General features: G+C 36.4%; 1 protein-coding gene and 1 non-coding gene across 2 annotated transcripts; one reads left to right on the top strand and one right to left on the bottom strand.

The window, feature by feature from the left end:
- Positions 1-18,643: 18,643 nt before the first annotated feature.
- On the top strand, positions 18,644-72,768 carry PXDC1 (PX domain containing 1). The gene is made up of 5 exons (XM_074270714.1): positions 18,644-19,796; positions 52,512-52,603; positions 53,767-53,884; positions 66,005-66,116; positions 71,388-72,768. The coding sequence occupies exons 1-5, from the start codon at positions 19,541-19,543 to the stop codon at positions 71,503-71,505; spliced, it is 696 nt and encodes a 231-aa protein (XP_074126815.1). The 5' UTR covers positions 18,644-19,540; the 3' UTR covers positions 71,506-72,768.
- Positions 67,399-67,502, bottom strand: LOC141552322 (U6 spliceosomal RNA). The gene has a single exon (XR_012485126.1). It is a non-coding gene; the product is annotated as a U6 spliceosomal RNA (small nuclear RNA).
- Positions 72,769-135,047: the final 62,279 nt, after the last annotated feature.

Genomic DNA, 135,047 nt, shown 5'->3' with positions numbered 1-135,047 from the left:
ATATTATGTAAATTATATATGAAATCATATCATATTATAAAATTATATATTAATTTGTTGTTATTCAGTCATGTTCAACTCACTGTGATCCCACTTGGGTTGTTATTATTGTTGTTTTTAACAAAGATACTGGAGAGTTTGCCATTTTCTTTTCCAATTTATTTTGCAGATGAGGAAACTGAGGCAAACAGGATTAAGTTTCTTGACCAGAATCACATGCTTAGTAAATGTCTGAGGTCACATTTGAACTCATATCTTCCTGACTCTAAGCCAGGTGCTTTATTTACTGTAGCATAATAATGCATATATAGGTATCATATTTGTACATGAACATATAATATATAATTAACTGATTGAGATATTTTTATTTATAATATATAATTTAGGGCAGCCAAGTAGTATAATGACCTGGAATCAAGAAGACTCATCTTTTCTGAGTTCAAATTCTGATCTCATATACTTACTAGCTGTGTGACTTTGGGCACTTAACACTGTTTGCCTCAGTTTCCTCATCTGTAAAATGAGCTGGAGAAGGAAAAGGCAACCCAGTGTAGCCTCTTTGGCAAAAAAAATAAAAATAAAAATAAAAAATCCAAATGGTCATAGTCAGAAAAAAAAAAAATATATATATATATATAATATACTACATATACAAATAAATATAACTATTTTTGTTTTCACAATACCCTCATTTTAAAATCTATTCCTGCCCCAAGGATTGATGTCTCCAATCCAAGAACTATCTTTATAGCAAAAAATAAAAAAGAATGAATTATAGATTTTAATAGTGGGGAGAATTCTGAGAAAATGGAAGAGTAGGTTGGTAAATTTCAAGCTCTCCTTTTAGTAGAGATAGTAAATACAATTTGAGGGTGAATAGGTGGGTGGGAAGTTCACTATATCCAGAGATAGGCTATTTCCCTCTGGGACAGCTCTAATTATTAGGAAGTTTATGCTTATGTTTGAGCTAAAATATCTGCTTCTCTGTATCTTCCATCCATTATTTCTACTTATATCCATGGATCAAGCAGACTCAATCTAATCCTTTTTCTTTATAAGATGGTATTCAAGTTTTTGAAGATAGCCTGTCCCAAAAAGAGAGTTGGGAAAAGGCACCTCCTTCCATTCACTGCAGAAGTGGAGAATTGGGTGCGGTTGCATATGCTGTCAGATTTTGGTAATGTTAGTTAATTTTGCTGATTGCTTTTTTTTCTCTTTTAAAAATATAAAGGATAGGCAGAGGAGAGAGTTATAAATTCAATAATAATAGTATGAAAACATAAACTATAAAAACTTTTAAAAATATGAAATGTAAAAAAGATCCAAAGTAGCCATCATGCCCTTATTGCCTCATTAATATTACCCATTTTTTCTAAGTTAAACATCCTTCATTCCTTCAGCAAATGCATATACAACATGGTGTCTAATTCCCTCACCATTGAGGTTGTGCTCATCTGGACTTATCTAAGTTCTTCAGAAAATGAAGTGCCCAGAACTGAAGTACTCTAGGGATGGTATGATCAATATGAAATACAACAGGACTATGACCTTTGTTGGTCTGTCCAGCATTTAGGTTTGTGATTAGTCTCAAGGAATGGTGAGCCTTACTGACAATCTTTCTGGCTCCAAGACCAAATGTTAAAACACTTCACCATGTGATAGGGGGAATTAAATCATAGCTCATGATCAGACAGTAGAAGGGGGAAGGGGAATCATGATGAATCCCTATAATTGTGATAAATGTATATTTTTCTTCCTTCCATTTTTTCCTTCCTTTCCCTCTCCTTCCCTCCCTCTTCTCATTCTTGCTTTCCTCCTTCCCTCTCTTCCTCTCTTCCTTCATTCTTTCTTCCCTTCATTCATTCTTTCCTTCCTTCCTTTCTTCATTTCCTCATTTCTTCCTGTCTTTCTTCTTCTTTTCCTTTCTCCCTCTCTCCCTCCCTCCTTTTCTCTCTCCCTCCTTCCCTCCTTTCCTCCCTCCCTCTCTTCCTTCCTTCTTCCCTTTCTCCTTTCCTTCTTTCCTTTCTTCCTTCTTCTGTCCAATATGGTATACTCCATGAAGTAATGTGGTCCTCACATTGACATTTTCTTCCAATTTTTTACCCTCCTCAAGGAGGCAGTTTCAGTGTCAGAGCACTGAAAATGGAGTGTAGAGATTTGAGTTCAACATTTAGTTCAGAAATTCACTAATTTGTTTTTATTGTAGGCAAGTTACTTTCCCTCTCTGAACTAGGGTCTCCTGCTCCTTTTGGAGTTTGACACCACTGACTTAGAGGTTATCTAATCCAACCCCAACTTATTGTTTTCCCTGCATTCTCAAAGAGGACCAATGACAACACAAAGGTGGATTTAAGTGAGGTAGGGCTGTGCAGAATCACCAATCTCACCTCTCCTCCAGAATCATCAGAGTCCAGTAGCAAGACAGATCAGGATAACTGACAATGGCCCTTACACAGTAGGAGGACCTTGGCATTTTATAAATGAAGACACTGGAGTCCCAAAAGGTATATGATAAGCTGAACTTCCCAGAGTTAAAAAACAGAAGAGATAGGATTTGAATCCAGGTCCTTTTATTCCAAATGCAGTTATCTTTTTACTATACCATGTCATGCTAATAGTGAGGATTGTACTTCATCTTGTCTTGCCTTTTCATCTTCTCTATGTCCACCCATCATTCTTCCACAAAAGATGCACTCAGTGTTCCAGTGGATGGAGGGGGCAAGGAGACAGGGGAGGCTAATCTATACCTATACTCTTTATATAACATCTGGATTCAAATAGAGAACCCAACTGTTCACTATTGTTCACTTTCATTCCAGGACTGATCCACCTCCTTTCCCAGTCATACCTCTCTCTGATGAGGCCTTTTCCACCACTTCTCTGTCTTGATGTATGTTGTTTCACCATTTCCCCATTTTTCAACTTAATCAAGTTTTAAAAATGAGTCAGGTTTACAATTATCAAAGGTGAATCTTCTCATTTTTATTGTTCCTTCTAATTTGGTATTGATTTAAATCTTACCTGATCTGGAAATATAAAATACATGTCACCAGTTGTTTTGTGTCTTATAATCAGTTCCCTTTTTGTGTGTACAGGAAGGTGAGAAAGATAGGTTGGGGCAAAATGCCTTCCATATTTTTGAGTTGTCTCCCTCATTAAATTGTAAGCTACTTGAGGACAAAGACTTGTCTGTCTTTTGCCTCTTTTTGTATCTCTAGCACTTAGCAGTTACAGTCATAAGCATTTAATAAAAGTTTATTGAATTGAATTTGGTGTTTACCACATCTAATATTTATCAATTTTCTTCTATAAAACAATATTCTTGATATATAGATATGAAACTTTTGCTTAATTCCATACATTTTATGTCTCTCTAGTTTTTTAAATTCTTAAACATAATATTTTGCCATCTTTCTCAATGTATTAAATATATGTTGGTTTAATTTAGAAAGTCTTTTTAAATTTTCTATCAAATTTCTCTACCTTCTCTCTCTTTTGTTTTTGTTTTTTTTTTTTACAACAGATGTTAATACATAAGCCACAGTTAACTTTTTTTCTGGTCTTTTTGCATATATTTATTAGGGTTGTTATGTGGATCAAATTAGACAGCATTTGTAAAGTGCTATATAAGTACTAGCTATTTTTATCTAAACAAAATAAAATTTCAAGTGATAATAATTAACATATATATAGTACATATATATATATACATATAGCTCTGTACATATAAAACTTTATATTAAATTAAATTATTAATTATTATTATTAAACTAAATGCTTATTATCTCATTTGATTCATGACAACCATGGAAGTTATGGGATATTATCATTCCCATTTTAAAGATGGGAAACTGAGACAAAGAAAGATCAAAGTTCAGTAACTTACCCAGAATCATACAGATAGAAAGTATCTGAACCCAAATTTGAAATCAACTCTTCCTGCCTCCAGACCCAGAGCTGTATTCACTTTGCCATTTAAGGGATCAAAAGGATAGTTAAAAGATTTTTATATAAGTGTAAATAGGCTTGTCTTGCTCATAAAAATGGAATGTGACATCATCAAAGACAAAGAATGGAAAAGTAAATGGTCTGGTCATGTAGGAAGACTGAAGAATGATCAATGAATAGCTCTAAATGTTGCACAGATATCCATGGAATATTAAAGAATGAAGAGGAAGCATTGGGTTCTCTGTGAAAAATTTATTAAGGACATGGACAGGAACCAAACAGAATGAGGACAAAACAACACATTATAACCTGTGTCATGAAGGACACGTTCATCCCAGAGAGATCATGGAAACATTAAATTATTACATGATCAGGTTTTTAGATTCTTGGTAAATCTTGTTTCATTATGAGTATGTTAAGTCTTATGAAGGGAGATGAGCCTTATTCAGAAAGGAGGTCTTTATATTTTTAATTGTGGGGGAAGGATATATACAACCTTTGTAACAGATCCTGACACAAAGAAATGGCTTCAGGCTCAGGGACTCAAGATAATATCTATGACTTGTTCCTCCACTGGGAACATCAGCTTTTAGCTCAAAGGTCCCTCAACTTCTTCACAAGCTCTAGAACTAGGATCTGAACCAAGATAACAAAGGCATCAAATACAGACCAAGTATATTAAGACAGAGGTGAAAGAGAGAGTGTAAAGGGCAGGAGAGCCACCATGAAGGTCTCTATCTTTTAGTCTGTCCCAGTCGGAGAGCTTGAGCTCCAGCCTCCAGTCCTTTGTCTTCTCTCTCCCTGGCTGAGTTTGTCCCAGTTTATATACTCTATTACAATTACATCATTACAGTATACTGAATATAAACCAAACATCATATCACTAAGGAGCCATAATTTGTTGTAAAATTAAATCAATCCTACTGAATCAGAGAACTCACATGCTAAACTAGATAATCATTGTCTTATTAATTCCACCGAGTTAACATCTTGTTGTAGGATTAAATCAATCATACTGAGCTTTGCATATATTTCTCCAAAGTTCCTGCCCTTTAAAAGAGAGACAGAGAGAAACAGAGACATAGAGAGAGGGAAGGAGGAAGAGAGAGAAGGAAAGAAGGAGGGAATGGAGAAAGGGAGAAAGGGAGAAAGAGAGAGACAGAGAAAAGAGACAAAGACACAGGAACAGAGACACCTATGTATCAGACCTTTAGCAAAGCACTTGGGAAAGTCCCTACTGGTGAGCTACATTTTCTTTCCAGACATTAAGCTCACTGTTGCTTTCAAACTCACTGCCTTGAAAGTAGAATTCTACACTTTACACATGGCCAAAACCAGGATTTGATTTGTTTAACCATGCATAATTGTTATAAGAGTTCTTTTACTTTTTTCAATTTGGGAAGAGAGTCCACTAAAAAGAGGTGGAAAGGAGTGAAAATAATCCTTTTTATTTAAAACAAACAAACAAACAAACCAACCAACCTTTTTTTAAAGAAGAAAATCCATTTGTGGCCTTGTACACATTCAGCACCTCTCCTTCACCTCTGCTAGGGAAGCCTCCCTCTCTGGGGGGGGGGGGGTCACAGTCTTACAGAATGACACTGACATGCAGAAACTCTCTCCATCTCGCACACCTGGCCTCCCTCCTGGGCTCTTTCTCAGCTCAGCTTTCCATCTGCTTTGCAGGTCCCCATCCCTCTTGTGTGGCCTTTCCAGCTGCTTGCCTCCTGCATGGTCACTGACCCAGAGGCTCCTGCTGGAGGCTTTCTATGTACGTACCCATTCATCCCTGGCAAGGAGGGGAAAGGACTGGTACAATGCCTATCGATATGAGCCTACTGTATGTGCAGTTAGATTTTTATTTAATCCATGTGGCAAAGTAATGAAGATAGAATTATTAGTCTGCTTCCATATTGGACACCCAAATATGAAGACTATGGAGTGAATCAATGGAAGGAGATAGTGAGGCTGATAATTATAGATAACGTTCCCATAGCACCTATTATGTGCCAGGCACTGTGCTAAGTGTTTACAATTACTATCTCATTTGATCTCAAAACAATCCTGTGAGGTAGGTGCTATTATTATCTCCATTTTACAGATGAAGTAACTATCTGAGGTCAGATCTGAATTAATCTTTTCCTGACTCTAAGCCCAAAGCTCTAACTACTGAAGTACCTAACTTTTCCCATATTAAGGAATATGGAATGTGGCTGACAAGATTTGAAGTTCAACTTTCAGACTTTACACAGAATAAAATACATATTCAAATGTTACTTTTACCTATCACAGAACTGGTTTGGGGAATAAATTTGTTTTCCCATTTTCTTTCTTTTTTTTTCCCCCCCCTGAGGCTGGGGTGGTTAAGTGATTTGCCCAGGATCACACAGCTAGGAAGTGTCTGAGACCAGATTTGAACTTGGGTCCTCCTGAATTCAGGGCTGGTGCTCTATCCACTGAGCCACCTAGCTGCCTCCTAGCTTCCCATTTTCAAAAGGGGATATCTTACCAACTTTCTTTTGTGTAAATATATTTTATATTCCTTATGGTTAGACATGATTGCTTAAAGTCCATTACTAGAGTTGACTGTGTTGTCAAAAATCTTTTTCAGATACAACATTCTTTTGTGGTAGCAACTTAATTGTTTTTGTTTTGGTTGGTTGGTTGTTTTTGCTGAACATATTTCAGTAGAAATGTCTAAGTTGGAAACTTGACATATCATTTTTTTTTCAGACAGGAATAAGATTTAAAGTTTGTATAGTGGAAGAAACTGAGGCAAACAGAGAGTAAATGGTTTGCCTAAGAGGATACAGCAACTAAACAATTGAAGTCATATTTGAAATGAAGTTTTCCTGACTCTAGTCCCAGAAATCTATTTATCCCATCACCTATTGCCTCTAATGACACACATTTTAAATTTCATCATGTTTTGAAAACATTGCACTGTTTCAAATTATCCCATGGTTTTGTCTTAGCAGATAGCTTGTGATCATCTGAATATATAGCACTAGAGTTAGTAATCTTCCTGATTCCTGGAAAAACTCAGCAAATAGGGTAAATTGTAGAAAATAGAGACATAAATTTCAAAGGCTATTATATATTTCTCACTAAATTTCTCTTCTATTTAAAATACAGCCAGAATTCAAAATTAATATATAGACAACAAAAATAATAGACTTCCAGAGTTTTACATTTCTTCCTGTAGAATATCACTTCAGGGACAGCATTCATTCCCATTAGTCAATGAATCTAAATTGAAAAAGGTAAATGTACACAAGTAAGGACTTATTCATTCTTAAATTTCAACGTCTTGATAAAGACAAAGGCATAGAAGAATTTTTGGCCCATAACTGGTCTAGTTTTCACTTATTCTGTCCTCTTTGGGAAGACAGAAAAATCTTTTGCATGGATGAAGATAAGAATTGGATGGATGAGCATTACCAAATGGGTTTGCACACAAAAAAAGAACTGAAGGAATAAAAGTGTTTAGTTGAAAGAAAAAATAAAAGTTCAAGCACCTGGATTTATAACCTTCAAATTAAAAAAAATTTAAAGTATGCCAACTCCCTAAAAATAACTATGAAACTAACAGTGGCATTCAGAGACTTCACTTCCTTGGGATGGATGTTGTCATAGAAACTGGCATAAAAAAAGCATCCTAGTCATCTTCTTAGGGTTTTGTTGTCACATTGGAGAAATTGGGAGACCACCATGTACTGGAGCTACAAAAGCTTTGCCCTCCCCCCTTCTTTTTTTCTAAGAACAAAAAGAACTCTGTTAAGTTCTTCCTTTGATACAAAGGTTCTTGTCAATCCCTTTTTCTTGAAAACACACTGAATATTCCCTCACAGCTAATAACTAACATAGAGGAAAAATCTAGCTGGACAACTGTATAATAAATCTTATGTAGTAGAGATGGAAAGGATGAGGAAGGAGGGTAGCAAATCCACATGCTTCTTGAAATGCATTTTGAATATGCTATGTGATTTTGTTGTTTCTTCCATTTTTCCTTCATTGAGATGTCAGATCATGAATAATTTGGAAAGCACTGAGCCTAAACCACATGCTCAAGGCTGTTTTCCTGTATATTCTGCTATGGTTCAGATAAAGATATTTCCAGGAAGATGGAAATCCCTCTTACATCATTACTGTTTGCCATTTCAACAATTTTACTTTACAGTAATGAATGTCAAACACTGATAAAGAAACCAAGTCATTTTTTTAAAATGCACTGTAAGAAGTCATAGAAAACACTTTTATATGACAGGAGTCAAAATGTGAGAAGACTATTTTAGATTTCAAACAATTTGGGGAAAAAAGCTTATAAAAATCACTTTTAAAGAAGACAAAAGGCATCTAAAGATAAAATGCTGTTTGTATTTTATCCATAACGCTTTGCAAGGGCCTCTGAGGTCTAGAAAACATTTCATTGTCAGCTGGAGTTTAACTACAAGACATGTAGCTTCCAGCATAAAATATATGTATGTCATGGAAGTCTGTGTTGTCCAAAGCATACCCATAATCTCCCTTGGCAGACCTTCCATTTCACAGGGTGATGGTAAAGAGAAGAAGCTTAAGATGTGGTTTTCAATGGAGCCTAAATGAACTAAACTACCCTCAGAGCCTGCGCTGTCCTTGAAGGGCGTTGAACAAAGGGAACATTTTAAACTCACCATCTGGCAGGGCTTTTGCTGATTGAGTGTCCCAAACTCCTTAACCAAATGCCATATCATATATAAGAGCTATCTCAGGCCACTGAAATTTAAAACAAGTTATTAGCAAAAGTAAAAACAAAAAACCAACCCAACAAAAAAACCTGTCTGTGTAGCCTCCTTACTCAATTTCTGAGTCAGATTTCTAACCTAACCCAGGTAAAAGGCAGCTGCTACTGTTGACTGGACTCAAGAGAGTAGAGAACTCTGGATGGAAAACAGAAAAATACAACCTTTCCCTAAAACATACACAAGCATAAAGAAAGTATGTCCAATCTCTTTCTTCTATTCTACTGTCAAGGCCCAATATGGCTGGAAATTTTTTGTTACTTGAAAAAAAAAATTGAATTTACCCTCTTTACAACCCTTCAATTTCTCTTCAAGTCATAGCCCAAATTGGAGGTTGTTTGTCTCTCTGATCTTTTCAGCATTCCAAATGAGATACTCTTCCTGCCAAGCTCTAGAATACCAGTCTTTTTGAGGCTCAGGCAGAAACCAATTTTATTTTATTTTTTTAGATTTTGTTTGTGTGAGACCTCCATGAAGAAAAGTCCAACTTCTTCCCTCCTTCAAGATGGCTGTCAAAATAATTCATCCAGACACTGGAAGCAAAGCGTTAATAGTGTTACAAAAGCCAACTCTGCAGATGCTGACACTTACCTGGTGCTTTGCCCTGGGCTTTTTTTCTTTCAGGTGAATAAACACATGATGTTTGGATGAATTGAGCACCACAGCTTAGGCCCTAACAATCAATGCGGTATATCTCTGTCTTCACATCCCACAAATTGTGCCTAATTGGAACCAAATGGAATAATTCTAGTTTCTGCTCAGCAGAAAGGCACTTTCTGGCTAGAATGAAAGAAATGGGGAGAAAGCAAGAGAAGTTTTTACTCATTTATGGGATCCTCGATTCCCAGCTGGACAAGACCTCAAGGGTGACTTTGCAGAAGAGGAAGCTAAGGCCATAAGAGGTTAAGTGACTTGCCCATAGTCCTTCATCTATCAAGTATTATAGACAAGATTTGAATGCAGGCCTTCTGACTCCTGAGCTAAGTTGTATGGTGCTTACTTCCATTTAGTTATATCATGTGTTTTCAGCAAATTTGATATAGGAAAATTTAGATTCAAAAGTAGATATATTAGAAAAAGAGTAATTATTTGTTCTATAAAGGAAATTACCAACTTAATTCCTTTAAAATTCTTAGTTATTTAACTTGCCATAATTTTTCCCCATAAAGATAACAAGGACTCAAACTCCATTTATGTCCATCATCTTGTTTACTTAATACAAAACTTTCTGTTATCAGATCATTTATACAAGATGAAAAGATAAGAGAATTACCTGCAAACACTTGAAAACATAAGAAATTGTTCAAGTCTTCCAACTTGCCACCTATTGGAAGATAAACAACAGAATCTAATATCCCATGCATTTCTTTATTTATCTATTCATCTAATTTATTTATCAAACATCAACTGAGACTTACTGTGTATGGTGCACTACACTAGGTAATAGTAGGAGAATATAATATTTAAGATATTATGCTTGTCCTTAGGGACATGTAGTAATCAGTCAACAAGCATTTACTCAGCACTTACTATGTGTTAAGCAATATGATAAACACAATACAAATGCTAGCAATAGGAAAAAGTCTCTGCCCTCAAGTTTACATTCTAGGCGGAACATAATAAATTAAAAAGGATGCTGAAAGGGGAATTTGGAGGAAGGGGACCAAGTGGGGAAGTGATGGAGAAGTATAGGGAAATATAGCTTGGAAAATGAAAAGATATACAACCTGGGCATTCTCTTAAAAAGAGGTTCTAGGAGGAACTCTTCACTCTCCAAATGAAGACTCTTTCAAGAGAAGAAGCTCCAGGGGTAGAGAATTTTTCCCATGTGTGAACAGAAGCATACACAATTATTTCATTACTTTAAGCACTCTTCATTTCATCCACATGGGTACTCCTACCAACTAAGAAATGATAACCTCTTCATGTTTGAGCTGTGGTTCTATTCTAGGTAAACTAAGAAATGCTATAGGTTCTTTTTTTTCTTGTACGTTACTTCACACAAAGTAAAACTAGTGATATGGTAGCATAAAAAGAAAATTCAAATGATCATTCTATGTATACTGAAAAAAAGCATTAGACTAGAAAGACCTGAATCCTGGCTCCCCTTCTATTACACATATGGCCACTGTCCAAGTGACCATGAATGAGGCATTTGACTTTTCTGATGCTCAGTTACCCAGCTATAAAATGAATATAACAGGTTTTGTACCACCTATCCCACAAAATTGTTCTGAGAACAGCGCTTTACAAAGTGTAAAGAATGAGACCAAAAAGAGAATGATGATTATTTTATTAATATGTTATCAAGAAAGGCAATACGACATAGGAGATGGAGAATTGGTGTTGGAGTGAAGATTCAAGCCCCATCTCTGATTCACACTGCTTATGTGACCCTGGACAGATCATTTGCCTTCTTAGGGTACCTAGTAAACTCTCTACCACTATAAATTATAGAAAAGTTGGTGGTTTACATTGGTAAAGGGACTTTCTTCACATGGCTCTTTCCTATAATGATGAAATCTTAACCAATTCTGCAAGCAATCAAGAGAAAGACTATTCCCTACAAAGGAAAGGATATCCAAATAATACAATTCTATTCCTTGGGAGGAATACATAGAATATTATGGTAATGTAAGAAACAGAAATATCAATAAAAACTTATTTTAAAAAACAAACTATAACTTGTGACCCTGAACCCCAAAACCACCTTACAAATCAAATTTCTTGGGCTCATCTCCCATTCAGAGTTTACTCTGAACTTCAGAATTTACTTTAGCTTGTCTTCCTCCACAGCTAGGAGGAAAAGCTCCCTAGCTCCCAATATTGGCAATATACTAACTGTATTTTACCACATAGAAAATACAAGAATACAAAGGAAACACTGCAGCCTGTAAACAGTTAATAAAATTTCCAGTCTAACCCTGATGTTCTGATGAGTTCTTCCCTCCCCCCCTCTTTACTCCAGGGGATTAGTTAGGCAGACCTATCATCATACACTACTGACCCTTGTTCTTCCCCTTGGAAAGGAAACAAACTTGGATGTTGTTAGTGTCAGTCCCACTTCAGGTAGACCTTTACTAGCTAAAGGATTCCAGGTAATGTCAGAGCAGTTAAAGTCAAGGTTTTTATTCCCTTCTATTCTAGTTCTATCTTTTACTGCTGCTCTAGCTCTAGAATACCATGCTAATTCCTGTCAAGGAACTCTTGGAACACTAAAACATAACGTCGGAATTTGTTTTGATTAGCTGTACATATTTGCTACAAAGTCTTTTCTCTCTTTCTCTCTTCCTTTCCCTCTTTCTCTTAGGTGGAATAGGATAAGGGAAAGAAAGAAAAGAAGGAAGGAAGGAAGGAAAGAAAGAAGGAAGAAAAAAGAAAGAAGAAAATAGTAAAGAAAGGAAAGAGAGAGAGAAAAACAAAGTTGTAGGGAAGAAGAGGGAGGGAGAGAGGAGGGAATAGAGAGAACAGAAAGAAAAAAGGCAAGAAAGAAAGGAAGAAAAATGGGTATTGGGACATTTTTAATGTGGAAAAGAGAATAATAGATTAGAAAGAATAGTATGTATAGGAAAGCTACAGGTTGAATATATAAAATTTATAATAAATATTAGGTTTATAATAAGCAATTTATTAATCTATTCTATTATGTTTATAGAAACCTCAGTTTTACTTGGTGTTTGTTAAGTTCAGTATCTGGGTATTGCTGGTTCTGAGTCAGGAATTCAACTCTCTATCTATAGGCCAGTAATATCAAACTCAAATAAAAACAGAGGCCATTAATCCAGATACATGGAGCCCTAAGAGCTGCATATTGACTTAGTTTTAAAATATAATAACTGTGATTTGTTGCATTTTTATACATTTTGCTAAATATTTTCAAATTACATTTTATTCTGGTTGGGGAGACACTTGGGAATGTTGTAGGCAGCACAAGAGCATGAATTTGATTTTTAATCCATGATCCATGAACCTCTAAGCCGTGTCAGTAAACCTAAATGGAAAAAAAAAATCACAATTATCACTAATTTTTATTTTCCTTTGTATATATTTATGCAAATTCTAGGGACAGCTAGTTGGTAAAGTGGATTGAGTGCCAGGCCTGAAGTCAAGAAAAATCATCCTTCCTGAATCCAAATCTGACCTCAGATACTTATTAGCTATATGATTCTGGGCAAGTCAATTACCCTGATTACCTCAGTTTCCTTTTCTGTAAAATAAGTTAGAGAAAGAAATGGCTAATCACTCCCAGATCTCTGCCAAAAAAATCCAAACCCCAGAGAGGTCACAATCAATGGGACATGATTGAAACAACAAAAATTGTCCTTATAAGTTGAACCCATAAAGTACTTACTACTGAGAAATATAATCAATATAAGAAAAAGCTTCTTCCCTCGGTGAAGAATTGGAAAGTCTAGAATGATACCCACTCCCTTGCAATCTTAATCCACTTTTGTGGAATCATATGTGGGAAACTATGGCCAAGAGGAAATGTAGCTCTGGGGAGAGTGACTACTAATAATTCTCTTTTCCTTTATTCTCTGTGGGGGTGTGGGGATTGGGTAGGTTGGTAAGAAATTATTTATATTGGATCTTTCCTCTAAACAAAACCAAACCACATAGAGGCCCTGGATTTCTAGGGCCTTTATTGGTTTTTACTGAATGGGTTAGGTTTCAAAAGCTGTTAGCTCCAATGGAGAAGCCTTCTTAGGTGTACACCTTTGAAATTCTAAACCAGGGTTTGAATGACAAACATGAGAGCTCGCTTTGTTCTCAGTTTTCACTTTCTATTAGCAGCCTTGGGCATTTGACTAATAAAACTAATTTAGTACATGAATATACCTGTCCACACATCCCTATCCCAAATCCATATTGTTTAGGGTGATAATCATTTATATAGCATACTTCTCTTCTTAGTGATTTACTATGCCATCTCTAAAATATGTACCATGTGATTTGTCCTACCAATAGCATTTGGTCTTTTTAACCCTGTTATATAGAAAGAAAAACTGAGGAACCGAGAGAATAAAAATTTTGTCTGAGAGAAAATAGCTAATGAATTGTGGAGCTTTGAATGACATCCAGGCTTCCTAATTTCTAATTCAGAGTTTTTATATATTTCAGTCTTGTGGCTAATTTGAAAATGCTAAACTTCTTATGCTTGAGCTTCATTCTTTCTCACAGAAGAAAAAGCCTTGCTATAGAAAAAAAAATGACACAGAGGTAGTTAGAAAAGAATAGGGTAACAAATGACCTAGTTACTCTCAAGATTACCTTACAAAGAAAAGGAATCTTAGTCATCTCCCTAGAAAACTAGATGAATAACACTTAAGCAGAAATGTTCTTAGTTGGGCAGTGTCAGAAGGGAGCTGTGGGATGGGGAAAGAATGGAATATGATTGATTTCAATTCTGTCCACTGGAAAAATAAAATTGATACTGTCTTTGCCCTCAAAGAAGCTTCCTTTTCTTATCACTGGGATATTCTAACTCTGAGAAGGATACAAATAAGCAAATAAAGAGTTCTGAGAGTACCAAGAGATCAAATGAGATAATAGCTTCAAGCACATTGTTATTGTTTGGTTGTTCCAGTCAAGTCCAACTCTTCAAGCCCCCACTAGAGTTTTCTTGGCAAAGATACTGGAGTGGTTGGTCTTTTCTTTCTCATTTATTGATAAGGTAAGGGAGTGAAAGTGACACAGCTGGTAAGTGTCTGAGGATGAATTTAAACTCAAAAAGATGAGTTTTCCTAACTTTGAGCTGGTGCTCTCTATCTACTAGGCTACCTAGCTATCCCACCAAGTTCTAGTAGATACTTAAATCCTAGTTTTCTCTCTTCTCCCCGATCCTCCCTCCCAACTTCTAAGTGAGTTAAGGAAGTACTTGAGCTTTAAAAAGATAAGGTTACTGAAGGGCTAAAGTAAGAAATAGGTTTCAAGCTTGGAAGTAGAATGTTCAGTTTGTTGAATAGGTCGTCCAAGCTGTAATAAGGAATGTATCAATGAGACATGAAATAAGGTTGGAGCCAGATTGTGCATGGTCTTAAATGCCAGGTGGTAGAGTTTGTGAAAATTCTAAAAAGGAACAGGAATCACTGATCATGAATAAGACAAACCTATCATCTTTCCCCCCAAAATCCTCTTTTTTTCCTTATCTTTTCTTGTTTTGCTGAGGCCACCTGATCACTCAGGTTTGCAAACTAAGAGCTGTTGTCAATGTCTTAACTTTCTGAAATATCATTTAAAATCACTTCATGTCACATTTCTAGGATTAAGGTGTTAGATTCATTGTCATTGAAGATGAAGACAGTTTGTTGCAGAAATATTGGCAATTATTTTACCTGATAACTATAGGAATCAACCTGATGTAATTATGGGGATTCTAGGATTCGGGAATGTCAGTAAACTTTTGTTTGGGACTTTGACAATCCTTGTGAAAGGATTAAAGACATTTCCTGGGCTTTTCAAACCAACCAATCTTCATTCTATCATAGATTTGCGGCTGGAAAGGACCTTAGAATTCAAGTCCAATCACAGAAATGGCATCAGGTGGCCAGGGGTCACACAGGGGTAAATGTTTGAGGTGTAATTTAAAACAAGATCCTCTTGACACTGAGTCTGATACTATACTTTGTTGCTATTGTTTAGTTGTTTTACGCAAGTCCAACTGTTTATACCTCATTTGGAGTTTTCTTGACAAAGATGCCAAAGTAGTTTGCCATATCCTTCTCCAGTTCATTTTCAAAATAAGCTAAGTGGTTTTTTTTGAGCTCTTTTGAGTCTCCTTACTGTGGTGACTACTTTCTATTGGTGAAATGTGTGGAAAATTAATGTTAATCAAGTCCTGTAGCACAGTTCCTAGAACATAATAAATGCTGACTAAATGGTTTTTCATTTATTTAATATCTTTAGCTTCTTTCATTTGTGACTTAGTGATGTCAACATCATGCTTGGATAGATCAGATTAAAGTTACACTAGATTGTAAGCTCTTTGGGGACAGGAATTATCTTTTGCTCCTTTCTGTATACCCCAGCAGTTAGCACAGTGCTGACACATAATGACTATTTGACTTGAAAAAGGTTAGGTTATATATTTATTTATTTGGGGTCAAACCTCAGAATTCCCTCATGACCCATATATTTCAGTACTTTGGTGATAGCCATTAAACATTTTTGTTACTATAAATGGTTAATAGCTGTCATCTCTTCTTCCTTTTGCCCACAATTCCCTAAAGCACCAAGCTATAAAGTGTGTTAAGTGGGTACCATGATGTTTCTGGGACCAACTCCCAAATTATGAAGTAATCACTTGGAATTATCTTCCAATTACTTTCAGCATGGAGCTTTGGAGGGAAGGGTGAAGTAGGAAAGGAGGAACAAAATACAAGTTATTGTGACCCAGAGCTGTGTAGTTTTCAGTTTAGACAATTTTTTTCATTTTTACTTGTCTCCTGATTCTCTTTCTACCAGCTGATTTTACCTTTTCAATCTTTGTTGCACAATCATCACTCATGTCACCTAGGAGAGTGACAGAGGATTAGAGTGATGGACCTGATGGGATAAAAACCAGAATTCAAATCCTCTTACTAGTTATTTGAGTTTGGACAAATCATTCAGTCTTCTGTTTCTTCAACTCTAAAATGGGATGATAATAGCATCCATCTCCTAGAGTTGTTATGAGGAAATAATATTTGTAATCTTTGCAAAAAGAGCTATATTTTTATAAATAAAACTGTCAATAGTGTTTATTTACATAATGATTTTTTAAAAAAAATTTACAGAGTGTTCATTATATTAGAGGGTAGTTAGGTTTGAAGTAGGTACAGCACCAGGCCTGGAGTCAGGAAGATTTAGGTTCAAATCCAGGCTTCTATTACCTACTAGCTGTGTGACTCTGGGCAAATCACTTAACCCTGTTTGCCTAAATTTCCTCATCTGTAAAATAAGTTGGAGCGGGAAGTGCCAAATTACCCCAGTATCTTTGCCAAGGAAACCCCAAATGGAATCACAAAAAATATGAAATGACTGAACAATGACATTACTATAGGCTAAGTACTTTGTGGTGAGCAAACTAAGGCAAATGACCTTTAAGTGATTTGCCCAAGTTTGCAGAGCTAATAAGTATGTAAGGCCAGTTTTGAACTCCAGGCCCAAGGATCTATCCATTGGGTCAAGTAGTTATTATTGCTGTTTTAATTCATAAGCTCAGTAATCCTCAAGACTCTTTAATGTGGGCAGGTTGTTTTCTCAAGCAGGATTTCCTTTTTTATTCTTGTCTCTCCTGAGTCTAATTCAGTCTTTGACATGTATTAGGCCCTTAATAATTGGTTATTGAATTGAATCTTACAATTCCTTGCCAGCTCACTTGAGGAATGTGTGTGTTGTGTTGTATGTGGGGGGCGGGGGTGTATGTGTACTTAAAGACAAAAAAAATTAATTTTCAAATCAAACTTTTTATTAAGTATGCCTGAGAACACAAGGTCAAAAACATAGTCCTTGCTTCCAAGGAACTTTGGCTACTAGGGAATCCATGCACAAAGATAGACAGATAGAAGGGAGGAAGAGAGGGAGTGAGGAAAGAAGGAAGGAGAGGAGGAAGGAAGGAAGAAAAGAAGGAAGGGAGGGAGGGAAGAATGGAGGTCACTTGAGGAAGAGTCATTAGGCCCCTGCCAGAATCAGTTTTAGTTTTGAGAAGTGACGCGAGCTGAGCCCTGAAGAATTAAGAAGGGATGAGAAGAGAGCAAATTCATATCTCCGGGAAGATGAGTGCTAGTAAGGAACAGTTGCACTGGTTAATCTGGAGAAATTCACAGGTCTTCTTGGCAGCCAATTACAATTAGTGAAGATAGGAGGATAATTTGGAGCCATATTGTAGAATTTTCTAAAAAGTAGGCTAGAAGTTTATTGTTTCCCTCTCCTCAACTTGTCCTTCTGTAATAGTTCTTAATTTGCCAAGAAAAGTGTTTGTTTGGACTTTACTGAATTCTAAATTCTGTTCTGCTGGGAAGCTTGTTCCTGATGCAAAAACTACTTCGGCCACACCCACAAGCCCCAGTCATTGTTATTATTTGGGTAATTCCTCCGTCCGAGGAATTAAAGCACGATCGGAATGTGCCACAACAGAAGCCACGAGGCATCCTTACCAGGCACCAGGGTAGGGACACCCGCAGCCCATTCATCTCCGCAGGTCAGGAGGGGTGACAAGTCGCTGCTGCTCGTTTTCTTGGCGCTTCTCCCCTTCTCAGTCTCGGGCGCTGGAGCCTCGTGACCCTACCTGGCATTATTTTTCCTCCGGGTCTTATTTCTAGCTGATGTACCTTATCTGTAGAAGGCTCGGGTTTAGAGCTTTTGGTGTTTTAACTGTAAACTGGAAGAAAAGAAGCAAAGGAGTAAAAAAACAAACCCTGCAGGCGTTTGCAATATGTTCCAAACTCCTCCTCTCCCGGAGGATCGGGAGGAATTCCTGGCACTCGAGGCAGCAGAGTTTTTTTCCAAAGGGGGGAAAAAATAAAACTATATTTTCCCTCCCTACCGAGACTCCCGCCCACCCTTACTTCATCCCCGTACGACGCACAGTCTGTCCCAGCGGGAGCCGAGGGTATGGGCTGGGCCCGGAGCCCCCTCCTAAGGGGCGGAGGTCTAAGGAGGGTAGAAAGAAAAAAGTAAGATTTGCAATGTCTTGTGAAGTCTGGCGAGTGGCGGGCGCGCCTCCCACCGAAGCCTCAGTTACTTCCGAGATTTCAAAAAGAAAAAGAGAAGCAGTGTATGAAGTGGGGTGGGGGTGGGGTGTCTCCTTCCTCAGGACTCTTCTTCTTGCTGGCCCAATCACCATCTCGCCAGGAGGGACGGGACCCGGAGGCGAAGGCTTGGGACCGGAGGGAGAGGGAGGTGGTCTAAGGGGAAGGCGTGCAGCTTAACCAGTGCGTGCATCAGCTGGGAGGGCGGTAGCAGCATCAGCCCACTAGCCCGGAGGAGGAGGAAAAAGGGGGGAGGAGGAGGAAAAGGAAAAGGAGGAGTGTGTTCTCGTTGCACCCCTAGTTTGGCACTTCCCGCGGAGTCTAGGTAGACCAGGGGATTCAGGTTTTGCACAGGCTTCTCCCACTCCCCACGCATTCGGGGAACAGAGGAGTTCGGCTAGACTTTATTCAGTTGCTTCTGCTCGCCTCTCCCGAAGCGCGGAGGTGGGACGGCGGGGCGGGGGGGGAGTCTCGGGGCGAAGGGGCGGAGGCTACGGCTGCGACTGCTGCTTCCCGGAGCCCAGGGATTTACCCTCGGGAAACTCCTCTCCTTAAGCGGAGGCGGGGGCCAGGGGGAATCCCGGCACCCCGGATCCTGCCCCTCGGCTTTTGGAGGTACAGGGCGAGTGGGCGACAGCCGCTGAGGCGAGCCTGGAGCCAGAAGCAACCCTAGAACCCCCAGGCTAACTTTTCCCTAGGCCGTTCGAAAGCGGGAGGCAGTTTGCGGAGCTTGCAGGCAGTCTAACCTCCCCAAAGCCACTTCCTCTGCGGCCGGGGGCCGGGAACGATCTGCCCGAAGAGAAGAGGGGGAAGGGCTTCCCTCACACCCGGCAACGTAGACGTAGACAGCAGCACCCCGTGATGAAAAGTTTCCTTAAAAGCCAGCGTCTTTGAGCCAGCGCAGAAGGAAGCTGCCGCGGCTTCTCCTATTGGGATCCTGGGAGCTCCAGCCCAGGACCCAGCCCGGGTTCAGTGTCCTCGAGCCAGCCCACCCCTCATCCCCTTGTTTCTCCTCCAGCTCCCGGGCGCGGCTAGACGGGGCGCCCTCCCGCGTCCGGGGCATGTGCGGGCACTGCGGGCATGGCGTCTGCGGTATTTGAGGGCACGTCGCTAGTGAACATGTTCGTGCGGGGCTGCTGGGTGAACGGCATCCGGAGACTGATCATCAACCGACGGGGCGACGAGGAGGAGTTCTTCGAGATCCGTACTGAGTGGTCGGACCGTAACGTCCTGTATTTGCACCGAAGCTATTCGGACCTGGGACGGCTTTTCCAGCGGCTCCGGGACTCCTTTCCAGAAGACCGGCCCGAGCTGTCACGGTCCCCGCTCCTGCAAGGTTGGTTGGAGACACCTCCCTGCCCCCCTTTTCTGTCCTCCTATAGCTTGTCCACTCGGCATATTTGGGAGGAGGGAAGAATTAATTGAAAGGTTTATTAAGTGAAGAACTTGCCAGATAATTTTGAATAACGTAACGAAGTGCCTGGAACTGGAAGGCGCTTAATAAATGCTTCCTGACTCAACTAGTTTGAAGTAAGGGGTCAGGAGGGGAAGAGGAAAGGTGAAGAAATTCCTGAAGCCCTAAATATTACGTCTCTTCCTCCTTTGCTCTAAGGAGCCAAGGGGAAAAAAAAAAAGGAAATGTCCGTTTCATGCTCGGCTACGTCCACTGGGGCTGGCCTTATGCAGATGGATGGGGGGAGGGAATATAAATTAAGGCTACCCACTGTTGTTTAGTTGGAACTTGGAAGTGAACTTGGCCACACGTTGTCACCGCCTGTTTCCTAATCTTAGACTTCGAGAGAGAAGGGATGAGGAGATTTAAGGATAATTGATGTGGAGCTGCACGGTTCCTCAGAGACCATGAAGTCCAGCTCCTTCATTTTACAAATTAGGAAAATGAGGCCAGAGGTTGGTCTCACAGATTGTTAAGTGAGTCAGGAAAGGGAATTGAGGAAAATCCTGGGAGGAGAAAGTTGACAGTTTGGATGTTAAGGAAAATGAGATTTTCCCAATTGACTGAACATGAAGATTAGGTAGATTAACATATTTCTATTTGTTGATTACATCACCACACAGGTTCAAGATTTACCTGTTTTAAGGTATCGAGGGCAATGCAACTATACTTAATCCCCCTTCCCCCCCCCCAATACCAAGAGCTATTAATTCTACCAATATCTATTAAGTAGAGTGTCCAACCCATAGATGATTAATAAATGCTTGGTGACATCGCTGGCTTGGTGGACAAAGCATCGGTTTCTGTCCTATGAAACAATTTCATTTACGCTGTCCCTCTATCTCTATCCCCGTCCCACCCCAGTACTTGCAACCCTATTAGAAGGGAAGACGAGGGAGGGGGTTTTGCTGGAGAAAACGAGTACGAGGTTTTAGAAAGAACGGAGTGACTACTGGCAAGGATGGAGATAAGGCGCCTTTGAACTGGTTTTCTTGTTTTGTTTTGTTTTTTTGCGGTTCTTCTGACTCGCGGTAGGAGATAAGGACAAAATAAATACCGTAAAGTTGTCTGGAGAAACCTGTCATTTTTTCTGCTCCTTTGCGAAATAGTTACCCAGAGAGACTTGGTTCATTGGCAGAGGACTTTGGCTTCTCTCGATCAATCGATGACAAAACTCGTGATGCAAGATGCCACGCAGTCCTTTAGTAATTCAGCCCTGTGGGGAGAGGAGGGGGGAGGGTTGGCTTCGCCTTTCTTGCCAGTGCTGTGTAGTAGCATATGTCCTGGTCCCAGCTCCTTGTCAAAACATGTGGATTTTATTAACCCCGTGCCACCTCTTTCTCTTGAACCCGTGACTGATGATCCTGGCTCCCCGGGAAGCTTTCTTATGCTTAGAAAAATAGTTATTTTTTCCTTAGTAACCACCTCGTCTGTGTCCTTTCTCACACTGCTATTGGGGTCAGGAGAGTGAGTAGAAGAAAAGAAAGGGAGAATGGAGAAAAAAATAGAAGGAAAAACTGGAGGAAAGATGGAAAAGGAGAAGGGGTTAAGCTGAGAAAAATGAAGGGGGATGAGAAGGCTTGAATAGGAAAGACCGGAAAGAAGAGAATCTCGAAAGAAGGAAAGATAAAGATCCAGGGAAATAAGAAGGGAGAGCTATGAAGCAGAATCGGAAACCAGCCCTAAAATAGCTAGAGGGCATGACTTTTTGTAGCCTAGGGAATGAAAGACTCGTAATCTCCTTCCGGAATCGGTGAAATGGGGAGGGGCACCCCATCATCTCTTGCTCTCCTTCAACTGAGAATACTGTAGCAGATAACATTTATCGCCCACCATGTGCCAGGCACTGCGCTAAGCTCTTTACTTAGAAATTTTGATCTTAAAGTTTTCTGAATAATATTTAACTTAAAGGGCTCAGATACATGTGACAAGGCAAAGTGAATTTGATGCAGAAAGTCAGTGTCTTGGGACAAACTTCCCTTCATAATATGGAAGGTTTTTATTTGTTTGAAGTTATCCAGATAATTGAGGCAGCCAGGTGTCTTACACCTTTTCCACTTGTGACCTCTTTTCACTGGAGAAATTTTTATGTATATAAAGTAGGCAAACAAATCAATAAATCATAATCATTTAGAGATCCCCATATTCAGTTAGGAGATCTCCTATGGGGTTCTGAACCACAGTTTAAGAAACTAGGATATAATCTTCATCTATAAAGTGGGGAAAATAGTAGCAACTACCTACAGGGCTGTTATGAGGATCAAAAAAGATAATATTCATAAAGAGCTATATAAAAGTTATTATTATTATTAGTCTTAGTACAGAGATTTATTCTGGCTTTATAGATGCATCCTGGCAAAATGGAATGATTTGGGATCATCCCAGAAAGAAAAAAGAAAGAAAACCTGGTTCTCTGATCTTTCCTGTGTGAAAGTTCTGAGAATAGTTTTATTATTTTTTTAATTAATTAATAATAATAATTATTATTATTATTTTGTATTCTACACTGTCTCTCCAAATATTTTGGATTATATAGAACATAGAATATTTTCATGTATTGTATAAGCTTAAGGTTTTCATACTGTGTATATATACATCTATACATACATAGTAGATGAAAGTATATATATTTTAATTGATTCTTTTTCTTTCCTTTTTTTTCTCAATAGCATTTTATTTCTCCAAACACATGCAAAGATAGATTCTCCCCCTTATTTGTCCCTTCCCCAAGACAGTAATCAGATTATATCTTGATAATTTTTCTCGGATTTCCTTTTTGGATGTTTTCTTTTTTTATCTTGATAAATTAATGATGAAGGAAAAATCAGATCACTGATATAAAGAACTCCAAGAGAATGGAATTTTTCTAACCTATTTTGAACTCAGGAAAGTGGTGACCAAGAACCATGGTTGAAAGATAAACTCACTTACCCCTAGCTAACACAATTTGACTGACAAGTTGTATTGCTTCTTTAACCTTGGGTTAGAATAATAATAATAACTAGTATTTATGTGGTACTTACTATGTGTCATGTACCTTATAAATATTATCTCCTTTAATTCTCATTGCAAATCTTAAGAAATATATGCTATACTCCCCATTTTACAGTTGGCCAAATTCATACCAAGGAAATTGGCCAAGATCACAGACTTGGTAAGTCTTGCAACTGGGCCTGAATTCAAGTCTTTCTGATTCCAGGCCCCGAACTTATCTATTACACTTTTTAGCTGGGCCCCTTGTTCCAGAACAGAAAAGAGGTGGTGGTAAGGATGTCAAATTTGTCATTCATGTGACCTTTACCCTGATGCCTTCAGTCATTGTCTAGTGTGCAGATACTGCTTTCCTGTGTTTGCTGTATGTCCACAGTCAGTATTTTCTATGAAGACTCTTAAAAGAAAAGCAATCTGGTAGTGATCTTTTTGAGGGCAGACACTTTATTTCTTATTGATCTCTGACTCCCAATAAACCGCCCAGTTTATGGGTCACATGAGAGAATAAACATATTTATAATCTCTCTATATATGGGCTAGCTGTTATCACTATTATTACTAGATATTTAATAAATACTTATTGACTGATCAGTAAATATACAAGGCTCCCAAAAGAATTTTGATCCTTATAAAATAAAGAGAAAGGTCAGCACAGTGACTATCAGGAAAAACCAGAGTTCAATAGTGTGGCTCTGGGCAAATCATTTAAACCAGATTGCCTTCCCTCCTCCCCCCCAAAAGGGGGAAAGATATTTTCCTTTGTTGTAACTCTTTAAATTAGTGAAGAATAATATCAAAATGTTAGAAAAAGATTTTATTTTCTCCCTCTGATTCAATACTTCAAGAATTTTCATTTCACAAACATAGATACTCCTGCTATAAGAGATTTAGCAGACAATCTGGTGGGTGATGAACCTCTTCCAGCCTTACACAGGCTAATCCTAAATGACCCACATACATACCTTTAGTCTATTGCTGGGCAGCTTTTCCAAGTTTGGTAGGACCTGTTAAAGCTGGGCTCTGCTAGAGAGCCTAGGGTAGTTACCTCAAAGCTACAAAGTATCAGAGTAAGGGAATAAAAATTGTAGCTGAAAAAGATTTTACTCATTTCTATATAACTTAATCTTTATGTAACAGATGTCTGGATATAGACTTGATTCAAAGAAACTTAAGATAGAAACTAGTTAGACCCCTGTTTTTACAAATGAGGAAACTGAGGCACAGAGAAACTGTGTGCTTAAGGTCACAAAGCTTTTTTAGTGGCAGTTAAGTTCCTGTTGCAGAGCTCCTTGTTCTGTACAATATGGGCTGTCTAGTCAAACTGTAACACACAAAAAATATATGTGTTTAATAATAATTTCTGTAATGTTATATTTGCCCTCTAGTATAATGAAAACTCTTTAAAGATTTAGAAGAAAAAAATGCTTAGTTTCAGAATTGAAATTGGTAGCAGGTTGTAAATTTCTAGAAGTGTGTGATTGAACCTCCTCAGAGCAGTGTAATCACCTTGGCTCCTCACATTTTAAAATTTACATAAAATTAAAGGATTGTGGAGTCTAATTCAATCCCCTAGAGTACTGGGGCTGAGCAAGGAAGAGAATGTTTATATGGGAACTGGAAGAGAATGCTGTCTATCCCGTTGTCTACACTCTGGAGTTATTCTTGGCTGCCATGAAATTCTTTGTGTCTGGCAGAGAGCACAGAGGCACAGAGAGTTCACAGGGCCCAGGGTGGCCATGGATGTAGGCTTTGACAGAGGAGTCAGGAATCCATAATCTTTGGAGGTACTATTACTTAAGAAGTATGACTATTTGGGGAGAACCATGAAACTCTGACCTCGTAAGGATTTTTTTGGTATTGTTCTCATTTTCTCCTTTTTTGATTTGTTGTCTTATTCTGTCATTCTACTTATGCCTCCTAATTCATTTCTGTTATCTAAGCCAGGAAACCGACAATTCGACTTTTCCCTGTCTAGTCTTCACTTTAATAAAATATTTTCTCTTCAAAGATCATTTTGGTAAAAAGCCTTTCTGATTTTATCCTCAGTCTTCCTTGTCATTGCTTAATGGATTGACACATTGGTTATGGTTTAATTGACTTAAACAGGTTAGCCTTGGTTCTTAATTTCATAACTCTTTGTGTATATATCCCATTTTACTCTATGCTCATAGGTCATATATTCTTTTTTTGACAAGTCAGTGCAACAATAATTCATAATTTTCATGATAGCTAGGTAGTGTGGTGGACAGCATTCTGGCCTTGGAGTCAAAAAGACAAGAATTGGAGTCTTCTTCCAGGCACTTGCTACTTGTGTGGCTATAAAGAATGTGGGCAAGTATAGACTTTGGTAGATAAGTCACTTACTTTCCTTTAATTTTGGGTTCCTTATTTACAAAATGGGTTTATTGTAAAGAACAAATGAGATTATTTTATACAAGATACATGTTACACTATAGCATATTTCATTACATTTTATTTAGAGAAAGCATTTTACCAACCTTGAAATGCACCATAAATAGTAGCTGTTATATGTACTTACACTATGTTATAGTGATATGAGTATTTATAAGTATATACAAGTTTTAGGTAGGTATTATATAAGTATATATAAGTATTATAGGTTTATATCATTATACCATTAATCACTTGATAGGAATTAACCTATTATAAAAATCAGTGAAATCACTATCCTGAATTTAAGATATGACTTGAGGTCCAACCTTGTAATTAGGAAATTCAAGTGCATCCTTCAGACAGGTACTAGCTATATGACACTGGGCAAATTGATTAATCTGTTGGTACCCAAGGCATTTCTTTGAGTCATGGATTTTTACATTGGTTTCCCAGACCATAATCATTGAGTCTAGGCAATCAGTCAATCAAGAGTTTTATTAATCACCTACTCTGTGCCATGAATTGGGAATATGAATAGAAAAATGAGACAGTCTTTTTGTCAGTGGTCTTATCTTTGTCTAAGGGAATACATTATGTTCACATAGAGATGGCCAGTACCCAGTTACTAGAGGAATTAAGAAAAATCTCTTGAAAGAAATAGTCTTTGTAATTAGCCTTGAAGGGAGTGAAGGAGATCATTGTAGAAATCGCCAAAGGCATAGAAGATAAAAGATGAAGTGCTATATAAAGGGAGCAGCAAATAGGCCAGTTTGAAAAACAGTACTCTTGCGGACAGGAAATATTGTGTGATCAGCCTGGATTAGATAATGTGTAGCCAGATTATGAAGAGCTTTAAATGCCAAATAGAACTTCCTATTTTATCAAAAGGCATGGAGAGGGGAGGATGAATTGGAGGGTTATGGGAGGAGACATGGTTATAGGGAGACCAATTAGTAAGCTATTGCAGTAGTCCATGTAAATGATGGAAAGGGGCTTGAATTAGAGTAGTTGTGATATGAGTAAAGAGAAGGGGATATCAGATATTGAAGAGGTGGGATACTGGGAGCGAGTGAGAAAAGACTCCCGACAATAATGAGACATCATACCAAAATGTGTGGGATACAGCCAAAGCAGTAATAAGGGGAAGTTTTATATCTCTACAGGCCTACCTGCATAAAATAGAGAAAGAGAGGGCCAACGAATTGGGTTTACAACTAAAATTGCTAGAAAAGGAACAAATTAAAAACCCCCAGACAAACACAAAACTTGAAATTCAAAAAATAAAAGGTGAGATTAATAAAATTGAAAGTAAAAAAACTATTGAATTAATTAATAAAACTAAGAGTTGGTTTTATGAAAAAACCAACAAAATAGACAAACCCTTAGTAAACCTGATTAAAAAAAGGAAAGAGAAAAAGCAAATTGATAGTCTTGAAAATGAAAAGAGTGAACTCACCACTAATGAAGAGGAAATTAGAACAATAGTTAGGAGCTACTTTGCTCAACTTTATGCCGATAAATTCGATAACTTAAATGAAATGGAAGAATACCTTCAAAAATATAGCTTGCCCAGATTAACAGAGGAAGAAGTAAGTAGTCTAAATAGTCCCATCTCAGAAAAAGAAATAGACCAAGCTATTAACCAACTTCCTAAGAAAAAGTCCCCAGGACCAGATGGATTTACAGGTGAATTCTACCAAACATTTAAAGAACAACTAACTCCAATGCTATGTAAACTATTTGAAAAAATAGGGATTGAAGGAGTCCTACCAAATTCCTTCTATGACACATACATGGTACTGATACCTAAACCAGGTAGATCGAAAACTGAGAAAGAAAACTATAGACCAATTTCCTTAATGAATATTGATGCTAAAATCTTAAATAAGATGTTAGCAAATAGACTTCAGAAAATCATCCCCAGGATAATACACTATGACTAAGTGGGATTTATACCAGGAATGCAGGGCTGGTTTAATATTAGGAAAACTATTAGTATAATTGACCATATTAATAATCAAATTAATAAAAACCATATGATCATCTCAATAGATGCAGAAAAGGCATTTGATAAAATCCAACATCCATTCCTACTAAAAACGCTTGAGAGTATAGGAATAAATGGACTATTCCTTAAAATAATAAGGAGCATATATTTAAAACCTTCAGTAAACATCATATGTAATGGTGATAAACTAGAACCTTTCCCTCTAAGATCAGGAGTGAAACAAGGTTGCCCACTATCACCATTACTATTCAATATAGTACTAGAAACTCTAGCCTTGGCAATAAGAGCCGAGAAAGAGATCCAAGGAATTAGAGTAGGAAATGAAGAAATCAAATTGTCACTTTTCGCAGATGACATGATGGTATATTTAGAGAACCCCAAAGACTCTGCTAAAAAGCTATTAGAAATAATTCAGAAATTTAGCAAAGTCGCAGGATACAAAATAAATCCACATAAATCCTCAGGATTTTTATACATTACCAACACAATCCAACAGCAAGAGATACAAAGAGAAATTCCATTCAAAATAACAGTCGATAGTATCAAATATTTGGGAATATATCTACCAAAGGAGAGTCAGGAATTATATGAGCAAAATTACAAAACACTTGCCACAAAAATAAAGTCAGATTTAAATAATTGGAAAGACATTCAATGTTCTTGGATAGGCCGAGCGAATATAATAAAGATGACAATACTCCCCAAACTAATCTATTTATTTAGTGCTATACCAATCAGACTCCCAAGAAACTATTTTAATGACCTAGAAAAAATAACAACAAAATTCATATGGAAGAATAAAAGGTCGAGAATTGCAAGGGAACTAATGAAAAAAAAGTCAGAGGAAGGTGGTCTAAGTGTACCTGATTTAAAGCTATATTATAAAGCAACAGTCACCAAAACCATTTGGTATTGGCTAAGAAATAGACTAGTTGATCAGTGGCATAGGTTAGGTTCACAGGACAAGATAGTGAATAAAAATAGCAATCTAATCTTTGACAAACCCAAAGATCCCAAATTTTGGGGTAAGAATTCATTATTTGACAAAAACTGCTGGGAAAACTGGAAATTAGTATGGCAGAAACTAGGCATGGACCCACATTTAACACCACATACTAAGATTAGATCAAAATGGGTCCAAGATTTAGGCATAAAGAACGAAATCATAAATAAATTGGAGGAACATGGGATGGTTTACCTCTCAGACTTGTGGAGGAGGAAGGAGTTTGTGTCCAAGGGAGAACTAGAGACCATTATTGATCACAAAATAGAACATTTTGATTACACCAAATTAAAAAGTTTCTGCACAAACAAAACTAATGCAAACAAGATTAGAAGGGAAGTAACAAATTGGGAAAAAAATTTTACAGTTAAAGGTTCTGATAAAGGCCTCATCTCCAAAATATACAGAGAATTGACTTTAATTTATAAGAAATCAAGCCATTCTCCAATTGATAAATGGTCAAAGGATATGAACAGACAATTTTCAGATGATGAAATTAAAACTATTTCCACTCATATGAAAGAGTGTTCCAAATCACTATTGATCAGAGAAATGCAAATTAAGACAACTCTGAGGTATCATTACACACCTGTCAGATTGGCTAAGATGACAGGAACAAATAACGATGAATGTTGGAGGGGCTGTGGGAAAACTGGGACACTGATGCATTGTTGGTGGAGTTGTGAAAGAATCCAACCATTCTGGAGAGCAATCTGGAATTATGCCCAAAAAGTTATCAAAATGTGCATACCCTTTGACCCAGCCATACTACTACTGGGCTTATACCCCAAGGAACTACTAGAGAAGGGAAAGGGTCCTGTATGTGCCAAAATGTTTGTGGCAGCCCTTTTCATAGTGGCTAGAAGCTGGAAGATGAATGGATGTCCATCAATTGGAGAATGGTTGGGTAAACTATGGTATATGAATGTTATGGAATATTATTGTTCTATAAGAAATGACCAACAGGAGAAATACAGAGAGGCTTGGAGAGACTTACATCAACTGATGCTGAGTGAAATGAGCAGAACCAGAAGATCATTATACACTTCAACAATGATACTGTACGAGGATGTATGCTGATGGAAGTGGATTTCTTCAACATAGAGAAGAACTAATCCAATTCCAATTGATTAATGATGGACAGAACCAGCTACATCCAGAAAAGGAACACTGGGAAATGAGTGTAAACTGTTATTTTTACCTTCTGAATCCAATTCTTCCTGTGCAACAAAAAATTCGGTTCTACACACATATATTGTATCTAGAATATACTGTAATATATTTAACATATATAAGACTGCTTGCCATCTGGGGGAGGGGGTTGGGGGAGGAAGGGAAAAAATCTGAATAGAAGTAAGTGCAAGGGATAATGTTGTAAAAAATTACCCATGCATATGTACTGTCAAAAAATGTTATAATTATAAAATAAAATAAAAAATTTAAAAAAAAAAAAAAAAAAAAAAGAAAAGACTCCCAAGTTACAGAGATATGAGACTGGAAAAATGGTGGTGCATCTGATAGAAATAGGGAAGGATGGATTTGGAAAGGGAAGATAAATTGTGTGTGTGTATGTGGCAATTGGGTTAAATGATTTGCCCAGGGTCACACAACTAGAAAGCGTTAAGTTTCACATTTGAATTTGGGTCCTCTTAACTCCAGAGTCACTACTCTACCCACTGTACCATCTAGCTCCCTCACAGAAAAATAAGTTCCTATTGAACATCTTGTCTTTGAAGTGCCTGTGGGACATTCAGGTAGAGATGTCAAGTAGACAGTTGGAAATCAGGGACTGGAGTTTAGGAGAGGGATGAGAACCAATAATAAGATAGAGTCAGAAAGGATGGATTACAAAGCAGATCGACACATATTTTAAAGATGGTAATATATGTCAAAAGCTGTGAGTTTTTTTAGTTTTCTGTTAATGTGGACTGCATCTCATTTATGTTAGTTAAGGAGGGAAAAGGATGTGTGTGGAGGAGATGGGATTTTGTTATTTCCTCACTACTGAAGAGGGAAAAAAAATCTGGCCAAGACAACAGATTCCTAGCCATAGTAGTTAGTTCCCTCTCAGTGCAAGCAGCTGAAAAAGGGGCAAAATCATATTTAATTACTCGTTGTAGCTCCCCAGGTATAGTCCAGAAGAATTGTCACAACTAGTTTTATTCAACCTCATTTTTACATAGACTGTTTCATTTGATTTTTCACAGTGTCCTTGGTGGAGCCATAATTGGTCTCATTTTACAGGAAAATGGAGACTCGGTGAAGTTAAATGATCAAACTCATTGGTGTCTATGGACATTAATTAGTATGTATCAAAGATGGGATTTTAATCCAGGTCTCATCTTATTCCAGACTCAGTGTTTCTATTACCTTAAAATGCCTCTCAGAGCAGTTTCGTGTTTAGATATTCACAGGGTGTCCTGGTTCATAATGATGTTGCCTTCTGTCCTTTTCCCTCCACCTATCTTGTTCTTCGCTTTTGGGATATATAACTCTTAACCGATAACCAACATTTACTTAAGACTTTAAAATTTTTCAAGATGTTTTACAATATTATTGCAAATATATTGTATATATTTGATCCTCAGATAACCCTTGTGAAGTAATTGTTATCTATCATCTCTATTTTACAAGTGAGGAAACTGAGATGGTTTTATTTGCTCAGGGTGACAGTGTCTGGGGTTGGAATTTGAGTTCAGATTTTCCCGATTTCAAGTCACTCAGTCCATTAGCGTGAGAACCAGATTCGGCTTTTGCTTTTAATAAACATTCTACCTTTCATTCTGTTCAGTATTTATTATGATTTAATTATGGTTACCCATTAGTTTTATTTTTTTTCCCCTAGCAGTTCTTGAATATATTCCATATTTCCACAAAAGTTCTTTGCTTGCTGGCTGAACTAGCAACTCTTAATTGTCACCCAAGTGACATAGGGACATTACTTTCAATGCCTTCTTTTGTTCAAGGTTACATTTCTAGAATCAGCATGATCAAATCTTTGGAAGTAACCTATTCTGAACGATTGTACCCACAAAGTGGGTACACACAGTGGGCCATGTTCCTTTCTTTCCATTTTCTTTAATCTCTTTTCTCTTGCCCTTGATTTCCTTTCTATATCTTTCCTATGCTGCCTTCCTCTATATTAAGTTTATTTATTTCTACTCACAGCCCTATCCAGTTGAAAGCAATCTGTCCTTTCCCTTCATTTCTTGTGGAGCACTTTGCTTATTTCTTTTTACCTTTTCCCTTGTATCATATTTATATTCCAGTTAAATCCCCACATTCAACTGTGAACTCCTTGAGGGCAATGAGGATGTCCAATCCAATCTATCTAGTTCCTAATCCTATCAGAGAGCTTTCACATAGTAGTGAGTTTTTTCTTTTCTGAATTCCTGAAGTTCACTCCTAAATTTATAACCAACTAAAGCTGGCCCATTAGATATTCCAGGACTCCAATTGGAGAAGAACATAAATTTAAATTTTGGATACATGAAGTGGCCCTAGAGGGAATGGATTAAGAAATTTGTATAAGACTGCCCTGAAAGCTTCAGATAAGTCATATTTCTATAAAACAGATATAATGGGTAATACTTCAGGGAGCTGTCATGAAGATCAGGTAAGTTGTTTGTAAAGTTCTCCCGCATACTTTAAAGGAGCTCATAAAAAACCATCTCTCATAGTCACCATTGTTATGATTATTGTTATGACTCAGCGTTGGGCTTTGGCTATTGCTAGGACTGTAGTCAGAAGTATCCATTTCTTTTGTTTCTGTCTGTTGAATCTCATTTAACATACCTCCACATAGGTGATTTTTTTTTTTTCTTTTAGTATGATTTTTGGGTACAGATAGAAGTTAGTCAAATCAAAAAATATTTATTAAATATCTTCTGTGTGTGGGATACTTTTCTAAGTGCTGGGTATATAAATGGGATTTGTCCTCAGTCACAATCTCATGGGAAAACCCATAGCATGAAGACAACATGCAAACTACTTTACAAATATATAGGATAAATTTTAGATGCTCTTTTTAAAAAAATTATATTTTCTGTTGCTCAGGTAACTTTTATTTCCTTCTCTCCAAAATGAATAGTATTTTTCCATTTGTAAAGAGTTTTCAACATTTATTTATTTTTATTAAATCTTTTTATTTTCAAAACATGAGTGACAATTTTCAACATTCATCCCTGCAAAATTTTGTGTTTTAAAATTTTCCTTCCCTTCTCTGCTCCACTTCCTCCCTTAGATGGCAAGTAATCCATGTTAAAGATGTGCAATTCTTCTATATTTATTTCCACAAATATCATCATTTACTTTTATAAGATTTTGATTTCAATTTTTTTTTCTCCCTTCTCTGCCTTCTCCCCAGGTCAGCAATCAATCTGTTAAGTTATATATGTACAGTCATATTAAACATTTCCACATTAGTTATGTGGAAGAAGAATCAGAATAATGGGAAAAACCACAAGGAAAAAAAAAAAGCAAAAAGTGATCTATATGCAAACTACATAGTTCTTTCTCTGGATGTGGATAGTTATTTTCCATCATGAGTCTTTTGAAATTGCTTTAGGTCATTGGACTGCTGAAAAGAGCAGTCTATCAATGTTGATCATCACAGTGTTGCTGTTACTGTGTACAATGTTATACTGTTTCTGCTCACTTCACTCAGAATCAGTTCATGTAAGTCTTCCCAAGTTTTTCTGAAATCTGCCTATTTACCATTTCTTATAGAACTGTAGTATTCTATTATATTCATATACCATATTTTTTTCAGCTATTTCCCATTTGGTGGATATCTATCTGATTTAATTCTTTGCCATCACAAAGAGAACTGTTACAAACATTTGTATATACATGGATTCTTTTCCTTTTTTGAGGATTAGTGATACTCTCTGAGGGAAGACACTAGCATTGAGAGGAGGATAGGGAAGGATTTATTGTTGTTGAGTTGTTTTAGTTCTGTCTGGCTCTTTGTGACCCTATTTTGGGATTTTCTTGGCAAAAGATACTGCAGTGATTTGCCATTTTTTTCTCCATATCATTTTATAAATGAAGAAACTGAGATAAACTAAGGGTTATTGACTTAACTTCTAGGTAAGACTTGAAGGAATTAAAGAGAAGCCAAAAGATAGATGAAGAGAAAAAGCATTCTATGCATGGGATATGGATTGTCTTATGGAAAGAACAGTAAAGAGGCCAGTATCCCTGGATCAGAGTACATGGTGTTGAATAAAGTATAGGAAGACTGGATAAGGAGAAAGGGGACCAAGTTTTGAAGAACTTTAGAAACAAAACTGGATTTTATATATTTTATATAGTATATATATGTATGTATATATATATATATACACATATATATGTTTTTTGTAATATATATTATATAAACTTAAAGGAATTTATTGAATAGCAGTGTGACATGGTCAGGCTTGAACTTTTGGAAGATTGCTTCCTTAGCTAAGTGTACAGTGAATTGTAGCAGTTTGGGGAGATTTAAAACTAATGGCATCAAAACAAATAAAACAAGTGATTTTATAACTTGTCCATGACTTTCATCTCAGAGCTTAGTAAGTACATATAAAAATTGCTCTTAAGAGGGGGAGAGGCAGACGGTAGGCTACAGCCTCTTGGCTTGCACGCTGTCATCAATAATCGACATCCCTGTGTTCTTCTCATAAAGCCAGAAGGGAGTTGGTTTTGTTCAGGGCTTTCTGTGGGAGCTGCAGCTGTCCCTGTGCTGGGAAGACACCAATAAATACACTGCTTCCTTTGTGCCTCTTCTCATTGTTGACAATGTCAACAGTTCATTAATGGGAGCTTGCCTGAGCATCTGGGAGACAATAAGCACAGCTCTTCATTATCTGTCATTCAGCCCTGTTATCTAACCAAAATCATAGTTTTAATTTGTCTTTGTATTTATCTTTGACTTCCTACCAGGAGCCCCCCCCCTTTTTTTTTTTCATTTCAGAATTGTTGCCTCTGCCCTCCCCCAATTACTCAGTCCTTTTAACCAAGCTCTTTCATTGATAATATTGCTGTTCCGTGAAACAAACTGAGTCAAAGAGACTCTTACTTTCATCCATTCTTTTATGTACTGGCTGGAGGCTGCATTAATCACAATGTCAGTTTAGATTGAGCGGAAATGTCACTTCCAAGCAAATGAGCCATGTGCTTGTTATAATTTTCTGTAGAATAGACAACTTCCCTTCCATCCTTTCATTTTTCATCCCCCTCCTTTCAAATAAATGGTCACTGACAAAGCTCCCATATCAATTATACTGGTTTGGGCCATTTCTACTCTAATCTAGATTTCCTTTAAGCAAAATAAGTGCTTTTAATGGTTTATTTGACACAATACAGTTATTTCTAGACATATTACTTATATTGTTCCCCAATTCCCAACCATTGATCTCTTTCATCTAACCAAAATAGAAAGGCCAGAGGAGTTTCAATATTTGTCTTCTCTTCTGATCCTTACTGGATTTCTAATAGCTAAATTTCCTTTTTGGTGAGCTTTTCATTCACGCTATAGTCTTTGTGTATATTCCACTTATTACTGTGGGCATCATTTCATATAAATTTTCTCATGTTTTCTCTGAATTACTCAAATTCATCATTCCCTAATATACCATGATATTCTTTACATTTATATGCAATTATTCTGCTATTCTTTCAGCCCTTACTTTTATTTCCAGTTCTTTGCTGCTGCAGAAAGAGAGCTGGGAATGTTTCTGTTATGTATTGGACCTTTCTTTCCATTTCTGACTTCCTTGAGATACTTGCCTAAGAGATTTTCATAATTTATTATATAAGCTTTTCCTCTTATTTCCAAATTGTTTTCCAGAATGATTGGACTAATTTGCATTAAGACACCATGGTGCCTTTTTTATCTCCTTATAGGCTAGTTTTAAATCTATTAAGCTCTTATTTGTTAGAATAACATTGATGTGTTTGCTAGGTTTGTAAGATTCTGACATCTTCACCATGGTGTCTTAATATCATAAAATATTATAGTAATATAATAGTAAGCCCTGATTGTATGTCAGCGATGTGTTCCTTTGATTCAGGGCATGAGTCTAAGATGTTAAGATTCTGGCATCAGAATAGTAAAAAGTCTTCTTGCAGTAAGGATGGAAAGAATTCATGCAAAATCAGTTCATTCTAGAATTAGATTCAGAATAGTAGAATAGTTAAAGGTGTTAAAAGTCAGAAAGACCTGGGTTCAAATGTACTCTTTAACATTTACTAGCTGTATGATCTTAGACATTTAATCTGATTTTTATTTTCCTCCTCTGTAGAATGAGAGGATTGGACTCTGGCTTCTAAGGTCCTTAAGGGCTTTAGATCTATGACTAACCTTCTCTAAAGTGATTCTTTAAGCATTTGTGAGAATAGATTCCTGTTGTCTGAAACAGAAATGGTAAATAAGTGTGGTCTGAGGGATCTCTGTCCCTAGAAAAATAGGCTGCTGGCAGTATAGAGTAACAGGAAGGTGATAATTTAAGAAGATTTTTAGCTGTCTAAGTCAGAGTGCATACATCTTGAATCCCTAACATTTATTGTTTGTTTTTAGGTTTTTTTTTTTTTTTTTAGTTTATGTCTGACTCTTTGTGACTCCATTTTGGGGTTTTCTTGGCAAAGATACTGAAGTGGTTTGCCATTTCCTTCTCCAACTTTTTTTTTTTTTTTTTTTTTTTTTTTGAACATAGCATATATTGATTTTTTTAAAATAACCTTTTATTTTCAAAATATATGCAAAGATAGTTTTCAACATTCACCCATGCAAACATCCCTTTCTAGAGAGCAATATATTCCAACTCATTTTATAGATAAACTGAGGTAAACTGAGGGTTAAATGACTTGCCTACGGTCATACAGCTAGTAAGTGTCTGAGACCAGATTTGAACTCAGGAAGTGTGTCCTTCAACATATTTCAGTCTTTCCTGTATGTGATGACATGAGCAGTTCCTTCCTAGACATTATATTATAGGTCAAAGGATAAATGTTGTTGGATGTCATGAGATATTGGAAATGGAGAAAACTCCTTTGGGCTAGGGGTACTCACCAGCAAGTCTTTGGATCTAATGAAGTTAAGTCTTCCATTTTTCAAGTCTAACATAAGATTACACATTTGGTTCTTTCAGTATAATTCTTTTATGACAGAGAGATGAAATCCTTCTTAGGTTCTTGAATCTCTTGAATATTACCCCCTTTCTCCTCTGGCACTGCTACCATCCCAGTATAAACCTTCACCTCACATCTGTATTACCACGGTCTCCTGTGAATCTGTCTGCCTCAAGTCTATCCTCCATTGAGCCCTAAAGTGACTTTCCTAAAGCACAGACTTTACCATGTCATTCTCTTTCTCAGTAAACTCCAGTGGCTCCTTATCCCCTGTAGTGTGAAATATAAGCCTCCTTCCTGTCTTCTTATACTTTATTCTTCAATCCAGTGGCACTGGCCTCTTGGCTATTCCATGAACAAGACACTATTTCTCAGCTATGGGAATGTTTTCTGACCATTGCTCAATCGTGGAATGATTTTCCTCCTCATTTCTACTTACTGCCTTTCTCACCTTCCTTTAAGTCCAAACTAAAATCCTATTTTGTACAAGAAGCTTTTCCTAATCTTTCTTAATACCAGTGCCTTTTTAAAATTACTACCCATCTTCTGCATATAGCTTGTACAAATTTATTTGCTTCTTCTTTCTTCCATTAAATTGTGAATTCCTTGTGGACAGGAACTGCTTTTTGTCTTTTTTTCCTACTCCCCTGTGCTTACAGTGCCCAGAACATATTAGGTGCTTAATAAATATTTATTGACAGTCCTATTGACAGATTTATCACGTGTGTGTGTGTATACACACACACCCCTAGAAAAATAGATTTATCTATCTATCTATCTATCTATCTATCTATCTATCTATCTATCTATATATATATATAATTTGTCTTAAATATGTCTATGTAAATATGTCTTTGTTTTACTTTTATCTAGTCAGTGAATTTTCTTCATTTTAGCTGCCCCTAAGCATAAGTTGTTAATGTTCCAGATCCTTGGAAACAGAATTAGGCTGATTATTAGGTAATTTTCTTTTTCTTTTTTAGAATAACAATAGCTTTTTATTTTTCAAATACATGCAAAGATAATTTTCAACATTCAGCCTTGAAAAATCTTGTGTTCCAAGTTTTTCTCTTTCTCTGGCTCCATGTCCCTCTCCTCCCCTCCCCCCAAACAAGCAATTCAATATAAGATAACATGTGCAATTCTTCTAAATATATTTCCACATTTATCATGCAAGAAAAATCATATCAAAAGGGGAAGAAAATGAGAAAGTAAAAAACAAGCAAGCAAATAATAAAAACAACAGAAAAGGTCAAAATACTATGTGTAACCCATATTCAGTCCCATACTCTTTTTTTTTCCCCTGAGGCAATGGTCACACAGCTAGGAAGTTGTTAAGTGTCTGAGACCATATTTGAACTCAGGTCCTCCTGACTTCAGGGCTGGTGCTCTATTAGTCCCTATACCTTGCTGGACTCTGGACACAGATGGCTCTTTCCATCACACGTCTATTGGAATTGGACTGAATCATATCATTGTTGAAAAGAGCCATGTTCATCACAGTTGATCATCACATAATCTTGTTGCAATGTTCCCTTGGTTCTACTTACCTTCACTTAGCATCAGTTCATGTAAGTCTCCAGGCCTCTGTCAGTTAATTTTCTTTAAAATCTTGTGCTTCTAATGCTGTATTGTCTTTAAAAATTTAACTAACGATGGTCAGATCAATTTCTGATTTACCTTTAGTAGCTGAGACCAGTGAACTTAATTTCTTTATCACTTTGCAAAATGTTCTTCTTTCTAGTTAGGTTTATTGAATAATAGGCTATTGCATAGGTTTTTGCATAAACTTATCTTGGTGTAATTAATTTATTCTAAGTTGAACAAAATAGTGAAGCTATTTAGTAAAATATATTTTTAGTCATTAGTTATCTTTTGAAAGAAGCAAAGACTCATAATATTTTGACAAGATCTAAGTGAAAGCCAAAAATAGGATGTCTAGGGTACTCAATGAATACCTAGCATTATTTTAAAGTGAAGACTAATCTATTTTAATGATATTCCTAAGTGTTTAATGCTTATCTTTAGTTCTCTTTTGTTTCATAGAGAATTCAAAAGTGAAAAATGGGAGTTATAGTAGGAGATACTGGAGAGAAAAATCCAGAACAATAAAATAAAAGTAGAATGAGTATTGGATTTGGAGGGGGAAGATCTGCCTTAAAGTCCACTCCAGATTCTAAGTATGTTTTCTTCATCTATAAAACAAAGTGGTTCAACTAGAAGCCTTTTGAGGTCCCTTCTACACCTGAATACTATATATTTGACTTTTTTTTTTTTTTTTTTTTTCATTTTAGAGTTTTCTCATCTGGAACAAAGGGAATAAACCTTTTTTTTGTTTTTTTGTGTTTTTTTAAAAATTGGTTTATTGTTGTTCAATCATTTTCAGTCTTGTCTGATTCTTTGTGATCCCATTTGTGATTTTCTTGGCCAAGTTTGGCACTATCCAAGTGCCACCTAGTTGCCCATTAGCATAGATTTTCTTTTAAAGATTTTTATTTTCAAAACATGCATAAGATGGTCTTCAACCTTCACCCTTGCAAAACCTTATGTTTCCTTCCCTTTTTCCCACCTCCTCCCTTAGATAGCAAATAATTCAATATATGTTAAACATGTGCAATTCTTCTATACCTATTTCCACAGTTATCATACTGTACAAGAAAAATCAGGTCAAAAAGGAAAAAAAAATGAGAAAGAAAACAAAAAGCAAGCAAACAACAGCAATAAAAGTGAAAATAATTATGTTGTGATCCACACTCAGTCCCCATAGTACTCTCTCTGGGTACAGATGGCTCTTTCCATCACAAGTCTATTGGAATTGCCCTGAATTACCTCACTTATGAAAAGAGCCAAGTCTATCAGGATTGTTTTATTCACTTCACTCAGCATCAGTTCTCTCTCCAGGCTTCTCTGAAATCATCCTGCTGATCATTTCTTATAGAACAATAATATTCCATTACATTCATATACCATAACTTACTTAGCCATTTCCCAGCTGAAAGACATCTACTCAGTTTCCAGCCATTTCCCAACGAAGGACAGCTACAAACATTTTTGTATAAGTAGGACCTTTTCTCTTTTTTATGGTCTCTTTGGGATACAGACTCGGTAGAGACAATGAGTGGATCAAAGGTCATCTTTAATTCTTTAGAAATGACCCAAAAAACCTTCAAAAATGGGGGTGACTATGATTGCTATTATGCAAGCGTTATTATTAACTGGATCAATATAATATATATTCTTGTTCAGTATGTCTCTTTTCTGATCCTATTTGGACGTTTTTTTTTTTTTTTTTTCTCTGAGGCTGGGGTTAAGTGACTTGCCCAGGGTCACACAGCTAGGAAGTGTTAAGTGAATGAGATCATATTTGAACTGGAGACCTCCTGAATTCAAGGCTGGTGCTCTATGCACTTCGCCACCTAGCTGCTCCCTCTTTGGAGTTTTCTTAGCAAAAATATTAGTCATTTGTTATTTCCTTCTTAAGGTCATTTTACAGATGAGCAAACTAAGGCAAATGGGCATAAATGTTTTACTTGGAGTCACACAGTTAGTAAATGTCTGGCGATTTGAACTCAAGAATAGTCTTCCTAACTTCCTAACTCCAGTTACAGCACTCTATCCACTGCATCACCTAGCAGTCCATACAGGTGTTAGCTATTAATGTGCCGGTGGTAGGTCCTGGACTCAGGTCTTCACAAAACTTACCTGGCATGCTGGTCCAGACTTGATTCCATGCCTCCAAGACCAAACCCCTATGAAGTAAGCCATACTTCCCCTCTGCACAAATTTTCCTAAGCAACAGAACTTTACTTGTATGTGGAGAGTGTTCCCAATTCTTCTTCCACTTCTGTGAAAGATTGCCTAATTGTGCCAGTATGGATTCCAGCTCCCTGCCAAGTATTACAGCCAGTGTTTCTTGGGGAGCTAGCCTTCAGTGGGAAGTTTGACTGTAACTAACACAGAACAAAAGCAAAGGGAGCTAGCTGTGCCTGGATTTGTTACCCAGGCACTCCAGAGCTAAGATTGATTTTGTTTGAGTAAATTGGTTTCCAAGCTATAAGACAGCTTGCTCCCAAACCTGTCATTATTCCCTTCACTTCCTAAAACTCAAGCAATACAAAGAGGTGTAGTGTGGATTTATAAACAGAAAAATTAGGTGGTAATCACTGTGAATCTAAAAGGTGTTTGTACTTAATCCCATACCATTCTCCTTGCACCCAAAGTAAATGCCCCTCCTTCTCCATTCAACCCTATGTGACCAGAAATCAATAAAGGAAAACCACCTAAAAGAATGATTGGAACTGATTATTCATGACACTTTTCTATTTCTGTACCTAATTTAATTCAGGGTATTTGCTCTGAATTTGATAGATTTTATTTAAATTATTATAATTATTACATATATCATTCTTTTGGTCTTTCTTTATCCTGCATCACCTTATGTCACTCTGCCTTTGTTGCTTCAGTTCAAATCTCAAATATTTACTAGTTGTGTGATCTTGTTTACTTAATGTTTGCCTCAGTTTCCTCATCTATAAAATGAGCTGGAGAAGGAAATGACAAACCATTCCAATATCTTTGCTAAGAAAATTCCAAATGGGGTCATGAAGAGTTGAACACAATTTAACAACAAACATTTGACTCAGTGGTTCCTCAGTGATGGGTATAAAGTTTGCTTCCAACTTTTTATTGTGACACATTGTGCTTCTATGGAGATGATTGTACATGTGGGTTTTTTATAGCCATTATTAATTGACCTGGTGTATAAACCCAGTGCCTTTTATACATCGTGAATTATAATCTCCTTTCTTCCTGTTCTTTGGACTTCAGGCTTTCTTTAATCGTTTCAAATTAAGCCAAGTCGAATTAACAAACATTTATTAAATAAATACCAAGTATGTTCAAGTTAGTTGAACAGAGCGGTGATCCTGGAGTTGAAACCTTGCCCCCAATACTTATTAGCTCAGTGATCCTGGGCAAGTCACTCAAACTGCTTCATGTGTAAAATGGGACATAATAATGGTACCTGCCTCCTAAGTTTGTTGTAAGAACCAAATGAAATAATTGTAAAGCACTTAGCACAGTGCCCGACATACAAGAGGTACTTAATCAATGGGCAGCTGGGTAGTTGCCTTGGAAAGAGTAATCTTCCTGAGTTCTGCATTCTTATTAGCTTTTACCTCCAGGCAAGTCAATTAACCATGTTTGCCTCAATTTCCTTCTCTCTAAAACGAGCTGGAGAAGGAAATAGCAAATGACTTCAGGATCTTTGCCAAGAAAATTGCCAAAATTGGGTCACAAAGAATTGGACACAAGTGAAACAGCTCAACAACAGCAACAAATGCAGTGGCCGTGTGGATGGAGTGCTGGCCCCAGGGTGAGGAAAACTGAATTGAAATCCAGCTTCTGACACTTAATTTCTGTGTGAACCTGGACCAATCACTTAAACCTTGTTTACTTCAATTTCTATATCTATAAAGTGGGGATAGTAATAATAATACCTCCCAGGGTTGTTATAAGAATCAGATGAGATGATTGTAAAATGCTTAGTATAGTGTCTGGCACTTAGTGAGTGGTATATAAATGTTAGCTATTATTATTGTTGTACCCTTGCCTTCATTTGTCTGTGACTTATAGAATATTTGTGTTAAAAGTATTAAAATTTGTATGAAAGTATATTTGTAATGGAAAATTCAAAATGGAGATAATTATAGCAAAAATTAGATAGTTTATTAAGCAGCTAGGAATATAAAGAGGCAAAAATAGTCCCTATCCTCAAAGGGGTTCCGTTTTAATGAGGGAGACAATATGCAAACAACTGTGGACATGCAACATATAAATGGAGCAAACTGGAGGCAGTCTCAGCAGGAATGCACACCTTAGTGGAGAAGAGAAGGGAGATTTTAACTTAAAGCTTAAAGGAAGCCTAAAGACAGAGCTGGGAGGGAAGATGGGGGACAGCTAGTGTAGGGGCATGTGGTAGGGAGAAAAATGCAACTACTAACGTTTACTAGCATTTAAGATTAAGAGGAACTTGATCTGCCACTGCTGATGAATATACAATTTATAAATTTAGAAAGTTGACTCTGATATTTAAAGATTAAGGACTTATTCAGGATCCAGTAGCCAGAATATGCAGAGACTGGAGTTCTTCCAGATTCTAAAGCTCAGTGATGTTAAATTCATATATTTGAGTCAGAATCCCTGAGGGCTGCATATTGAGTTAGTTATAAAATGTAATATTAACCACATTTTATTGCATTTTTAGGCTTGGTGAATAGAACACCAGGACTTGTAGTGAGGAAGACTCACCTGAGTTCAAATCTGGCCTCAGAAACTTACTAGTTGTGAGCCTGGACAAGTCACTTGACCCAGTTTGCCCCAGTTTCCTCATCTGTAAAATTAATGGGAGAAGGAAAGAGCAAACTACTTCAGGATCTTTGCTCCTCAAAAAACCCAAATGGAGGTAGAGAATCAGATGTAACAGAACATTGCATTTTTATTTATTTTGTCAAATATTTTCCAATTTTAATCTGGTTTTGTTATGCTAAAGGTCACATGCAGACCATGTGTTTAACATCTCAGCTATCACTGGCTAGTTCTCTGAAAGTAATTTGTCTTCTCTAGTAATTTACTAAAGACATCATCATTTGTTTATATTAGGACTTAGTCACACAAAACCTAGGTTTCTGAATGTAGAAGGTGGAGGTAATAATCTGCTTAATTTATGTCTCAAAATCTTCTGAATCCCTGTACAGATGCTTTAGAATCATTGACTAGAGGTGATCCCTGAAATTCTTTTTTTTTTTTGCTGAGGCAATTGGAGTTAAGTGACTTGCCCAGGGTCACACAGCCAGGAAGTATTAAGTGTCTGAGGTTCCATTTGAGCTCAGGTCCTCCTGATTTCAGGGCTGGTGCTGTATCCACTGAGCCACCTAGCTGCCCTGATACCCTGGATTTTCGAAGGCTTTATCCCCTCCCAAATACAAGTTTTGGCTAGCCTAAGAGTAAGGCTTTTCAAGTATAGGTTGTCTGTAATCCAGGGGTGTGGCTCATTTGAGAGAAACTCATCACCAAAAGGGGTGAGGATACAGAAGGAAATTAAATGGCTCATTGAATAGAGTGCTAGGCCTGAAGTCAAGAAGATTCATCTTCCTAAGTTCAATTTAAGGATCAGACACTTAATAGGTATATGATTTTGGGCAAGTCACTTAATCTTGTTTGCTTTAATTTCCCTATCTGCAAAATGATTTGGAGAAGGAAATGGCAAGTCACTCCAATATTTTTATCAAGAAAACCCCAATGGGATCACAAAGAGTCAGATATGACTGAAAAATGACTAAACTTAATGATGATCAAAGGACAGGGTTTTTTACTTTTCCTTTTTTGCCACAGCAGCTCATGAAGGCAGGGAGGGATTTCAAACCACAGGCAGTGAAGCATCCTTGTCAAATGAAGGGAGCTAGAGTGAGCTCTAAAGTTTCCTTCCATCTGTAAATCTTAAGATCATTTCCAATCCTGAAATTTTAGGGAGTGATAACTCATCTCCAATGATTCCTATGTTTTCCTAAAGTCATCTATTTTGGTCCACAGAAATAAATCAAGCATTTACATGTGCATAAAGAAATTTAACAGGAAATTAACTTCAAAACAGATTCCTCATGAGTAGATTTTAGGGATGGAGCCAGTTTAGGAGAGAAGAGCACTCACTGCTCATGGCAATTCATTCCCCATAAGAGTGTAGAATTGGCAACCTGCTGTGAAGAGGGTATTATCGCCAAGTTTCTATTTCTAACTTCCAGATGCTTGGAGCAAAGATGAATACAGCCCTTTGTACCACCAGTGTATATGATGTAAAATTGAAAGTCAAATAGATCCTAAGTGAATGTATCTGAGCAGAAATTAGGGAAATTGCCAGGGCATGCACTATTTTCTGTATCAGTTCCCTGAGAGCGATTCTTTAATGAGGCTGTTGGACTTCTTTCCAAGTGAGATCTTTGCCTTTTAATAGAAAGAAACTTCGATGCACACATGGAATGTTAGGGCCCCCTTCTGCTCAGTCTCCAGAGTGGCAGTCCATCGTTTTTGAGTCCTGTTCTCTAAGCTAGTATTCTGCAACCTTTTTGCTCTCAGGATCCCTTGACACTCCTAAAAGTTAAGTACTCCTTTGTTTTATGTTGGTTATACCTGTTGATATTTATCATTAAAAATTAAAATGGATATATTTAAAAATAACAATATTAGTCCATTACATGTTCAGATAAATAACATTTTGTAAATGAAAAGTTAAAAAAAGGAAACATTTATAAATTTTAAAAATGGGCCAGCATTATTTTTTAATGTCTTCATTATCAAATTTCAAAATTATCTGGATGATCATGTCTTCTATATTCAACTTGCTGTGGCTTGCTATTTTAGTTGAAGTGTATGAAGAAAATCCAGCCTCAGAGAGAGGGGCAGCTTGAAAAGGGAGGAATATTTTTTATAGGTAAATAACATTTTAATGTTAGGAAAATAGTTTGTGAAGTCTTGTTAGATTGTGAACTCTTTAGGGGCAAGGACTGTTCTTTGCCTCCTTTTTGTATCCCCAGCACTTAGCACAGTGCTTGGCACATACTTAGGCACTTAATAAATGCTTCTTAATTTACTGACCTTATAGACACCCTGAGGGATGCAGAATACATTTTGAGAACTTTTGCTATAAGGTTTTGTTTTGGAGTGATAGAACATTTTTCTTTATATTCTGCCATTTTAGATATACGCATAAATTTCACTAATGCAAAACTTCATCCTCTCATCATCAGACATCAGAGAAATAAATAAATAAAGCAAAAATCCTTGTCCATATATACCATCTTGTTTTGATTGTTTATTCTTGTTTATATGACCTCTTACCTCTTAAGCTCTCTGCTCTCTGTAAAGTGAGGGACTTGGGCTATTTGGTCAAGTTCCTTAGCTCTGTGATTCTCAACAGTGCATTTGTAATGTAAAGTTCAAAATTGTGGTGATAATAGCAAAAATTAGAACCTAACAATTCACTTCTAAATAATCAAGTAGGCAGGCAGATTTTTTAAAAGGCTAAACTAATCATTTAATTAATAGGCAAGTCTTGAAAAAACTATGATAGGAAATTGTAAAATTGAAGAGGGACATTTGTGGACAATTAAGCTCTTGGGTAAGTTGTGCTTTTTGGATATATTTTAAAAATCTATTCCTCCTGGACCAGAACACAGAATTTCACAATTCAAAGGGACCTTCATAGGCATGTAGTTTAATTCTGTAGAAGAATAGAATAATTTCTATTACAGTGTACTTACTTTAAAGTGATTAATAATGCTGTTGTGAAGATTTTTTTTTGTTTGTTTGTTTTTTTTTGAGTCTTGCCTAGACTAGAAATACATTGAATACTTATAGATCAAAGCCCATCAGTGATTGGCATGGAAACTTTGGCTTGCTCCATTTTCAGCCTGTTCTTTGGCAGCTTGGTCCCCCTGTTTCTGGGAGCTTACCATATATGGCAGATTTAGTGGGGACATTGGACCTGCTTTAAGTTAAGGAAACTTAGAACTCCAGAGTTCAAGTAATCAAACTCAACCTCCAATATCAGTGATTACATCATTTAAGTCTTGCAAAGTGCTTTATATTATCTCATTAGATCCTCACCACAATCTTGGGAGATAGATGCTATTATTATCTCCATTTTACAGTTGAGGAAATTGAGGCAGTTTCATACTGCTAGTGTCAAAATACTTTAGGATATAGTCTCAAATGCAATGCCTGGATTAAAAGAGATGAACAATAATTGTTTTAATAATTGTTTACATTATGCCAAGTTCCACTTCCCAGGAAACACATATGTAATCAAAATGCTATTTTTCTACTTAAGGGAGACAGTGTGGAATAGGGCAAAGAGGCTTTTTCCTCTGTATTTAGGAAATCTATTTAGATGTCAATAATAAGGCCATTTGTAGCATAACAAATATTTGTTGAATTAGATGAAACGTGGGCAAATCTGAACCTTAACTTTTTTGTCTTGGGCTATAGTTTTCTGAAGTAACTTCTAAAATAACTAGAATTCTGAGAAATGGAGATTCACATCTGAAGCCCTGAGCTTTGTATTTTCTTTCAGTAGGATACAACTTCTTAGATATTAGCACCCTGGATACCCTAATTTTGAGACTGAGGTTGACAAAGAATCAATAAGTTAGTACTTAGGATTCTGAATGTGATCTCACTCACTTATTAGCTGTGTGATGCTAGCTGCATGAAACTGCCTCAGTTTCCTCAACTGTAAATTGGAGATAATAATAGCATCTATCTCCCAGGATTGTGGTGAGGGTCTAATGAGTTAATATAAAGCACTTTGCAAAACATAAAACACTATGATCATCTAGTCTAACCCTTTCTCTCTCACAGAGTTTTAGTAGAAACAACTATCTGCTCTTTTTTTTTCAGTGCTGGAGATTGAGCATCTCCTTTCTTCTCTTGATAAGTCTCATCCTGTTTCCCTTCCTTTTTTTTTTTTTTTTTCTTGGAATACATTGAAGAAAACAGGAAGTATGTCCAGTGACTTGAATATTGTAGCCACTAAGTAGTCATTGAGTGGATGACTGTCTGTAAAGCATTCTTCTGTTCACAGCATTATATATTTAAAGCTGGGAGAGATTCAAAAAATTATTCAGACCAATCCCTTCATTTTATAGATGAGGAAATTGAAGCAGTTTCACACATCTAGTGTCACACAATTAATGACTGAGATGACATTTGAGCTCAGGACTTTCAGGATTTCAAATTGAGAATCCTAGGCAACACCTGGATGCCTTACTTGCTCACATAGGTAGTATCAGAGGCAGGATTTGAACCCGGACTCTCTCATTCTGGAACTTTCCCAATTGATACAACTTACAGGCTTTGATGGAGTCTCTTCCCTTCCATTCAGTAAATAGAGAAACACTGAAATGGAGAACTAGATTTAGATTCTGTACATTTCCATGTACACAATACACACAGCAGTTAGCCAGCTGGCTGTTCTGTCTGGATTAAATGTCTCCCCACTCCACTTTATCCTTCCCTCAGCTGTTGAATTGCTCCCCCTAAAATGCAGGTCTGACCGTACCATCCTCCTATTCAATAAATTCTCACGATGCCCCGTTACCTTAAGGAGCAAATATAAAATCCTCTGTTTGGCTTCCAAAACCTTTGTGATCTGGCTTCTTCCTCCTACCTCCAGCACTTGCAATTCAGTTACGGTGGTTCCTCTCTGTTCCCCATGCATGACATTCCATCTGTCAACTCTGGACATTTTCACTGGCTGTCTCCATGCTATTGTCTCTCAGTCTCTATTTCCTGACTCTCCTGATTTCCTTCAAGTCTAAACTAAAGTTTTTTTCAAGAGGTCCTTCTCAGTCCTTCTCAATCTTCATGCCTTCCCTCTGAGACTACCCCCAGTTTATCCCAGTTTGTACTAAGTTATTTGTGCCTTGTCTCTTCTCTCTTTTCTTTTTTCTGAGTCTGGGGTTAAGTAACTTGCCCAGGGTCACACAGCTAGGATTTGAACTAGAATTTGAGATCAGATTTGAACTCCTCCTGAGTCCTCCTGACTCAGGACTGCTGCTCTATCCACTGTGCCACCCAGCTGCCCCTGCCTTATCTCTTCTCTTAGAATGTAAGCTCCTTAAGGGCAGGGACTGATTTTATTTGTTTTTTATTTTCTTTGAATCCCCAGTAGCATAGTGCCTAGCATTTAATAAATACTTCTTAATTGACTGACCTTGAAACAAAGAGGAAGACACAAGAAGGGAAAAATGTCATTAGTTAATAGAGCCCTGAACTTGTGCTAGATTGAACTCCCAGTTTTAATATTTAACATCACCATCTTGACTTCTCCGGTTCTCATCTGTTAAATGGGGATGCTAATAGCAATTACAGTGTCTGCTTGGCTTGTGTAGTTGTCCTGAATATCATGTGAGACAGCGATGAGATTCAATACTTGCTAGAAATGCTTAAGACTCCCTGTCAGCTCTTATCATCCACAATAATGACTCACAGTGACTCAATGGAAGTCAAATGGACTTAGTGGATCACTTCTTCTCCCTGTGACTTATTTACCAAGGAGTGCTCACAATGTCTGGAAGACACTGTCACTGGCAGGGGCCAAGTATGATGCCCTGAAGGAGTGCCTGTTCTCAGTTAGACAAGACATAAACACATAAAGAGACAACAGTGTGGTAAGTGAGACATTATGAGAAAGGAGGAAACGGTACTGGGCTTGGAGACAAGCCTGGATCTGACATTTGTCAGCTCTGTGTACTGGGATGGGTTACCCTGGGCTTCCTCTGGACTCAGTCATAGAATCAGGCGCTAAGAAGCAGCTTTAGGGACATGCAGACCAATGACAACCCGTGGAGTTGCTTCCTTAAATAAGTAATAAGTAAATGATCATCTCAGAGTCATAATGAGATTTTCTTCTCATCCCACACCTTTCCTCCGCCTCCTAAGGCTTGTCCCAGCTGTAGAAATAACTTGTTTTATCTCTGGGATGTTCTGTCCCTGCTGGAAGACAAAATTCTGTGAGGAGGAACCTACTACCATCTAGTGGTGAATATGGGAAGATGTTAGAGAAAGTAAAAACAGAATTATTGTGAAGTCAGTGGAAAGATTAAGGAGAGATGGTTTAATTGAAAAAGAAATACTTGAATTGTGCTTTAATTCATCAGACAAAGAGGAGGAAGGAAGACAGGATGGGTAAAGAGAACAGAATGAATAATGGCTGGGGTGGGAGAGCCTGGGTATGTATTCAGGAGATAGTTTGGTTTGGGTCATACATGTGGGGGAATATTAAGAGAAAAGGTGGAAAATGGAATATAGGATTAATTTTGGAAGGTGAAGCGTGGAGGTGGTTTGGGGGAGAGTAGAGAAAAGAAGAATAAATCAAATAGAAGCTTCTTTACTTCCCGTGCTTAACATAGCATCTGAAACAAAATAGGCATTAAATAAATGTTGATTTATTGACTGTGATTTTGTTTTGGGGTTGAATATTAGGAGAAAACCATAAAATTCTTATAATGCACATGTCCAAAGAAATGAGCATTTCTTTTCTGAAATAAAACTGGGGAGAGGGCATCCTGTTAATGAATGATAGTTCATGACATTTTTATAATGATTTTTTAAAAGTCATTGTTAATTAATTAAATCATTAAATAATGATTTTTTTTTAAGCATTTATTTAAATACTTACTAAGTTCACTTTGCTAAGCACTGGAAATTCAAATAGAAAAGCAAGACATTCCTTGCTCTAGGGAGGTCACTTTCTCAGAGAGAGACAACACATTGATAGCAAGTCAGATAGAAAGTCTCTGTGGTCTTTGGGATACATCAGTAAAGCGGAGATCGCAAATGCACCTTTTAAAATGACTTATCCATTGATAAAACTACATCCATTTCTTATATTGAAACATGTAACCTCTGTTAAAGACTTAAGAACTGTCTTTTCCAGGTCTTCAATAGGTAGCTCAAGACAGATTTGTTTTGAATCTAGGAAATGTCAGAAATATAGGAGCCAATTGAATTTTTCAGTTTTTAGGGAAAGAGGAATATGGGTAGTTTGTTACTGAGCTTGTTGGTTTCCATCAAGTCTACACTCAAATTAAGACAGTTTAAAGGGCCTACGGAAAGATCTTGACAGAATTGGAAAATAGCAAAGGGAGGCAGTGGGGAAGAGGGCAAAAAATAACAGTTCTGGATTCATAGGCCTCTCTAATGCCTGTGACTTTTATGTTCAATAGGCAATCAAACACTGGATCTTAGTGCCCATGTCTGTATGGTGAGGCAGTTAAGCTTAATGGTCTCTGAGGCCCTTTCTACTTCTAGATTCTGTGATCTGGAGAGCTGAGCATTTCGGACCAGAATTCTTCAGCCATGGGAGGGGTAGGTAGAATCCCCAGGGAGTGCCTCTTACCAATCCTGTGCCTTCCATATCCCATTTCCGTGCACCATGGGACTGGTCCCCAAGTCAAGGCAAGGTACATTGATAGCTGAAACAGGCTATGGGATTCCCTCAGGAGTCCCAATGCTGTTTTCATTTAGCAACCTGGTCTGGTGCTGTGGGTGTCTCCTTGAAATAATGTGAGTCAAATGAGAAGCGGAGTGTACTTCTGTGGTTTCATCTAAGCAGCCACTGAAAGCACCAGGTGCTGTGATGGGATTCCTGAGCATCATGAGCCTTGCAAAACAAATCTGGATTTTCTAGAGCCCTGATATAGTCACTTATTTACATTGGGGGAAACTAAGGCAAAGCATGATTTGCTCTGGCCAAGCACTAAAATCCAGATTGTGGTTTTTGTAATATAGTACAGTTCTGGATAAATCTAGGTTCTGCTCGCAGAAAGCTGAGTGATCCTCATTTTCCTCATCTGTAAAAAGATGAATCATCAATTTGGGATCATAGACACAATCAGGAGTACGTTGTAATATTGCCCTGTGAATGCTGCAGAGACACTGGTGTAAAAAAGACAGCTAGTGGGATTGGAATCAGAGCCCAAATCAGAACCATGCTACCTGCAAGTTATTCCATCATCTTTGACAAGAAAACCCCAAATGGGGTCTTGAAGAGTGAGGATACTACTGAAAAATGAATCAACAACAACAATAGTTATATAGTTTCTGTGATTTTGTGATTTGTGATAACAGTTCTTGTATGGGGAAGTTTCTAATATACATAGGAGTCTTCTTTTCTCACTTGAGAAAATTGATTTCTAGGTGCTTTAGAATAGTGGTATCAAACTCAAAAAGAAATAGAGCCACTAAGTCTTAGGTAAATATCCCTCTGGGCCATATATTAACTTAGAAAACTACATATTGACACTATTTTATTGTATTTTTATTTACTTTGTTAAATATCTGCAATTCCATTTTAATCTGCTTCAGCAGAAGAACTGTGGACCTGCACATGGCTGCATCTTAAGTAAGATGCAATTCTCTTAAGAGCCTAAGTTGAGAAAGCCAACACGTTGTAGAGGCCTGCTTTATTCTAGGAAGCTACTCACTGGGAGTTCCCTATAATACAACCAAAATTACAGGTCCGGTTTCTCTGTAATCATAATTAAGTAGAGTCACTCAACACAAATACTTAAATCAATAGGATTTTCAAATACTCGTGATTGTTGAGTTGAGCTTATTGTAACTCTACTTCCTTACATAGAAACTTTAGAATTTCTGATCACAGCCACAGAGAGACAGTTCAAGTAGTTCTTGGAAAGATCTATGACTCATATCCAGTTTGGTTTTCTTAGAGCAAAGAGGAATCATTTTTCCTCTCTAAACTCAGTATTTAAATAAATGGTTAATGCACACAGGATCTGTGGACTGAGGAAGATTACTGAGGCCCTCTAGTGACAGGCTGCTCTAGCTACATAATTAGGAAGAAAGCTTTGTGGGTGAATTAGGATTGAAGCTTTTTCTCATCTTCCCCTGCAGCCCGTCTCGGCTGAGGGATGCTTAAGCACAGTTAGTAATATTCTAGAGTTGAGCTTTGTAGTTCTGGCTCCTTCCTGCCCTGGGCCTATGGGTCTTAATCCAGATTTTTCAGAAATAGCAAAGATTTTATCCTGCTGTCAGCTTCAATTTTGTTGTTCAGTCATTCAGTTCATTGTGTCCAATTCATGACCCTGTGACTCAGGCCAATCTCTAAGTTTATATTCATTGTTTCTGTGACACTGTCCATCTCATCCTCTGCCAACTTCTCTTCCTTTTGCCTTCAATCTTTTCCAATATCAGGAAGTCCCATCTTGTAAGAATATGGCTTCACTTTCCCCCATCATCAAATAATTTCTTCCAAAGGTAGCCCAGCTACTCAAAGCAGTTCACTATGTCATCAGTGGGAATAGTAAAAGCTGAGATCAAGGGTTTCTGAAATTCTATTACAGGATTACTTAAGTGTTCAGTATAAACACTAGAAATGCTAAGATATGCCCTTTCTGTACATTTTAGGACAATTCTACAAGTTTCAGTAGGACAACCATTGTCTTTGTTTAAAAAGTCTCCTTTCCTGGGTTTTTATTTTAACAGGATTTTCTGTCTTAATTCCTAGGGCTAATTGCCATAAAGGATGCTCATGATATAGAAGCCAGACTTAATGAAGTGGAGAAACTCCTAAAAACTATTATTAGCATGCCGTGCAAAGTAAGTATCATTACCTTTGCATTTAGTGGATAGAGAAGGAGTGATATCAGGATGGCAAGAGGAAGAAAAAAAGTGGAGAAAGGAGAAGAAAAGGGGACAAGGGGGGAGGAAGAGAGGGAAGTCCACTTTATTGTAAGTGGACTTATTTGGCATGGGATAGGGAATGACAACAAAGCTAAACAAAAACAATCAAATCAATTCTTAGGGTGAAATGTGCCCTGGCAGCCAAGGAGTCTGAAGTTGGTCAGTTCCTTTTATGTTTTCTGGTGGGATAATTTTGGTGGGATTTGTGGGTACTTTGATTTTGGGTAATCTTTAATTAAGCTCAAATGAAATGGATTGGATGAGTGCAATCTTGTCAGAGGCTAGCCTTTTTTTTTTTTTTTTTTTTTTTAAATTCCTAGAATTATCCATAACTTCTTTATGTCCTTAGTATTATAAATGTGGACCCAAAAGGAAATAGAAACTCAGGTGAAATGTATTTCTCCAAGGTCCCTCAAATAGCAAGGGGCAGAGTCAGGATTTGAACCCAGTTGATGAATTAAATCAGTTTGCAACCATAGCACACAAAACATCAGTGTTGGCTAAGTTTTTTTTTTTTTCTTTTTTTTTTTTTTACTAAGGAGGAGGCCTGGATTCTTGTTCATCTGCCTGCCCTTAACTAGTTGTGACATTGGACAAGTCTCCTAGTATTGACTCATTCATAAAGAGTTTTCAAAATATTTTCTCCAACAATCCTTTGAGAGGGCAGCTGGAGGTACAGTGAATAAAGGATGGACCCTATAGTGAGGAGAACCTGAGTTAAAATCCAGTTGCTTTGGGCAAGTCACTTAACTTGATTTCTTCCAAACGAGGTACACAGTACAAGTAATATTATCCCCATTTTGCAGCTGAGAAAACCGAGGTTCAAGGGTGAAGTGATTTGTCTGAGATTACTTAGCTATAGTGTCAGAGCAGGAATTTGAATGTAAGCCCTATTTCTACCATTTGGCTCCCTTAGCTATAAAAAGTTGAATTTGATGATCCCCAAGTGCTAACATTTTGAGATTCTAAAGTCCTTTTTTCAGTCTGAAATTCTATGGAACTCTGAAAAGACACCCAAAACTATGGGAAAATTAAAGAAAATTAAAATAAGCCTGAATTCTATTCTTCTTTCTTTCCAGTATTCTAGGTCAGAAGTGGTGCTTACCTTCTTTGAAAGATCCCCTTTAGATCAAGTATTAAAGAATGATAACGTACATAAAATTCAACCAAGTTTTCAGAGTCCAGTCAAAATATCAGGTAAGAAAAAAACACATTCATGTTGATTGCTCATACTCTCAAAAACATTCTTCTTTGTTGAACCCAGAAGGAAAAAAGGTGACGGAAGGATTTTAGAGTGGTCACTTGTTCTGTTCACTCCCACTTAGCCCTGAGAAAATAATTTACTAGAATTAAGTGGAAAGAATGGTTTAGGTGTCATCAAAGAGATGTAACATTTCATTTTTATTAAAAAATACATAGTAATTGATTTGGAATTTATACCCTTGCAGTTACTTCTAAAGGATTTGAGGCAATTTAGTAAATTGACCATAATGCAAAATGAAACTTGGGGATTGAGGTTGGTTTCTTCTAAAAGGAGCATGGAGAGTAGATATTATCAAGATGACAACTCCAAATACTTGAGGTCCCCCTCTTTAGAATTCCCCTTTAAATTGCCAAGAAAAAAGCCTCCAAAAGATTAAACTGGGTCACATAGTTTTAACCATTTGTTAGTCAACAAAAGAAATTATTTGCATATCTAAGGGATATTTTTTTTTTGTCCCCCTAGAACTAAACAAAGAAAAATTCAGTTCTTTTCAGTTTAATTGTTGAACTGGTCAGTTGATAAATTGCACTGGGAAAAATACATTCCATTATGATTTGGGAGAAGGTGCAGGTGCATTCAGACAGCTACAGTTGGTTTATTGAGCCTCTTAAAAGCCTGAGGGCATAATAATGAATTGTAAGTTAGTGAAGGCATTTTTGCTGGGGACTGACTGGGTTAATGTGGTTGAAATAGTTTCTTTTTTAATGAACTGGGAATAGAACAGTAGAGAGGTTTTTCCACTGTTACTTTCATGTTTTAGGTATCTTAAATTTAAGAATCTCTGGAAAGAACTGCATCATAGTTGATTAATGATTAAGTCTTTGTTTCTTATTAAAATGAAGATCACATGCTTTAACTAGCTGTGTGTGTGTGTGTGTGTGTGTGTGTGTGTGTGTGTGTGTGTGTGTGTGTATAGAAGTTTTAAGAATCAGATTGTGGTTTTGCTCAGAGAGAGGGCCAGCACACTTTTTTATGGGCATGGACATTAATTAAATGGAGCCAAAGTTTTCCTTCCAAAAGAACATTTTAAAAGATATTTTAAATACTTGGACAAGTACTTTTTCAGATGCCCAAGTTCAATGGTCAAATGATCATATTTGTTTTAAAAAATGACAGGACAGGTGCTTGAACTTTTTTCCCCCTCAGTCATGTCTATTTCTTTGTGACCCCATTTGGATTTTCTTGGCAAAGATACTGGAGTGCTTTTCCATTTCCTTCTCCAGCTCATTTTATAGATGAGAAAATTGAGGCAAATGGGTCACATAGCTAGTAAGTATCTGAGGCTAGATTTGAATTCACAAAGATGAGCCTTTTTGTTTCTAGACCCCACACTCTTACCTACTTTGCCAACTAGCTACTCCTAATAGGCACTTAATTAAAGCTTAGTCCCTTTATATCATGCAGTATCATAGCTAAGGTAATTTATTTTTCCCTGAAAAGTGTTGGTCAGGTCTGATTAGCTGATGACTCCCTATCTCAATTTAAAGCCTAGATTCTGAAAGGAGAATTGGAATTAGAAGAGCTCTTTAGTCATCCAATTCTTCTTATTCTTACTGACAGGAAAACTGATACCCAGGGAAATGAAGTGACTTGCCCAATTGTGCATAGATAATAAGTCACTAGGATTAAAAATAAGGGGTATGGTCTCTAATTCAACACTTCCCACTGCACTGCACTACCTCACACTCTCACCAGGATCAGTTGACTGCCAGATGTATTTCTCCAAGACAGAATGAATTGTTCTTGGATGGAGTTATCTAAGACTCACTATGTAAATGTTGGTTAATGGCCACTAAATGCACCATTTCTTAGTTCTGATATAATTGATGTTGAATTGGCAGTAATTAAGTATCCAAGCACTTCTCCATGATTCTTGGTTAAATATGACTACTAATCAGCACCTAGGCTTGGCTTCTTTTTTGCATAAATCCACTTAATTGTGTTAAGGAAATAAGAAACAATATTGTTTCTGTTGAAGGCTGTACCATTAAAATATTATCTTTTTGTAAGAAATTATACAATAAAAAAATAATATTGAGTATTGACCACATGCAGGTTTTTTGTAAGCCAGATTTTGGAGCAATATGAGGACTATATTGGCACTAATGTGGCAAATTATAAAGGAGAGCTGGGACACAGCCTTTTAGACTACAATTCCTTCACAACAGTCTTACTCTGATGCCTTTTTGGGGTATGGTCCTCATGTTGGGTTCTTGAAGGCTATGGCATTGGAGCATAAGCTGACAATTTCTCTCTAGTTTAACTGGAAAGGTTTTGACTATGGGCTTGATAAAATTGTTGCATGAGGAGTACATTAGACATGCTGACTTTCAAATATTAAAAAGACCAAAGTCTTTCACTGCATTCTTGGGCCATTCTAGTTGTTCTGATCTATGTCTTGCCCCTGGAATCAGATAGCTCTGGGGGGGGACAGTGGAGCTGGTGTACCTCTTCTGCCTCAAATTCAGTTCACTGAAAGTTAAGATATTGCTGTCTTGATGTTGCTGGTTTTCTTCCAGAACAAAGGACAAACAATGATTTGTGAATAGTAGTAGCTGCCTCACTGAGTTGCAGTTAGACTTCTTTCCTTTCTTCCTTCCATCCTTCCTTCCTTCTTTCCTTCTTTCCTTCTTTCCTTCTTTCCTTCTTTCCTTCTTTCCTTCTTTCCTTCTTTCCTTCTTTCCTTCTTTCCTTCCTTCCTTCCTTCCTTCCTTCCTTCCTTCCTTCCTTCCTTCCTTCCTTCCTTCCTTCCTTGCCCACACAGGGTACCTTACCTGAAGGTACTGTGCCAAAAGAATATAAAATGACTGAAACCTCTCAAGATATCTTGGGTTTTATGGGCTATATTTATTTTTAAAAGACCATGCCTTAAATTCAAATCCCTCTTTATTAATAAATTGATAATAGAACTATAATACTATAATGACATACCACAGACATTTCATCTAAATGAAAGTAAGGCTTTAGTCTCTTCTCTAAAAGGCAAATAAAGTCGATGGTGAAAATGATTTCATTGTATCCCCCAAGGTAATAGGAAATGTCATTTCAGAAACACTTAGAGAACTCTTTGTGCTTAAAGTGATTTAATTTTGTACCTTTCATTAAATAAGATTAGCTGTTTATGATTTGATGTTCAAGTCAATCCTCAAACTCATAATAATCCTGAACCATTAATTCATATTAATAACAGGTAAACTAAAAATAATTAATTTACATAAAGTGATTTTAAATAAAATGAAATTGAATTTTGAAAATTATTTGTAAATTTATAGAAGAATCTGGATTTGGTTGGTTTCAGCTGTTTCCCTTTTGTGGTGTTATTGTAATTTTGCTAGATCCTTTCCTTTCCTTTTCCTTTCTTTTATTTCCTCTGTCCTCCCCTCTCTTTCTTCCTTTCTTCTCTCCTTCTTTCCCTCTCTTCCCTTTTTCCTTTCCTTTTCTTTACCCTTCTTTCATTTTTTTCTTCCTTCCTCCCCTCCCTCCCTCATACCAATTTTCTTACTAGTCCAAAGACAGTAAAATCTGGATTAAGGATTTCAGTATGCTATTTGCTGATATGCCATTAAGGAGAAATTGTCTCTCGGAAGATAGGAAAAGTCAAATTCTACACAATGTTTAGACTTTTGGAGGTTAATCAAAGAACTGGATGAGAATTCATTCCTTCTTATATTTTCATCGCCCAAATCTCTAAAATAGATGGAGGAGAGTAATACAGAATATGTAAATAACTCAAAGGGAAAGAATACATTTTCCACATTATCTAAATATATATAGGTCAAGATCAATTTCAATCTAGAGTTAGAGGAGAAGTGATTGACCTAACACCTTATTTAAAGAAGTGTATATAATTAGACTTGGTGATTGTCAGAACTGTGAGCTCAGCATCTAGAGTTATGCAGCTGAAGGGAATTCAAAAGAAATTTTAAATATCTATTAGATATGGCTGGCTATAAAACTATATATGTAGCATATGTATGTATATGAATAAATAAAGAACTCTGTCACACTTATTTCATCAAGCTTACTGTGGTCCAATCCCTACGCATATATATTCATAATATGTTATGTATTATATAATTATTCCAATTACGCTTTAAAAATTTGATATTCATTTAGGTGTAATTATTATCCCCATTTTACAGCTGACAGAACTGAGGCAGGCAGAAGTTATGTGTCTAAGATCACATAGCTAGTAAGTGTCAAAGGCTGGATTTGAACTCCTGTTTCCAGGTCCAACACTATGCATTGTACCACTGAGTGCCTGCCTCCTAGTTTTGTCAGTTGCTCACTCCACTAATATCCAAACCCAGATATGAGCATAGGCAAGAACAATGACAAGCAACTCATAAGTTTTACTTTGTGAATCTAACAACACTAGAGAAAATATCAGTTAATATTTGGGAGAGAGGGGTGTGGAAGACAATTAGCAATAATGAAATGATGTCAAAGATGTGAATATGATGGAGCTTTCAGACTTCAGAAAATCATTTCACCTGTAGTCCTCAGATCTATTTTTAATGCAGTAAATAATAATTATGAAGCAAAAGAAATAGTTATTTATATAGCACCTATATTTTCTGAATTAAGATAAGCATACTAGGAGGTTGGCACATTGTTTGGCATTTCTGCATTAAGCAGCCAGGCTTATTTTGACTAGAATTGTCATTAATTTGCTAGCCTTCCATGATTAGTATAGCTGGGTTCTATACAAAAAATGTTAAGAGTGAACAATAGCAGGTCCACTAGATGGTGCTAATTGTTAACTTGTGAAAAATAGCTCACACTGGGAGAATTGTTATAAAATTTTAGGACAATAATTTAGGACAGTATCAAGGACAAATGGAATAAACACTGTAGCATCCCAGGTTGATGTCCGCCATATTTGTATGTAGTGATTCCTTACTAAAATAAATTCTGAGAGGAAAACCCATTATGTAAGAGTGGAAAGGGTCATGGGTTCAAATCCCACCTTTGACAAAATCCATGTGACTGATAATCTCTATTTCTGATTCCTTATCTGTAGATGAAGGGGATGTACTCCATGTAGGTCCCTCTCATTTCTATATATATATATATGATCCTATAACAAATAGAAGAATGCCCAGTTGTTAGCATTGTGCTTTTATCCTTCTAAACCTCAGAGAGAAATGGATAACCATTTACCTGACTGATTATTGTAGAGTGTACTCAGGACTCTCCTGAATGTTCATATATACTTCTGTTAAATTAAGTAGATAAAAAGATACTTCTCCTGGTTTATAGAGTAATTCCAAACTGAAGTTCATATATGAAACTGGGGATAGTAAAATGAGAATCTGGAAAAGGTGATTTTTAAGCAAAAGTATTTTCAAATCATTTCATAAACTTCTGGAAATACAAAGACAAAAGCAGAAAAGTAATCTTTACTCTCAGGACCTTAAGTGGGAGTAGAGAGAAGGGTTGCAACGTAGTCAAGTAATTAGAAGATAATTTGAGAAAGGAAAGAGGGCTTACACCTGGAGAGTTCCAGAAAGACTGCCTGTAGGAAGAGGTAAGTGAATTAAGGTGGAGGTGATTGGCATCTACAAAAAGGCACAGAGATGGAGTCCCACATTCAAGAATTAGCAAAGAATTCAGTTTGCCTAGAATGTGTTAGGAAGCAGTAATGTGGATAAGTCTGACAAGATAGATGATGAAGCAAGACTTTTTTGGTTGAGAATATAAAAATGTACAAATGCCAATAGCTTGAAATCCAAATGCATTTTAAATTGACCCTTTTTCTGCAGTAGGAAAAATCACAGCTACCTATTTCAAAAAAGGAAGTTTTTACTTTTCCTCTTCAGATTGTGTTTTTGAGAGCAAATGTTTAGATTGAGTTGACTGCCCAATTTAGCCAATTTGATTTGATTTTAGCCCCAATAAACCAACCATATTTTCAACTAAAAGAGGAATCTGAACAGCTGAAAAACCACTGAAGGTCTTGAAAAACTGATAATGAAACATGAATCAATAAAGATTCTTCTTCATGACAAAGAGGTGACAAAATATTATTTGCCTAACTAAATATATTGGGTATTTTTGCTTTGTTATTTGTCTTTGTCACAAAGGAAGATACACTTTGAAGGGGGTAGGAAATGACTCTAAAGACAAAGTCACCTATTTAAAAAAAAAAAAAAGTCTTTTAAAAATATAGGCTGACAAAAAAAATACTAGTATTGGGACAAATCCTGGGTGAACTGGAGGGACCATTCTTCCATGTCTTTACAAGAAGGACATGGATACACTTGCTTTATGATCCTATGAACTTAGATGTGAATCCTTATAGCAAGTAAGGTTTTAGATTCTATTTGTGGCACTTCACAATTCTCTGAAGGAGGTAGTTCAAACACCCCATTTTACAGATAAGGAAACTGAGGCTCAAAGATGTCAGACAACTAGTTTTATTCTAAAACCAAGGCTGGTCATTTATTACATTTATTTAATGACTGTTATGTGTAAGGCCCTATGCTGGGAATACAAAGATGAAAAATGTCTCCATTTATAAAATAATTGTGGGGCTACAACATGCATATGAGACACGAATGCCTCAGGACAAAATGCAATAAGGGCCAAGGAAATTTGAGGAGAGAAGAGAATGCTTCACCTGGAGATATTAGGAGAGAACAATTTCAAAAAGTGGGGGTGTGAAGGGAGAATGTTCCAGGTCAGTCTGTGGGTGTTCATAATGGGAGAGGATGAGATCATGGGTTAGAAGGCTGGGATAGAGACTAGATGAAAGAAGAATATGGAATAAGCTTGGAAAAGTAAGTTGTAATCAGATTGTAGACCTGAACTCTAGGTTTCCAGAGTTTGGTTTTATTGTGTATACACTGGAAAGTCCTGGAGGCTTAAGAATAAGAGACTGATTTGATTTAAGGGGTGGGTGGTCTGAAAAGCTCATTTAGGTAGCATTGGCAAGGATAAATTGGTTAAGGGAGAAGTTCCAGGTAGGAAAATAAATGGTATTATTGAGAAGATCCAAAAGGTGTACTAAGAAGAAAAGTTAGGCAACAATGAGAAGGATAAATGAGTGAAGGGAAAGGCTTAAGGCAGAAAGATCCATCACAAGTCCTAAGAAGTATTAGGGCTTGAATTAGAGACTGAGTTGGAATAGAAGATATGAATACAATAGATACTGTGGAGGCAAAAAACAAAAGAATTTGAATTATTTGTCAGAGAAAAGGATCAAATATGACTGAGGTTTTATGTCTCCATGGCTTAGAGGCATGTGGTATCCTTAGCATAAACAGGGAAGTTTGGGAGAGATTTGAGTTTAGGAAAGAGAATGATGAGCTCAGTTTTGGATCTGTTGAGCTGGAAATGCTAATAGCAATGGATGATCAAGATGTGAGGTCAAATAGGAGGTGGGAAATGAAAAGGGAGCTTGGGGACAGAGATTTGAGACTCATTTGACATAAAATTGTTTCTTGGAGGAAAAAAGAAAGCTGAGGATAGAGCTTTGGGGGACACCTTCCCTAAGAGCAAAAGATGAACCAGAGCCTGGCCCAGTTTCTCCAGTTTTAATGAGCAACCACATTCTTTAATTAGCCTTACTTTCATTTCAGTCAGGCTAGTGTAAATATCCTGAAAAAACTAAAATATGCTATGCTGTCTTCCATGTCTTTATTGGTAGAGATAACAATAATAGCTGAAATTTATGTAATACTTTAAGGTTTACAAAAATCTTAAATGCATTATCTCCTGTGAGGGAAGTGCTATCATTTTCCTTATTTTACAAATGAGGAAACTAAGGTTGAGTGACATGCTCTCTTTTTCAGGGTTACATAGCTAAGCAGTATAATATGTAATTTTTTAAACCTGAGGTTCCAGCCAGGTATTGGCACCTCCTTTTTGTGTATACGTTAAATTCATTTTTAGAAGATGTAGAAAATTTGCCTCAATCTAAATTTATTTGTGGGAAGGATTGCATTTTTCTAGATTCCTTTTAAGAAAACCTTTTCAGGGGCAGCTAAGTGACACAGTGGATAGAGCACCAGCTCTATCAGGAGGACCGGAGTTCAAATCTGCCCTTAACACTAATCTGACACTTAACACTAACTAGCTTGTGACCCCTGGGCAAGTCACTTAATCCCAATAGCCTCAGCAAAAAAAAAAAAAAAAAACGAACAAATAAATAAACAAACCCACCTTTTCAGATGTTTACTCAGGAGAATTGTGTAGTGATGGTTTTTGTTATTTGTTAATTTTTTTAAAATCCTCTGGTGTAAGGAGGGAGAAAGTGTTAATTTATAGAATTATGGTTGCTAAGAAAATAAGTTTATCAAAATGAAAAAAAGTTTGTTTTTAAACATGATCACATATATATGTTTTTGGATCTTTTTTTGGTTTTACTCTTAGAGTAAAATTTAGTAATTTTTATATAATCAGGTTCAAGAAGGAGAACAAGAAATCTTGAAACTGTGGAATTTGGCCCTAGAGAACCACATACTTATTTCTTTTTAACACCTAGAAGTAGAGTTGATCCCTGAGATTTTAAAAAACCCTCAAGTTTCAGTTTACCTCTTGTGCCCTTTCACATGACATGAATAACTCCAGCACCAAATACAGGATGTGTTGTTTCTGGCATTGGGAAGGCTGGGGGCCGGAGGAACTTTGTAGGAGTATAGGATGTCAGTACTGCTTGCTGGCCAGAGACCTGTGAAACGAGACTGTAACTTCACCAGATAGTCATACAAGAAAATTAAGCAATTGCCTGGGCCATGAGACCTGCCTGTGTCATCCAGAAGAGTGCAGCTTCATGATTTAACTATTTCACATTTGTCCTTGTCTACCCTGCATATAATATAATGCCTGGCACTTTGTAGGTGTTCAAGAAATGTTTGTTCTCCTGAATGGCCATAGATAACCTGGAACTTTTTTTTTTAAATTATTAAGTATAAAATTAAACATAAAAGAATACTTAATAAATTATAATTGTGTTATACTATTTAAACAAGTAAGTTATAACGGAAATAGAAATTATAATTAAATATTCAATAAAAAGAATCAAATGTGAAACTCTTCATTTTATTGCTAAATCCCTTTACAACTTGATCCATTTTAATTCTTTTTAAAATTTATTTTTCCTATTTACATGTAAAAAATTTTTATTATTCATTAAAAAAAATTTTTTTTGAGTTTCAGATTTTCTCCCTCCCTCTAATTTTTTTGCCTAAAATAGCAAGCAATTTCATATAGATTATACACGTGCAGTCATGCAAAACATATTTTCATATTAGTCACACAGTAAAACATTGGATCCCCTTATTCCCAAAAAACATCAAAAAATATGAAAAAATTAAGTGAAAAATAGAATTGATCTGCATTCGCCATCAGTTTTTTCTCTGTAGATAGATAGGATTTTCCATCAAGAATCCTTGTATTGTATTGCTCAGAAGAGCTGTCTTTCACAGCTGGTTATTGTTACTGTTGTTGTGTCCATATTGATGTTACTGTATACAATGTTTTCTTGGTTCTGTTCACTTTACCCAGCATTAGTTCATGTTAGTCTTCCAGATTTTTTTGAAATCTGTTCATCATTTTTTGGAGCACAATAGTATTTTATCACATTTATATACCATATCTTGTTCAACCATTCCCCAATTAATGGGCATCCCCTTGATTTCCACCATAAAAGAGATTTGCTATAAATATTTTTGTGCAAATATACTCTTTTCTCTTTTAAAAAATCTCTTTGGGAAACACACCTAATAGTGGTATTATTAGATCAAAAGGTAAGCAGCTTTATAGACCTGTAGATCTTCCATCTTCTCTGGGTATTCTGTGACTCAGTGACATTGTCCTTCTTGGGATTCCTTGAACATAGCTCTCCATCTCCTAAATCCAAATACTTGTTCTAGTCCTCCGTGTCTAGAATGCCTCCTCTTCTCACATCCCAAACTTCCTTTAAGGCTTACCTCAAATTCTACCTTCTACAAGAGGCTTTTCCTGTTTCCTATCCCTTACCTTTCCTTCCCCTTAGTGCCTTCCTGAGATGAGCTTCCATTTATGTATATGCATGTACACAATTGTTCACTTTTCATCTCCTTCTTTAGATTGTGAACTCCTTGAGGGGAAGGATTATTTTTGCCTTTTTTTGTGTGTGTATCCTTAGAATTTAGCATTGTAGTAAGTACCTAGTAAAGGCTTAACTAATAGCTTATTGCTTGACCAAAAAAAAAAAAAAAAAAAAAAATCATAATCTGATTTAGATTATAAAAACACAGGCTGAGAAGTAGAGGGAAATAAAACAATCTTGGAAAGGCAGAAAGGGGAAAAAACTTTTAAAATGCTCACGCCTTTAAAGGCTCAATGTGATTGTGGACAATTAACTAGGTTCTCATTTGCCCCATGAGGTGCCAACAACACCATCAGAGGCTATTTTAAGCTGTATGCTGCCATGCTTTAGATCTTGAACAAGGAAGTGAGACTTCTCTAGAGTTGTTGAGAATATGCCAGGAATTTGGAGGTTATTTTATAGCATAAATGTTCCTTTTAAGATTGGTAAGAGAAAAAAATTATTGATGAGTGAACAGGGGCCTAGCTGGAGGGCAATTAGGGATTAGGGGATATGCCAAGGTTTACAGATAATTGAATCATGTGTATAAACACCAAGGAGGAGAGAGAGCTATTAATGTCCATCCAGTCTATTGTTAGATTGTGGTGTGACCTTGCAGGGGAAGTGAAAACATCTTCACTTGGAAAAGATAAATTTGGCTGAGCCAAATGTGAGAAAGTGTACTGTGGCACTGCCATGTTTGACCCTTAAATGGATAGATGACATAGAATCACAAAAAAGTCCAAGTTCAGAGAAGTCTAGAATCACCCAGTTCTCTCATTATGCACACGAGGAAGCTGAAGCTTAAACAACACAGCCAGTTGTAAGCAGAGCCAGGGGTAGAAACTCTTCTGACACTTGGGTCCATTGAGTTTTCTATTGTACCACCTTGGTTCCCTCTTTGTTAGAAACACCAAGCTTTAGGGGATTGCCTTTGCAAGCTAAAATGTTAAGTTCTTTTCCCCCAAATACATGCAAAGGTAGTTTTCAACATTCACCTTTGCAAAACCTTGTATTCCAAATTTTTCTCTCTCTTCTTCCCCTCTCCTCGAGATAGCAAGCAATCTAAGTTAAACATTTTCATATTTGTCATGTTGTGAAAGAAAAGACCAAAAGGGAAAAAAAGCAAGCAAACAATAACAAAAAATGAAAATACTATATTGTGATCCTCATTCAGTTCTCACAGTTCTCTCTCTGGATGCAAATGTCTCTATCACAAGTCTTTTGGAATTGACCTGAATCACCTCATTGTTGAAAACAGTCAAGTCCATCACAGTTGATCATCACATAATCTTGTTGTTACAGTGCACAATATTCTCTTGTTTCTATAGAGAATTCTTAAGCTGGGCTCTGTGAAATTTTTTTTTTTTTTTGATAACTATTCAGTTGTTTTTCAGTTTTGTATGACCTTTTTGTGTTGTCATATGGGGTTTTCTTGGCAGAGATATTAAGTGATTTGTCATTTCCTTTTCCACTTTATTTTACAAATGAAGAAACTGAGGCAAACCGTTAAATGACTTGTCTAGAGTCACACAGCTAGTAAGTGTCTGAACCCAGGTTTGAACTCACAAAGATGAGTCTTCTGACTTCAGGCCTGGCGTTGATACTGCATCATTGATTTCCTTTGTGATGCTGTGATTTTTATTTTGTGCATTTTATCTGAGAAGGGCTCCATAGGTCTTACCAGACTTAAAAGCAAGGTGTATGATATAAGAAAAGTTAAGAACCTTTGGATTAAGTAAGAAAAAAATCAAAAAAATCAAAAAATTTCGGATTAAGTTGGCAGATTAATGGACAATTATATCTTGCCAATGCCTTCTTGGGCTTTAAGAAGGAAAGTGAGTCAAGTAGTTACAAAATTAACCTATTAAATATCCCCCACACTTATGAAATTCACCTCCTTGATTTTGATTTTATCCAAGAGGCATACATCCTGCAATGAATTCTGGTTAATCAACTCTGTTATCTTTCTTTTCAGAAATCATGAGGTCTAATGGATTTTGTTTAGCAAATACTGAGACGATAGTTATTGATCACAGTATACCAAATGGAAAAGACAATCACTTGGATGTGGATTCAACAGAACATTTGTAAGTATTTTGTTTCGAATTTTGGTTGTGTAGAAAAAAGCAATGTAATTCTTGATTAATTTTAGGGTGCTTCAGTTCAGCAAACATTTATGAGGCTTTTTGACATGGACATATAGGAAAATAAATGATAACAGAGCAATGTGTTCTTTTTCATAGGCCTGGAATGCTCGCTCTCCTGCTACATCTCTACCCATAATTTAAAACTCTACCCATGGTGGTGCAATGTTTATAATGCTGAGCCTGAAGTTTGGAAATCCTGAGTTCAAATCTAGACTTTAATTCATTAGTTGTGTGACTTTGGGCAGGCCACATAATCTCTTCCTACTTTCATTTCCTCATTGGTAAAAGTAGAATAATAATATCTATCTCTCAGGGTTGTTTTGAGGAGGAAGTGCTACAATATTTGTAAAATACTTTGCAGATCTTAAAATGCATAAAACTGCTAGTTTTCATCACTATTATCATCACATTATTATCATCCTCTTCTCCCAGTTTCCCTGTTGTCAAACAACATTTCTTTTGTGACACACTTCTTTAATTCATGTTGCCATGTATGAAGTTACCTGTGTTTATAACTTCCTATCCTACTAAATTATAATCTCATGAGTAAGACTATTTTCTAACTAAAATCTTTATCTCTTCCACCATCGAGAATAAAGGTTTGATCACAGTAGGGATTTAATATTCATATTGTTTGATGAATTTTTTTTTTCCCCCCGAGGCTGGGGTTAAGTGACTTGCCCAGGGTCACACAGCTAGGAAGTGTTAAGTGTCTGAGATCAGATTTGAACTCCTGAATTCAAGGCTAGTGCTCTATCCACTGCGCCACCTAGCTGCCCCTTGTTTGATGAATTAATAAGAAATAAAAAAATCACATAGTCCACACTCTAAAGAAGCTCCTAAGGATATCTTTCTCTTTTTTGGGGAATATACTTTTACCAATTTTTTTTTTTTTTTTTTTTTTTTTTTTTTTTTACATCACCTATATTTCTCACTGTATACTATTTTAAAGAAGAGGGAAAAAAAACAACACTAAAACCAATCAACATATTGGGGGAAAAAAATCTGCATTATAAACAGTGTTCCATATTCATGAATTCCATAGGAACAGAGGGAGGTATTTTCTTATGTTTCTTCTTTGGGGCTAGTCTCATTTTTTATAATTTTACAACATTCTTTTTTATTGTGATGATTTTTTTACATTTATATTATTTTTTGCCAATGCATTTCTTTTTCTTGGCCCAGCTTGCTTCACTTTACATCAGTTTCATGTCTTTTCATGATTCTCTATATTCATTGTGCATATTTGCATGTCATCCTTGAGCAGAGACCATGCTAATCTCTGTATTATTCCAGTTTTAGTATGTGTGCTGCCAAAGCAAGCACTAATTGTGCATATTGTGTCTTAGAGCACAGTAATATTTAAAGATGGATTTTTTATTGTCCACAAGGAAATTTGAATTCTTGAGCGTGAAGAAAGCCAAAACTCTTTAGACGCTCTATCATTGGGAGGAATCTCAGAGCTTGTGTGGTCCAATTCTTGTCTAAAGTATGAAACCTTTGGATACCATCCTTAATAAGTAGTTATTTAGTCTTTGCTAGAAACCTTCAGGTCAGGGAACTCATCATTCTCTGAGACAACCCATTTCACTTTTGCATAGAATTCTTATCATTAGGAAAATTTCCCTTCTACGAAGCCAAAATCTGTCTTCTTTTAGCTCCTGCTTTTTAGTCCTAGTTTTTCCTTTAGGCCCAAGTAGTACAAGTCAAATCTCTCTTCCACAAAACAGCTCTTAAATGTGTGAAGACAAGTCACATAAAAGGAAGCATTTCTCCCACTCCCAAACTCTGACTAACCCCAAACTCTTCTTCACCCTATGGTTGATCCAGTGGCATGGTTTAGAGTATTTTCACCATCCTGGTTGTCTGCTTCTATCCTCAATTATTAAACTAATAATATTTAAGTGTTTTTTTTTTTACCTTGCAGTGTTCTCTATACATTTGGAAGATCTTTACTATTATCAGAGAGGTCCTTTCCATCAATGCTTTGAGCATGAAATCACTTACTGCCCAAACTTTAAAATTAGAAGGTTTTTTCCTCAATGAGTTGAGTGGAGATATTTGACATGACTGTCAGATTGTGAATTCAGGGACTTAGAAATCCTGTGAAAAGAGAAGACAAAGACTTTGATATTATCTGATAGATCTGGTCTTTATTTTGTTTGGGGGAAATACTGGACATTAAAAATATAGCTGCCCCATATGTGCTAAATATTTATAGCCAGTATATTTTGTCATGGCAAAGAATCTTTTAGATAAAAGTAGGTGCCTATGGATGAGGGAATGGTTAACCTGATTGTGATTCATGAACATAATGGGTTGTGACTGTGCCACAAGAAATACCAATTTTGATAAGGTATAAAAAAGCTTACAAATTGATACAAAAAAAGCATATCGGGTCAATTAAACAATATACATAGTGATGATGATGACAAGATAAATTTCAAAGACATTGATCACAAAGTAATTGAAACTGAATGTTGCAAGATCATTAGCCCCAAACAGTAGGACACTCTTCACCCTACTACTCTTTGTGTTTGAGGGTGGAGTGGTGTGGGTGCCAAACAATGCATATATTATCAGGATTTTTCAATTTTTTCTTTTTAACTAAAAAAGGTGGGATGGTTCTCTGGGAAGGAAGAGCATGGGCTATTCAAAGAAAAATTTAAGCTATATAAAAAAAAAAGATACCAATAAAAATATTATTTGAAAAAGTACAGAAAACCTCTTGGACAGTGGGAGATAGAAAATCTGGCTTTAAATGACTCTTATCGGAATAGTCTCATCCCCAAAAGTCTGGTAATTCAAGTAAGCATTTAAAAGGAATACTGTCTATAAACTTCTGTCTGCCCTTTCAGCAGGAATATTTCTCTGATATATGGAATCCAGGAAAGAACTGCTGTTCTGACCTTGGGGAGCACTGTCTGTTTATTAATTTCAGACAAGTTGCCAGTCAGGGGGCGAAGGATGGGGTTGGTGAGAGATGATGTTTTGATTTATTGGAGGTTTTAACCCTCAGGCTGTCTCCCTACATTAAAGTTTGTCCTCAACTCCACTAAGGTTTAACCACTTGGACTTGTGCCCATGAATCAGATGATAGCAGGCACATTGCTAGGACATGAGATCGAGTTTATTTCTGACAGTGTAGTTTCTGTGGTGTCACATCATAAAGACAGTGGGTGCCCGAGACTTTAAATAACAATAACTCAACATGGAATGATTGTGTTTTGATTGAAATATACTATATCTGTTGTGTCTGTATGTGAGCCCATGAAAGAACAGAAAAAGAGAACCAGCTGTCCCTTTTTGCCTTGTTTGGCTGAAAGAGATACCAAACTTCCACCCTCACAGCAAAAATTAAACAAGTCATTCTAGCCTCTTTCAAACCAGTTTCAAGAACCGAGGTATTTGACATGCCTGCCAGAGACCGTGTGAATTCAGTAGTAAAAGCCATGACCTCAGCACCCTGACTCATTTTCCCAGGGTTTCCTTCCTTCCTTCCTTCTCTATCACCCTGAACAGGATTAATTAATCCTGTGGAATGAGGGAGGTGCAGCACATGGATAGGAAAATATTCAGCAGGAAATTTTGCACCTTGGCAGATGCTTTATCCATGTCATTTTCAAGTTCATAGGTTTGTTCCAAGCCACTGTGAATGTTTTCATAAAAGCAAAAATAAGCTGGTTCTTTGGTTTTTTTTTTTTTTTTCATCATCAAATGATAATATCTGGTATCTATAAAGTGCTTTTAAGGTTTAGAAAGTGCTTTACAAATATTATCATTTTATTCTGACCACAATTTTGCAAAATAAGTACTATTTTTATTATCTCTGTTTTACAATAAGAAAACTGAGGCAGACAGAAATTAAGTGATTTGCCTAAGGTAATTGTTTGAGGGGGACTATGAATTCAAGTCTTCTTATGACAAAGTAACTGAACCATGCTTTAAATGAATCTGTATTTTAATAATCATAATATGCATGTATGCAAAATAGTAACAAATATGTTTAAGGCATTGGTTTTTTTTCAGTCTATAGAAGGTATGCTTTCTTGGCTAATATGCTGAGTATTGCTTCTTATTTTGTTGTAGCTATAGCTTGTTGGATGACCATTTGGGTAGTAAAAGAACTCCTCCAAGGGTCTTTCTGCCTACATTTGGGAAACCATTGGAAATCACTGCTCTGAGACTGGTTTTCCAGAAATTCTTTGTGGTGACACTCTGTTAAGTCAGTTAGAAGCTGTGTCTTTTTTATTGCTGTGCAACATGATCTGTGGGCCCTGCTTTCAAACCTCATCTGCCAAAAGCCTAAGGAAGCTCACCAGGCATTTCCAGTTATTCCTCTCTTCTGTGGTGTGTTTTGTTTAGTCTTGCTTCTTCCTTTAAAAAATTTTTTTAAAGCTGTATTATTCACTATTCTTCTAATGAATAGCTTTTATCCCACCTACTAGAATTTTGATCAAAGGACTATTCAAAAGAAGAGATTTAAACTGTAATTATTGTGGAGGAGTAAAGCTTAAAATTCCAAATCCTTTCTTTCCAGTGTGTCTGAAATAGGGGCTACTTCTTGTATTTGAAACCATACCTTTACTTGCTTTCTAGGCCAGTTTTTTTTTTTTTTTTAAATCCTTAGAATTGATTACAGTTTTTAAAAGATCTGGATTGGTTGTAGATCAGTGTAGTACGGTGAAAAGAGAACTTTATGTGAAATCTGAGTCCAAATTCCGTTCTCACATATCACCTCTGTTACATATTAGTCATATTTCTTATCTGGGATAAAGTTTACTTATGAGTATTAAAACTGTTAAACTAGATGACCTCTGAAGTCTCTTCCAGTTCTAAAACTATACTTCTAGTTATTTCTGGCTTTAGAAGGCCATTTTTAGATTGGAAATTGGTATCATGGGGCATGAAGAGCTGTTACTAAAACTAGAGGGATACATTTCACCAAGGTGTACCTTTGAGTAGCTCTTGTTGCTTTTTATAAACATGGGCACTGATTAGAACTATTTTCCTGGAACACATTTCCTTGAAAGGGCTATTATCCAAGGATCCCAGTGGAGGGAATGAGTATCACTTATGAGTGCCTGTCCATAGAGTTCTTTGAATTTTGTCCATTTAACTTGAATCTCTTACTTTCCTTCTTGCCTATGAATAGGTTCTCATCTCTATTTTTTATTATTGTTGTTTATTTGTTTTGTTTTTTGGTTTCAGGTTTGAGAATGGCAGTGAGTTTACCTCAGAGCTGGAGGACAGTGAAGACCCAGCAGCTTATGTTACCAACCTGTCCTACTATCACCTGGTCCCTTTTGAGACGGACATTTTGGACTGACCTTCCAGTAGCTCATTCACCAATCCTCTGGCCTTTTATTACTGACTTAAGCTGCTGTTCCATAGCCCTCAACCACTTAGACCCAAAGGTGGTCATCTAACCCCAGATATGAGATGGGGCCTGCAGTAAAATTAGTGCTGTGGCTCAGGTCATCAGTGGATCTCACACACTTCCTAAGGTACAAGTTTTTGGAAGTCAGTGGAAACAGGGAAAGAGGACTCACATTAAGATGGAATCTGATATCAGGGAAAGATCTATAGCAAAGCAGCAGCCGCAGAAGCCTCAGGACCACCTATATGACAGAGCATCCCCGTGGGAATTCCTTTTCCTTTCAGTAAAACCAGACTGTTTCCTCATTACCTGAGAAGCCCACACATCACACCTGGTGCATGGATAATCACTTAGTGCCTACAGAGGAGACATACTGTGAGGACAGCAACTCCGTTTAGCTCTGAGCTCTATATTATTTCCTGAAGAGGAGTATCCCACTTTCTCCTTAAAATGACCTGAGCATCCCCTTCCCCATCCTGCTCTTTTCCACTCTCACACACAGCTGTGATTCACATGTTAAGTTGAGAGAACACTTGGAATGAGATTATGAACCATTGCCAAGTTCTGAGGACAGGAAGGGAAAGTTGAGTCAGCCAGCCGGTCATGAGTAGCTACAGGATTTCCCTGGGAACCAGGATATATTGTGTTTGTTGTTTTCAGCTCACATTTGGACGAGTGGGCTATGCTAAAGCTTGTTCTCACTGTTTTTACTGGAGGCTAATAACCAATATTGTCTGAAGTGCAGGGGGAGACCATTGAGGATGGAGCTTCTCCTTGGATAAGCTCAGACTGATTTAATGATAGGCTTTGGGAGATCAGGCCAAAAGGAAAAGAATCTGTTCTGGGCTAACAGCTCTTCAATGTAGGAGTAATGAGTCTCTTTATTACTACCCAGCAGTCAGAGGTTTGACCTCACTTGCTGTTCGTCAAGTATTTAATGAAATAATTACCATGCTTAATCTGAAAGGATGGGCAACAGGAAGAAAGCTATTTCTGAGTTGGTTACCTCTCCAGTGGTGGTTTCCTTAGCTTGGGAGTACCTCTGGGTGCTTTGCCTTATAATCTCCTGATAAACTTTCCATCGCTAAGTGTCTACTAACCACAAACATTTGCTAATGTAAATAATAGTAAATTATTGAGAATCCTAATTCTTTTACACAGTCTGTTTTAAAATCTATTTTAATGAAATAAAAATATATTACTCTCCTTAAATCTATTTAAGATGGCTCTGTTTTAAGATGCTTCTTCCCCACTCCCTGCCCCACTTTATGTATTTATTTATGAGAGAATCAGTGGCCAGAGTGAAGCTGTATCTTTTGTATCCCAGATGTGCATCCCTCTTTCTCTGTGTTCTCAGAAGCTCATGCTCCTCAGGTATAACCTGTGGGTCTTAAAAAATCAATAATCATAATGGATTTTTGGAGTTTGGATCCTTTTCTCCTCTCTCCAGTTCAGAGAGCTGATTGGTCCCTGTTCTTCTCTGAGAGAAGAAAATTCAAGCTATGTTCATGGAAAAAAAGGGTTTTGGCTTCCCATTTCAGTCTAGAGAAGACCAACCTATTGACCACCTCTTGGAGTTAGATCTCTGAAAGAGAAATTGAGATTAAGTTATACCTCTGGATCAAGGTATGCAAGCTTGATCTTTTCTAAACCAGAGATAGGAAGCCTTATTTCCCTATGAAAAAGAGGCTATTTGAATAGCCAGTAATGGAGAACTCCTGGAAAAAAATTGTCAGTAGCCTTCACAGCTGTGCCATCCCATGACTGTTGTGGTACCTCCCTATAGCCTTCTGTCCTGGATTTCCCTTCCATACTGAGGTCCTTTCCATTTTAGCAAAGTCCTTCCTCACTGAAGACTAGGATAAGAAAGTCCATCTCATTGACCAAGCATTATTCACCCCAATAACCCTCTGGTGATTGTTACCTTTCTCTCTACCCACTCTGTGCTGAGAAATTCCCACTAACTTCTTGAAGATACCAGAAATCAAAAGTCTAAGCCTAGATGAAACCTTCCTGGATAGAGAAAGCCAAAGCTCAAGTTAGGGAGAGAATTACGTCCCCTTCCTTAGTAACTTTACATCATTTTATTTCCCACAACATATACAACACACTCCCTTATCCTGATAGAAACACCAGTTCTTGTTGATAAAGTATCACAATCAACTTCTAGGCAACCATTCATTTCCTATTCTCATTATGTTCTCCAAAGAGAAAGTGCTTAGGTAATTTGAGGAATTTCTTCTTTATTAGATTTCTGTGCTAGTTTTATTTTTTTAAAAGATATTTGAAAATTTTTAAATTTAATTTCTTTTCAAATAGAAACTTTTTTATGCTCCTACTCTCCAAACTCTCTCCCCCTTCCCCTACCGCACCCCCCCCCCCCAAATTAGGGGGAAAAGGATAAAACCAAACCCTTCTAACAAATATGTAAGGCCAAGCAAAACATCCCTGTCTTGGTCATGTCTAAAACACATATCTTAAAAGCTAGATGGTGGAATCACTGCCATTGAAGTCAGAAATGCAGCTTCAGAAACTTGACACTTATTAGCCATGTGACTCTGGACAAGTCACTTAACTATGGTTGCCTTTCAAAACAAAAAGGTAAAAATAAGATGTTTCATTTTTCATCCTGAGTCCAACCTATCTGTCAAAAGGTAGGTTCCTCTGTGGACCTTGTGGAATTGATCAGAATTCTTAAGTATTTTTAATTGTTTGATTTTACATTATTGTATAAATTGTTCTAGTTTTATTCTCTTTACTCTGCATCAGTCTAAGTTTCTTTGAAGTTGTTCCTTTCAGATAAATAATTTCTCAATCCCTTTTTAAAATTTCACTCTCTTTTTCAAGAAAAATTTCCCCCTTCTTTTTAGAAACTTTTGTTGCAAAAGAACTAAAATTAAGCCAAACAAATTAACAGATTAGTCAAACTTGATAACAATGCTTCATTATCCACTTGTAGTCAACCATCTCTGTATTAAGAGGAGGGAGGAATGCTTTACTGCCAATCCTGAGGTCAAGGATGATCTTAGATTAACCAGAATTGTGATCCAGATTAGGTGCCTCTATGTTCCAGATACATGCTAAGCCCTGGAATATAAAGAAAGGCAAATGGCAGTCGTGCCTTTAGGTGCTCACGTTAAAACAAACTATAAAGGGAAAGAGGAAAGGAAGGAATATTGGAGAGAGCACCTGGTACGGAGTCAAGGGGATTTCACCCTCCATCCTTTCCAATCAGAGGGGATATAAGTGGTTTGAGTTCCAAGTTTGACGTGATTTTTCAGTCCAGAAAAGGACTGCCAGGTCTTAATACTGGTATACCTCAGTAGATCCACTTTATGTAGTATATGGATTTTGAAAAGTTATTTATAAATGGGATTTTGGCAAGCTACATGACTTTAAATACATTAAGGAGCACTCACTATTTAAAATAGTAGTGTCAAACTCTAATAGGACCATTAAATTGCACACCAGGTTTTCTACAGGCCACATATTGACCTGAAAAACCACATATTAACATTAAAAATGGTCTATTGCATATTATTTGTTAAATACTTCTCAATTATATTTCTGGTTGGGGCAATATTTGACAAAGAATCCTTTTGTGAATTAAATAATTTGCTTATATATATTTTTTAAAAAATTTCTTATTAGGTTGCATATGTGAGTTATAAACTGGAGCAAATTCTGTTAACTACTTATCATAGAGAGAACCACCAGTCCCTTAGCTCTTCTGCTCCCACTATTCTTTTTGAGGTAATCACTGAGCTGAAAGTTAATATTGGCCCTTTTATTGGGAGTGATTGTTATCATTTAAGCATACAACTTTGAAAATGTGTTCAATTTGTTTACACACATGTAGTCATCAGGAAATAAGTATTCATTAAGTACCTACTTTGTCAGCAACTGTGCTAAATAGCATTGAGGTACAGCTATCCCTTCCACATCTTTCCCCACAGTAGGCTTTGATATATCACAAGTAGGCTTAAGAAATTAAACGGAAATTTGATGGGAGTTTTGTGGAAGCTGTAGAAAACAGAGACCAGCAAATGACACAAAATCTATGACCAAATACTTAATCTGAATTTTATAATAAGGTAGTGTAAATACCCCCATGAAAGCAAAAAGAAAAAACTCAAACTTCTTTGGGAGGACCAAAAAGTTTTACATGGATTTTCCATATTGTAAGGGGCGCCATGCCCCTAACTTCATGATGTGGAAGAGATAACCATTATCAAAATTCTCAGAAGGTGTCACTAAAAATCAGACATGACAAAAATTACTCAACATTAACTAAACTGTGATGTGATTTCCATTTTCTGATTCCTGCTCCACAATGTAGAATCTTATTTGTTACTTCTTTTTTTTTAGAGGGCATCTGTAAGCCTAATTTTAATAGAAAATCTTGAGTATAAATCTTTTTTTTTTTTTCTCTGAAGCAATTGGGGTTAAGTGACTTGCCCAGGGTCATACAGCTAGAAAGTGTTAAGTGTCTGAGGCTAGATTTAAACTCAGGTCCTCCTGACTTCAGAGCTGATGCTTTGTCTACTGCATCCCCTAGCCACCTCTTGAGTATAAATCTTTTAAAAATATTTTTATTGATGCTCTGTGGTCTTTTTCATCTCTCACTCTCCAGTGATACTCCCCACATCCCTGACTTGTCCCTTGTATCAAAAAGAACTATTAAGCTAAACTAACGGATACATCTGCCAACAACTATAAATCTTGACTGAATTTTCTGTTCTAGCTCAGATTATTTTGCTATGCCACCTCTTCCTCAGAAATCTATTCCATCCATATTGATTGGGTCTTTTAAACTATTGTGGCTGATTTAGTAGTCATCTAATATGTATGACTTTTATCTCCTATGGGTATTTAAAAGAAAATCAAGTAAACTATCTCTCTAGTCCCTAGTTCTCCCAGTGACTAAAACTTGCACTCGGATAAGGATTTTCAAAAAGGATACTGTCTTAGCATCTTTATTGTCCAATAAGCAGTGTGATTCTTTATTCTTTATAATTCTTTAGAATAAAGCCACCAGATTCCACCTGGTTTGTATTGCTTGAACATCAAGTATGGATACATGACTTATTTAATAAGGTCAGCATGTTAATCTTGCTTAGAAGTTCTCTTCCTTGGATGTGTGGGTTTTGTTTTGTTTTTTTAACTAATAGAATGTTATGAGTGAAAGTATCAGATGAATTAATGATGATCTAATGCTCTCCTCTCTTAGAAAGAGGCTGAGCAAAGGATGCATAGGTACCTTTGTTTGGGGGTACCTCAAAATGTCAATGGTGTCTAGTGCAGTACTGTCTATATAGGACCTTTGCTGCCATTTATTGATTACTTCATAAATATGAAGGCCAGAAGATTTCTCCTCTGCTTTTTGCTATGTGTAACTGTAATCCAGAATTTTATAAATTGTAATTGAGATAGGAAATAAGCATTTATTAAAGCTATCTGCCAGGGACTGTATTGCACACTTTACAAAGATTATTTTGTTTGATCTTCACAGCAAGACTGGGACATAGATATTATTGTAATTTTGTAGTTGAGGAAACAGATATTAATTTACAAGTCCAGAGTCACACAGCTAAGAAATTTCTGAGGCTAGATTTGAACTTGAGTCTCCTTGACTCCAGGCCTGGTGCTCCACCAATGTACCACCTCATTGCTTATTGTGGTACCAAGATGCAATAGTACTGTGAATAAAGCTACAACATTTTGACTTGGTATCAGGAAGAATTTGAACCCTACCTCCATCATGCCTTTTGTACATGTTCTTCTCCATGTTTGGAATGCTTTTTCTCTTCTCCCCCATTAAATTCTTTAATTCATGTTGCCATGTAATAATAAATGTAATGCATAATAAATAATAATATAATATGTCATATATAGAATAATAAATAAAAAGTAATAAATGTAATAATAAAGCTACCTGCCTACTAAAGGGCAAGACTATTTCCTAGCTCCTTATCTCTTCCAGCACGCAATAAGGGGCTTAGATGGCTCGATAAATAGAGCAGCAGGCCTGAGTCAGGAAATCTCATCTTTCGGAGTTCTCAGGCTCTTACTGGCTGTGTGACCCTGGGCAATGCACTTAACCTTATTTGCCTCAGCTTCCTCATCTGAAAAATGATCTGGAGAAGGAAATGGCAAATCACTCCGGTATCTCTGCCAAGAAAACCTCAAATAAGGTCATGAAGAGTTGGATATGATTGAAATGACTAAACAACAAAGAAGACAGTTCCAGAATCTTTATGGGGGAGTGGTGAAAGATAGTTTGGAAAAGTGAAATGGTAAATGAATGAGAACCTTGGAAGCTAAGGTGGAAAAGAAAATGTATTGCATTGAAAAATAATAAGTACTGAAAGGATAGCTATTTAAATGTAATACTTCATCATACACTCTCTCAGCTTCTTATTAATCTGGTTTTGTTCGTTCAGACTCTTTCAAAAGTCAGTAGTGACTTCTTAATCACTGAATATGCCTTTTTTTTTTTTTTTTTTTTTTCATTCCACATCCTCTTTGATTTTCTTAAGCATTTGATCCAACTGACCAATTCCTCCCTTTGGATATTCATACTTCTTGTAACTTTTGGAGACATCATGCTCTCCTGGGTATCCTCTTATCTAGTAGATTTTTATCTTTCTTTTTTGTTGAGCCTTAGTCCTGATCCCTTCTTGGTATGCTCTGGGGTTGCCTGGATTAAATAGTTATCCCTTCCACATAGGGAGATTAGGGGTGCTGCTGCAATCTGGAAAATCTGAATAAAAATTTTGACCCTCCCTTTGTATGAAAGAAATCTGAATTTTTTCCTTTTTTTCTTTTATGGGGTATTTATAGCACCTTATTGTAAAATTTGGGTATATTTATGGCATTAAAATATGTTGATATTATGTAATACACTACATATATTTTATGCATTTTTGAGTTTCTAAAATTTTCCTGTGTCATCTGCTGGCCTTTGCATGTTGTCTGCAGCTTCTAATTCCCACTTAATTTCTTATGCCAGCCCACAATATACTGAAACTGTAATAGAGAAAGTCAGAAGGGATCACTGTATCTCTGCACTCCAAAGTTGTACCAGGATACTGCTGTCTACAACAAAAGGAACATTTCATTATAGGTAGAACTGAATGAAATGAAGCCAAACTATTGTGTCTATCTGATTTTTCTACAAGGTCAACCTCACCCCAGACTCATTCCCAACTCAGAGTAAATAAGAAAAGTTAACTTGTTCCTTCAACTTGAGCATAGATGTGATGCTTCAAATTAGACTTTTATTTTACACACAAGTGTTTAACTCTTCAAGGGAAAGAATAGTCTTGGAAGGGGGACAGAAGATCCCAAGAAAAATAGTGGAGTGCAATGGGAAGAGCACTGGATTGTCTCTGCTATTCATCTTAAACAAATTCTCTTAGACTCACTTTCCCTATCTATGGAACAGATCTCTAAGAATCTTTCCAACACTTGTCTTTTGATGGATTCTCCACATTTGTTTTCAGCTATCTTGTAGGAACAGCTAGTTTTAACCAGACCCTTGACTTAGTGTTATGTGACTCATCTCTTTCTCAGGAAGCTTTTTTTGTTTTTTTTTTTGTTTGTTTTTTTTTTTTTTTTTTGGGGGGGGGGGTTTGCTAAGAAGATGCAGAATTGGTGATAGGAGGACTGTATATGTACAAGACAGACTTGTTCTTTATGGAGCAAGATTCCTGATCTTTTTGGCTAAGAAGATTTGGTTTATTTGTTACTTTTTGGAGAGTTTCTAGTTTTTTGTTTTTGTTTCTTGCTGTTAAACACTGTAATGTTTTCTTGCATCCTGGTAGACTGCATAAGATAACTTTTTTCCTAGAAGAATAGGTTTGGTTATTTTTTTAAAAAATTCAGCTGAATTTAAATGGATTCGGAAATCATGGTCCTTGAAATCAAGACTTCCTGAGACATCCTTAAATGAAAAATCAGACTATGTCATCCTGGTTCATTTTAAACCTCATGTCTATATACACTTCTCCCTTTATGTTTAGGTTTCTTAAATAACAGCTATGGTGAATATGCTTTTATCTTTGGTATTCGCCCCCAAGCTTCAACTCTGGGGAGATGAGACATTGAGAATCAGCCCTTCCCATTTTCCACATCCAGTTGGGATGAGTCTGACATATACTGACCCTATATCATAACCACAGCTGGTACACAGTGTGGTGACTGGTTTTACCTTAGGCTAGGTTTAAAAGTAATTTTTATATACAAAAATATATAAATTTCCCCTTGTGTATATATTGTCTAGCAAAGATTTCTTTGAATCTTCATTTAAATACAAGCACCTTGATGTCACAAAAGCAATACCTATAGACACTGGAGGGGTAAATTTTCTAGAATTAAGAATATATACATTTATTAAAAGTAGTATCAAGTCCTGCCTCTGTTACTTATATTAGGCAAATTATCTGAGACTCAATTTCTTCAGCTATGGAACAGATCTAAAAATCTTCCCAACACTTAAGTCTGTGGATAGATTTTCACCATTTGTTTCCAGCTGCCTTGTAGGAGCAGCTAGTTTTAACCAGACCTTTGACTTGGAGCTATGTGACTTTGACTGTCACTCTCACTCAGGAAGTGACTCACCCACTCTAAAATAGAACAGCAGGGGGCAATGTCGGGACAGCATTGCCTGATAGACATGCCTTGGAGCCTTTTGATAGCAAAACTGCTTTTCTAGAGGCTGTATAAAGTCCAGAAGATACTGGGGGGTACAGTTTCTGCTTTGCTCCACTGGGAAGTGATCTTTCACCTGTATGTTATCGTCTACATACCTTGAGGGTCTTCCCCTTCAGATTCATTTATTTATTTAGACTTTTTTTGGAGGAGATTCTTTGCCTCAATTGCTACCTAGCCTTAATCATTAAATGGGTGCTGTGTCAGTCAAACTGAGAGCTGTTTAAGACTATAGCTTAAAAAGGCCAAGGTCTCCCACTGCATCAGGACCATCTACAGTCATCTTGATCTGTTTTTTGGCCATTGGACCCTCACTTTTGGTATTTTTTGGTAAATTTTAAATGCTGCATAAATGCAAGTAATTGTTTTGTTATTATTATTATTATTATCTTCCTCAGACCAATGGTGAGGAACGGACTCCTGGGTTGTCCCACGTCTGCCATTTAATGTTGAGGATATAATAATAATAATAATAAATAATAATAATAATAATAGGTATTATATATCTGAGATGCAATTTCCTCATCCTTAAAGTAAAGGTTCAGATGAATAAATCCCTGAATCCCTTCCAGCTCTAGCAATTCTGTAATACAAAATTTAAACCTGGGATAAGGACTTGTATGAATTAAATAACATAATTATTTCGAGAATATACACCAGAGAAACAATCTCAGAATTGGTCATAGATTTAGAGCCAGAATTAGAAATTATGTAGTTCACTCCCCTTTCCCATTTTACAGATGAGGAAACTGAGACCCAGTGATTTGCTCATGGTCATAAAGATTCTATTGTAGCAGAGCTAAGAATTTGAAAGCCCCTAACTTCAAATCCTGTTGTTATTTTCCTTGTACCTCCCCATCAGTGCCAATTTTACACAGAATAAAGTATCTCTGCTGTCCATTTCTGTGACCTGAAGCTGATTCAGGGAGGCTGCTAGTCTGAAAATACCTTCTTCATCCAGGTATCCTATGCTTGAAATTCTATCTTTAGCGGTTAATTTCAAAATGCAAATGACACATAAAGGCACAAACACTTTCCTCCTGAATGCATTTTCCAGGTGCCCTTTGGTAAAGCATACGTTGACTGAAGTTAGGGAACTGTAACTGGATTTAGGGAAAATGAGTAGGAGAGGAAAAGGGAAGTGGAAGACTACAAAGATAAGCCTTGACTATTTTTCACAATTTTTACTTAGGCTAGTTTTGCCTTTTTTTAACCATACCTAAAGCCCTGAGGTAATTTTTCCAATTAAGAAAACAAAGACCTTGTTTGAGTGTTGGCACTTGTTTGAATGTTTCTGGAGAAAAACAAGGCAGCAAGGTAAATATTAAATTTGTCAGCAGTATTAAGCTTTGAATTTAACAGAGGAAAACTTGAAGGGCAAAATATGATTTTATTTCCCTACAAGCATACCCTAAGGCATTGCTTTTGTCAGTATCATTTAATTTAATGATTCAATTGAATTAAATTCAAATTGAATGTAACACCTTAAATATATATATATATATATATATTTTTTTTTTTTTTTTTCATGAAGAATCCACTCACAGAGAAGATTCTGGGAAGAATAGGTCAAGCTCTCCAAATTTTCTCCAGATGTAATGTAGAACAGCTGAAAAAAAAATTTAAGGTAAAATAGTTGTTCTCTTAAGACAATCTAAGAAGATGCAAAAAGATAAGAGCTCCTGGGGCAGAGGCTCAACCTGGGTGAAGTGAATCAACAAACAACAAGCCCTGGAGATAGAGGAAGTTGGGAGTCAGCCTTAAAAACTTTCATTTTCAGGACTGTGTTGGGGTCCTAGAAAACTGAAGCACTTTCCACTGTGGAGGAACACTAAGCACAGCTGTGCTGACCAGACTCATCCGTGGCTGACCTACATTTGCACACTGAACAGAGGGGCAAAGACTATGCTGGCTGTAAGTACTTGCAGAAGAGCAGAATCCAGATCCGGAGAAGAGAGGACAGCTGTGGTTTGCAGCCACCATAGAAATAAGAACATTTGCAGGACAATGTGGCTGGGAGCTCTGAGGAGAACCCAAAGTTGAGACCCAGGGCACACCACAGAAAATAACACTAAGAATGTCCTGAGGCTTGGGGAATAATTCCTCAATCCTCTGGACTTCAACTTGATTGTGCCAAATAGCTGCTAAAAACAAAACAAAATAAATAAATTTAAAAATTGAGCAACTAAAGGAAAAAGAACTGAACCATAGATAACTATTATGGAGATAGAGAAGATAAGAGTTTATATTCAGAGAAAAAGCTCCATTGTTATCTACTACACCATCTTTTTCAATGAGAAATGTGAAATGATAGCAAGCACAAAAAGATTTCTTAGAAGAAATTAAAAAGGATTTAAAAAGTCAAAAAAAAGAGATTATCAGAAAATTAGGGGAAAAATTAAGAGCAATCCAAGAAAAATCAAGAAAATTATGAAAAGAAAATCAACCAACTTGAAATAGAGAATCAAAAATTTAAGGAAGAAAATAATTCCTTGAAAACTATGATTGGATAAAGGGAAGCTATTGACTTTCTAAGACACAAAGAAATAATAAAACAAAATCAAAGGAATGAAAAAATAGAAGAGAATGGGAAACATCTCATCAGAAAAAAAAACAACTTTTCTGGAGAACAGATTGAGGAGAAATAACATAAGAATAGTTGGACTACCTGAAAATTATGATTAAAAAAGGATTCTTCATACAACATTACAAGAAATTATCAAAAAAAATATCCCTGAAATAGAGCAAGACAGAAATAAGAAAAAAAAATCCTCCAATCACCACTTGAAGACAATGCCCAGGAGGAAAACATACAGAAATATCATAGTCAATTTTCAAAGCTTCTAGATCAGGGGTTCTCAAACTACAGCCCACGGGCCAGATGCAGCCCCCTGAGGATGTTTATGCAGCCCACCAGATTATGGAAAATGGGCTAAGGAACAGAGACAGAGAGTTTTTGTTTTTACTATAGTCGGCTCTCCAACAGTCTGAGGGACAGTGAACTGGCCTCCTATTTAAAAAGTTTGAGGACCACTGTCCTAAATTAAAGAGAAAATATTAGAAGTAACAAGAAAAAAGCAATATAAATATCAATGAACTACAATAAGGATAACTCGAAACCTATTAGATATATATAGACATATTATCAGCTAATATACTGTTTTATATGATATATATATATATATATATATATATATATATATATATATATATATATATATATATATATAATAAGAAAGACCATAGATATTCATAGAACAAAAGAACTGGGCTTACAACTAAGGGTAATTTACCCAATAAAATATAATCCTAAATGAAAAAAAAAATAGACATTTAACAGATAGAAAGACTTTCAGATATTTGTGACAAAATACCAGAACTTAAGGGAGAATTTGACCTATAAATCCAGGAGAAACACAAAGTAAACATCAAGGACCAATTATAAGGGACTAATAAGGTCAAACATTGATTTTGTATATATGAAAACATCAGTTCTTTAATGACTATCATTTTTATTTGGGTAGTTTGAGAAAAAGGCTTGGATTGAGCTGAGTACAATAAGATGATTCCATATATGTATTTGTGTATATATATATATATATATATATATATGTATGTATATGTATGTATATATACACACACATACACATACACACATTGTTTAGGGAGAGATAAAAAAGAAGCAATTATCTCATGCAAGTGAGGCAAAAAAAAGAAAAAAGATAGAAGAGAAGTTAGTGGGGAAAGCAGTTAGTGTTGAAACCTTACTTTCATCAAGAAAGGATTAAAGAGGGAACAACACAGATATCTGGAAAAGTACAAAAGTCTTCTAAATTCGGAAAGAAATAATAGAGCAAAGGTGGAGGGAGAGGATAAAGGAGGAATTCTTGGAGGGGGGAGTAGGATGAAGGTAATAAAAGTCTTCTAATCTTTTAAAGAAATAAGAGATTGAGAAAATAGGATAAGGAAGAAAATATAGAAAGGTGTGTAAATGAACAGGAATGGGATAAAGAAGGAACATATACATATATATGTATGTATGTATATTTCTTTTCTTAGTAAGCAATTGGGGTTAAGTGACTTGCCCAGGGTCATAGAGCTAGTAAGTGATAAGTGTCTGAGGCTGGATTTGAATTTAGGACCTCCTGCCTTCAGGGCTGATGTACTATCCACTGCACCACCTAGCTACCTCTTAATAAATATGTTTTGAAGAGTATATAAGTCTTCTAAATTCAAAAAGAAACAAGAGGGCAAGGGGATAGTATGGTAGAAGAAGATAAGGAAAGGATTTGTGGAGGGGGGTAGGTAGGTTGAGTAATAGGAGGGTCTAGTAGTAGATGGAAGTAGAGTTGGAGAGTCAGGAGGGAATAGAGTAAGAAGGATAGTGAGGAAAAAAGGAAAGAGGAAAATAAAGATGTAAATAATTATAGCTTAGAATCTGAATTGGATGAATTCATCCATAAAATGGAAACAGTAGATTAAAAATTTGAACTCAATAATATGTTGCTTTCAGAGAATGTTACTAAAATAAAAATACACATAAACATAAAATAAAGATCAGGAATAGAATTTATTATATTAAAAAGGAGGAATAGTAATCAGACAAAGTTAAAATTGATTTAATCAAAATATTTAAAAAAGAACTAAACTATATATCAGCTATGTTAATAGTGTTTTCAACTGCTTAAAATAACTAGATAGTATGAAGTTGAAATGTTGCTGTGGTGTAGGAAATGTAAAGCTAGTGGATTTATAAAATTATGGAAAGATCGGGCATATGAAGGAAGATGCCATCTACTGCAGAGAAAAATGGCAAGTGAAAATAAGCATAGTATGATCTTACATATATGTGGATGAATGTATATATGTGTACATGTGTATGATCATAGATGTCTATGTATATGCATGCATGTGTATATATTTATATATGTGTATATGTATGTGCAATGTATACATTTATATGTGTGTGTATGTGTACAACCATACTTAATTATAGCATTCAGGGAGAGGTAGAGAAGAAAGGAAAAAAACAAATAAAAAGTACAAGGCAGAGAACCAAAAGAAATCTATAAAGAAGCAAAAAAAAGATGGACATCTCTGAAAACAATGTGTAGTTTTTATTATATAGCTTTTTTTGAAGTGGAAATTTAGTACTTTTATGCTTTGTATCTTCTCTTATATTTTGCTGTGCACATGACAAATTTTTTTGGTTTCTTTTCTTATTTGGCATTTAAATTTAAAAGAAAAAAAAAGAAAAGATTACATTAAAAAAATATTTCACTCTCCCTCCCATTTTCTTCTTATAGAGAAAGCAAAAGAAAGAAAACTTCTTTTATAAACATAAATAATTAAGCAAAACAAATGTTTAAAAAGTTCAAATCTCTCCCCCAAATGTCTCAGTCTGAACTCGGAGTCATCTTCCCATCAGGAAGTGGGTAAGATATTTCATCATGAGTTCATCAAAGTTCCTAAGTCTTTTAGAGTTGTCTTTAACAATGTTATTGTGATATATTGTTTTTTAGCTCTGCTCACTACACTCTGCATCAGTTTTTTAAAGTCTTCTTAGGTTTCTCTGAAACCATTCTCTTTATCATTTCCCACAAACAATAGCATTCTGTCATATACCATAACCTACTTGGCCATTCCCCAGTTGATGGACACTCCTTTGGTTGCTAGTACAAAACGAGCTGCTATAAATATTTTTGTACACATGCATCCTTTCCCTCTTTCTTTGATCTCATTGGGATCAAAGTAGTCCTCCAAGGCAAAGCAACCAAACTCTGAGAGACACATTCTTACAAGTACAGATGGCTTGAGAATGCAACTTGAGAATGCAACTTCTAACAACACTTAAGATTAAAAGTAGCAAGCACTCTAACTTGAAGGCAGGCATCAAGGTTTGCCTGTTGATTTTTGACTACCCTAAAAAATTTGGGGGTTTTATAATGGGCTGTTTGACTTCTTGGCATGGGCTGGTTTGTTCCTCAAGCTCTGTCACTCATTTTTCCACTAACCCTGTGTTGAGATGGTTTGTTTGGGTTTTTTCGATATTATAGCTTAAAGGTCATATGAGCTACTAAAAAACTGATGGATCCATGATTTTCTTAAAATGAGCACTCCTTCCATGGATGCAGGTTGAAACCTGTCCATGGTTTCTCATTCTATTTGTTTTTGTACATGTTTCTGAAAATCAGAGGAGCCACCCATTGAATTAGAGGCTTTTCTTGGTTCTTTCAATATTTCACGGCTACCAATCCAGCCTTTAAGTTGCTCATTTGTTCTCTCTTACTCTTGCTACATAACTGACCCACTTTCCCCAGCCATATGTGACCATGATGCTCTCTTTTATGCTGTTCATGTCATACAGGTCACCTTCTCATTGGAAAGAAAAGCTGACCTTTCCAAATGGGCTTCAGTATTCATAAAACCAGTCAACTCCATCTTTATGTCCTGATCAAATATTTGCATCAGTATCATACCCATAAAGACTAGGTCCTGCAGCTCTAGCTGGTCCTCTAAGAGTGAGGATAATCTGAGAGATTCAAGGTGAAAGATATCACTGCTGGTTGACTGGTATGTGGAAAGCTTCATTCTGCACTATCTTTCTGTCAAGAGACAAGAGGCAAATCTCATTGTCAGTGCCTAACATTCCTAAGTATTACTAGGATAGGAAAAACAGCGATTTTAGCAACCTAGTCATATCCTTTCCAAACCCCAAAGTCTTAACTTGGGTCTGAGCTGCTCTCTGCAAGCATGTGAATTTGCCACAAGATTCCATGATAATGATCAGTATTATCTTTTCTCTTGCTCTTTCAGTGTTTATGACTACCAACATAACTTTCATGTTGTTTTTCTGTTCTCTCTTTCATATATTGTTGGTATATTCCATTCTTTTTAAAAATCACCACACTTCAAATTTTTCCTTTGTCAAGAAAGAGCACAAAGTCTGGGCTGTGTTATATGATTATTTTAGATATTTGGAGAAAGCTGGGAGCCTCAAAAAAAGTGAATTTGTGATTAAGTAAGACCATCTTTAAACCAGTAATAGAACTTAGATTTCGTATTCTTCCTTGCCTGGAGTTGATCTAGCTTGCTGCTTCAAGTCAAGTAAAATTAATCCACATGGAGGCTACATAGTCTGTTGTCTTCTCAGCTTGCCTACTGTGTGCTTGTTTTGCTCCCGCTTCACCAAGGTTAGTATTTGCTGAGAATTTGCTATGCTTTCAAGACATAATTCGAGAGACATAGACTCCAGGAAATAGTGAACTTTTCTAGGCTAGCCTGTATCATGCTGTTCTTGGAAAGCTTTGTCATCAAAATATATGAATTTATGTGTGCCCTGTTTCTTAAATCCATAATTATGGGGAAAAAAAGATTTTAAGCCAATTATCAAAGATATTTTAGAATCTTACTTAATTTACATTAATCTTAATATGGTATAAACTCTATTTATATTTATCCTTTGAATAAATACATCAGAATCCGACTTCCAGATTCTGAAAAAAAATTTTTTCCATTATCAGAAATAAAATCAATCATGCTTTCAGACATGTAATATGTCAATATAGACACTGTTGATTACCCTATATATAACCTTTTCTGAAGCCTTCAATATGCATCAGAAGTCTATGGATGCTGAAAGGTTTTAGAAAACACCTCATTTTGAGGGGGTGCCAAATGTCTACATGGGATCAAATGACATATGCTTCAGATATGATCATCCCTACCTGAGAACAACAATATCCTGGGATGGAAAATAAATTCATAGTTCTTTGGGAATGATTTTTCAATAAATAAAAACATATTTTTTTCTCCCTTTATCCCTTTTGAAGAAAGAGGAGCTAAACTCTTATAACAAATATGCAAAACAAATTCTTGCATTAACCATAGCCAAAAATACATTTAAACCTGTATTTGAGTCTATCTTCTCTGTATTGGGACTTTTTCATTAGTTCTTGATAATCATGATTGGTCATTGCATTGATCAATATTCTTAAGTCTTTCAAAGTTGTCTTTATAATGTTAGAGTCATTGGATAAATTGTTCTCTTAGTTCTGCTGACTTCGTTCAGCATCAGCTCATACAAGCCTGCTTTAAAACAATTACTTTCATTTCTTCTTATAGTATAATAATAATATTATATTACATTCATAAACCATAATTTGTAGAGCTAATCCCAATCTTCCTTGGTTTATTTTTCTTTACCACCGCAAAAGAGCTTCTAAAATTATATCTGTATATATGGGTCCTTTTCCTCTGTCTTTGATCTCCTTGGGAGATAAGTAGGCCTAATAGTGGCAATTCTGGGTCAAACCCTATCTTTTGGCTTATAATTCCAAATTGTTTTCTAGAATACCTGAGATATTTAAAACCTCCAGAAACTATATATTTGCATGCCTTTTCCCCCACAATGCCTCTAACATTTGTCATTTTCCTTTTCTGAACCATTCAATACCAGTCTAATGAGTGTGAGATAGAATCTCAGAATTGCTTTAATTTGCATTTTCCTAATTATTAATGATTTAGAACATTCTTTATATGACTGTGACCAGCTTAGATGACTAAATCTGTTCTAAAAACAGTTTTGGTTTTACAACCTTTATGGAAGAGGAGCTACTAATGATTTCCATTTGAGTCTCTTCATAAATTGGTCCTGGTATTAGCCTTAAACATAATGCCAGATGTCTCATTCCTAGTCAGGCCATCAACAAGGCAACAGGATTTTTTATTATCACCTCAGCAGTGTTAGAGCTCATTCGGCCATAGATTTAGAGCTTGAAAGACCTTTGAGAAAGAAGCCATCTAATCTGACTTCCTCACTTTACAGTTGAAAACTGAAACCAGGAAAAAGTGACTGACCAAAAGCCACACATAAGTGACAGAGGAAAGTCATCAAACTTCAAACCAAGCTCTTTGTACCATATTCTGGCTCCTCATTTCTCTCTGTTTTTCTACAATAACTACCCTCCCAGCATGTTTTTCTGTATTTCCCAAGGGTCAACATTCTCATCCTCCTCTAGCTCCTTTATAAGCCTCTCCCAACAAAACATATAATCTTCCCCATTCAGTTAGCTTAATTGCCAAAAGCTAGGGTCAGAAAGCCTTCCCTGGGAGGTTTTTGTCTGACCTAGAGGTTTGGAAACAACACAGTGTAAACAAAGACTAAGCATTGCCCTGGTGATCCTTCCCTCTCCCCCATTTCTTTAGGACTCTCCTCCCTTCAGTTACCTGTTCTCTATGCTAAGGAACCACATTGAATTCCTTCTCTTATACAAGCACATCACAGGACTGAATGATAAAACATATGACTCCTGCCAAGCCTTAAGAAACCAAATGGCCCTCTAATTAATCTTTTAATTCTGCTTAACTAAATCTTTCCTTGAACACTGTCTCTCTTCAACCTAGAATTGCTTTTCACTGTTAAAATTCATTAAGACAGGAAACTAGTGACTGGCATTTTGTTCTAATACTTCCACCATAGGATCCTTAAGTCACATTTCTGAAAGGGAACCCTAATGCTTTTGAGAACTTATCTTTAAGTAGGGGCTGCTTCTCTGCTATCTGAGGGAACTGCCTGTTCAACAGAAGCTCTACCCAATTTCCTTATTGTTCCAAGCCCTGGACCATCATAAATCAATAATGAGCAGACCTTTATTAAGTGTTAGATGCTGAGTTTACAAAGAAAAAAATGAAAATGGTCTGACCCTGGAAGAGTTTTATTCCAATGAAGGAGACAGTCATAAAAGGTTCATAAAGCTACAGCTGAAATGGATAGGAGTGATCATCTAAGCCAGTTCCCTCATTTGACAGATGAAAAAACTGAGGCCTCAGGAAATTAAATGAAATGCCCAATGTCACTTTATTAGTAGGTTACAGAGACAGTCTTCAATCCAAAGTATCCGACTGGAGCAGAACAGTGACAAATTCAATATTATTTTTACCTTAAAAGCAATAGACTGTATCTTAAATGATGCTTAATCTTGATACCTTTTGGAAGTAGCTGACACCAGCAAAAGTAGTTTCAGGAACGGACACAATGGCTAAAATGGAGACCATTCATCCTCTACAGCTCATGCAACTGTTACCCCAGTCTGTGAACTATTTGTGCTTGACACTCAGTGGAGACAAGAAAAGGAGGAATGGGCTTCATGATGTCCATAATATATTTCAAACAAATCTTACGATTGGTGAGAAAGAATTTTAGACAAGTGCCACACCATAGATATATCTGAACTTCTGAGCAGGTGGTATAGACTATCTCATTAGAGATTCGCTTCTACCAAACACATGAGTTCTTAGCCAGCTCAGAGGCACCAAGAGAACAGGACTGCACCCAAAAGAGGACAACATAGTTTCTCCGTCCAATTTCCCAAGGGCTGATGTGCCAGAACAACACAAAAAGAATGTTTACTTTACAGAAGGCTCTTGGGGAGCCCAAGTACACATATGGGCACACCCTTCTGAAACCTCAAAGACTTTCTGTCACCTGAATCATTTTTTACATGCAACTGCTCTATGATAGCAGCCAGTGCATTATCAAAAGTAGAATACATGCATTGACTTCTTTAAATAATAGTATTGCCCCCCTTTCCTTTATCTCACTCCAAATCATAGAATCTCAGAGTTAGAAGGGACTTTAGAGGCTGTATAGTCCAATCTGTATCTGAATAGGAATCCTGTCTATACAGCATTCTCAACATGGGCTCATCCAACTTTTGTTTGTGGTCCTCTAGTGAAAGAGAACCACGGCTCAGTTCTGTGACCACCTTTCTTCTCCCCTCATCTCTACTCTTTTCTCAGCTTCTCTCTTCTGTTTCTTCTTCCCACAAGTTGAATTATCATCTTTTTTCAGACAGTTTTGGCCTCTCCCCTGATCCCTAATCTAGCATTCCCAATTGTCTATTAGATGTTTCCAACTCTGTCCCTTGTAGATAACCCAAACTCGGCATGACCCACACAGAATTTATTATCTTTTCTCTCTAAACCCATTCCTCTTAACTTTTCTATTTCTGTTGAAAGCATCAGCATGCTTCAAGTCAAGTTTATAATCTCAGAGTTGAATAACTTCTTATTCTTACTCACCCTTATGTGCAATCAATCACCAAAATTTATACCACCACAAAACTTTTTGTGTTCTTTCCTTTCTCTTTAGTTACATAGTCACCTTAGTCCAGCCCCTCATCACCTTTTTTCTAGAGAATTACAAATAGTTTCTATATCCTCTGTGTTTTCTCTAATACATCCTTCCTGTAGTTGCCCATCTGAATTTTTTTCCAAACTGATATTTCTATTTTTTATTAAAGCTTTTTATTTACAAAGCATACGCATGGGTAATTTTTCCAACATTGACCCTTGCATAACCTTTTGTTCCAAATTTTCTCCTCCTTTCCCCCACCCCCTCCTCTAGCTGGCAGATAGTCCAATACATGTTAAATATGTTGAAATACATATTAGATCCAACATATGTGTACATATATTTATAGAGTTATCTTGTTGCATAAGAAAAATCAGATCAAGAAGGAAGAAAGAAAACAAAATGCAAGCAAACAACAACAGAGAGAGTGAGAACACTCTGTTCCCATGGTTCTCTCTCTGGATGTAGATGGCTCTCTTCATCACTGAACAAGTGGAACTGGTTTGAATCATTTCAATGTTGAAAAGAGCCACTTCCATCAGAATTGATCATCATATAGTATTGTTGTTGAAGTATACAACAATCTCCTGGTCCTGCTCATTTCACTCAGCATCAGTTGATGTCTCTCCAAGTCTCTCTGTATTCATCCTGTTGGTCATTTCTTACAGAACAATAATATTCCGTAATATTCACATACCACAATTTATTCAGCCATTCTCCAATTGATGGGCATCTACTCTGTTCTAGTTTCTGGCAACTACAAAGAGGGCTGCCACAAACATTCTTGCACATACAGGTTCCTTTCCCTTCTTTAAGATCTCTTTGGGATATAAGCCCAATAGCAGCAATATTGGATCAAAGGGTATGCACAGTTTGATAACTTTTTGAGCATAGTTCCAAATCATTCTCCAGAATGGCTGGATGTAGTCACAACTCCACCAACAATGTATCAGTGTCCCAATTTTCCCACATCCCCTCCAACATTGAGCATTATCTTTCCCTGTTATTCTAGCCAATCTGACAGATGTGTAGTGGTATCTCAGAGTTGATTTAATTTACATTTCTCTGGTCAATAGTGATTTGGAACACCTTTTCATGCGGCTACAAATGATTTCAATTTCTGTTGGAATACATGGGAGCCACCTGACAGTGGCTGCTGGAGATCCAACCCAGAATGGATCTCCTCTTGTGAGAGGATGATACAAGGAGACTGAGAGGCCATTGCTGTTCTCTGACCTTTCTGACTGAGAGGCCGCTGTATTGTCTGACCTCTCTCCTCTTCCCTCTGCCTCCAATTTCTCTCATTCCCCGTCTGCAACACCTGTGTCAGCAAAGGCTGCCCTGCAACTCCTTCAGATGCTGTGATCCACAGCTGTGGAGGCTCTCGGAGAATTGACTTGTCTCTTAACAAATTTCTTCATCTGAAAATTGTCTGTTCATATCCTTTGACCATTTATCAATCAGAGAATGGCTTGAACTGTTATAAATTTGAGTCAATTCTCTATGAGGCCTTTATCAGATCCTTTGGATGTAAAAATCTTTTCCCAGTTTATTGCTTCCCTTCTAATCTTGTCTGCATTCAAACTGATATTTCTAAATCATAGTACTGATCACACCCCTCTCCTACTTAAGTAGAAGCTCTAGCAGCAACCTCTTACTTCTAGGATCAAATATAAACCCTTCTGCTTTACATGTAAAGAACTTCACAATCTGCTCTTACCTTCCTTTTTCAAAAAATTTTTATTTGTTGGAGGCAAGAAGGATTGAGATTTGCTCAGGATCACATAACGTGTCTGAGACCAAAAGGTCTTTTTGACTTGAGGGCTGATGCTCTATTCACTGAGCCACCTAGCAAACTTTTCTAGATTTATTGTACCATTCAATCTACATTCTGGGTAAACTAGCTTAATCACTTTTCCCTATACACAATATTTTACCTCCTATTTCCATGTATTATCACATCTGGAATGCACTTCGTCCTCCTTTTCTTCTCTTAGAATCCTTAACTTCCTTCAGAGAGCAATTCAAATATCTCCTTCTTATTTAATAGCTCAGCTGCTAGTGTCACCTCAGAATCCCTCATCCCATTCCCACCCCCCAAATACTTTGTATAGAGCATGTATTGATTGACATGCATACATGACATTTCCCCTGATGGAAGATAAGCTCTTTCAGCTCAAGGATGTTTCTGTTTGTGGTTTTGTATTCCCAGTGTATGCTTGACATAGAGTAGGTGTTTATTAAATGGAAAGAAAATTCTTCTAGTCAGAGAATCATAGATTTAGAGTTAGAAGGTACTAATCTCTTATTTTATAAATTAGGAAACTGAGGCTCTGAAGGGTTGAATTTGCTCAAAGTCATACCAATAGATATAGAGCATTGCCAGAATTTAAACTCTGACCTCCAGATTCACAATTTTTAATTATCCTCTGGAAATCCTAATCAGTGAGATTCCAGGTCTGTCATCTTCAGACACTCCCTTATTTCATCCTCTCTAGAATCATTTACCGCTGTGCCTTCAGAATTTTATCCGCCTGCCTGTCTTGTGCCAACTTTTCTTTTAGAAACTTCGGCCAAGGGAACCACATAATTCTTCCTCTCAGCTCTTTGAAAGTAGCTTTTCTAAAGTTTAGGGTGCATGTTGTTGTTTGTCCGTCATTCTCCAAGAATACCATGATACCAGGGGGTTGATGCTGTGACTTGCAAGTGAATTGGATTAAGTTTGGGTGGGCTGTGCAAAGTCACCAGCCTCACTTTCTGCTCTGAAGCCATCTGAAGTCCAGTGAGGATACATGCCAGATGATATCAGAATTCCCCTCCTTAGCTAGCATTAACTCTAATTCAATTCAGTATGGTCACTGGCTTCCAAGGTTCCTGTCATTTCTAATTTACTCTCCAGTTTCTTCTCATGATTCAGAATCAAGTCTAGAACAGTCTAATTCCCTGCCTCTGAGTTCTGGTATTCAGTCATTCCTGAGTCAGACTGGAGTAAAGCAGCAAGAGGGGAGATATAAGAGGCCTTTAATATGCTGTACTTTCCTAAGGGGAGAGACAAACTTTGTATTTTAATCCTTAATCTGAGTAAAGTTGCTAACTTTGCTGTATTCTCCTTTAATTCTATGGGGAACTTTTCAATTAACATTTTGCAACTTTAGACTTTAAGTACAAACCAGATTTTAGTTTGAAATGGGCAACAACACATTTGTTACTCATATCTCTTCTGAAGATATCCAGCTGGCTGTTTTTTGACAATCAGGGTCAAAATGTTGATGGACTACTTTCTTCAGATACAGAATCCTTTACTATTCAGTTTTTATCCAGGGAATAAAGTAGGCAAGCTGCAAGATATTAACTCTTTAATCTCTGCAAACTTTTTTAACTGGGAAATGTGAACTTGATTTTTAAAAATATATTTCAATGTAATTGGTTTTCTTTTTAATCCTATGTATTTTGTGCATTTAAAAACATTCTGAAAAGGGGGCCAGAAGTTTCACTAGACTACTAAGATGGCTACATCACACACACACAAAAAAAAGATTTAAGAACTTTTGCTTTAAGGTAACTTGGGTATAATGTTCACATTATTTCAGTACAATAATTATGGTATAAAAGGGTTAATACAGTTTTCCAAAATCTCAGTTCTTCCTCTGCTTACCTCTTCTCTCCTACAGCAAAACTCGAGTTCTGAACTGGTTGGTTCATCATGCCTTTTGATATTCCCAAGGTAAGGAAGGATATTGAGGTTAAACCATCCAAATTCATCTGAAAGCAAGCAAGAAAAAGGGATGATGAAATATGTGCATTGTTTTAGTTGTTTTCCCAGAGTTCTAATTGATCTGTCCAAGAAGAAGCAGAGAATAATATATTGAAAGAATGTTTGATGTAAGTTAGACCTAGTTTTGAATCATAGATCTATCTTTGACTACCTGAGTACCTTGGAGAAGGTCCACACTGATCCTCATTGGTAGAATAAGGGGACTAGATTAGCTCAATGGATCTTGATTGTTTTTGTGTCATGAATTCCTCTGGCAATCAGGTGAAGTCCGTTTAAAAGTATAAAATAAAATTCATTGGATTACAAAGGAAACTATATTAAAATAAAGATGCAATTTTTTCTTCCTTCCAAGTTCACAGACCACTGCTGGATCCAAGGTAAGATCCAAAAGATCCATTAGATTAAACTGAGACAATTTAAATGGGGCAGGGAATAGAGTGCTAGATCTGGAGTCAAGACCACCTGAATTTAAAATCAGCCAAAGACCTTTATTAGCTATGACCTAAGCAAGTCACTTAATCTCTGTCTTCTTCAGTTTCCTCTTCTATAAAGTGAATATAATAATGGTACTTATCTCCTAGGATTGTTGTGAAGATAAAATGAAATAATATCTGTAAAGTATTTTGTATACCTTAAAGCTCTTTATAAGTGCCAGCTCTTATTATGAACCTTCAGGTTCCTTCCAGCATAAAAGCCACGATCCTCTGTTAGATCAATGGGCCATGAATTAGTGTTGATCAGTGTCCTGGGAGTTCCTTTTTGGATATTTGAATAATAATATACATTATATATAGCACTTCCAGGTTTTCAAAGCATTTCTCGCCCCCCCCCCCCATGATCGCTTTGTTAGTTAAATAAATGTTATTCTCCCCTTTTTATGGATAAAGCAAAACAAAATAAAACAAAAAACCCCGAGACATTAAATCCAACTCTTTGGATTCTATACAGGTCTGCCATTCTTTCTGCTATATTTTGTCTACTCTCATATTCTTTTGGTCCCAAAGACAGAAGTTCATTCAGGGAAAATTTCTCAGCTTATGCAAAGTTCCTTTTAACATATAAGGTGGCAAATCCCAAGCTATGGACCCCAAAGTCTACTTACCCCTTTCTTGTGGCATGTCACTATCAAAGCTCATCACAATTAATAGGAAGACCATGGCTACTTTGGATCAGTGAAGGAAAAAATCAGATATAAATGATTCATTTATGTCAGAAACAAAAGATAGTCTTGGACATATAATGAATGGCTGCTACAAAAGCCCTGCTGTGGGCCACATGTAAGCCATCCACCAATGACCCTGAACCACACTTTGAGAACCAAAGTACTGATATACATTAGCTTCAATAAAGGGTGGAATAGCCAGAATATGAGTTGATGATGAGACAGAAGGGTGTCTCTTTAAGAAAAATACCCACATTTAACCAAGTAAAACAAACAAACAAACAAACAAAAAAACAACTATAGGCTAGGGGTAGAAGGAGTGAATTAAAAAAAAAAAAAAAAAAAAAAAAGAACAAAAGCAACTATAAAAGTGTGCCGTTTTTTGAAGGCGGGAAAGCCTCCAGGCTAAGCTTTTTGGGGAAGAGCTGAGCAGAACAGTGAAGAATTTATTGATTTCTGAAGGGAGAATAGGATAAATGAAAGCAGACATCTTCAATCCTAAATAATAATTGCTCATAATGTATTCTATAATATTTCCTCTAGTACAGTACTTTTTAATACACATTTTTCAAATGTAAAATCACTTTCTTCCCAACTATGACATTTCTCTTCGGCTTTTTGTTATTGTGTGGTTGTTTTTCAGTCATGTCTGACTCTTCATGACCCCATTTGGGGATTTCTTGGCAAAGATATTAGAGTGGTTTGTCTTTTCCTTCTCCAGCTCATTTTACAGATGAGGAAACTGAGGTCATTAGGGTTAAGTGACTTGCACAGAATCACACAGTTAGTGTCTGAGGCTGAATTTGAACTCAGGAAAAGGAGTTTTACAGAATCCAGGTTGGGCATTCTATCCACTATACCACTTAGCTGTATTGGATATAGGAGAATTTTGTGAGTCAAATTCATCAGAGAAGCTCAAAAGCTGGGAATCAATTCTGAACCAGAGTACACACTATAAGAGGGGGAAAGTTGAGGCAGCTACTGTGGTACAAGGGAAAGAGCATAGCACTCTCTGGAATAAGAACATGTAGGTTCATGCTTACAATCTATGAGACCTTGGAGACCTTGAACAGCTATCTCAGTTTCCTTATGTATAAAATGAAGGTGTTAGACTAGGTAGCTTCTGGAGACTCTTCCAGGTTTGGATCCATTATCTTCTGACCTGATAAAAGAGAAGAGAAAAGAAATAAGCATCTATTCTGAGCATTGTGTTAAGTACTTTACTACTCTCTCATTTGATCCTTATAACAACCCTGGGAGGGAGATAATCTTATTATCCCCATTTTGCAGATGGGGAAACTGAGAGAAATAGTGTTAAGTGACTTGTCCAGAGCTACAGTTAGGTCTTCCTAATTCTAAATCCAGACCTCTATTTATTTATTTATTTATTTATTGAAAACTAAGTCACTTTATTATAAAATTTTTTTGACATGCATGAGTAATTTTTTTATAACATTATCCCTTGTATTCATTTTTCCAAATTATCTCCCCCTCCCTCTACTCCCTCCCCTTGATGACAGGCAATCCCATACATTTTACATGTGTTACAGTATAACCTAGATGCAATATATGTGTATAAATCCAATTTTCTTGTTGCACGTTAAGAATTGGATTCCGAAGGTATAAGTAACCTGGGTAGATAGACAGTAGTGCTAACAATTACATTCGCTTCCCAGTGTTCCTTCCCTGGGTGTAGTTATTTCTTTCCATCATTGATCAGCTGGAAGTGAGTTGGATCTTCTTTATGTTGAAAATATCCACTTCCATCAGAATACATCTTCATACAGCATGGAAGTGTACAGCGATCTTCTGGTTCTGCTCATTTCACTCAGCAACAGTTGATGTAAGTCTCTCCAAGCCTCTCTGTATTCCTCCTGCTGGTCATTTCTTACAGAGCAATAATATTCCATAACATTCATATACCATAGTTTACCCAACCATTCTCCAATTGATGGGCATCCATTCATCTTCCAGTTTCTAGCTACAACAAAAAGAGCTGCCACAAACATTTTGGCACATACAGGTCCCTTTCCGCTCTTTAGTATTTCTTTGGGATATAATCCCAATAGCAGCAATGTTGGGTCAAAGGATAGGCACAGTTTGATAACTTTTTGGGCATAATTCCAAATTGCTCTCCAGAATGGTTGGATTCTTTCACAACTCCACCAACAATGCATCAGTGTCCCAGTTTTCCCACATCCCCTCCAACATTCATCATTATTTGTTCCTGTCATCTTAGCCAATCTGACAGGTGGGTAGTGGTATCTCAGAGTTGTCTTCATTTGCATTTCTCTGATCAATAGTGATTTGGAACACTCTTTCATATGAGTGGAAATAGTTTTAATTTCTTCCTCTGAGAATTCCAGACCTCTATTTATTATGTTACCTGGCAGAAGGTTGGATTGGAGCGGGATGACACTTGAGACAGAGAGCTCAGTTAAGAAGCTATCATGATAGTCCGGATGGAAAGTAATGAAGAGAGGGGATATGTATATGAGTGATATTGTGAAGGTAGAAATGACAAACATTTACAATTGACTACTTATGTGGATTAAGAGTGAAGAATAAACCAACGTGAGCCTGGCAGGGACTAGGTGTTGGTATCCTCAACAATAATAGAAAAATTGGGAAGAGGGGATGTTTGGTGAAAGAGACAATGAGTTCTATTCTGGACATGTTGAATGTGAAAGCCTATACAACATTCAATTCAAGATGCCCAAAATGCAGCTGGTGATGTGGGACTGGAGCTCTGGAGAGAGACTGGGGCTGTACATATGGATCTAAGATGTTTAAAAGAAGGTAGGACTTAGAGGGAAAGGTGAATTCTGTATTGACCATGTTGAGTTTGAAATGTCTAAGACACATCCAGTTTGAAATGTCCACTAGGCATTTGGTTATGTGAGAATGAAGGTCTGGAGAAAGATTAGGGATGGTTAAATAGATTTGAGACTTAAATCTACATGTAGATGATAACTAGGAACTAATGAGATCATCAAGTGTAGGGGAAGAAAAGAAAAGGGTCTAGGAAAGACTCTTAGAGGAAAACCACAATTAGTAGTTGTGACCTGAAGGAGGATCCAGCAAAGGAGACTGAGAAAGAGTAATCAGATAGGCATACAAAGGACAAGGACAGAGCAGTCAGAAAAGCCTGAAGCAGAGAGAGTATCCAGAAGAAAATACAACTATGCTTTCTATATTGAGATTTTCCCCATTACAATTTTGATATATCATGGTTCAGTATAAAAAATTACTGTAAATGGGAATTTTGGGGGAGTTTTGCAGAAGTCACAGATGACATGCAAAGGTTAGCAGATGATACAGAAAAAAGTTTAGAAACTCAAGAATGTTTAACTCAAATTTTACAATAAGGTATTATAAACATTCTATAAAATAAAATAAAAATTCAGACTTCTTCTCTAGAACAAAGGGAAGGTCAAAAAATTTTACATGGATTTGCCAGATCTAGGGAGCACTTAAATCCTGTGATGTGAAAGGGATAACTGCAATTGATTGTGTCAAAGCTCTCTCACTTAAAAACAAAATGATATATAGCTCATTAGTTCAGGACAAGTAGGTGGACAGTGCATAGAGTGCCAGACCTGGAGTCAGCAAGACTCATCTTCTAAATTAAAATCTGGCCTCAGACACTTACCAGCTGTGTAACCCTGGGTAAGTCCTTTAATCTTTTTTGCCTCAGTTTCCTCATCTGTAAATTGAGCTGGAGAAGGTGATAGCAGACCACCTCCATTATCTGTGCCAAGAAAACTCCAAATGGGGTCATAAAGAATTGATCATAACTTAAAAAAATGGTCAAACACCAAATCAGTTGTCCAAACCTCAGTTCTTTCATACTTACAGCTCATAAAAAAGCAAGTTATAACCCATAAAATACTGTAAAAATATAAGCTACTATCACTGTCAACATTATTTGTTAAATTAACTGTAGTTTTATTCTGAAATTAAACACCAAGAAAAGAACATTTCTATATTTACAGCAGAACACAGAGGATTGTATATGGAACTATGACTTTCCATTTCATGCTACTTGCTTTAAATAAAAAGGCATATGATGAATTCCTAAGCTACTTCAAAACTATAAGCTTGTTTGGGTTTCTTTTTGAACGTTTCAATGTCCTGTTTTTTAGTAACACTATTCCTTCCTCCCTTTCTCCACTATTAATAAAAAATAAAATTGAGACAAAAAAAAAAACCTCATTGTAACAAATAAACAGAGGTAAGAAAAATAAAATCCATACAGGGACCATGTACAAAAAACCCACAAAAAACCTCAAAACTTTATATAGAATCTATCACCTGTCAAGAGATGAATGACATTTTTCATCCCAGGTCCTCTGGAGATAAAGTTGATCATTATATTAATCAGAATTTTTGTCTTTTAAAGTTTTTTTTCTTTAAAATGTTGTGATCCTTGTATAAATCATTTTATTTTATTTCATACTATCCAAGATTCTCTGAAATCATCTCTTTAGTCATTTCTTATAGCCTGATATTATTGCATTCTATTTATAATCTTTCCACTCTCTCTAATTGTTTTTCATTTGGATTTGGTCTATTTCTACACCAATTTCTCTCTCCTCTTTTTCTGTTTCTCTCTGTCTCTGTTCTCTGTCTCTCTCTGTCTCTGCTCTCTATCTCTTTTCCTCTCTCTCTCTCCCTCTCTCTCTCTCTCTCTTTCTCTCTCTCTCTCTCTCTCTCTCTGTCTCTTTTCCTCTCTCTCTCTCTCTCTCTCTCTCTCTCTCTCTCTCTCTCTCTCTCTCTCTCTCTCTCTGTCTCTTTTCCTCTCTCTCTCTCTGTCTCTGTCTCTCTGTCTCTGTCTCTGTCTCTCTTTCTCTCTCTGTCTCTCTCTGTCTCTCTCTGTCTCTCTCTCTGTCTCTCTCTCTCTCTCTCTCTCTCTCTCTCTCTCTCTCTCTCTCTGTCTCTGTCTGTCTCTCTGTCTCTCTTTGTCTCTCTCTGTCTCTCTGTCTGTCTCTGTCTCTCTGTCTCTCTGTCTCTCTCTGTCTCTCTCTGTCTCTCTCTGTCTCTCTCTTTTCCTCTCTCTCTGTCTGTCTCTGTCTCTCTGTCTCTGTCTCTCTCTGTCTCTCTCTTTCTCTCTCTCTGTCTCAGTCTCTCTTCCCTCTCTGTGTATGTGTGCATGTGTCCGTGTATCTGTGTATGTCTCTCTATGTGTATGTGTTTGCATGTTCAATCTACTTTTGTTCATTTTAGATAAAACAAAAGTTCTGTGAAGTTTTCTTTAAAACATTTGATCCTGAAACTGCCATTTGCTCAGTGATTCACATGCCCTATAGTTGTATTCATAGGTAATCCATATATGCAGCTATAGTTTAGGAAGCATATGAAGAATGGAAATAAATCTTTGTGATCTTTTATATCTCTCCAACAAGAAACAGTTTCAGAAGCACTGGTTTGTAAGATGATTAGAACTTGAATTCTTTTTATTTCCTTAATGGAAAATTTAACAGGTAGCCTGTTGCTACACCTTGCTTTTAATGATTTTGAAATATCCTGTTGTTACCCTTTTGGTTGTTCTGTTGCACTGTGTAAAACAATTTTTTCTTCTATCAGATGAAGCTGAAAGTGTTAGCCAACTGTAGGATTACTAGACTATAATTGGGACTTAATTATTTATGTGACTTGAATTAATTATTTAAGATGATAAAGTCGCATGGGAGAAGGGGTGTGAAATGTAGACTTGTGTGAATAAGGTTTGATCCTCTGCCTCAGAGCCACTTTCCCTTAACGATTTAATTTGTATATTGGTGCAGGTTGTTCATTTGATAATGACATGTTCTTGTCTCCAATGTCTGAAAGCTTTGTGCTGGTGTGTTTGTTTGTCAGCTCTGAAAATACAGAGAAGACATCTCGCTATTTTCTGCCATTCTTGGTTTGGCTTTCTGGGGCTACATTATTTTTGTTTCCAATGTGTTGTTGTATTGCCAAGATTTTAAATTTGCTTCATCCATGTGAATTGTTTGTGCTTAATGGAGCTCATTAATAAATATGAAACCATTTTCTCAATGGGGAGGTAGGGGGAAGAGAAGGTGGATCTTTGTGAAAAGAAAAGAAAATTTAATTTAAAAATATGAAAGTCTCTGGCATGGATACATTCTGAGGTGAACACTACTGAAAGGGCTGTTTGCATTTACTTTTATCATTCAGTCACCAAACTAAGCAGAGCAGGGAGCTTAAGATATGACTTATATCCTCTTTGCTCCACATGGTTCGTTGTGTAAGCTATGAAGTTATGGATCCTTGAAGTATTGAAATATATTATAATTATTCTTTCCCATGTCTAGGGGTTAGGGCCAAAGTGAATTTGTGATCTGGAAAATCCATCTTCTTACCAGAGAAGGAGGTTTTTTTTGTTTTGTTTTGTTTTGTTTTATGGGGTATTTGTTGTGCTTTTTTGTAAAATTTGGGTTAAGTGTTTGGTCATTGGCTTTGTGTCATCTGCTCATCTTTGTATGTCATTTGTGGCTTCCACAAAACTCCCTCAAAATTCCCATTTAAAATCTTATGTTGACCCCAAATATATGGAAACCAATCTAGGGAAAGTCATGAAGTGGAAGGGAAAACTGTAAATCCAAATCAAAATAGCAAGGCCAGATAATCAGCTTCTACAGGATATTTAGATGCCACATTTCCATTTCTGGAAAACTAGAAGCAATCAACCAGCCCATATCTTTTGGGGATTTTCATTCTTGTTTCTCCTTATGGCATAAATCAGTGACACTTAATAAGGAGTGGTCACATGGCTTCAGTCAACATAACAATACAGTTGGGATAAAAAGAAGACTGAGAAACACTGCAAATGGAGAAGATCCAAAACCTGAAAGCTTTGTTAAAAGTAAGATGGTGCCCGCATTTTACTGGCCTTCATTAAAGTCATTTATTTCCATCTAAACTTATCTTCCTTCCACATAAAGCTGATTGTTATCACATCATTTATTCCTGTAAGCTGTCAGCACTAGAAATCTTAACTCTTTGAAGAGTTGTACAAAAATGTGTCTGTTTAAAAAAATAGATTTCTCTTCATTTCCATCTCAACTCTGGGTCTCTCTGTTTCTGTGTATGTCTCTTCCAGCCTTTTGCCCTCTCTTGTTCTCTCTATTTCTCTTCGTGCATTTCCGTCTTTCTGTTTATGCCTCTGTCTGCTTTTCTTTGTCTCCCTTTCTCTCTGCCTGCCTGTTCTCTTGTCACTTTCTTCTCCTCATTGACTTGACTTAAAAGAGATACCATGCAAGTAGAGAACACTACAGAGACTGAATGTGGATCAAAACATAGTATTTTCACCTTTTTGTTGTTGTTCTTTGTGCTTGGTTTTTTATTTCTTATTTTCTTTATTCTTTAGATCTAATTTTTCTTGCTCAGCATGACAAATATGGAAATACATTTAGAAGATTTAATCTATATTGAATTGCTTGTTGTCTAGGGAGGGGGGAGAGCAGGAAAGAGGGAGAAAATTTTGGAATACAAGTTTTGCAAATGTGAATATTGAAAACTATCTTTGCATGTAGTTGGAAAAAAAGAAAGGCTATTATCAAAAAAAGAGAGATACCATGTTGAATCTCTCTCAGAATCTTTAAAAGAAAAACAAACAAAACTAAAAGGCAGGAAAATGAATTGGTGATCTGAGGGTCTTGTTTGCTATTTCATAGGAAACAGATACTTAAAGAGTGCGGGTTTTTCTTGTCTGATTGCTACCTTCTGCTCAATCAGGCTCAAGGTCACATCTCCTGGCATAGCATCCTTTGACTGAAAGCTCAGCACCTTTGTAAATTTTAGAGAAGATTCACAAAAGCCCCTTTACAAAAGGGGTTTACTTTATTCCAAATAAGTGCTTTAGAAAGACTGGAAAATTTATACTGTTGATGTTTCTTCTGCGCAAAGGAGGAGTAAAGAAGCTTAATTACTTTTTTGTATTCTTCACAACTACAGACCCGTGAATAAAGTCCCCATCCCCATCCCTACTCCTGCTTCCAGCAGCACCACCACTGAGTTGGTCTATGTCTCTGCCATCGCAGTAGACTCATGCTGCTGAGGGATTGGTGGTACCTCAAATGATGTCACTGGAAGCAGATTTTAAATCCCAGGCTAATCTGCATACCATCACTTCAACACTCAAAAGCATTTAGGATCATCTGACCTGAATTCCCACACTCTGTAGCATTGTTGAAGTATCAGATACACGGACTAGTTGAAATCTTGGTTCCTCAGTCAGTAGAGTTCTGAGTTTTCATGGATTTCCTTTAGTAAGAAACCTTTCATAATCAGTGAAAAAGAACACTAGAAGCAACTACAATATTTATAATTATGTAGCACTTTGTGCTTTCTAGTCACTCATCAACTATTTCTGGAGTGATTCCAAACATAACTAGCAAGGGGCTACAGGGACTTTGTCCCGTAGTGCTAATATTTAAAGGGGCATGTTTCCTCGGTCTTCCTCAACACTCTCCCTGTACTTGCTTCATGGTCTCCCACCAGCTCATGATACTGTTCTGTAACATTCCCTCTGTGGGTCCACTTCCTGTATAATACTCAGAGAAAGAACCAGACTATTCCCTCTCTTGGGGCAATTGTATACATGGTCTTACTAACTGTCCCTGCTGGCCAAGCCCCTTATTGTTGCTACGCTATTCTGAACTTTTGTTACTGGTCTCATTTATTTAATCTGCCTTTAAAAGTTCCTGTCTTGCTTTTTAAAATTAAAATCCTACTCATATTTCTCATGGTGGTGTGGCTATTTGCAAAGAATCTTGGATTTGGAAGAGATCTCAAAGACCGTTTAGTTCAACCCATACCTGAATGAGAACAGCAGTTCTCAAATTCATAAAAAAAAACTATAGCTTTTTCCCCCATGATCTAAAAGCCTCTTTTTTGTTGTTTTTCTGTTACTTTTTTTAAAATAGTATTTTATTTTTCCAAATAAATGTAAAGATACTTTTCAACATTCATTTTTGTAAGACTTTATGTTCTTTATATATTTTCCCTCCTTTCTGTCCTTCCCACTTCCCTGAGACAGGAAGCAATCTGATAATAGGTTAAAAATATGCAATCCTTTTTAATATATGTCCACATTTGTCATGTTGTGCAAGAAAAATCAGACCAAAAGGGAAAAAAAAAACATAAGAAACAAACAAACAAATAAACAAAAAGGTGAAAATATTATGCTTCGATCAGTCTCCATAATTCTTTTTCTGGATTCGATTGTCATTTTCTTCCCAACATTATTGGAATTGCCTTAAATTACCATGTGGTTGAGAAGAGCTAACTTTATTACTGTTGATCATCATATAATCTTGTTGTTAATGTGTACAATATTCTCTTGTTTCTGTTCACTTCAGTCAGCATCAGTTCATATGTCTTTCTAAGATTTTCTGAAATCAACTTGCTCATCACTTCTTATAGAACAATGATATTTCATTATCTTCATATATCATAACATTTATCAACTGATGGGCATCCACTTAATTTCCATTTTTTTGCCACTAGAAAAAAGGTGCTATAAACATTTTTGCTTGTATGGGTCCTTTAACCTTTTTTATTATCTTTTTGGGATAGAAACTTAGTAATGACACTGCTAGATCAAAGGATATGCATAGTTTAATGGCCCTTTGGGCTTAGTTCCAAATTGCTCTCCAGAATGATTGGATCATTTCACAACTCTACCAACAATGTATTAGTATTCCAATTTCCACATCCCCTCTAACATTTATCATTACCTTTTTATCATTACCTTTTCCTGCCACTAAGAGCTTTTTAAAATGTGAGTTATATCTATTGATAAGGGAAGGATAGGGAAGAGAATAAGCATTTACTAGCATCTACTATGTGACAGGCTCTGTGCTAAGCTATATAAATATTTCTTTGGATCTTCTGCAACAGAGTTCACTCACAGAAATCATCCAACCTTTATTTTTAATGTGAAAAATTTTATATTTTCTCAAATTACATGCAAAAATTGTTAAACTTTTATTTTTAAAAATATTAACTTTCAAATTCTTTCCCTTTCTCCTTCCCCCTAAGATGGAAAGTAATTAGATATAGAATGCACATATGTAATCATGCAAAACATATTTCCATATGACTTATGTTGCAAAAGAAAACAGAGCAAAAAGGGAAAAAAGAAAAATAAAGGTTTTGTTTGCTTGTTTTTCAAATATGTTTTGATCTACATCCAGACTCTATCAGTTCTTTCACTGGAGGTAGAGAGCCTTTTTCATTATAAGTCCTTCTGAATTATCTTGAATCAACGTATTACTGAGAAAAGCTAAGTCATTCACAGTCGATTATTGTACAATAGTGCTTGTTACTATGTATGATGTTCTCCTGGCTCTGCTCCCTTCACTCTGCATCAGTTCATGGGAATCTTTCCAGGTTTTTCTGAAATGATCCTGCTCATCATTTCTAATACCACAGTAGTATTCCATTACAATCATTTATTACAACTTTTCAGCCATTTTTCTACTCATCATCTAGCTTTTTTTTGGAAGACCTTTAGTGAGATGGGTCCACTACCTCTCTAAATAGCTCACTTTGGATAGCACTCATTGTTAAGATTTTTCTTTACTCAAATCAAGAATATACTTCTCTGAACTTTCCCTCTATTGCTCTTTGGGACTTGTCATAGCAAATCTAATCCCTCTTCCATGTGAGAGAATCCTTCAAATGCTTGGGGACATCTTGAGCTCTGCCAATTACTCTGTATCTGCAAAATAAGACAATATGGGAAAAGTGCCCAATTTTTATTCAGAAGACTTGGATCCAAATCTCTACTATCCTGAGTAGCATCCTCAACATCCTCAACAGTTGTTAAGACAGCAGAGTGGCTGGCACATCTACTATGTGCTATATGCTATATAGCACCTGTTATCTATCTATCTATCTATCTATGTTAGCTCTTATTACTAAATAAGTAAACTTATTTGGCCAGAGCATAGGGATGTTTGTCTGAAAGGGAATCTTGTGGGGGGAAAGATCAGATTGTGGAGGTTGTAAAAGCCCATTAAATAAATCATTTAAAAAAAGACTTTATGGATATTATCTCAGTACCTCTTCCAATAATTTATGGAAAGTTTGCTAAAACCCCCTGGGGATCAGGTCACTGCCTCAATAAAAGCACCATTTCAACTTCAACCCAATCCAGTCAGAGAGAGTGGGAATTCGAGGGGCTGGGTGATGACTCAACAATTACATTTAAGGAGTGTGAACTCATCTTTCCTTTGAAGGGGAAAGGGTACAGAAATAGAATGTGTAATAAGATTTGGCTTCCTCATGCTTAACAGTCTGGGAAATGATAAAAGATGAGAGCTGTAGGCTATTAGATCTTTAAGTGAAAAAGAAAAGGCCTGGCCTCTAATAAATGTAAACAAATAGATGTAAGAGGAAGAAAGCAACATAAATGCTGGAGGATGGGTACTCCAGGAGTGCATAATGAAGACTTTGAGGTTTGAGCGGCTTGACCTAAGTCAGAAAATGCATTTTACTTTTCCATCAAATCAGACAGGATTAGTGAATCAAAGCCACTAGGTTAAACTATCAGCAGGAAAGTTGGCAGGACAGGAGAGCAAATGGATAGGATGGGCAAGAGATTATTTTCCAAATGCCTGCAATAAGGGTAAATATAACAATTGAATGACTCAGACATCTTAGTGGGATGTAGAGCTCCTTTCAGTCTTTGTAGGTGAAGCTCAACAACTTTCACTGTCCCTCACTAATGGAGTTGAGGGAATACCAATAAAGTGATGTATAGACCCAATGTCTACCCAGTGCAAGAGGAGATAGAAAACACTTATCAAGAAAATGCATCCTGGATGGACAGACCATCTAGATCAAAGGAGTATGTTTCTAAAGGGCCCTTTTGGTTGTCTATTGAAACCTATGGGCCGCTTCTCAAAATGATGCTTCTTGTTTATGTTCATAATTGAAGGAATGTGCATTTTAGTTAGAGGCTAGTGAAAATAAAGATGTAATTTTTTCTCAATCCAAGTTCATGGACTCCCTGAAATTTATTCACAGATTCCAGGTTAAGAATTTTCAACTTTAGATAATTCAGATCTTCAGAATTGTTTTTCCTTTTATAACTGCGACTCAAGGCTTCCCTGAAAGGAAGAATAGGATGAAATTATTCAGGTAATTTTCTCAAATTTCCATTTGACTTTAGTTGTGTAGATATCACACTAGACATCATAGAATCAAAGATTCCTAAAATATTAGAGCTGGAGAGGATCTAGTCTAGGAAGCCACCTAATCCATCTGGGTATCTCCAGCAGTACTACACACCAAATCTCCTGGGAAAATGGATATTTATTAGAATAACAATTTACAATTATATAGTATGGTAAGAGATTACTAAGCTTTTTGCCTGGTTCTGAAGTTTTGGGTTTTTTGTTTTTGTTTTTGAGAAGGGAGATTTAAAAACTGTGATTTAAAAAGAATTGTGATACAGGGGAAAGAATGCTGGCTTTTGAAATAATACAACCTGGGTTCAGAATCTCAGATTTGCCATTTGCTATTGACAGGTTGATTTACTTGTCTGGGATGTGGAATTTGAAAATGAGAGATCTGAACTGGATGAACTCTCAGGTCCCTTCTAACTCTACAATCTATGATTCTGTTTTCACTGAATCAAGGATTCTTAGATGAAAATATCCTCCAATACTCATTGCCAGTGCAGATGGGCAACTCATCTGCAACTTATTGAAGAGTTTGCCTAGGGCATAGAGTGTTGAAATGATTTGCCCACAAAGGATAAGCAGAAAGTTTTCCTGAGCACACTTTTTTTTTTTTTTTTTTTTTTTTTTTTTTTTTTTAAATAGAATAAGCCCTAAACAAGAAATGAGAGAAGCTAGAGAGTTAATTACCAGGAACTCTGGATAAAGAAAGGGTGTTCTCTGCTCAGGAAAACTCTAGGTGAAACTTCTTCATATCTGACATTCACACTAATGAATTTTAAACTATTTTGTATTATCTATATATTACTACCATCACCCCTAACCATAACTTTAATTAAATAAAAGTTTATTATAAAATGGGACATTTTTTCATACTTTGGCTAAGTACTTTATTGTGTTTTAGTCTATCACCTATTGTCATTTTATGGATTTGAGTTAGTAAGAACAACCATCTAGAAAGCTACTAATTTTAACTCCACTTAAGATATTATCTATTATTTAATATTGCTTTAGTTGTGGTCTCATAATCCCAACTACTAGATTTCCCCCTTGGTATGGTAACTGAGAGAGAGTGGTATGCTTCATCTCTCAATTTTGGTTCCCTAAAATAAAAATAAAACTCTTAAAAATAGCTAAGCACCCTTTTTGTTTTTTTCCTTAAGCCTCCCACAGTATCCTTCCCTCACCCTCTCAGCTAAGGACCTGGTCTTTATTTTTTAAAATAGAACACTTTTTTCTTGAGCTTCTCTTTTATCTCTTATCTTAAAAGCCCTAGATTTTGTCTCCTCCCTCCTTATTCCTTCTTTTACTCCCGTATCTGAAGAATAGTTGGTTCTTTCTCTCCCCAAAGCCAAACTTCCTACTTGTACCTTTGATCTCAATCCATCCTATCTTTCCTAGATTAGCCTCAAAATTTTTACCCATTTCATCCCACTAATTTTTAATCTCTCTCAACATATTAATTCTTTTTCTCCTGTCTAACCCTAACCCTCTAATCCCCTTAAAAATCCCCATAAAACTAGACAATCCAGACAGCTCATGGTGTAAAGGATATAATACTGGGTTTGGAGTTAAGAAGATCTGATCTCAAGTGTTAGCTTGGATATTTGCTAATTATGTGATCACAGATAAGTTACTTAGTCTCTCTGTGTCTGTTTCCTCATCTGTAAATTGAAGGGAATTGGACTTAATGATTTTAAAGTCCTATGATTTTTTGACTTTCTCAAACTCATTGAAAATGTTGCGTACAATTGATGCCTCCACCTCTTCTTACTCTCTTATAACCTTCAATAATCCAGTTTCTAATGGTTTTTTATTGTTGACTTCCCATTGCTTTCGGATATCCTCGCCCCTCTGGATTTCTGTGACGCAGCTCTCTCCCAGTTCTCTTATTTGTCTGGCAGCTCTTTGTCACTCTCCTTGTGGGATCATCATCCATGTTATGCCCACTAACTATGGTTGTGCTTAAAAATTCTCTCCTGGTCCTTCTCTATTGTTATCCTCAAATATTTTCAATCAGTTTCTTTCATATTTGCCTCCTTCTCTACTTTTCACTTTTCTCCTAGATCATTGCAATATCATGCTTTCATCTCCCAAAATGATTTTCCTAAAAATCAGGTCCTACCACATCATTCTCTAAACTCCAGTAGTTCTCTAATTTGCTACCTGTTCACTTCCTACCCTTCTTTCTTTCTTTTTTGTTATAGGATCAATTTTATTCAAACAAGGTAATTATTAGTGGATCCTTATGTTAAAATTTAAGAGAAGAAATATTATTCCCAAGATACAAATGTAAGAAATAAAATCTCTTGCCATGAACTTCACTGATTTACTGATGAATGCAGGAAAGATTTACTTCACATTCTTGCAAGAATGGATGCCTAGTTGAATAGACATTCCTTTGAAACTCTAAAGGCAGAATTTTATTTCCTATCCCAAAGCACGAGTCCTTCATGTGATTCCCCTTTAATTGGATGTTACAGAAATTACATGACAGGAATCTCTATCCTTCATTATATAGCCAGCGCCTACTCCGAAGGAGTTTCCACTTTCTAGAAGGGGGAAGATAATGGAGGTGAACTAAGGGCAAAAACCAAAAGATTCTTTTCAAATCTCAGGCCATCACTGCCCATTACAGAAGTCAGTCCGTGCCCCCAAGGAGCTTGCATTCTTTTCCGGGAAGATAACCTCCATCCTTGATTATTCCTTGATGTCCTTGTGGGTTTCCATTTTCTAATTTAAGTTTCATTTGTCCAATTTAATTTTCATAGTGGTGGCAACTAAATGACCATCTATTTTTTTTTAATTTTTATTTATTTTTTTATTTTAATAGTTTGTTTTTATTTCCCAGATATATGCATGGGTAATTTTACAACATAGACAATTGCCAAACCTTTTGTTCTAATTTTTCCCCTCCTCCCCCCCAGATGGCAGGTTGACCAATACATGTTAAATGTATTAAAGTATAAATTAAATACAACATATGTATACATGTCCAAATAGTTGTTTTGCTGTACAAAAAGAATCGGACAATTAGCCTGTGAAGGAAATCCAAAATGCAAGAGGACAAAAATATAGTTATTGGGAATTCTATATAGTGGTTCATAGTCATCTCCCAGAGTTCTTTTGCTGGGTGTAGCTGGTTCAGTTCATTACTGCTCTATTGGAATTGATTTGGTTCATCTCATTGTTGAAAATGGCCACATCCACCAGAATTGATCATCATATAGTATTGTTGTTGAAGTATACAACGATCTCCTGGTCCTGCTCATTTCATTCAGCATCAGTTCATATAAGTCTCTCCAGGCCTTTCTGAAATCATCCTGTTGGCCATTTCTTACAGAACAATAATATTCCATAATATTCATATACCACAATTTATTCAGCCATTCTCCAATTGATGGGCATCCACTCAGTTTCCAGTTTCTTAAATACCCATCTATTTCTCACAATTTCTTCTTTTTCTTTTTAATAATTTGGCTTCCTTTTCTATCTCCTCAGTTTTGGCTGATATTTTTTATGTCCCACTTCATATAAGTCTGTTAACCTCGGCATAAATCTCCTTACACAGGATGAATAATTAATTCCTGAATTCTCTGCTAATTCTTCTCACAGGGCTGTAGTAGGAATGAAACTACCTCCAATTGTACACATTTCCTTCTTTTTGCCAATAACCTGTCCAGAGTCATTCTGTTTTCCCATGCCATTTTGCTAGTGGCATTTAACTACTCTGCTATTCCCTTCACTGACTTTCTGGTTTATCCAATAATATTTACCCACCAGAGTAGGAATGACCCAAATCTAGAAGTAACTAGATTTCTAGCCTTGAATTCATCAGATACTATCCTTGACTTAATTCTTCATGATTCAGTCTTATTTTCTTCTTCAAATGCTAGGGTAAAAGGAATAGCCAATTGGGTCAGTGCACAGGTGCCCACTCGGTTCTCAAGCAAGGCAGGCTTGAGAGTGCTGCTTCCACAACATCACCTAAGGTTTGCTTGGGATATGCTCATCCCTGAGAAATTGCCAGAGCTACCCTCAGGTACATTCCAGACTGGGGTATATGCCATTACAGTCCCAAGTTTTGGAATTTTTCACCCTGCCATGAGAGGTAAACTGACATATCTCCAGAGCTAATGGGCTAGTATAACCTGGTTTATTCCTCATTGAAGGAAAATACTTCCTACCTTTCTGCTTTATTTGCATATTACTCCCCTTCACTTCTTCTAGTATCTAGTCTTACTGGCTTACTTGTTGATGCTCCAACTTCCATCTCTGTTGTACTAGCTATTCATCATGTCCATAATTGCCCCTTGGAGTCCTTGACATCCTTCAAGATTGAGTCCAAGAATCATTTTCTGCAGGAAACCTTTGCTTGTTCCCTACTCCTAACTGTTTCTTGTTTCAATTTTCAATTCAATATATAGGTATATACGTCAATGTATAGACATCTTTTGTGTGTATATCAATAAACATCATTGAGCATCTATTAGTTTCCATGTACTGTGCTAAGCATTGGGGATACAAAAAGAGGTAAAAATCAATCCTTTCCCTAAAAAAAGTCCACAGTCTGCAGACAAACCACCAAACAACCAAATATGTACAAGCAAGCTAAATACAGGATAAATTGGAAATAATTAGTTAGGGGAGGGTACTGGAATTAAGAGGAATTAAGAGGGGTTAGGAAAAGCTTCTTGTCAAATTCAAATTGAAAAGGATCCTTGCAGGCTGCATATTGATTTAGGAAAACACAAATAACCTTAGCTACGTTGTAGTGTATTTTTGTTTTTGCTAATGGGCCTTGAGTTTAATAATTTTAATTGGGACTTAGAGGAAGCCAAGGAAGGCAATAGATGGTGATGAGGAGAGAAGGAATTCTAGGCACAGGAGACAATCAGAGAAAGTACCTAGATCCAAGATATTGAGTGTTTTGTTTATAGAGCAGGGAGCCAGTGTCACTGCACCAAAAAGAACATGGTGGTGAGTAAGGTATAAGAAAACTGGAAAGGTAAGAGGGGCTACATTTTGAATTTTGTATTTGATCTTGGAGGCAATAGGGAGCCACTAGCTTTTATTGAAAAGGGTGGTAACCTGGTTGTACTTATGCTCTAAGAAAATCAATTTTTGTGGCAGAATGGAGGATGGATTGTATTGGATAGAGACTTGAGACAGGTAGATCCACCTGTAAGCTATTGCAACAGTCCAGATGTGAGATAAGAGCCCTCTACTGGAGTAGTAACTGTTTTAGAGGAGAGAAGGAGGTATTTTTGGAAAGTGGTGCAAAAGTGAAATTGACAGACCTTGACAACTGATTGGACATGGAAATGAGAGAGACAAGTTGGGATCAAGGTTTTGATCAAAACCTAAGATTTTGAGTTGGAAGATGACAAAGAAGAGACGTTGTACGAGGGAAATGAGAGGGTTTAATGGGTTGTATTCAAAATACCAACTGGACATCTAGTTTGACATGTCTGAAAGGCAGTTGGATATGTGATATTGGAAGTCAGAAGAGAGTTAGGGTAGAATAAGTAAAATTGAGAATCATCAGCATAGAGATAGTAATTAAATCCATGGGAGCTTATGAATCATTAGTGATGCAGTATAGGAAAATAAAAGAAGAGAAAACATTAGAGAATACTGTGAGGCACGAATGGCTAGAGATCTGGATGAGGATCCGGCATAGGATGACACTGACCAGATAGGAAGGAGGAGAACCAGGAGAAAATGCTGTCCTCAAAACAAAGAGTATCAAGGAGATGAAGGTGCTCAACAGCATAGAAGATTGCAAAGAGGTTAAGAAGGATGAGGGCTGAGAAAAGGACACTGGATGAGTCAGTTAAGAGATGGTTGCTACCATTAGAGAAAGTGGTAGGGATGAAATAATAAGGCTGGAAGTCATTGTAAAAGGTAAAGAAGAGAGTGAGACTGCAAGATTATACAGTGATCAATTCTGACTACTCTTTTCAACAGCGAGATGATTCAGGCCAGTTCCAATGGTCTCATGATGGAGAGAGCCATCTGCACCCAGGGAGAGGAGTGTGGGGACTGAATGTGGATCACAACACAGTATTTTCGTGTTTTTTGTTGTTTGCTTGCATTTTATTTCTTTTCTCATTTTTCTCTTTTTGATCTTATTTTTCTTGTGCAGCATGATAATTGTGGAAATATATATAGAAGAATTGTACATATTTAACATATATTGGATTACTTGCCATCTAGGAGAGAGGGTGTGGAGAAGGAAAGGAGAAAAAAATTTTGGAACACAAGGGTTTGCAAAAGTGAATGCTGAAAATTTATATATATATATATATATATATATATATATATATATATATATATATATATATGTAATAAAAAATTTTAATAAGAGTTAAAAAAAAACACACCACAAAAAAGATTTTATTCAAGTTTTTTTCTTTTCTTTTCAGAATACACATTCTGATTTCTTGTGTGTAGGAAAACCAGATATGCCTCTAAGGGTGTGTGTGTGTGTGTGTGTGTGTGGTTTTTTTTAAAAAAAAAGAGAGTGAGAGAAGAGAAAGTGGAGACTATTATTGTTGATGGTTTTTATAAATTTAAAAAGAGATTATAGGTTTATAGCAGGGATGGAAGGATTAAATGGGGATTTTTTTGAGCATGGAAACATGGACATATTTGTGGGCAGTAGGAAAGGAGAAATAGAAAATAGAAAAAGAGAAATAGAATGAGAATGACATAGGGGACAATATGATGGAGGATACAGGATGTAATGGGATCTCTTGAACAAGTGATTGCCATTAGCCTTGGTAAGAAGTAAGATCATTTCATCATGTGAGCCAGAGATGAAGGAGAAGACGGTGGCATCTGAGTGATAGGAAATAAGGAAGAAGGGAGAAAAGAGGGCTTATGATGAATGACCTCAATTTTTGTAAAATATGAGGCAGAGTTCTCAGCTGGCAGAGTGGGAGGAGGAAGAGCCATGGGAAGTTTGGGTATGGATGAAAAGTTTTGGAGGAGCCTCTGTGGAGAGTATAATAGTGAGTTGATGAGGAATTAATTAACACATTGATTAGTTGATAAGGGATATTAGGATTGCTTAGCTGTAGTGAGGATCCGGTTGAAACTGTATAACATAAATTTCTAGTGAATCCAGGGAGAATGGCTGCATGCTTTTCTCCACAAATAGTGGGAGATGATCCAAAGTTAAGGCTTGTCTGGGTGTAATCAATGATATTGATAAGGAGATTAAGGCTTCAAAAGAGGAGCATCATATGGGATTGAATTGCTTCATCAAGGAATCAAGAAGGGAAAAAGAAGAAAGAGTAGTTAGTGCAAATGGAACATCTTGGGAGAGAAATAATGAATAATTGTTTCACTCTGAACTTTATATCACAAGACCTGGCACCTAGTAAGTGCTTAATAATTATTACTGATTAATAATCATATGAAACTATGATTTCAAAAGATGATATGTAATTAAAAGTGCTAAAGAGCTAAAGAAATTTAAAAAGAAAAACCCTTTAGCCACAATTAAGTGCATTACTGGCTAATCTTAAGTGCAATCAATCCTAACATTGGTTTTCCATAATTAAATCTTCCCAGACTTGTCTGAAGAAGTTTCAGCAACTTCAGTGAATTCCAGAGCCCCAGTAGCTTTTATTTGCAATAGATTTTATCTAGAGAGAGTAAGAAACATAGAATTTTCAGACTTTTCCCCTTAGTCAGTGGTATGCAGACTTCTCCTAATTTAAGGAAAAAAACTCCCTTTCTTATTCCTGTGAGTCCCTAAAGAGAAAGATTAATCACCCAAACCTCTTGTGTTATTTCTTATCATAGTTCTCCCAGCCTCAGAGGCCACTTCTTTTTGAAGTCTTTCCAGATCCTCAATATTAGTATTTTCTCCCTTTTTTGATTATCTTGTATTTTTGACTGATCTCCCCATCTCTTCTCAAGGACAGAGACTAATCTTGCTGCTTTGTTTTCCTGTCCCCAGGGAGATTTGTGCTAGGACACAATGTCTTGCATATACTAGATGCTTGATGAATGTTTCTTGAATTGAATTGAACCAGAAAGTTTCTATCCAGAAAAACATCTTTCCAACTTTCCTTTTAAGAAGAAGAGGGGGCTGGGGTTTGGAGGTAGATTGCCCTAAGTTTCTCTTCCTCCAGATCAATAGCTTAGGTGAGCTACATATGAACTATTTTTGCATTCGATTGTGTCCATAGCAACTGTCACCTGCAAGGTCAGATAGATACCTTAGCACTCTAATAAATCTGCTTTCTTTGCCAATTTGGGGTTACAAAGCCAATTTGTATCAGAATTTAATCTTCAAAATATATTTTTAAAGACACAGAAGATTTTATAACAGATATGAAATAATATCTCCATAGGCTTAGAAGTTATTTGGTCCTAGAATCATGGTTTTAAATATGCCTTGACAATGGGAAAGAAAAATGGAACAGATATTGATCCTCTTCCTCTCTTCTTCTGTCCCACCTTCCTTCCCAAAAAAGAAAGGGACTTCCGAATAACTGCTATCCCACAGAAGTAATGGAATAAAATTAAACTTTTAAGAAGCCCTAGAGTTGAAAGGGTATATAGCACATTTCCTGGCTTTAGATAAATTCAGCCAATTGGAATAAAAGACATTTTGGCAATGCCTGATTGGCCTGGATATTTTCTGTTTTCAATGGTGTATATCTCGAAAAAGTCTTTTCTTTAGTATTAGTGTTTTTAAATTGTAGATTTGCAATGAGGCATTGAAAATGCCCAGAGAAGAGGCAATTTGTGTTTCAAAATCTCTGAAGCCAATTCTAGACATTTTTTCTATATGTAATCCTGGATTTTTTTTTTTTAACTTTGAATTATACTTTTACACTGATGTGAAATCTAAAAGGAGGACAAAATTGAAAAGAACCTTGAGAGCTCACCTGGGCTGCCTAGCAAATAATTCCTAAAGACTGAGGATTGGTTATAAACAGCTGCGGGAGATCTTTTGGGAGATTTTAGAGAGAATTTCCTGAATTTAAGAATCTTGAGGAACCCTCTCCTGTGTTCTTAGATCTCTTATACATGATGAGAATGTTTCCAACTGAATTGGTTTTACATGAAGCGTGTTGATACATTCTGTTTTTTCTAATATGAAATGGATAAGCACAGAAAGACTACTTTCAACTGTGTCTTGATATAATAATGTCCTCTGCTGGTACAATAATCTTTCTCCTGAGTATCTGAAAAGACTTATTTAATATTCAGAGCAGCTCCAAGGAGAGGGAAGAGTAGGCAAAAATATTTATAGAATTCTGGAATGTCAGTATAGTGGAGAATGAGAAGAATGTTGGGACTCAGAGGTGGAAGAGAGACAGGGGTGGGCTACAATCAATTTGAGTGGGAGAGCTCAATAGTTAGATTTTCAGTGTAATTATATATATATCTTGGAAACTATCAAACACTATAAACCTGGGTTTGAGATATTGTTTTGTTAATTGTCTGGACTAAAGAAAGCAATGGAGAAAATGTTAATGCAAATTAAACTTAAAAGTGTATTGGGGGCACATGTACATGTGTTTAATTTTTTTTCCCTTAGAGAGCAAGTTGTTAAACATTTACCAGCATGTTACAGAGAGACCAGATGAAGCATCTTCAACAAGAGGATTCACTGAGTCCTGGCTCATAATAATAGCTGTCAGTTTGACTGCCTTTCTGCTTCTTCCTGAGAGGACCATCATCAACTTTGATAGACTTGGCTCTTTTTAACAATGAGGTGATTTAATGCAATTCCAATAAAGTTATGATGGAAAGACCATACACATACAGAGAATGATGGACACTGAATGTGGATCACAACATAATATTTTCACCTTTTTTGTTGTCGTTATTTGCTTATTTTTTTTTTCTTTCTCATTTTTTTTTTTTTGGATCTGATTTCTCTTGCAGAGAATGATGAATATGGAAATATGTTTAGAAGAATTGCACATATTTAACCTATATTGGATTGGTTGCTGTTTTAGGGAGAGGGGGAAGGGGAGGAAAAGGAGAAAAATTTGGAACAAAGTGTTTTGCAAAGGTGAATGTTGAAAATTCTTTGTATGTATTTGGAAAAATAAACTATTAAAATATTTTGGTAAGTGCAAAAAAAATAAGTACTTCTTGCTTTTCCTCCCCGTCCCCCCCCATTGTAACCAAGATGTTTACACAATAAACAAGTTTAATCTACATTATTTTTTTTAAAAAAAGGAATTTTCAGGTGTGATTTGAGATCCAAGACCCAATAGTCAGGGATGTTGGGCATTTATACCTCTGTGTATTTCTTCTCTTTATCCTCCCTAATTGTTCTCCCTTTAGGTATGGCATCAAGAGAGTTGTGGTGTCCACATCTCTGAGATATTCTGTGTGTGTCTGTGTGTGTGTGTGGTCCTTGATGTCTGTGGTCCCAGATCTGATAAGTGCATTTCTAGAAGAGAGGTTATGATAAATAAGAACACTGAGCTATAACCTCATGGGCATGCATCAATCAGCATCACAGAATTCTGGCTATACCTATTACCTGCAGCAGTTTCAACTGTAGATAACATTATTATAACAAGGAAGCGGCAAAAATTCTCTTTCTTTCTACCATGTCCTGTTAATAATTTTCTGATTTAGAAAATCTTGGAATTTTTGTTTGTTTTTGCTTTGCTTGTCTAGATTCCTTAATGGTGGAGCCACTTCTTTTTCTATCCTGGGCCTTTTTTAATTGTTTATTTATTTATTTTTGCTGAGGCAATTGGGGTTAAGTGACTTGCCCAGTGTTGAGTGTCTGAGGTCACATTTGAACTCGGGTCCTCCTGACTTCAGGGCTGATGCTCTATCTTGGCCCCTTTTTGCCCCCTCCTCAGCCAACTGGAGTAATTTCTTCTCCTGGGAGCTCAGCATATTGGGTGCCTGATCGATTCTGGCCCCACTATTGCTCAAAATTCCCAAACTCGATTGATCCACCAGCTTCAGCCTCTCTGTGGCTGGGATTACAAATATATACGCCAGGCCTAACTGAACTTAAAACTGGAAAGACCTAAGGAGGTGGAAAGGTTCTCTGACTAATGAATGATTTAATCCCCTCTCCAGCACTCCTGACAGATGGCATAGTCTATGCTTGAACACTTCTAGTGATGAGAAATTAAATACCTAGAGAGGCAGCCATTTCTGGTTTTTGGACAGTTTTATATAAATGTTAGCTTTATTATGTTATTATTTTCTTCAAGCTAAACACTCCTAGTCCTTTTTCTTTTTTTCCTCTAATAATTCTTTCATATCCTTTGACCTTTTATCAAATAGAGACCTATAGTTTGTTTGTTTGTTTCTTCAAGTGATCATTACAGGCCATAGTTACAAGTCTCCTCACCATCCTCATCCCTCTACTCTGAATGTGTTCCAGTTTGTCCATTTAGAGAACTGACCCGAGGCAGGGACTTGAAATCAGCATTCAGGTGTGGGCTGACCGGGACAGAGAACACTTTTGCTTTGAACAATGCTGATATGGATGTCGGCTGAGATTGTTTCTTTGGTTGCCACGTCACTTTCTTGACTCCTATTGAAAACTTCCAGTCCATTAAAGTCCAATATTTTGCTCATAAAAGACTTGGCTGTCAAGTTTTATCTCCCGCAAGATGTGACAGAGCATTCAACTGACCTGCCCAAAGCCGCAAATCAATAGGAGGCACAGAAGCAAACTCAAGTTACCTTCTCACTGACTGATTTTCTATACCCTGAGCCACCTAATTTCTTTTTCATAAAATTCAGGGTTCTTTATAATTTAGATGGAATAAGAAAATTCTGCAACTAATAAGACCAGATAAATGAGAGCACTTTTCACCTAGGCATAAAATGAAGCACGATTTCCTCATATATTGGTTTGACTTATGTATTTTAATTTTAAGTTACTATTTGAAGCTATTCTGCCCCCCCCCAGCATAATTATGAAATGATGATGAATCCATTTTTTTTTTTTTTTTGTGAAGTGAAAATGGTCTTTCTATTCTTTGTTCTAAATCTCCTTAAATTTTATTTCCTTTTGTGGCACTTGTACTTGAGTGAAATTTACTGCTGAGCAGTTGCCATGGTAACCAAGAACTGGTTGAGTGGTCAAACAGATCCATTCCAAATAAATAAACAAATTGGGGAGTAAGAAATATATGTCTTCTGTGTATATAATATCATTAGTAGTAAACCACCATATTTTGAAACCATAGCAATATTTTTAATACTGTAAGACTAAAATATTTGTGATTTCATTGTCATAGTGAACTCCTAGGTGAGAAAACTCTCTCCACCAATATTTATTGGAATTCTTTTGGTAACTACTAGTCTTGAGAGAACTATTTAGGTCACTTAGAGGTTAAATGCCTTGCCCAAGGTAACAAATCCATCATGTGTCACATCTTGGACTTTAACCAGGTTTCTTTGGATCCTCCATCACACTGCTTCTGAAACTGTATAATATAGCCTTATTGTCAAATTTGAAAGGCAGGATGACCAGAGAAATATGCTAATTAATTAGATGATTCATAATAATATTTATATTATTCATGATTACTAATCTTTAAAGAATTAAAATATAATTGTGTACACACACACACACACACACATATATATTTAATGTTGGGCATGTACTTCATCTTCCTTTGATGATTCATAATATGTATCAGCAATTTTCCATGCCCTAGCATCATCATACTAAATATTATTTGTAACTGTATGGAAAATGAATGGGAAAAGTAGAGGAGACTGAATATTGTCAGGTTATCCAGTCTCCTTTCCTAGACAAAAATCCCATCTTTCCACTTCCTCAGTTGATCATTTATTTTGTATAGACCATGTAACAAAGAGGTCATACATCCTATTGTCAAGCACATTCTGGCTCCCAGATCCCCCACCAGGATGACTATTCAGGGGGAAGAATTTTATGGCAAGGCCAGAAGCTTGGGGAAATCACTTTTATTCCTCCATCATGCCTCTCAGCTTCTATATTCTTTATTTTCACACAAAAATACACACTCCAACCTCAAAGTCTCCTGCTATTTCTTTGTTCTTATGGTAAAACATAGACCATAAATCCACACTCAACACAACAACAGATTAATCTTTTATACTAATACAGTTACAAGATTCAGAGTGACTTTCATCTAACTACCCCAGGGCCACAGACACACACCTTTGACAAGTTCTGATACCTATAATCATCCCACATAAAATTCCCCTTTCTAGTCATTCCTGTAGCAGCCAAAAAGATGGGGAAGGGGTCTTCCTACATCTGTCCTCTCTCCTCTTCCCCACAAGGATTCAATGTTCCATAGAATGGAATCTATATTCTTTCTTAAATAGTGCATGAGTGGCTCAAGTGACCATTTAAAGCTAATGTTTCTGAAATATTTGTCTTTAATGAGGCAAAGCTAAGTTCTAGAGAAGCACAGGTGCTCTGTTTTGAAGCACCTGGAGATAATGGTCATTCCAGGTAGTGTTTTAGGCAGAATAAGTCTTTATTATATCAAAGCAGATGTAAAAAGAAAAGAAAGAAAAAATATTAAAAAGGATAGTGCCTCAGCAATTCTTTTTTTAAAAGTCTTCAAAATCAATTTTTTCACCTATCATAAATGTAGAGTAAAAATATATATAAAAATCAACCTAAAGGAAAGAAGGTCACTTAAGGGATTGTTTGAATTCCAGAGAAAATTCATTTCATTCTCTTTCATCCCCTTTTATAGTTCAAAAGAATGATTTAGTAAAAATGGGATTCAACTCAATTTAAGACCATTTGTTAGTGTCTACTATATGCAAAGCATTGTGTCAAATGATGGAGCTACAAAGACAAATTGCATTTGTTGATTCATTTAACCACCAGGTGGTACTGCTAGCCACTAACCTGATCTTTTCCAAGAGGAAGCATCATGTTTGGGCAAACCCCATGCTCCCTCTAGAAATTATAATCCTTCATTAGTTACCAGAAGTGCTATGTTTATAAAATCATTCAGAGAGCAGACAACTTTCTATCCCTTGGCTCTGACTATCTATCTAACAGGTGTACATTAGTGTGGATTCCAATCGTAATCACTCCAGGGAACTTTCCTGTTGCAAATCTTTACTTTTTCCCAGAATTTATAATTCCCTGAGCCCCAGTTACATGGACTTGGCATATTGAAATCATCATCCTATAGGAAGAAATAAAACATGCTTAGTTGTATGTAGTGCTTTACTCTTGGTGCAGGGTCAATAAAAGCAGTAAAATACATAATAAAACACCATATGTTTTTATGCCCATATTTTTTCCCAGACAGGCAGTTTCCAGATACATTCCATAATACAGAATACATTCCATAGTACATAAGCCACTTCAATTCCTAGAATTCTAAGAAATGCATCAGTTTGCTTAGTGTGTAGTCACTCCTCCAATTATCAGGTAAAGAAATAAAGAAGATAAAAAGTTGTTTGCAATTGATGTTCAACTCACATATCAGTATGTCCAATATTTAGATGAAGAATCAGAAACTCTGGACCCAGGATCGTAGCACTTCCTCAAAACAAGGGCATGGAGTCAGTATCTAGCACTTTTGTGTTCCTTGTCCTATCTTTGGACCTCTGAATGCCATTCATTGGGGCTAGCTCATCACCCTTAGGACTGGGGGAATGAATTGTAATAAGAAGTTGGCGATTACCATACCATCCTAGTATGGCTCTGTTCTTGACATCTCCAGTTCCTGTTTCCATTTGCCAGGAGCTATGTCCCTTTCCATCCTTCTCAGTCCTAACAACACATCCAGGACACCTCTTCTTTCCTGCCCATATCTCTTTTTTTTTACACACCAACTTTCTGGCTTCCCAGTTCCAGTAAAGATTCTACCACTCTGAGTAGTGAAGGAAGGAAGGGGGTCACCCTGACATCAAAGATGTTTTCTACACTGTATTATCTGAATCAGAGGGACCTTGTTCTTTTTGAGAAGTAGTGTGGTATCATAGAAAGACATGGAGTTCAAATACTCGCTCTACTACTTATAATTTTTGTGACCTTTGACAAATTCCCGCTTGTTCAAGAGCCCTCCCTGGGTCTCAGTTTCCTTTCCTGAAAAATGAGAAAGTTGGATTACATAGTGTTAATTGGTCCCATCTGCTTAAAACATTGTAGAATTTAAATTTTTTAATGCGATTTTCTTACAAAAGTAATGTTTTGTCCCTCAATTTTTTTGTGTGTTTTTTTTACTATTGTTTCATAGGCTGTCAGAGCCATTCCAGCTAGTGAACATATCACACCTCCCTATTGTCAACATGAGTTTGTCATGTTGAAATTTAAAAGTCCAATCTCTGTGCATCATGGTTAATCACTGCCTACATTTCTTTCGTTTTTTTTTTTTTTGGGGGGGGTGTCCTTGAGCATTCTTGTCTTCTGCTCAGGTATTACTTAGAATGTAGGTTGAGAATTGGAAGAGAACTCAGAAATCATTAAATCCAATTTCTTCATTTTATAAATGAGGAAAGTGAGGTTCAGCAAATTGCTGAAGTTCATAGACTTGATAAGTGGAGAAGGTAGAATTCCAGAACCAGATGCTCTGACTTCTGATCCAATATTCTTCGCACTAGACCTTAATTCTTGTGTCTCTTGCTTCTGTAAAATGTCCAGGCGTTAGAATTATCAGGAATTATCTATTATTAATTGCAAAAGATGTTAGGTCTCCTCAGAATGAAAGCTAGACTACTTGGAGAATTCCCCTGCAGAAGAAACTATCCCAAGTTTCTTGTAGATGACTAGGTCTACAGGATTTGATAGTTTGAGGAGAGCTAGAAAAATTGATTCTAAATATTTTGATAATAAGATTTTGATCATTATGAAAAGGTACCAAAATTCAGATGAATATAAAGACTTATCCAAACTCCAATGGACTAATGTAGAAACATACTTTTTTCCTTTCATAGAGAGGACCACCGCTGTGGAAAGAGGAATGTGTTTTTAGATGTGGTCAAAGTTTCATTTTGTTTTATTTACTCTACTTCATTATATTGTTGTTGTTGTTCAATCATGTCTGGTTCTTCATGACCCTATGTGGGGTTTTCTCAGCAAAGATATTGGAGTGGTTTGGCATTTCCTTCTTCTGCTCATTTTACAGATATGAAAACTGAGGCAAACAGAATTAAGTGACTTGTGTAGAGGCACACAGCTAGTAAGCGTCTGATGTTGGATTTAAACTCCTACCCCCAGGCCCAGGGCTTTATATATTGTCACCCCTTTATTATGAAAGTAATAGAGAAATGACAGCAATGTGAAAAAAACAGTTTAAATTTTTTAAAGACAGATTTTATTCATTGTGCTTTACTCCTTTTCCATCTATTAAGTATCGGATTGGATGATTTTTGAGGTCCCACCCAGCTCTGACATTCTATGATCAGATCCTTTTAACATCTCCCTCCAAAACAAAGGTATCTTAATTAACAACAATGATAGTGATAATGACAATGATGATGATAATGTATGAAAATCAGGTCTTTTTTGAAAGTATCTCATGGTTCTGAAAAAACTTTTTGATTTATAATTAAGATGATTAGAAAATTGGGGAGATTTTACCTTATATTTTGAAATGTCATTTCAGGCTGAGGTTTACATGTCAGAGGTGAAATATAAAATCCATTCATTCATTCAATAAGCATTTATTAAAGACATCATTTTATTGCTTTTTATTTGCAGGGCACTGTGTTAAATTCTAGGGATATTAAAAAAAAGGTAAAAACAATCCCTGCTCCTCACATTTTAATGAGAGCAGACAATAGCTAATTAACTAAGTTCTTAAAAAATCTATAGAAAATAAAAGGAAGGAAAGCTCAGAAGGGAAAGTACAAGCAGTTGAGCCTTAGGATAGAAGACCACCAGGAGAATTCTCTTTCAGAAGGGAGAATTTAGATGAATCAAGAAGAAAGGATGAAAACTATGAAATAGAGATGGCTCTTAATTGAGGTAGGAGAACATTCCAACTATGGAAGACGGTCAATACAAAAGCACAGAAATGGGAGTTTGGATTTTATGTTAGAGGTACAGAAAATGGTACAGAAGGGGGGGAAAGAAGAGAATAAGCATTCATATAGTGCCTACTGTATGTCAGGTACTGCATGAAGTGCTATTAAAATATTATGTCATGTAATATAGTGTATTTATAGTGTAGAGTTTATAGAGAGAGAAAAGTTTAAGAAGACTAAAACAGCAGGAAGAAGTTGGACTTTGAAGATTTTAAATATAAAACAGAGGAATTTATATTTGATCCTGAAGGTGATAGGGTATTTACCGAGAAATGAATGACATGGCCACATCTGTGCTTTAGAAAAATAACTTTGCTAAATGGAGGATGGATTGAAGAGGGAAAAACTTAGCATTTATGAATTACCTTTTATATACCAGACAGCCATTGTTCTCAATACCTTAACAAATACCGTATGTGAATGTTCACAACAACTCTGGGAGGTAGGCGCTATTACAATTGAGGAAACGATAGATAAGCTAAGGTCACACTAATAATATCTGAAGCTAAATTTGAACTCAGATCTCTCTGATTGTATTCTATCTGTCTTTGAAGATCTAAAGTGGAAAGATCATCCCTATTGCAAGAGTCCAGGTGAGAAGTGAGGAGGGCTTGAAATAGGATGGTGGCTAGGTGAATGGAGAGAAGGAAAAATATCAGAGACAAATCCCATTCTTGGTTGGGATGGAGAGGGGGGAGGGGGTAGACTGAGGGGAAAGAAATAGAGAAGCAATGTCCCTTGAGTAGTGGCCCCTGCGAGGAGAAAAGGACTAGTGAGAGCATAGCCTGAAGACAAACATATCTCGCTTTAGATCTGAAGTTAGAAAACCTGGGTTAGATTATTAACTCTGGTACTACTTTTATGATTTTAGGAAAACATTTAACCTCTCTCTGTCTCGGATTTCTCATCTATAAATCAAAGGATTTAGAGAGGTCTGTTGACTTCCCAGACTTTGTAAACGATATAAGAACAGAGACCTCCCAAGATTTATCAAACTGAATGACAACTACCAATTTCTGGCGATTTGTGTGAGTATCAGTCCTATTACCAGAAGGTGAAAATGTATTGGCAATGATTATTACATCTCAGGCAAGAAACCATAGACTGGAGGGATAGAAGTTTTCTTTTTCTCCCTGTTATCCATCCAAGGCAATGGACTCAGAAGAGAAGAATTAATTTGGAAAGAAAATAGCTGTCTGAGAATGGGATTTGGATTTCTGGAACAAGGCCTAAAATATAGGGATGACAAGATTCCTTGCCAGAGATGGATTATGCCTAACAAAGGCTAATAAGAATATGTTGGTTCAGTGTTTGCAAAGTGTAAATCTAATCAAAAGAGCCTTAAATTTAGAAAGATAGAGGAGGGAGAAGACTAAATATACTCTTCAAGAACACAGCATGTAGCTCTGAAGAAGGAAGAAAATAACAATGGAGATACTCAGAAATATACTGGTGACAAACTCTAAGAGACAATAGTAAAACCCATGTCCTCCCATATCTATATATCTATGCCCAAAGTATAGCTAACACACAAGAGAAATTTAAAGTCATAACATAAGAAGACAAATTTGATCTCATAGATGTCACTGGGACTTGGTTCAGTTGTTTATGGCTGGATCATGGCTATGGATGACTATTGATAAATATACTTTATTCAAAAGAAGAAAAAAAAAGAAGGGAGTAGTAATGCATTTAATAAAATATGATCCTGTAAGGAAATTCAAGAACCAGAAGAGGAAAACATGATAGAGAATATTAAAGGGTAAAAGACAATGGATGAAAAAACAAGTGATTTTGTTATTGGAGTATAGTTTAGATTACTTGGATAAAGAGAGATAATACATGAGACTAGAAAAATAGATCACAAACCTGGAACTTCAATTATCCAGACATATATTAGAACTCGATCTCTGCCTAAAGCAGAGCAGCTAATAACTTCTTGACTTGCCTTAATGATAACTTCATCCTTCAAAAGATTTAAATAAAAAAGGAACATGCAATTCTACATTTCACTGTCTCTCACTAAGAGGAATTGGTTGTTGAGGAACTTTGGGGAAGACTGAATTATTTTTATCCTAAAGTTTGTGAAGGAGAAGGAGAAGCACGCCAGATTTTGAGGAAACTTTTCAGAGGGTTTAGAGGAATGACAGGTAGAATTGCCAGGATCTAATGGTACAGGGAAGGTCAGACAAGAAGGGATGTGAGATGTTCAAGAATCAAATTTTGAACACATTTGTTGTGGTTGTTCAGCCATGTCTGACTCTTTGTGACTCCATTTGGGGTTTTCTTGACAGAGAATGGAATTGTTGGTCATTTTTTTCCTCCAGCTTATTTTATGGATGAGGAAACTGAGGCAAATGAGGTTTGACCAGGGTTACACAGCTAGCAAATGAGTCGGGTCAGATTTTAACCAAGAAAGATGAACTTTCTGGTTCCCAGCCCAGTGCTCTATCCTCCATACCAACTAATTGCTCTCTGAAAGGTAACAATTACAATAAAGGGGAAAAATGGGATTTCTCTGAAAAGGTCAATATAGAATAATAAAGAACTCACAAAGCAACTGAGGTTTTTCAAACAAATTTAGAGAGGAAAGAAGTCAGTCCAGAAAATAGAAAATAATTATAGAGGTTTATCATAATTATAAGAGGCAAGTTTTAAGGTAAAGACAGGGTCAGAAATGCTAAAGCTCAGAATGAACTGAGGATTTTGAGGGAAACAAAAGGGCAGCAAAAAGGGATTTGACATTGTCTTTTTGTGTTGTTAGAGAGACAAAGGGGGATCAAAGAAGGGATTTAGTTCTTTTGTTTACAATAGATGAGATGATGATAACTGATTATAGTGAGAAGGGAGAGCTGCTTAAAACTTCCCAGTTTTTCTGACAAAAAAATATAACATTTATGTTGGAGATGTGAGACAAAAATGACTAATATGGACTTGATTCCCTAAATAATTAAGGAGATAATAAGAAAGCGTCTAGTTGCCCTTGATGAATTCAACTCACCTGGCTCATAAGAACTGTATCCTCAGGTCCTGAAAGAATTGGCAAATGCAATTGCTTAGTTACTATTAAAAAAAAATCATAGAAAACAGAAAAAATACTGCAAATTTGGAGAAAAGCAAATGTCACAATTTTAGAAAGTAAAAGGAAAGAAAATAGTCTACAAGGTATATAGGTTAGTGAGTTTGACTTTGATTTCTGAGAAAATTTATTCTGGGATCCTTCAAGGGATGGTTGATGAATATGTATAAAGAGAAGCAGTGATTTTTAAGGAACCAATAACAATTTCATCAAAAAAAAAGGAATTATCCCAGACTAACCTCATTTCCTTTTTTTGACAGGATTACTAAATTGCTAGATATAGCAAATGTTTTGAATTTTAGGAAATGATCTCATATTTTTCTTGTGGAAATCATGGAGAAATCTGGACTAGATGAAGACCAAATAATTATATGGATTTAGAACTTATTGGATTCAAAAGATAGTTAGTTGTTAATGGTTCAATATCAGTATGGCAGGAGGTTTCCAGTGGAAGAAGAATAATAATAACCAGCATTCCTATAGTATCTACTATGTGCTAAATCTCAAATGATTCTTATGAGCTCTGTGTATAAATGCTATTTTTATAGTTGAGTAAAAAATTCAATCAAAGTTCCCAGTTTAACGGTTGAGGAAACTGAGGCAAGCTGCTTAAGTAGTTTGCTCAAGCATCACAGTGTATGAGGCTAAATTTGAACGCAGGTCTTTCTGAATCCAGGCTAAAAACTGAGGGAATTATACTTGGTCCTATGCTATTTAATATATGATAACAGGAATATAGGTTTAGAGCTGAAAGGGGTCTTAGAGACCACCTACCTCAACGTTCTCATTTGTTATAGTTGAGAAAATTGAGAGGCAAAATAGTCACATAGCTAGTAAGGATTTTAACTCAGATTTTCTTGATTTCTTGATCACTATATCATATTGCCTCTAGTAAATTTTTTCTGTGTCTTAGATTAAGACATAGATTGAACATTTGTCAAATTTGCAGACAACAAAAAGTTGGGGAGGAAAACTAATATAGAGCATGGCAATCAGTATCCAAAAGAATCTTGATGGGCAAAGGCATTCAAATGAATCTAATAAGATGAAATTCAATAGGGATAAGTGTAAAGTCTTTTACTTGGGCCTAAAAATCAATTTTGCAAGTGTAGGATGGAGGAGGCATAGTTAGAAATTAGTTCTGGGGAAAGATCTGGAGGTTTTAGTGGACTCCAAGATCAGTAGGAGTCAGCAGTGTGATGTGGCAGTCAATAAATGTAATACAATTATTAGTAATTGCTTTCAAGAATAAGGAGGTTAATCTGGAGAGCAAATTAGAACTATACTCAAAAAGTTATCAGACTGTGCATACCCTTTGATCCAGAAGTGTTACTACTGAGCTTGTATCCCAAAGAGACTCTAAAGAAGGGAAAGAGACCTGTATGTACAAGAATGTTTGTGGCAGCTCTTTTTGTAGTGGCTAGAAACTGGACACTGAGTGGATGCCCATCAATTGGAGAATGGTTGGGTAAATTATGGTATATGAAGGTTATGAAATATTATTGTTCTGTAAGAAATGACCAGCAGGAGGAATACAGAGAGGCTTGGAGAGACTTACATGAACTGATGCTGAGTGAAATGAGCAGGACCAGGAGATCATTATACACTTCAACAACAATACCATATGATGATCAATTCTGATGGAAGTGGCCCTCTTCAACAATGAGAGGATCCAAATCAGTTCCAAATGATCAGTGATGAACAGAACCAGCTACACCCAGTGAAAGAACTCTGGGAAATGAGTGTGGACCACAACATAGCATTTGCACTCTTTCTGTTTTTCTTCCCAGGTTTTTTTTTTTTACCTTCTTTCTAAATCCGATTTTTTCTTGTGCAGCAAGATAACTGTATAAATATAAATATATATATATATATATATACATATATGTATATGTATATATATATATATATACACACACACATATATTATATTTAACATATATTTTAACATATTTAACATGTATGGGACTACCTGCCATCTAGGGAAGGGGGTAGAGGGAAGAAGGGGAAAAGTTGGAACAGAAGTTTTTGCAAAGGTCAATGTTGAAAAATTTCCCATGCATATGTTTTGTCGATTAAAAGCTATAATAAAATGAAAAAAAAAAAAAAAAGAATAAGGAGGTTAGTCTCCCATATTCTATCTTCTTCAAACATCATCAGAATTGTGTTCATATCTGGGATGATGAGTCCATATTGTATTAAGTAACTGGGTATCTTTAACCTGGAAAGGGAAGACAATGTTGGGGTAGGGAATATGATTGGGATTTGGAGGGAGGGACATGATAGTTCTGTGTTCGAATGTTTGAAGGAATGTAATGTAGAAGAGTGACTTGCCTGTTTAGTCCTAGAAATAAAAACCAAGAACAATAGAAGCCCAAGAAAAACTTCCTAACAATCTGAGCTTACACAAAGTTCACTAGGGTTGTCAAGAAAAGCTCTGCATTCATGATCTCCACTCTGTCTCCTAGGGGACTTCAGGTATATTCTATCAAGGACTTCTTTCATGTATGGGTTGGATCTGATGGCTTCTGAGGTCCTTTGCTACTCTCAAATTCCACAATAAATGTTCTCTGAAGTCTCTTCAATTTCCTTTTTTGTTTTCTTAGGCAAAACATATTTTCATTTTAGAGATAATACAAAAGAAAACACAGCCAAAAAAAAGCTTCAACTTCTCAGAATTTACCAGTTTTCTCTCTGGAGGTAGAGAGCATTTTTCATCATGGGTCCTTTGGAAAAGTCTTAGATCATTGTATTGATCAGAGTAGTCAAGTCTTTCACATGTGATCGTCTTTACAATACTGCTGTTACTGTATATGATGGGGACTTTTTTTTTAGGGAGATCATTTATAGCTGAATTTCTTTTTCTAATTATTATTTAAATATCCCATTTCCTTTTTGGTTAATTCAGAAAGTTTATATTTTTGTAAATATTCATTTATATTCATACCATTGGACAAAATAACTCTGAATAATTGCTTTAATTTCATTTTCACTGGTGGAATAATTATCCTTTTCATTTTTGATACTGGTAATTTTGTTTTCTTCTTACTTTTTAAATCAAACCAATGATTTATCTATTTTAATGTTTCTTTACAAACCAGCTTCTCACTTTATTTTTGTATTTCAATTTTTTTTAAACTTTCATTTTTATTAATTTCTCTTTTAACTTTCAGGATTTCCATTTTGGTTTTTAATTGGGGATTTCAAATTTGTTAATTTTCTAGTTATCTTTTTTTTTTTTTTTTTAGTTTCATGTCCACGTATTCTTGGTTATAATCACAGTTCTTTTGTCTTCTGGAATATCATATTCCTAGCCATCCAATGGAGAAGGTGCTAAATTTTGTGTGATCCATGGCACCATAGTATTTGAATAGCTTCTTTTCTTACCTTGCATTCCTACTCTTTGCTAGCCATTCAGTAAATGACACATACAGCACAGTCTAGGTGTGACAATATTATAATAATAACACCTTTCATGTGTGTGGCAGTTTATAGGCATTTATTCACTTGATTCTCTAATGCATCTTTGAGTCAGGTTAGAACAGGTATTATTATCCACATTTTATGATGAGAAATGGAAACTCAGAGAGGATAAGTGACTAATTACATAACTAATTAATAGCAAAAGTGGAATTAGAGCCTACATCCCATGATTTCTAGTTTTATACATCATCTACTAGACAATGCTGGTTTTCATAACCATCCATTAGACATTTAAGGTACACTCCTAGCTTGTTCTTATTTGTCAGGCTCCCTGAGGCATAATGACTGGAACACAATGATAATAAGTTCAACTTACTCCACAAGTCTGTATTCCTAAAACTTCAGTTCACAGTTTCTGATGTATCTTCTTATTCCAATTTTCCAGAGGACGAAATCATCTCAAAGCAAAATCATTTATTGAAATGCCATCATAAAAAAAGCAGAAATTACAAAGCAACTCTCCTGTAAACCAGAGGCAAAATTCTAGCACTTGCTATTGAAGGAATAGTTAATGAATATCTACAAAAGTAATTTGTGATCATGGGGAACATTAAGACACCATTAAAAAAAAAGATGACACTCATTTGCTTTTTTGACAAGGTTGCTAGACTGGTAGATCAGAGACAATCCTTCCTAAGGACAATAAAACTGTCCCGTTTAGCTTTATAAGCCCTTTACAGCCTTGCCCCAATCTATCTTTCCTAATGCATTGGACATTACTATCCTTCCTGCATTTTATAATTCAATACCAATGGTAGCTAACATTTATTTACATAGGGCTTATGATGTGCCAGGGGTCAGCCGAATGGCATGGTGAGTAAAATACTAGGTCTGGAGTCAGGAAGACCTGAGTTCAAATCTGACCCTAGACACAAGTTGTGTACTGCTGGGCAAGCCAACCCAATTTGCCTCTCTTTCCCCATCTGTAAAATGAGCCAGAGAAGAAAATTGAGAAGAGATATTTGGCAATATTTCTGTTAAGAAAACCCCAAATAAGTCACAAAGAGTCAGACACGAACATAGACTGAAAATACCAACACTATGAGCAGATGCTCTGCTAAACTTTTACAATTACTATCTCATTTGATCATCATATCAACCCTAGCCAAACTGATTATTTCTCCATGAATCTGTGCTGGCTGTTGCTCCTGCCTTGAATTTCCCTCCTGTTTCCCTTTACCTCCAAGAATCTCTCTCTGCCTTTAAGATAAAACTCACGTATGGCATTTGAATAACATGACCAGTCTATCAGAGTTATGCTCTCTGCAGTAGAGTTTGAATTTTTGGCAGTTTAATTCGAGACAGGACCTCAGTAGCTGGTTTCTTTTCCTGCCAGGTGTACATGTAGCCTTTCCTGATCTTCCAAACTGCCAGTGCCTGGACCTCATCCTTCCCTGGCTTTAAACTGCTTTTTATTTGTTTCCATTTATTCTCTTTTATTTATCTTATATATATTTATTTATATTTTAATTATCTATTCTATTAGAATGGAAGCTCCTTGTAGGTAGGGATTGTTTCATTTATCATATCACCAGCATCTAGCATGATATCTGGCAGATAGTAGGCACTCAATAAATTATTTTTAGTTAACTGACTGATTCTTTAAAACATATTTTTGGGAAGACTGCAGCTTGGGGTTATAAGACAATGATAACAGATGATGGAAATATTTTTTCTTCTATTTCGTCTACCAAGAAGAATAATATTTGGATTAGAAAGGATGGAATTAAAATAGCTCATGGGCAGCTAAAACCTAAGCTAAAGTAATGAGATGTTAGGACAGCACCCAGCTCCCTTTGATGAGTTTACTATTTCCTGATAAATTGAATCCAAAGATACTGAAAAAAAAAGCAACTAGCTTGCTGAGCCATCTTCAGTGATCTTTTCAAGATCATGGAGAAATCAAGCTCTGATTTCAAGATCAGAAACTACAAGATACCTTCTGTAGAACTAGATAGGAGTAAATGCTGTCCTAATTTTCAAAAAGAGAAGACAGAGTGGTAAATTCCTGTTTTGGGGTAAAAAAAATCAACTTCACAAATAAAAGTTGAAGGATATACATTAAATAGTACATGTCTGAAAAAGATCTGTGCATTTAAATGTACTAGAAGCTTAATATTTGTCAGTAGTGTGATACATCAATGAAAAGAGGTAACTTGATTTTATTTTGAATTAAGAGAAGATTAATGTCCAAATCAGGGGAAGGTCTTTCTATTTTCTGTCTTGGTTGGAATATTGTATTTGTTCTGGAATTATAGTTTTAAGAAGGACATTATAGTTGGAGAGGATAAAAAAAAAGGAAGGCCAAGGTTTAATAGCCTAGGAAAGCTACAGGTTGGATTAGATGCTCTCTGAAGTCCCTTACAACCTGGAGATGGAAGACATGGGAGAGCAAGAGAGATTTGATGTCAAATCAATATGGCTCTGAGGGGACCTGATATTTCTGGGTGACCTTCCTCATGGGTCTGTTTGTACAGCACTGCACTGTGCATGTTGCTTTGGAAGTCTTGTGATGGGTGGGTTCTGTTAGTTGCCTAAGGGATGTTTTGGGGAGGCAGAATCTAATATTACCTTAGGAAGATGGTGATCTTCTTTGCCTATGGCTAACATTCATCTTGGCCCAGGGGACCACTGGCATTGGAGAATCCTATATGCTTTACTCACCCACTTTTGGTTTAGACTTGCTTTTACTTCTACCCCTAAATTAATTGTGAAGGATTATACCTGATTAAATATTAACCAAACACATGTTCTTCCCTTACCTTACCTAACATTCCTATACTCTGCCATATCTTTTCTACTTCCAAAATGCTGACTCAAATATTGATATTGTACTAGTTTTTCATTTTATTTGTTCTTTATCATTGGTGTTAAAATTAAATAGAAACAGGTCATTTCGTTATACATAAGGCTCCCTGCTTGGCCACATATTGACTTAAAAA

This window comes from Sminthopsis crassicaudata, chromosome 1 (genome assembly GCF_048593235.1).
Source record: "Sminthopsis crassicaudata isolate SCR6 chromosome 1, ASM4859323v1, whole genome shotgun sequence".
Taxonomy (NCBI): Eukaryota; Metazoa; Chordata; class Mammalia; order Dasyuromorphia; family Dasyuridae; genus Sminthopsis; species Sminthopsis crassicaudata.
Note: the sequence above shows the minus strand (reverse complement) of the source record. Positions and strands in the feature narration are given on the sequence as shown.

Excerpts from the sequence above, each read along its gene's own strand:
- PXDC1 (XM_074270714.1), top strand. The coding sequence starts at position 19,541 with ATGGCGTCTGCGGTATTTGAGGGCACGTCGCTAGTGAACATGTTCGTG. Across the intron at positions 53,885-66,004 it reads GAGTCCAGTCAAAATATCAG|AAATCATGAGGTCTAATGGA; the intron begins GTAAGAAAAAAA and ends CTTTCTTTTCAG. Across the intron at positions 66,117-71,387 it reads GTGGATTCAACAGAACATTT|GTTTGAGAATGGCAGTGAGT; the intron begins GTAAGTATTTTG and ends TTTTGGTTTCAG.